Genomic DNA, 144179 nt, shown 5'->3' on the forward strand with positions numbered 1-144179 from the left:
ACATACACTCAACATGACTTATCATTGCCGAGGTTGACCTTGATCACATGACTGAAGTAGTGTTCGTCAGGTTTCTCCACTGCAAAGTTACTTTTTTTTTTTTGCGGTACGCGGGCCTCTCACTGTTGTGGCCTCTCCCGTTGCGGAGCACAGGCTCCGGACGCGCAGGCTCAGCGGCCATGGCTCACGGGCCCGGCCGCTCCGCGGCATGTGGGATCTTCCCGGACCGGGGCACGAACCCGTGTCCCCTGCATCGGCAGGCGGACTCTCAACCACTGCGCCACCAGGGAAGCCCAAGGGTTACTTTTATTTTAAAACCTCACTTACATGGGTCATTAAGAGAATGGATTTGGAAGGACAATATGGCATACTAGTTAATGAACTCGATCTGTAGACTAATGGAGTTAGAGTTTCCAAGGTAAGATTCTGACTCTTCTATTCAGAAGCTGGGTGACTCTGGCAAACTACCTAGTCTCTCTAAGCCTGTTTCCTAGCCTATAAAATGGGAATTGTTTTAAAGATTAAATAATACAGGAAATACAAGTGCCTCTCACAGTGCCTGTGTGGCACATATAAATATTCAATCCAAGGTAGCTGTTCTCTTAATCGTCATTAATAAGGGCAGATCTGGGAGGATGCCATGTGGAGAAGGGCAGTGGTGGGGCCGGGAGATACAAGATTTCAACCTTGAATATTTGTGTATGGCAATTTCAGTTCAGAGCAGAGTGTCCAGTCTCTTCTATACTCACAAACTGGTGTGAAATTTGGGGATCTTGAAATGGGTATTTCTCAATCACTGCCATACACTCCACTCCTTAGCCAGCATCTCATCCGTCCACTGCAGAGAAAACAGAGTATTTCAGAAGAATAACTAGGCATCACCTCGCATCCATGTGGTGATGTGCTGCCGTTCACCAAGCTCCTTCACATCTATGATTGCATCTGGACTCCACCACCAACCACATGTTGGCATTTTCATCCCCATTTTACAGATGATGAAACTAAGGGTCAGAGAAATTTATTTTGTTTTTAATTTATTTTATTTTTGGCTGCGTTAGGTCCTCGCTGCTGCGCACGGGCTTTCTCCAGTTGCGGAGAGCGGGGGCCACTCCTCCCTGTGGTGAGTGGGCCTCTCATTGCAGTGGCTTCTCCCGTTGTGGAGCACGGGCTCTAGGCTCATGGGCTCAGCAGTCGTGGCGCACGGGCTCAGCTGCTCCGCGGCATGTGGGATCTTCCCAGACCAGGGCTCGAACCCGCGTCCCCTGCATTGGCAGGCGGATTCCCAACCACTGCACCACCACAGAAGCCCGGTTCAGAGAAATTTAAATGACCAACTCCAGGTCACAGAACTAAGAAGTAGCAGAGTTGGGATTCAAAGTCTAGCCCTCTGATTCCAAGTCTAGTGCCTTTTCCAATACGTGTTAAGTGGAGATAGGCGAAAAAGAGGCACACACACGCACACACACACACACACACACACACACACACACAAAGGATGGGAAAGGTAGGCAGGAGGTAAAGTCATAGGATAAGAAAGAACTGTCTGGCAGGGACAAAATCACTAGGGCTGCTATCCCTCCTTAAACAGTAGAGGAAGGGTAAATATGTGTTTGGGCAATGATGGCTTTATAAGTAGATCAAGAAGGACAGTATAAACTATGATAACACAATTATGGGATTTTTTGACAAGGAAAAGAATTTATCTGGAAAGCTTTGAAGAAACCATTGACTCTCCATTTTGCAGATTAAAAATCTAGACCCAGGGAGACACCTGACCAGCCTCTGATCTTATATCATTAATGGGAAAGCCAGTCTGAAGGCCAGCTGGGACTTACTGTTATGGCTGTTTTGTTAAAATATTGAAATGCTCTTCTCTGTTTTTAAACAGCTTTATTAGGGTATAATTCACATACCATAAACATCACCCATAATAATTACTCAATAATTTTCGGTAAATTTATACAGTTGGTCAATCATCACCATAATTTTTAGAACATTTCTATCACTCCCAAAAGAAAACACTGAAATACTTTTATAGTGGTTAGTAAATAGCCACTGCCCACAGACCCCCAAAAGAACCTCCTTCTGTGGCCTCGGAATCTCCCCCACAGCTACCCATGATCTAACTACAGGTACCTGGCCCTTGGGGCAGGGAGCAACCAGGCCCTTGCTCCAGCACTGAGCAACTTCTGTTCTGCACAGTTGGTACCTGTGCCACATCTGTTGTTAAGTAAGTTTAGTGTCACCCCTGGGAAGAATCAAGGTAAATAATCAACTCTTCTGGTTCCCAATCCAGAGCTTTTCACATAGCACACTGCTTTTCAGAAGGACCGGAAAATAAACAAGTGAAAAAAAGAAAACAAGTGCTATGAAATTGTGTCTACATAAAAGATGGACAGGTTTTGAAAAGGGCAAAGGGTATCCATCATCACCTCTTCAGTAGAGGTGTTCTTACCTTGAGGTTTACAAACTTCCGCCAATGGATGGACTTCTGAGGGTCAGGTAACCCCCTAAAATACAAAATTTTATGAGTATGAGCATTTTTCTGTGGAGTGGGTCCATGGTTTTCATTCGGTTTTTAAAGGGTTCCTCTTTCCCTGCAAAAGGATAACTTTCTAAGAGGTCTAGGGGAGAAGCAAGCAAGGAATGTGCTCAAGGTCTGCAGACCTGGGTAAAAGAATTCTTGATAGGGAGGCAAAAGGAAAGCTGAGAAAGTAAAGACAAAGTTCTCCTGAGTCACAATCTTATCTACAAACCAGATATGTATATAAATCAATCGTTTTTGACATGTAAAGTAAGTCACGCAGAATAAGTCACATATACAAACCATCTGTTATTTTGTTAATTTTCATCGTCTCTTCTTAGGAGATCCACATGAAATGACTAGTTTAGATTCAAAATTATAAAAATAATACCTTTGTTTTGTAGATATGCTTTTTTTAAAGTATCACTCTAAATCATGAATTTGGAGTTTTTGATACTTTTTTTTTTTTTGTCTGCGCCCCTGCGGCGTGTGGGATCTTAGTTCCTCGACCAGGGATTGAACCTGGGCCCAAAGCAGTGAAAGCACGGAGTCCTAACCACTGAACCGCCAGGGAATTCCCCTGATACTTTTTGAAATCCCATTTACAGCTCAGTTGGATTACGTTAGCATTTTTAAATTGTTAACTAAAGCACCCCAGTATTTCTACAAAAATTACAATGAAACCAAGTTCCTTATTAAACTTATAAAAGTGATTTTTTAAAACTCAAAATAGTACATCATGTCCATTTTATCTTAGACTTTTAAACATAGTATTTTTTTTTTTTTTTTTTGCGGTCCACGGGCCTCTCACTGTTGTGGCCTCTCCGGACGCGCAGGCTCAGTGGCCGTGGCTCATGGGCCCAGCCGCTCTGCGGCATGTGGGATCTTCCCGGACCGGGGCATGAACCCATGTCCCCTGCATCGGCAGGCAGACTCTCAACCACTGCGCCACCAGGGAAGCCCTAAACATAGTATTTTAAACACATCATTTCAAATTTTGATTCCCTCTGATAGGTGCGTGGAATTTGACATCTGGAAAGAAAACTTGGAGATTTTACAGTCTGATTTACTCATTTTATTGATAAGGAAATAAACCCAGAGACATCAAGAGCCTTGACCAAGCTTGCTAATGACAGAGCTGGGATAAGAATATAAGCCTTGGATTCCTGGCCTGTTGCCTTTTCCAATCCAATAACCAAGCTGCTGGTTGCTAAACTGCCTCTGTTTCTCTGATGAGATCAGCCAGTGGGAGACTAAGAATAAACCACTCTGGGGAGACACAGACTCAAGTAAGGACTCGTCAGCTCTGCCTCTTCATCCTCCAACAAGCATATTCTCATAGGACTGCTCCTAATTCACCGGTCTACTGAATCACTAGAACTCAAGCATTCATAAATCACATGACATTATCAATATTGCAGGATTTGCCCATTGATCCCTTTGTGGGTCCTTTAAGAAATCAGACTATTTGGTTTCCCATATTTCTTCTTTTCTGCCAGAAAGTCCAGCTGCTTTTAGTCCCCTGTGTCACAGGCTCTGCCTTTTCCTTGGCAGGGAAGACCTCAGGCACATACACAGCTTGTGTACGTCCTGGTTTTTCTCTTCCAGGGAGATGGAGGTGGGGGTAGTTTGTGAGGTGAAGGAGAATCACTTCCTTGAACCTGATGGTCATTTCTAATTGCTATGGAAATTAAAAAATGAACATCATTATCAAATCTAACAAAGACAGCTATTATTCCTTAATATTATCTGATACCTATTTTCTGCTTAAATTTCTCCAGTTGTCTCCAAGATATCTTTATTTTTTAAGAGAGAACTTTTATTGTTTTTATTTTTTGGCTATGTTGGGTCTTTGTTGCTGCTCACGGGCTTTCTCTAGTTGCGGCGAACGGGGGCTACTCTTTGTTGCGTTGCGTGGGGTTCTCGTTGCGGTGGCTTCTCTTGTTGCAGAGCATAGGCTCTAGGCTTGCGGGCTTCAGTAGTTGTGGCGTGCGGGCTCAGTAGTTGTGGCTCGCGGCCTCTAGGGTGCAGGCTCCGTAGTTGTGGCGCACAGGCTTAGTTGCTCCACCACATGTGGGATCTTCCTGGACCAGGGCTCGAACCTGTGTCCCCTGCACTGGCAGGCGGATTCTTAACCACTGCGCCACCAGGGAAGTCCTCGTATAGAGTTTATGAGAGCTCCACTTCCTCTCCTACTTTTGGAATTGTCAGGCATTTTGTCTTTTGCCTATCTGATAGGAAGCTCCACTGTGTAAAGAAATGAGATGTGTAAAAAACAAACAAAACAAAACAAAAACTGAAGAAATGAGATGTGAGCCTAGTCCTCAAACACTGTATAATCAATTGTTTTAGATATAAACATTTCATGCTTCCTGGAGATAATTATATGCTCCCACCCCATCTGAAAGTGACTGTTTTAGCTCCTGAGTACATGAGGATCTTTTATATATCAATGAAAGAATGAAGAACGTAGTGAGGTAATTATGTACTATTTACTATTTCCTGGAAAGATATGACTGGTACTGACTTTTCCCTCCTATGAAGATCCTCTTTAACACATATAAAATCCAAGGGACCAGATGTCGATTTTACTGTGAGGAGTATTAGGATTCCTGTAACCCTTTCTTCCTTATTAGTATTTGTCATGGCAGGTTGTTGATTCTGATGATGTCATAATGCTTTGTTTGTGGGGTCATCTAAAGACACATACCTTAGGAAGAATTGGCTTTTAAACAAAGTGAACCTTAGATGGTAAAACGATCAATTTTCTGAGATCATAGGGATAAAGATCTCCAGAAGAAAATATATCTGGAAAAGCTTTCCTCTTTCATGATATGAGTTTTACTCAGTTGAAATGTAGGCAACACAACTGGGCTGACACCTGATATGTTTCTGGATCATCCTTGGTTGCCGGAAGCCTCCAAACATTCCTCAAGGACACAGTCATTTTGCACAACAAAGGGAAAACCAGCCCATTTCTGGCAATCGGGTGGAAGTCTAAGAGGAAGAAAAGTATACCAATATAAATTCCTCTCTAGCGATGAAGAATAGGGTGTTTAATATTATACCATAGAATAAGTAGGGTATTTTAAGTATCTTTTTTCCTTTTTTGAACACATTTTACCTTAGAGAATTTCACAAAGAACATAATGATCTAAAGAGTGGGAAGGATGATATCTTACATTGCTCTTATATTTAAATCTTACATAAATTTCTTAAAAGAACTCCAAGTTAATAAAATGACAGATTTTTAAGCTTTCATTCTGGTAAACTAAAAGCCTTCTACTCATGTATCAGCCACCTACATTTAAAAAATAAAAAAATAAAAGAACAGGAAGTGCAAGCATTTGGCTTCCATTTTCCTTTTATAAACCAATAACATCTTCAGTTCTATGTGGCTTCTGATAAATGTTGGCAGAACTGGTGCACTCCCAGAATAAATTCTGTGTACTCAGCTCTCCCTACTCATATACATCCCTAGGTGGAACGACCACAAAACTGCCCACTACAAAACAGGCTGAAGAGAAATCTGGATGTGACAGAAGGTATGTGTATATTATAGCGTGACACTGATACATTAAAAACAATTTCATGTCTAGGGTCAAATCTCTAACCAAGTGTCAGTGCCGTAACACTATAACTATTACTGATACACGTGAAGTTTCAAACTGAGGGCCTAGGGTAACGGGGCAGAAATTGCACACAAACAAAAGAAAAACTTCCAAATGTTCTCTTCCCCTTCAGGCAAGTTTCAGTTCCACAAATCTACCCTTGCCTTTAAAATATCAAAGTGCTGTTCTGCCCTCAATTCTCATCCCGTTATGCAAGGAAATCTGTGTCTCTCTTCCCCAAATTAGGAATATGAGAAGACTTCCAAGTCCGTAAAGACCAGAAAGCAGCCCTGCGGCAAGTTTTATCTTGCCCCAAAGCTGTGAAAGTGGGCATGGTAATGTGGAAAAAGCATCCGAATGGAAAAAATCTGTAAGCCATACACCTGTGGTTGGAAAAACAAAACAAAACAGAAAAAAAAAACCCAAACCCACGGATCTGGACATCAGGATCTCGAGGTATAGACAGAAAAAAGAGAACAATCGTGGCTCGGGTCAAAACCCGAGTAGCGTTTCCTAAGCGATCGGGGTAGCGAGTGGGGATCTTGGTGGAGGCTGGGGAGCTGGATGTGACCGAACGTACCGACACCGCCATTCACCGCGGCCGGGCCTGTGCCTCCCCCTCCGGACGCCTACTGCGCCAGCCAATCCCCTCGCGCACTCCCCTTCCCATTGGAGGCCCCGCCCCCCGCGCCCGGGATGCTGGGCCCCCGCGGCGTGACGCAAGCACGGCAGCTCCGCCCCCTGCGTCTCTGGCCTCGCCGGTCTTTGGGGGGGATGGTTCTATCATGGCGTCAATGCAGGTAAGAGGAGTTTGCAGCATCTGGGCGGGCTCCGGAGCCACAGGGAGGATCCGAGCGTTTCGTCCGGGGGGGTGTTTGGGACTCTGGGCACCTGGGCCGGCTCCGGAGCGGCCCCGGTAGCCGGTCCTTCCCCAGCGTCCGGGCGTTGGGAGGGGTGAGAGGCGGCGAGAAGAAGGGGGTTTCTCGGTCGGTCGAAGCGGACACCAGCCGGCCGGGAAGTTGGGGGATAAAGAAGGCTAAGGGGAGGAAAGGGCGAAGTTTGATGTTCGCTCAGGGGCAGTGGTCTCGGAATCATCTCCAGCTCACCCGGACGGCTCCCGCTGGCCTGACCCCCGCCCCAGGGATGGCTTTTCCTCCGCGGTCCCCGGCTGGGCGGAAACAGCTGCTGTCGCCGTTGTCGCCGGGGCAGGGGCGGCCCTGAGAGGGGCTGAGTGTGGGGAGCTGAAAAGGCGTTCCCGGAGAAGGCGGCTGGCTGCAGAGGCGTTTCGCGGCCTCTGTTCAGGCCTCCTACGCCCGGCCTCCCTGGCCTGCTCGGCCCCTCGACTCCCCTTTTGACTCTTAGTCCTTTGCCCCAGGGGTACCTTCCTCTTTCAGCCTCCGCACTCTCAACGAACATACGTCCAGCAGCCCATTTTCTCACTCTCCCCGAAGCTGCAGTTAGCCCATCAAAGTCATTTGCCGCCCAATATGCAGTCTCCCCGAGAGACAAGTCACCAGCTCCCCATACCTCCCGGGATAGATAGCTCGCCCTCAAATCTTTTTATTTCCTACGGTGCCCCACCCTTGCGGTCGCGGTTAGGCTACAGCCTTTTACCCCTCTTCGCCAGATCTTTAGTGGAACCTTAGTTTGGTAGGAGGTGTTTTATTAACCCATGTTGTATTTACCTGACTTGGCAATGCGTGGTTTTCTGGTTTTCCAACTTAATAGGCTCCTTTTTACCAAATCCAAGGAGTTTGATTTTTTTTCAGGCAAAGATGGCATCCACAGTTGCAGTTTTGTAGAGATTAACTCTGCATTATCTATAGCTTGCATTTAATTTACAGATGAAGACTAGCTCTGTCAAAACATAGGAAGAGAAGGCAGAACTCCCGTTTCGAGTGTCATCTGAGCGCTTTTTAGAGTTTTAACAACATCTTAAAGAAAGAGACCACGTTTTTCTTGGAAGGATTTTATGCTTTTGTTTCTAGAAGAATAAGCACGTTTCCCTGTCCCTTTTTTCCTCTTTTTAGGAGAGAAAAGTGCTTTTCTTTCATCTCTTCTCTGCACCTTCTTCCTCTTCTGTGCACGTATTTGCTTCACATTTACTTCTGTGCTTTTGTGTTGTCTGTCCCCTTTCAGCCTCTCCATTCAAGACTCTTTTTACTTTTGCTTCTCCCTCTGGACTTTCCTGCAGAATAGAAAAAGAAAACTGTATATAACATTCCTAGTTGAAGAGATGTCATGAAGTAATCCAGAGAAAAAACAAGAACAATTTCAGGAAACATTATACTTTACCCTAATCTCCCCAGAGACGTTAGAGAAGTTTCATCATTTGGGCCAAAAAAGGAACTGTAGAACACTAGTTGAACAGTAGATCGGCTATATGACCAATTTAAGATTATTTGTATTAAAAGATTAAAATCCACTATACTTGTGATTATATTTGGCAGGAGGATTATAGGGATAACTAATTTGCTGATTAGATTTAGACTTTTAGTGTCTGGAGAAGACAGATTTCAGTTTTTAAGAGAAAAAAACTTGAGTCGGTACAAAACAATGTTGACAGTCTTGAATTTTACATGGCGACTTAAGCAATGGAAACAATACTAGGCAGTGCAATACTGCGTTTTTCTGCATCCCAAGTACTACCTCTGACTGTCTTTTCATCCTTTATTCCTTTATGTCTTCTGATTAGAGGAATGGAAAACTGATGTTTCCTATTTTAATTAAAACTAAATTCTTCCTTTTATTTGTATTTTAAAAATACCTGATACAGATTTTCTGGTAGTATCTTTTTTATTAAAAATTTTTTTAATCGAAGCATAGTTGATATACAATAGTTTATGTTTCAGACGTACAATATAATGATTCACAATTTTTAAAGATTATACTCCATTTATAGTTATTAGGAAATATTGGCTATATTCCCTGTGCTGTACAATATATCCTTGTAGCTTATTTTATACGTAGTAGTTTGTACGTGTTAACCCTGTCTCCCTATCTTGCTCCTCTCCCTTTCCCTCTCCAGTGTTAACCACTAGTTCTTTATATCTGTGAGTCTGTTTCTTTTTTGTTATATTCACTAGATTTACTTTTTAGATTCCACATGTAAGTGATACTGTACAGTATTTCTTTCTCTGACTGATTTTATTTCACTGAGCATAATACTCTCCAAGTCCATCTATGTTGTTGCAAATGGCAAAGTTTCATTCTTTTTTACAGCTGAGTAATATTTCATTGTTTGTGTGTGTGTGCATGTGCACACGCCAACATCTTATTTATATGTTCATCTGTTGATGGATACTTAGATTGCTTCCATATCTTAACAATTGTAAATAGTGCTGCTGTGAACATTGGAGTGCATGTATCTTTTACATAAGTGTTTTCGTTTTCTTCTGATACATACCCAGGAGTGGAATTGCTGGATCAAATAGTAGTTCTAATTTCTGTTTTCTGAGGACCCTCAATGCTATTTTTCATGGTGGCTGCACCAGTGTACATTCCCACCAACATTGTACAAGGGTTCCCTTTTCTTCACATCCTTTTCTGGTAGTATCTTGAAAAATATTTTAATATAGATAAACTGAGCTTTTTGAAACACAACACTTTCTGTGTGGTTATTGTGTGTCTTAGAACAAAATTTTTTCCTGACCATCTTAATGGCAAAATTTAACTCCTCTAAACAAATAAATTATACATAAAACTACAGCTAAATTATGAAATTTGTTCATTCACTCATCAGTTATTTTTTTGAGGGCCCACTATGTGTCTGGTATTTATCTAGGTGCTGGGGATACAGCAGTGAACAAAAGCAGGCAAGATTTCTGCCCTTGTGAATGTAATAGTCTGGTTAGGGGTAATGGATAAGAACAAAATATTTAAGTTAATCGCTATTATATTAGAAGGTGATAGTGCTATGGAGAAAAATTGTGGAAGGAGGTTAGGAAATATTTTTTGGATTTTAGTTTGAGTGCTTAGGAAAAAATAAGCTATACATGAATGCTGCTCTAACCATGTCCTTACCTAAAAAAGTTTTCAGTAGATTTCTTTATCTTAACCCACACCAGGATATTATTGCTGATGAGGAGGTTACTTAAGCTGTAAGAGGAACTGTATTTTAAAAACATGCATGTTATACAAATGTAACATAAGACTTGATTACTTACATTGATAAAAATAAATAAATGAATAAAATTAGGATCATCAGGATATCAAGTAAAGGTAGACTTTGAATTTGTTCTTTGGAGAGTATGTTGTTGTTTTGTCTTTTTAAAAATAATTTTATTGAAGTATAGTTTATTTGCAGTGTGTTAATTTCAGGTGTACAGCACAATGATTCAGTTATACATTTATATATATATATATATATATCCTTTTTTAGATTCTTTTCGGAGAGTATGTATTTTAAAGTTGATGTTGTAACTACTGCAGTATACTCTATCAGTGCCTCTCAGCCTTTTTTTAGGCTGTGGCACACACAGAAAATACGTTTTGAATTGCACACCAGGGTGGGTGAGATTGTTGGAGGCTAGAAGCACCTGGCCAAGCAGCTCAGAGGGAAACACTGGGGATGAGGATCAGTATTCTGGTACACCTGTAATGCTGGGGAAGCTCTGCTCTGTAGTTTTGCTAGAGTTGTTCTTCAATATATAGTTCAAGATTGTGGTTTTCAGATTTATATGAGCCCTTTGAGATGTTCTTTCCCATTTTTTTCTTTTTCTTTTTTCTTCCTAGAACAAAGTCACAAATCACCAAGTAAGATATGATTAGATTATGTTTTAAGAAACCATTCTTTGAGAATGGTGGGTTCATGGTGATACTTAAAATTGGCAGGAGTTAGAGTAAAGAAATAGATTTACGTTTAATTTTGATGATTCTAGAATTCTTAAAATATTATGTGGAAAGTTATGGATAACAAATTTTTAGATTTAGCATTTTCGGGACTTAGATAATTTGGTACAAACTTTCTATCCCCAAACTACAAAAGCATTATTAAAGTGAATTTTTATGTGATTCAAAACATTTCTTAAAAGTGTAGCAATATTAGGGTATTCTGTTTTCAGCTAAACCATAAAATAGTATTTTTTGTGTTATGTTTCTTTTTTCATTTTGTACCTAATCTTTTTTTTTCCCTATTGGCTCATTTCATATTATAAAATAATTAATATTGCCTCCTGGATATTTCTGATTTTAGAATTTAGCTGTTTGATTCAGCCTTTATGTTAGAAGTTTTTAAGTATACCTGGTATACTTTTCTAATTTAACCATCTAGATTTACTGATTTTAGGTAATGAACTACTTTTACCTTATGTCTTAAGATCTTAGAAAGTCAGTGTATAGTAGTTGATATTTGTCAGTTCCAGAAATAGTGATATAATTGAAAGAAATGGTCAGTTGAATTACTCTTGCAGATTTTCTGCGTTATCTTCGTCTCTCTTACTTAATTGGGTCTTAGACTATTGACTGTTGACTTGACTAGATGGAAGGAGATTGAGATTTAGTAACAGGAGATGGATTATGAATGTGTGTTTTTTCTTAGATGAGTTAGAAATAATAAATTATTTTGGATTATTCACAACTCTGCATTGCTGTTTACTCAAATAATTGGTGTAGTGATTGAGAGAGGTAGAGTATGGCCTCTTGCTGACATTATTATTGTAGTCATGTTACCTTGACAATTAGATTTCATATGACTGTTGACATCATTATGAAGGGTTACAGCATAATTAAAAGTTAGAAAACTGACTGTCATCATGGATCCTGAGGCTTACTGAGCACTGGAGACTTGGGGTGTATAGCTAGAATTACAATATCTGAGAAGGTTGGCTAGGTACTCTGGCTAGGAATGGGGCTGACAGAGAGCTGTTGGAGCAAGTGCTGAAGGAAAAGGGGAACAGCATAGAGTAGAATTGACGGTGTTCTGTGTGAATGAGAAACATAAGTAGATAGTAGACTACATTGTGAACAAAAGCATAAAGTTGGGGTCATCATCTTAATTCTTAAAGCAGTCATTGTGGTATTTTTCTTTTTGCTGTTAATCAATTACTACTTTACAAGATGCCTTCTATTTTTGTCCTAAAGTGTTGGTTTGAGTCTTTCATTTAACTTTTTAGGTCTCTTCCACTCCTCTGGGCCATAGATTCCATTAGAATAGGAAAAAAAAAATCCTTTCTCACTGTTCCTTAGATGTGCACGTAGTGACTACAGTAAATGCTTGTCAGTCACTTGACATAGCAAATTCTGCATTAATTTAGTTCTATTTTAGAGAAATCCAAAAAATTTCACAATTTGTTTGGAAACACAAACGATCCCGAATAGCCAAAGCAATCTTGAGAAAGAAAAACGGAGCTGGAGGAATCAGGCTCCCTGACTTCAGACTATACTACAAAGCTACAGTAATCTAGACAGTATGGTACTGGCAAAGAAATAGAAATATAGATCAGTGGAACAGGATACAAAGCCCAGAGAAAAACCCATGCACATACGGTCACCTTATCTTTGATAAAGGAGGCAAGAATATACAGTGGAGAAAAGACAGCCTCTTCAATAAGTGGTGCTGGGAAAACTGGACAGCTACATGTAAAAGAATGAAATTAGAACACTCCCTAACACTGTATACAAAAATAAATTCAAAATGGATTAAAGACCTAAATGTAAGGCCAGACACTATCAAACTCTTAGAGGAAAACATAGGCAGAACACTCTAAGACATAAGTCACAGCAAGATCCTTTCTGACCCACCTCCTAGAGAAATCTAGTAAGCAATTTTCTTATAGTAAGGTTGAATACCTATAAAGGAATAACAAAATTCATGTTTATAATTACATGTGTATTCCCCCCAAAGTTTGCTTATTTTCTTGATATATGTGTTTGCCATAACTTTATGTTTTTCAAAGTATTTTCATTTTCTTCCTCTCTGGATTCTTAGTCCAACCTTGTAAAATGGGAAGTCAGATAATCCCATTTCATTCTATTAGAGAGAAAGAGTGACTTTTGATAAGTAATCACTTACTTGGGAAGTGACTTACCCAAAATTTCATAGCAACTGAGTAGTGAAGCTGAATTGGAAACCAAGCTCTAAAATCTACTGATGCTGTTAAGTTGGAGGTAATGAACATATTAACAAGTTTGGTATTGTTGAGAAATCATTTGGATAATTATTTAAATCTTCAGTCAAGAATTTAGCATTTACTAAAAAATATTTTATAGCTTCTATAGTTAAGAAAATGAGAGGAAAATATTCCTTATACTTTAAAATATAAAGTCACTTTATCAAAATTTTTACAAAGGTTCTTTATGCATATACTTGTGCACTGAGTAAAATTATAATGGCAAATCTTTACTGTTCAAAGATAATCTTTATTAAGGAGAATTTTTAAAGGGGTGATCTGGCATTTTTCTGAAATTATACTTCTGCATAGTATTTATCTAAATTGAGCATTTGTTAGATGAATTTTATTGCATCTTTATATTACTGTCTGCTTCATTATTTTACCTACATAATACTTTTTCATGTTTGTCATGTGTTTTAAGAATGTCTTCATTTGATAGCCTTTATTTGGGAATGCAGTTTTTGGAGTACCAACAAATGGTGCATACCTTTGAGTTACTTTATTCTGAGAAAAACTGTAGTTTCATTCAGTTGCTTTTGTAAAACTTCATTAGAAAAATGTGCTCAGGATCTGGAATCAAGACCTGGATTCAGGTTCTGTTTCACTACAGAACAGTTGTGTTGCACAAAAATCAGTGTAGTGAAGTGGTTAAGACAAAAGTAGATTAACAGAGAGGTAAACATTTGTAAAATTCCTTTCTTGGTTTCCCTTCCCAAACTTGTTCTTTCTATAGTATTCCCCATGTGGTACATGGCAACTTCGTTCTTCCAGTTGTTCAGTCAGAAACCTTGGTTTCATCCCACTCCGTAGTCAAACCATCAGCAAATTCTATCCAGCTCTACCTTCAGAATAAATCCAGAATCCAGCTCTCCGTGGATTCTTGTGCATCATTACCTGATGTAAATCATCATCATCATCTGTCATCTGTATTGTATCAACAGCTTCCTAACTGGTTCCTCTGCTTCTGCCCTTGTTCCCTTACAGTCTTTTCTCAACTCATCAGATTCTTTCAAAACAAAAGTCAAATGTCACTTCACTCACATCCTTACTGTGGCTTCCCTATTTAACTCAGAATATAATCCAAAATCCCTGTTAATGACCATTGCCCCACCCTCCTCACTTCTCTACAGCCTTATGGGCCTCCTTGCTATCTTTGCCCCTGTTATTTCCTCTGCTTGGAGTGCTCTTCTCCACATATCTGATGGCTCACTTCCTTTTTTTTAAATCTCAGATCTTTGTTCAAATGTAGTTTGCTCAGAGAAGCCTTCCTTGATCACCCAGTACAAAACAGTCCTTCCACTGTGGCACTTGCAGTGCCCCTTTCCCTGCTAAATTTCATCTTCATATCCCTAACATATTGTTAATTAATATTACTATTTCTCCTGGACATACCCCAGTGCCTGGCATGTAGTAGGGCCTCAGTAAATGTCAATGGAATAAGCACAGCTTTTGGATTCAGATAAACTTGGTTTGAATTCTAGCTTTGCCATTTAATATCTGTGTAACCTTTTCTTTAACCCATCCTGTGGGGTAAAATTACAAATTACTTCATGTTATAGACCTTTGGAATTGTTTGTGAGTTATATCTTGTAATTCTATAGGCCTCTTACTTTAAACTACCTCTATCAAGTACTCACTTTAAAAAAATTTTGATTCCTGGTCCTGTGTTGGCTACCAATGGAAAAAAACAAATTTCCTTTATATGAAGCCTCTCCTTGTATTTACACACCACAGGAAGGAGAGAGGAAGTATGATTTCTAATTAGCATGTATTCTTTGCCAATCTTCTTCAGAATTTGAGAGTTAGCCAAGTAAAAATTTGAGCCTCTTACATCAGTTTTACATGGCATGTTCAGTTTTGTTTTTTTTTTTGGCCGTGCCACATGCCATGCTGGATCTTAGTTCCCTGACCAGGGGTGGAACCCATGCCCCCTGCAGTGGAAGCACAGAGTCCCAACCACTGGACCACCAGAAGAGTCCCAATTTTTTTCTTTTTTTAATTGAAATATAACTCACATATCATAAAACAACCTTTTTTTAAAGTATAAAATTCAGTGGTTTTCAAAATACATTCACAGCCATTGTCACTAAAAGAATATACTCACAAAGTCACCCCCAAAAGAAACCCCTTACCCATTAGCAGTCAGTCTGTTCCCAGTGTATCATGTTATCCTGTCCCCCACGTCCCCACCTCCACCCTTGGAAGTCCCTAATTTGTTTTCTATCTTTATAGATGTGTCTATTTGGGGCATTTCATATAAATGGAATCATACAATATGTGGTCTTTGGGACTGGCTTCTTTCACTCAGCATAATGTTTTTGAGGTTCGTCTATATTGTAGCTTGTATCAGTACTTCATTCATTTTTAGGCTAATAGTCCATTTTATGGTTATACATACCACAGTTTGTTTATCCGTCAATTAATTGACATTTGGTTTGTTTCCTGTTCCCATCTGTTAATTGACTGTTTGTATTATTTCTGCTTTTCTTTTTTTTGAATAATGCTGCTCTGGGTATTTATGAACATGTTTTTGTATGGACATGTTTTACTTGTCTTAGGTATATACCTAGGAGTGGAATTGCTGAGTCATTTGGTAACTCTTATGTTTAATTTTTTAAGAAACTGCCAGATGTTTCCATGGCAGCTACACTATTTTACATTCCCACGAGCAGTGTGCAGAGGTCCCAGTTTCTACATATTCTGGCTAATATTTGTTGTCCATTTTAAAAATTATAGCCATCTTAGTGGGCGTGAAGTGGTATCTCATTGTGGTTTTGATTTGCATTTCCCTAATGACTAATGTTGGACATCTTTTCTTGTGCTTATTGGTACATTTCTTGGAGAAATGTCTATTTAAATCCTTTGCCATTTAAAAAGATAAGTTATCCTTTTATTGTTGAGTTGTAAGAGTTCTTTATATATTCTGAATTTATCAGACATGAGATTTGCAGATATTCTCCTGTGTGAGCTGTGTTTGCACATTCTTCATGGTATCCTTTAAAGCATAAGTATTTTTAATTATGATGGAGTCCAGTTTATTCTTTGGTCATTTGTACTTTTGTTTTCATATCTAAGAAATCATTACTTAATTCAAGGTCATGAAGACATACTTTATTATACTTCTCTTCTTCTGAGAGTGTTATAGTTTTAGCTCTTACATTTATGTCTGATTCATTTTGAGTTAACTTTTGTATATGGTCTGAGGCATATTTAGCTTTTATAGCATTAATATGGCAAGTTGTTTTCTTTTTGAAGTTGTATAGGTCCAAGATGAGAGTCCATCAGGTTTGATAATATCCTGCTGGATTCAACTTATTTCTCTTGGTGAGTGGAGCTTTTAGCTCTTTTTCAGATAAGAATTTATATTGCAGCCCTACTACTAAAAAATGTGATTATAATCCTGATAAACTATTACTGAGAATATTTATGTATTCATATATTGGCTTTTATTATAATTGAAATAGACACACGAACTTTGGTTTTTAGACTTGCAAAAAGCATTGAGCCATTGGGCATTTTAGAGGTCATCTAGTCCAACCATCGTACCTTTAAATCTTTGCTGCGTTTTGTGATTAGAGCTAGTTGATAAAATGATTACTTTTGTACTGCATGAAAGGAAGCTATGTTGAGCAAATTGATATACAGTTTTTTTAGTATATAGATTTGATATGAGAAAAATTGTTATATTTCCTTAAATAGAAAAACCAATTTAAGGATTTTAGTGGAGAAAATTATGTAGCTGGGCATATTGGTGCCATCTTTGCTCTTTATGTTGCTGGAAACCTCAAATTCCTATCTTTATAACAGTTTGAGCTACTTGATTTGATATTTCTACAGTCTGTCCACATTATTCATGAATTCTGTATTTGTGAATCCACCTACTTGTAAAATTTATTTGTAACCCTAAAATCGATTTCATGGTGGTTTTGTGGTGATTTGTACACATGTGCAGAGTGGGAAGATTTGAGTTGCTGACGTGCATGTTGCAGCTCAGGTAAAACAGGGCAACTTTGCAGCTGTCATACAGTAAACAAGTGTCCTTTCTTGGATCTGTTTAGTGTCACTTTCTTTCACATTTTTGTGCTTTTAGTGATTTCACTGTTTAAAGTGGACCCCAAGCATAGTACTGGAGTACTATTCGGTGTTCCTAGTTGCAAGAAGACTGATGTGTCTTGTGTAGAAAATATGTGTGTTAGATAACCTTCATTCAGGCATGTACTGTTGCCCTTGGGTTCAGTGTTACTGAATAAACAATATATATTAAGAACTCTAAACAGGAACGCACACAAATTAAGGTTGAATGTATGAATGTGAGTGGAGGATCACAGAAACCTAACCCTGTATTTCCCCTAGGAACAGTGTTTCACTGTTTGCTAATTAAGTATTTGCTGTGACTTTACAGAATGTAACTACTGTGAATAATGAGAATTGACTGTATTTTGATTTAAATTTCAGTCCACCTTTGATTTGAAATGTACTGAAGCCAGGTTAAAACTGGCAAAATGTAATGTTACTACATTCAGGTTCCTTGTTTGCCTTTTTCTATTTTCTACTGTAGATAAGTACCGTCCCCCAGTTTTTTTCTTGAGTTACCCACACAATCCAAGTTAGTGGTTTTCAATGTTGGCATTATATTGAAGACACCTGGTGAGCTTTAAAAACAACAACTATCCCCAGAGATTGATTAATTGGTCTGGCAGCATCTTGGGTATTGGAATTTTTCTCAGCTCCTTGCTAAGTCTGATCTGCAACCAAAGTTGAGAACTCAGCTACAACGGGAGAATTTAGCTGTGCAAATTATGTAAATTGGATAAGATATAATAAATCTCCAGATTTAGGTTTCAGGAGATGGTAGACATTTATTTCAAAGTTGATACTTCTGGAGAGATCTTTTTAAAAACCAAATTTGAGACTATGAAAATGTTTGTTTCTGGCTGTTTACATGATCACAGTTCTATCAGAGAACATCCATTTTCTGTACATATCAGAGCAAATGTTGACTGCCTTTTCAATTTTTGTGAAATCTCTTGTTTGGTGGCCATTTTATACAAAGAACGTACCTGCCCTGAGAGTTCTTTGTGGAGGAGGATTAGTAAACAAAGTACATTAATATGCTGCTGCTGGGTGGTCTTCTAGGCTTAGTTATGAGCTTAGTGATTCTTCTGTGCCAGTTGTCTACCTAGACAAACTTACAAATTTTATATCAGAAATCTTTGGAGTTGAATATGAATAATTACAGTCTTAAGAGTTTTTTTGTTTTAGTTTGGTTTGGTTGTTTTTGATTGTTTTAAATAATCTTAGGAGGCCTGTATTAAAATGTGAATAGCCCTTGGAATGTTAGTCTTGCTTTTAGTCTTTCGGCCGTTATTGTTGTTACCCCATGCAGCTCCCATTTTCGGCCTATGCTGAGAGCTTTTTGTCAGTCTGTTAAAATCACTGAGGATCAGGCTGTTTATGATTCTGGGTCCTGGGTCTATCTTTCCTGTCTTTAGGCTGAACTGGACATTACTGCAAATTTGTAGATTCTGTCAGTAGCCTTTCCCTGTTATGAATGCTTAATCTTTTTACTCACTTTTTAATAGTGAGCTTCCACTTTGAATTCTGGGTATTTTCACAGTTCTCAGTCTTGTCTTTTCATTGTTTCTGAGATTTTTTTTTAAACTTATCTAGCTAACTTACCTAGTTAGTCCTTCTACTCTTTGTCTGTCTTCTTGTTTATTTATTTTTAAAAATTTTTGGCTGTGTTGGGTCTTTGTTGCTGTGCGCAGGCTTTCTCTAGTTGCCGCGTGCAGGCTTTCTCTAGTTGCCACAAGCGGGCTCTACTCTTCGTTGGGGTGTGCGGGCTTCTCATGGTGGTGGCTTCTCTTGTTGCGGAGCATGGGCTCCAGGTGCTCAGGCTTTAATGGTTGTGGCATGAAGTCTCAGTAGGTGTGGCACGCAGGCTCTAGAGCGCAGGCCCAGTAGTTGTGGTGCACGGGCTTAGTTGCTCCACGGCATGTGGGATCTTCCCGGTCCAGGGGTCGAACCCGTGTCCCCTGCATTGGCAGGCGGACTCCCAACCACTGTGCCACCAGGGAAGTCCCTGTACTTTTTGAATTCAGATTTTACTCAAAATCCCCATTAGTTCTTTAAATCTTTATATCTGGCATCATGAATCCACCAAACTTAGTCTCAGTCTCACAGCTGTACACACTTTTTCTTACCTTGTGTGCCCTCACAGCACCTTTTACCTCTTTCATAGGATTTTTCACTTCTGCCTGTACTTACTATAAAGGTACTTTATTAGATTTTTAAGTCACTAAGGGCAGTGTGCTACTAGTAGTAAGCACTCAGGTGTTTTCTGAGTAAATAAATAGAACAGCAACTCAAGTAAATACTTTTTTCAAAATAGGTCAGAAGTGATATCAAAACATTGCTTTTTTTGCCCTATCTCTAATTCCTTTGATGTCTGTCTTTTGCTTCAGCTTCTGCCCTGGCCCGATTAAAGAAACTAAAGAATTGAATCGAATAGGAAAAAGTATATAGTATTTTTAAATTAATGTTTATTTCCTGTTAATTATATACATCTCTTTCAACTAGATTAATATTTGGTTTGTAATTCTTTCACTTTGGACATAATGCTTCAATGGAAGTCTTCTTTTTTTTTTTTTTTTTTTTTCCTTATGGTAGGTTTGTTCCTTAAGCTTCGAGTCTACAACGCTTATTTTGACAGCAAATAATTTTAGGTCTTGCTTCATTGAGACTAAAATTTGTGTGATTGCTCTCTCCCTAAGTCCAAATATGTTGTGTCTCAGTATACTTCGCATTCCTGAAATTGTATTCCTTTTCTAAATGTTTTATTCCTAGGGTGTGTCTGGGTGTGGATCTGTTTGTGCATGTGGGAGGAGGAGGTATGAGGTTTTTTTGGGTGGAGGGGTTTTGGTATAGGGAGTTTGTGATTGATTCTTTCAGATGTAGCAGAGGACAGAACATCTGTTGATGGTCTGTGAAGTGTAGACTGGGCTTACTGATAAGCGTTATTACCCATAAACATAGTATTGACTTAAAGAAAGCCATAAAACATAAGAGTTATGAGTTTAAATTTTATTCAGGGTCTCACTGAGGACTGTAGCCCAGGACATAGCCACTCAGTTAGCTCTGAGGAAACTGCTCGAAAGAGGCAGGGGAGAAGCCAGTTTATGTATGATTTTTGGCTAGGAAATACATGCAGTCAAGCATACATCTTGGTAAAAGATTACTGTTAATCGCCGAGAACAGATATCTCAAGTGAATGATTTTAGTGCTTTTCTGTGTATGGGGAAGATACAAGCATCTGGGATCATTGAAATTCTTCCTGAGATATGCATCTAACTATTTAAGGGCCTGTTTGTCCAAAGCTCGGAGTTCCTTATCCTGTTTTTCACTCTGAATTCCTCTCAGGTTGTACTGTTGGTGGGCAACTGCAGTGGGTTACTACTTAACTCTTGTAGAACTGGGTGGTAAGCAACAAGCACTCTTTGTTCTTTATCTGTGGTAGTGACAGTTTTTTCAAAGTGACAGAGCTTTACTTCAGATTTTTTCAATTTAAATTATAATGGAAGAAACTGGTCAATTTGGAATACTTCTACCAAAAAGCATAAAAAACAACCCCTACAAGGATATAGATGTCTGGCTTAATCCTTGCAAGCCTCTAGTTTTCATAAATTTGATAGTGATTGAAGTACCAGAGGAAGCTAAGACAAGTTAATGGTGATGGCTTGGAAAGGATTATCTATGATCCTGAATAGCAAAAGTGGTGTGAATAGGTGTTACTTTTTCCTTTTTTTCTCAGCAACTATTCTAAAATTGACTGTTGTATCTGATTGTGACTGAAACCAGATTTTTCTATTTAAGATACATTGAATTTTCTTTTTTTTTTCTGGCTTGTGGGATTGAACCCAGACCACCACAGTGAAAGCCCGGAATCCTAACCACCAGGCCACCAGGGAACTCCCCCGTTAATGTTTTTTATTATCTTATTTTAGATCCTCATAAACTGGCAAAAATTAAGACTAAATTTTTAAAAATTCAGCAGCCCTTGTTTTTGTAATTGAAAAAAACAATTGAAAGGTAAATTGATAATTTCTTAAACTGACAACGTAGGATGCCAAAATTGATTTTTTTTTTTTTTTTTTTTTTTTTTGCGGTACACAGGCCTCTCACTGTTGTGGCCTCTTCCGTTGCGGAGCACAGGCTCCGGACGCGCAGGCTCAGCGGCCATGGCTCACTGGCCCAGCCGCTCCACGGCATGTGGGATCCTCCCAGACCTGGGCACAAACCCGTGTCCCCTGCATCGGCAGGCGGACTCCCAACCACTGCGCCACCAGGGAAGCTCGTGATTTTATAAGTCAATCATTTATACTTTCATATTTCTTCATTCTTTATTAGAGTGAAACTTGGTATAAATACATTTTATGTTCTCTTTATTGTTTTAATAAACTGAGTTTTGCGTTGCTGTCCGAAAAAAACGAGTTGTTGGTTTTTAAAAAAAAAAATTTAAATCCTAATGGCCTTGTATTTCCAGAGATTTTACATATTAATGTTAAAGAAGTTGTTGACTTCTGAGTTTGCATAGAGTGAAAGAAACATACTAAAGGTATTCTTTCTGAGAATCTCAGAATCATACTGTTGCTATTTTTGACTGTGTAAATTTGTAAGCAAAAATTGTTTTAAAGAAGACTTAGAGATTTGAATTGATCTTTATTTAAAATAGTGGTGTTTATACTGTGTAGTTTTTTTAAAAAATAAATTTATTTATTTATTTTAAATAAATGTATTTATTTATTTTTGGCTGCATTGGGTCTTCGTTGCTGCGGCGAGCTTTCTCTAGTTGCGGTGAGCGGGGGCTACTCTTCGTTGTGGTGCGTGGGCTTCTTACTGCGGTGGCTTCTCTTGTTGCGGAGCACAGGCTCTAAGCGTGTGGACTTCAGTAGTTGTGGCTCGAGGGCTCTGGAGCGCAGGCTCAGCAGTTGTGGCGCACAGGCTTAGTTGCTCTGCGGCATGTGGGATCTTCCTGGACCAGGGCTCGAACCCATGTCCCCTGCATTGGCAGGCAGATTCTTAACCATTGCGCCACCAGGGAAGCCCCTGTGTAGCTTTTTAATAACACATTGTTATTGTCTTTTATAAAACACAAATTGAAACTTCTGAAGAAAATCAGTTTTATTTTGGTCACTTACATACATATGAGATATTCTGCTGTCTACCTTAAACACCAGTTCTTAAGCATATTGCTGTATTCCTTATGTTAAAAAATCTTCCCGTCAGCATTAAATGTGATTCTTTTTTCTTACTTTCTAAAGTTAATGAGTCTAACTAGTATTATAAAAGTTTCCACCGACATTATCAAGAGAAAATATTGGTGGAGGAAATCCCTAAAATCACAGCATAGCATAACCGAGCATACACATACTGAGGAAGAACAAATGGCTATATACATTGAATGTAACAAAAAAAGTTGCCGAAGCTGTCTTTTCATTAGATGGATATTTGGGTTTTGTGAGGTAACTAACCTGGAATGTTAAGGTTAGTAGTTCATTTTATAAATTATTTTATTTATTTATTTTTGGCTACGTTGGGTCTTCGTTACCGCACACGGGCTTTCTCTAGTTGTGGTGAGTGGGGGCTACTCTTCGTTGTGATGCGTAGGCTTCTCATTGTGGTGGTTTCTCTTGTTGTGGAGAACAGGCTCTAGGCGCACGGGCTTCTGTAGTTGTGGCATGTGGGCTCAGTAGTTGTGGCTCCTGGGCTCTACAGTGCAGGCTCAGTAGTTGTGGTGCACGCACGGGCTTAGCTGCTCTGCGGCATGTGGGATCTTCCCGGACCGGGGCATGAACCCGTGTCCCCTGCATCGGCAGGCGGACTCTCAACCACTGCGCCACCAGGGAAGCCCTGGAAAATATTTTATACTGACTAGCTTTTCCCCGATACTATTTTTAATTAAAACTGGAAATTTATTTGCCTTAGATAAGATACAAGGTAATGATAACATGAGTTATGAACATATTTGGTTTTATAGTGGTAATTTGTTCATTTGGTTAACAAAAAGTTTGTGCTAAAAACAGCTTTATAGTTTTTTGGAACATTTTTAAACCATTATAGTTATGTAGGGATGTGAATATATATAAATAACACTACTCACATTAGATGAGGTTATTGTAATATCACACAAGATTTATGAGATAATATTGAGAAGTGCTTAGAACCATAATGAGAATATGTATATCAGTTGTAAAATTACAGAAAAGTAATTATAGGTATATATGACTGAATTAGGCTGACAGTATGTGGAGGAAGCTTTAACTTGTGAAAATTAAGTAGAACCTGGGTTGTGGAATTTTTGAACTAAAAGAACTCTAGAGAGGGACTTCCCTGGTGGTGCAGTGGTTAAGAATACGCCTGCCAATGCAGGGGACACGGGTTCAAGCCCTGGTCCGGGAAGGTCCCACATGCCATGGAGAAACTAAGCCTGCTAACCACAACTACTGAGCCTGCGTGCTACAACTACTGAGGCCCGCGTGCCTAGAGCCCGTGCACTGCAAGGAAGAGAGTAGCCCCCACTCGCCGCATCTAGAGAAAAGCCCGTGCGCAGCGACAAAGACCCAACGGAGCCAAAAATAAATAAATAAATTTATTTAAAAAAAAGAACTTTAGATAATTTAAGTTAATCTTTTTTTTTTTTTTAATGAAAAAATGGGCCCAGAAGTTAGGTAACTTGCGTAGGTTTATGATACTTAAGGTGTACCTGCAATTCAAGAAGTGGCCTCCCTAATTTAAAGTATTTGTAATTTGTACTTTTCAGATAAATCTACCTGACAGAATAAAAATGTTCTCAAATTATTTATAGTATCAATTTTATTTATCCAAGATGAGTGCCATTGCAAAACCAGGTTTTATGTTCACTGAAAAATGTTGAACGTGGAATAGTAAAATTTGCAGTACAAATGCAGTACATCTTTAAGAATACATATTTGTTAGAAGAGTATTCTAACAGTAACCAGATGTGTGTTCCTTTGAGACTAAATCTAGAGGAAGGATAAATCTATGTAACTAAGATCCATCTATTTTTACAGCTTAAGAAGAACCTTATAAAATCTTTTTAAGTCACAAAACTTTAAAGATAAAAGTTGTGGAAGCTGCCTTTTGGTATAGAGTGTTGAGCATCAGTACTTGTTCTAACAGTATGTCATGATCTAATTAGCAGTATTCCTGTTTCCACTTTTTTACCATTGTAAGCTGCATGTGTGCTGCTCCCTCTCCCCCCACACCCAGTTTTGTGTTATTCTTTAGGGTAAGTTTTCAAGAATGCTGTTACTAAGTCATAGAATTGGTATTTTCTAGCTCTCGAAATACTTGATAGTGAATTGAAAGTTGTGAAGGAGCACACCAAAAATGCCAGAAAACTTTGCTCTGGGGGTGCCTCCAAAAAGAGGGCCTTGCGAGTAAAATGTGATAAGTATCGCAGAAATAGGAAGAGAGCCAAGTTTGGTACAATAGAATCAAAGGGGGAAAGGTCTTCACATGGAAGATTGTAAGTGATAAGTCTGTGAAATCAGACCTCCAGTAGGTTTAATAAGCAAGTGGCTTGAACTCTGAGAAGCTTGCAGGGATTGAAGTTTAAGTGAATGTATTAGAGGGGAAGTAGAGGCAGTGGGTGTTGACCGAATTCATGGAGTTGGACAGTGAAAGGAAAGGAAGGAATGGACAGAGAAGATAAATGATGACTGTTTTAAAGCTAGGAGAGACCCAAATGATGACTGAGGGGAAGGGGTTATGGACTGGGAAAGAATGAAGTTATTAGAAACCAGATTATTAACCCTGAGAACAATATCCTGGATGAGCTGATAAGGCATGAGATCCAGAGAGAGAGGTGGGAGGGTTTCAAGAAGGGGAGAGAATTTTCTTTCTCTGGGAGTTAAGTGAAGGACCAGAGATTGACTTTAGGGGTGGTGTGATTTTTATTTATTTTTCTTTTAGTTATTGGCTAAAAATAGGGAAACAAGTTGGCAGTTTGCATTTTTTGCATATTTAGCATTTTTACTTAGAAGGAAGCTTTTCATTAATGAATTTTGGAGAATATTTGTGACACAGTTTATAGATTTGAGCTGAAAGAAAGCTGAAGTTTATTATTTAAAATATTACCCCAGGGAATTCCTTGGTAGTCCAGTGGTTAGGACTCTTTGCTTTCACTGCCAAGGTCCCAGGTTTAAAAAAAAATTCCTCCAAACAAATGAAATTGATACATATTTTCATGAGCTTCAAAATATTTTTAAAAATTTCAAAATATTGTTAAATTTGCTGACCCATCTCATTCTAACAATCTGAGATAGATATTTAATTATGTAGAAATTAAGCTACAGATTATTATTTATCCAAAGTCACACATATTATACACTCCTGGAAAGCAGGTGTTGAGTTTGCCAATTGAATATATCCTTTATAGCACTTGTATTCTTTCTTTTTTGAGGGGCTGCACCATGTGGCTTGCAGGGTCTTAGTTCCCCCACCAGGGATTGAACCCCCCGGGCCCCTGACAGTGGAAGCGTGGAGTCCTAACCGTTGGATTGCTTGGGAATTCCCATGCACTTATATTCCTAAGGCTTGAATTTTACTTACATTTTTAACAAATAAGTGACAGATCCTATTATCCTAAATCCTAATTCTTGTCTTTTGTGATAGATCTGCAGTTTGATTTGTAGGTCAAACCAAACTTTGCACTCAGCATATTTATTTAAGGCTTGATGTGTGCCAAACCCTGGCTGTAGTCTACATTTTCCACTACATAGCATGTTTTATGCTTTATGACATTATATTTGTTTCAGCAACTTTATTAATACTTATTAAAGCCTCTGAATGTAGCCCAGCGTAACCAAATCTGGAAGTTATAATAAAAAATTTGTAATTGTACCTTTACAAGGAAAAAACCCACCGCATTTAAATATTCTTCCAGTGTCAGAAAAGGTTAGCTAAAATGAGACCTCAACTCTTATCAGGCTTAGTGCTAATTACTGCTTTTTACCTATAGCATGAAATGTAGTGATCACAAGGGCAGAACAGTAGACTCAGAACTGTATTTTATTTCATTCAGAGTCAAGGTTTCTGGGTAACTTAAATAATTTATTTGGAACATTAATTTCCAAAACACCGAACAGATAACTTCTGAACTAGCTTGAGAAATTCGGGTTTGATATTTTATTTGGAGCATTAATTTCCAAAACACTGGACAGATAACTTCTGAACTAGCTTGAGAAATTTGGGTTTGATATTGTATTTGGAATGTTAATTTCCAAAACACTGGACAGATAACTTCTGAACTAGCTTGAGAAGTTCGGGTTGTGAACTCATTGCCTCCTGGAGCTGAGGTAGTTTAAAAAGTACACATGATGGATCCATTAGGTTCATGGTAGAGAGCATACCCAGCCTAGAGTTTTAAAAGGCCAGGGGACTTGCCTGGTGGCACAGCAGATAAGACTCCGTGCTCCCAGTGCAGGGGCCCCCGGGTTCGATCCCAGTCAGGGAACTAGATCCTACATGCACACTGCAACTAAGGAGCCCGCCTGCTGCAGCTAAGACCTGGTGCAACCAAATAAATAAATAAATAAAAATAAAATAGAAGGCCAGGCTTCATCTGGTTGATTCAGTTATTTTTATCTATCTGAATATTCACAATAAGCTTGAATCCACAGGTCCAAATCTCAGCTGCTTCCAACGCCACATAGACAGACTGGCTGACTCTACCTGTTCCTCCTCCTGTATTTGTTTCAGATTAATAGTACCACCATTACTCAAGCTAACATCCTGGAGTCATTCTCATTTTTTTCTTTCTTACTCCCCCCATCATTTACTATTGAATCCAGTCTTTTGTATCTCGATTGTTCACTAGTAATGTCTCACCTCTTTATTTTTCTAAGTAGTTTTCAGTATGGCTTCCTGGCCTTCATTCTGTCTTAACTCCTCCAGTACATCTGCCACACTGTTGTCAGTTATCATTCATTTTATTAAATTTTTATGTATGTTCATTGTTGAAATGTTAGAAAACTACAGATTAGTAAAAAGAAAAATCACTACCCTGAGAAGATCAATGGATGATGAGATTAAGGGGTTAATTTTTAAATAGTTTGGTTTCTATCTTTTCCTTATAAACATGGCATTTAACATTGAAAAAACAATTCCCTTGTAAAGTCAGTCCCTAATCCTAAACATCTCACAGATATTTCACATATCAGTTATCACTCCCCTTTCCTCTTTTTTTTTTGATTCGTCTCATAAATATTTACTTATGCTAAAGTTTCTTCTCCGTCCTTTCACAACCAAGCTTTTTGAAGTGGCCTTAAAAAAAAAAAAAAAGGGTATGATGCATAAAAAAGAATTTAAAAATCATAAGTGACTATTTTAAGGAATATTAATAAAATAATAAAGAATATTAATATTCATCTAGCTTAAGAGATAAAAGTTACCGTTACTTTTGAAGCCACCTCTATGTACCTCTACTAATTGTACCTATTCCTTCCCAGAGTAAATTGCTCTCCTGGATTTTGTTTATCATCCCCTATTTTTCTTTACTTTTTTCTGACTTCTTTTGTTTAACCTTTTAAGATTAATCCATCTTGATGGATGTAACAGTACATTTTTTAGACTAAGTACTATTCCATGTTACAAAGTCTTTTTTTTTTTTTTTTGCCGTATGCAGGCCTCTCACCGTTGTGGCCTCTCCTGTTGCGGAGCACAGGCTGCAGACGCACAGGCCCAGCAGCCATGGCTCACGGGCCCAGCCGCTTCGCGGCATGTGGGATCTTCCCGGACCAGGGCACGAACCCGTGTCCCCTGCGTCGGCAGGCAGACTCTCAACCACTGCACCACCAGGGAAGCCCTACAAAGTCTTTTATAATTGTTTATTTTACTCCTAGTTTATTGTGAACATAGCTGCTTTAAATATTCTAACACATCTTTCCTGATGCACACGTGCATGATTTTCTCTGGGGTATGTATATATATTTAGGAGTGGACTTGCTGGGTTGTACTATGTCTTTGTTCAGTTTTACCAGCTAATGTCAGAAGTGGTTAAATAAGTTTATGTTCATGCTGGTAGTACAGGAGTTCCAGGGATACCACATACTCCCCAGCACTTAGTATTGTCTGACTTAATTTTTGTGAAAGACATCTCATTGCATTTCTATTTCACATTTCCTTGATTGATAAAGAGGTCAGATATCGTTTTTATTTGTTACGGGCCATTTGTGTTTCTTCTGTGGAATGCCTATTGACTGTTTTTCAGTTTGGTTATCCTTTATTGATTTTTATAGGAGTTCTTTTTTTGTGTTTTTTTGTTTTGTTTTGTTTTGTTTTTGGCAGTACGCGGGCCTCTCACTGTCATGGCCTCTCCCGTTGTGGAGCACAGGTTCTGGACGCACAGGCTCAGCGGCCATGGCTCACGGGCCTAGCCGCGGGGGATCTTCCTGGACCGGGGCACGAACTCGTGTCCCCTGCATTGGCAGGCAGACTCTCAATCACTGGGCCACCGGGGAAGCCCAGGAGTTCTTTTGTATGACTAAATTCTTTTCTTAGTTTAAGATTTGATTTTTCACTTTCAGTGTCTTGATGAACTGCAAAGAGAATTTATCAGTCTTTTTCCTTTTTGGTTTGTACTTTCTCTGTTTTAAGAAATCCTTTTCTACTGTGAGCTCATGAAATTTTGTCCTAAACTGTTGTCTTCTAAAAGTCTTACAGTTTAGTCTTTCACATTTAAATCTTTAATCCCTTATGGGTTGAGTTAGGGATCCAATTTCTTCTTTTTTTTTCTTTTAATGAATACACAATTTGTCTTATCCCCATTTACTAAGAAGCTTTCCTATTTGGTCAACAGTAAAGTTTCCAGATATGTGTGGGTCTGCATCATCTGGGTTATCTCGTCTGTCCCATTTGGCCTGTATGTGTTCATATTTGAGTTTATGATGAAATCTTTTTTTTTTTTAACATCTTTATTGGGGTATAATTGCTTTACAATGGTGTGTATGATGAAATCTTGATGCCTACCAGGGCTAATCCTGCTGCCTTTCAAATCTAGATGTCTTTTTTGAAACAATCCAGATGTTAAAAGAAATTAGCAAAAATGTAAGATAAAGCTACTTTAAAAAAAATGAATAATTGAAAGGAGTTTTATATTTCACTTAACTTTGCCTTTCCTGATCAGAGTATGTTTACATATGTTTGTATATCATATGTTTACCTTTATTTTTAAGAGCTTATGCTTCTCATTTTGTTTTTTATTGAAGTATAATTGACCTACAGTACTATGTTAGCACAGCATTTAATATTTCTATACACTACAGAATGATAATGGTAAGTCTAATTACCATTTGTCACCATACAGTTATTACAGTATTATTGACTATATTCCCAATGTTGTACATTTCATTGCTCTGACTCATTTATTTTGTAACTGGAAGATCTCCTTCACCTATTTCTCGTTCCCCCACCCACCTCCTGTCTGGCAGCCACCTGTTTGTTCTCTATATCTATGAATCTGTTTCTGTTTCTTTTTGCTTGTTCATTTGTTTTGCTTTTTAAATTCCACATATAAGTGAAGTCATATAGTATTTGTCTTCCTCTGTCTGACTTGTTTCACTTAACATAATACCCTCGAAGTCCATCCATGTTGTCACAGGTGGCAAGATTTCATTCTTTTTTATGGCTGAGTAATATTCTGTTGTGTATATATACCACATCTTTATCTTTTCACCTTTCAATGGACACGTAGGTTGCTTCCATGTCTTGGCTATTGTAAATAATGCTGCAGTGAACATAAGGATACATATATCTTTTCAAATTACTCTTTTTGTTTTCTTCGGGAAAATACCCATAAGTGGAGTTGCTGGATCATATGATAGTTCTATTTTTAGTTTTTTGAGGAATCACCATGCCGTTTTCCATAGTGGCTGCACCAATTTACATTCCCACCAACACTGCATGAGGGTTCCCTTTTCTTCAAACCCTCCCCAACATTTGTTATTTCTTGTCTTTTTGATAATAGCCATTCTGACAGGTGTGAGGTGATATCTCATTGTGATTTTGATTTGCATTTCCCTGATGATTAGTGATGTTGATCATCTTTTAATGTGCCTGTTGGACATCTGTAGGTCTTTTTTGGAAAAATGTCTGTTCAGGTCCTCTACCCATTTTTTTTAAATTAATTAATTAATTAATTTAGTTTTTGGTTGTGTTGGGTCTTTGTTGCTATGTGCAGGCTTTCTCTAGTTGTGGCGAGCGGGAGCTACTCTTGTTGTGGTGTGAGGGCTTCTCATTGTGGTGGCTTCTCTTGTTGTGGAGCACGGGCTGTAGAGCACAGGCTCGTTAGTTGTGGCGCATGGGCTTAGTTGCTCCTCAGCATGTGGGATCTTCCTAGACCAGGGCTCGAACCTGTGTCCCCTGCATTGGCAGGTGGATTCTTAACCACTGTGCCACCAGGGAAGTCCCCCTCTGCCCATTTTTAAATCAGGCTGTTTGTTTTTTTGATGTTGAGTTGTATGAGTTCTTTGTATATTTTGGATATTAATCCCTTATCAGATAACACTGTTTGCAAATATCTTCTCCCATTCAGTAGGCAGCCTTTTTGCTTTGTTGTCAGTTTCCTTTGCTGTGCAAAAGCTTCATATTTAGTTTGATGTAGACCCATTTCTTATTTATTTATTTTGCTTTTGTTTCCCTTGACTGCAGCAACATCCCCCAAAATATTACTAAGACTGATGTCAAAGAGTGTACTCGTTAAGTTTTCTTCTACAAGTTTTTTGGTTTCAGGTCTTACATTTAAGTCTTTAATCCATTTATAGTTTATTTTTGTGCCTGGCATGAGATAGTAGTCCATTTTGATTCTTTTGCATGTAGCTGTCCAATTTTCCCAACACTGTTTATTGAAGAGGTTGTCTTTTCCCCATTGTATATTCTTACATCCTTCCTTGCGGATTAATTGACCATGTAAGTGTGAGTTTCTTTCTGGGCTCTCTTTTCTGTTCTATTGACTTATGTATCTTTTTTTGTGTCAGTACCATATTGTTTTGATTCCCTTATCCTAGTAGTATAAGTTGAAATCAGCAAGTGTGTTGCCTCCAGCTTTGTTTTTCTTTCTCAAGTTTGTTTTGGCTATTTGGAGTTTAGTGTTTCCATACAGATTTTAGATTTGTTCTAGTTCTGTGAAAAATACATTGGTATTTTGATAGGGGTTGCATTGAATCTGTAGATTTCTTTAGGGAGTATGGTCATTTTAGAAATATTAATGCTTCCAATCCATGAGAATGGTGTATTTCTACATTTGTTTGTGTCGTCTTCACTTTCTTTCATCAATATAGTTTTCCGAGTAAAGGTCTTTAACCTCCTCGGTTAGATTTCTTTCTAGGTATTTAATTTTTGATACAATTGTAAATGGGAATGTTTTCTTAATTTTACTTTCTGATAGTTTCTTGTTCATGTATAGAAACAACAGATTTCTGTATATTACTTTTGTATCCTTCAACTTTACTAAATTAATTTACTAATTTGAATAGTTTTTTTGGTGGCCTCTCTGTAGGGTTTTCTATGTTTAGTATCATGTCATCTCTAAACAGTAATGGTTTTACTTCTTTCCAATTTGGATTTCTTTTGTTTCTTTTTCTTATCTGATTGCTGTGATAATGCCAGTCTTCATATATAATACATTTTGTATTGGAAACAGTTATTTTCATAAAACAGTGTCTGTTAATAAATGATGAATTTATTTTTAAGTAAATTAACAACATTTAAATTTTCACAGTTGTAATTTCTATTGCAGTAAATAGCAATATATCTATATTTTCCCCCTATAAGCAAAAGCTTATAAGTGTAAAAGGCTCCCGAGACCAAAAAGCTTAGGACCTATTGCTCTAAAGTAAACATTTAAAATTCTTAATGTATACTTTGTTAAGCACACTTTTAGCTATATTCCACACCTTTTGATAGGTAATGTTTTTGTGATAATTCCTTTTTTGTTTTGTTTTGTTTTGTTTTGGCTGTGCTGTGGGGCTTGTGGGATCTTAGTTCCTCCACCAGGGATTGAACCTGGGCCCTTGCCAGTGAGAGCACGGAGTTCAAACCACTGGACCGCCAGAGAATTCCCATGATAATTCATTTCTGAATATGTTCTAGTTTCCTTCTTCTTTGATCATTGAGTTGTTCGAAGGTGTGTTTTAAAATTTCCAAATGTATGTGGGTTTTTTCCAGTTCTTTTTGCTGTTGATTTCTAATTTACTGCATTGTGGTCAGAGGATGCGATTTGTATCACAGTTCTTTGAAATTTGTTGAGGTATAGACTCTATGGCTTCACACCAGTTTTTATAAATGCTTTGTAAGTGCTTGAAAAGATTTTTTTCTCTAGTTAGTGGCAGTGTTTTTAAAATGCTCTATTCATCAGTGAACAGGTAGGAAAATAGTAAATACTCTAGATACTTTTAGGCAGAGAGAGATTTCATACAGGTAATAGGTTACAAGGGTATGGTTAGGACTAGAGCAGCAAAAAGGGTAGAGAGGGTTTGAGAGGAAGAGGGAGGTTGTCTAAGGATCTGGGAGTTGTTACTACCTATGGCTGGAACCAAAGAGCGTGCACTTGCTACTAAGCTGCTGGAGCACTGGTACAAGTTACTGCTACTTGGTAGAACCATACACACTGCTGCAACTCAGCGAGAACCCAGGAGCTCAACTTTTGCTGATTTTTCTGGAATCTACAGCTGCCAGCTCTTGACTTCAATAGGAGACACCTTCTGTTGGAGGTGTTTCAGAACCAGGAATAAAATGGGAGGGGGAATGGCATTTTTCTTCTACTTTTTTTCCCCCCAGTACCTTCTGTTGGCAGAATGGAAGACAGGGGAGTCTGACAGAAATAGTTTACGGCTTTTTTGTCTGCTTGATCTATCCATTACTTTGAGAGGTCTTAATAAAATTTCCTACTATGAAGGTAGATTTGTTAATTTTCCTTTGCTTGTCTATTTTCAAAGGTAAGTTGGGTATATACAAGGTTTTTTTATCATTTAAATTTATTTTTTTACATAACAGGTTCTTATTAGCTATCTATTTTATACATATTAGCGGGGTGTATACAAGTTCTATGCTTTTGATGAACTGAACCTTTTATCATTATATAGTTTGTTTTTTTAAAATCTCTGTTAGTATTTTTGGTCTTAAAGTCGGTTTTACTTGATATTAGTGTAACTTTGTCAACTTTATTTGGCCTGGTATCTTTTCTGTCCTTTGATTTTGAACCTTTCGGTGCCCTTATCTTTTAAAAATCACATAAACTGTATATTGTCACCATCTATTTATCTTTTAATTAAATAACTTTCATTTTTTTAACTGACTAACTGATATAATGGAATTTCTTTCATTTTGTATGATTTTCATTTATCCTTTTTTTGTATCTGTGTCTTAGTGTGGATTGATTTCTTCTTCCTTTTTCTCATTTTGCTTTTTCCACCTCTCCACATTTGGAACTTATACACTCCTATTCTTTTACAGGTTACCGTAGTTATTTTTGCATTTATTTTGCTGTTATTTCTAGTTTTTATTTCATACTTTTAGTTATGAAAATTTTAATCATGAGGAAAAGTAGAAAAAAGTACAACATCTCTAGACTTTATTTAGATTCAACAATTAACATTTTTTGTATTTAGTTTTTCTTTCATTTATTTTTTTGTTTAATAAACATTTTTTGTTTTTGTTAAGTCTTATTAAGAAATAACGCACATACCATGATCATTCAAAGTATACAGGCTAATGGCTTTTATTATTCAGAGTTGGTCACCACAGTCAATTTTAGGACAGTTTAATAAATGTTTTTACTGAAGTATGTGTAATATACAGAAAAGTATGCAAATCTAAATATAGAGTTCACATATTCACAAAGTGAATGCATCCTTGTAACCACCACATGAAATAGAATAATACTCATACCCCAGGAGCCTGTCTTATGACCACTCCTGATGACTGCTTCCTTTTCCCAAAGGTAACCACTGTCTTGACTTCTAATGCCATAGGTTGCTTTTGCCTGTTTGTGAGGTTTATGTAAATGAAATTATATGATACAGGTTTTTTAAATGTTTTGTTTTTTGTTTGATTTCTTTTGCTCAACAGTAGTTTATGGGATCCATGTTCTGTGTAGAACAGATTCATTTTTATTGCAGTGTATGAATATATCACAGATTACCCAATTTACTGTTGACAGGCATTTGAGTTATTTCTGGTTTGGGCCTGTCATGAATAATGCTCCTATAAATATTCTTCTACGTGTGTTTTGTCGAACATATGTATGTTGGGTATATTCCTTAGAATGAAATTGGTGGGTCAGAGCATATGTTTATTATATTCAGGTTTACCAAGTAGCACCAAATCGTTTGCCAATTTACACTTCATCCAGCCGTGTATGAGAGTTCCATTTCTTAAACATATATACTTGTCAACTTGGTCTTGTCAGTTTTTAATGTTAGCCATTTTGGTAGATATATGTCACTATTGTAATATGGCTTTAATTTGTATTTTTCTGTTCCCCACTGAGGTTGACCCTTTTTTCCTATATTTATTGGTCATTAAGATGCTTTCTGTCAACCATGTGTTCTAGTTTCTCAGCAATTTTTCTGTTCAGTTTGTCTTTTTTAAAAAATTAATTTGCAGGAATTGTGATAGCTAATTTAAATGCATAGTTATCAAAATCTAAAGTTTTATCAGTATGTTTGCACTCTTTTCAAAATATAAAATGACCTTGGAAGGGTTTAACTCCCATCACGTGCCTACCAGTTTATATGTTGATTGCCCTAATCTTACACATTAGGGATTTCTGGCTAATATACTTCATTGCAAATCCAAAATCTAAAAAAAGGCTTAGACTCACAGATATAGAGAACAAATCAGTGGTTACCAGTGGGGAGAGGAAAGGGGGCAGGGGTGAGATAAGAGGCACAAACCATTACGTATAAAAAAAGCTACAAAGTTATATTGTACAACATAGGGAATATAGCCAATATTTTATAATAACTATAAATGGAGTATAACTGTTAAAATTGTGAATCACTATATTGTGCACCTGTAACTTATATAATATTTTACATCAACTATATTTCAATTTAAAAAAAGAAAGAGGACTTCCCTGGTGGTTCTGTGGTTAAGACTCCGTGATCCCAGTGCAGGGGGCCCAGATTCAAACGCTGGTCGGGGAACTAGATCCTGCATACCACAACTAAGAGCCCGCATACTGCAACTAAAGATCCTGCATGTGGCAACTAAGACCTGGCGCAGCCAAATAAATAAGTACATAAATATTTTTATAAAAAAAAGCATAGGAAGAACACTGACATAAATCACAGCAAGATCTTTTTTGACCCACCTCCTAGAGTAATGAAAATAAAAACAAAAATAAACAAATGGGACCTAATAAAATTTAAAAAGCTTTTGCAGGGCTTCCCTGGTGGCGCAGTGGTTGAGAATCTGCCTGCTAATGCAGGGGACACGGGTTCGAGCCCTGGTCTGGGAAGATCCCACATGCCGCGGAGCAACTAGGCCTGTGAGCCACAACTACTGAGCCTGCGCGTCTGGAGCCTGTGCTCCGCAACAAGAGAGGCCGCGATGGTGAGAGGCCTGCACACCGCGATGAAGAGTGGCCCCCGCTTGCCACAACTAGAGAAAGCCCTTGCACAGAAATGAAGACCCAACACAGCCAAATAAATAAATAAATAAATAAAGCTTTTGCACAGCAAAGGAGACCATGAACAAGATGAAAAGACAACCTTCAAAATGGAAGAAAATATTCACAAATGAATCAACGGACAAAGGATTAATCTCCAAAATATATACACAGCTCATGCAGCTCAATATCAAAAAACCAAACAACCCAATTAAAAAATGGGCGGAAGACCTAAATAGACATTTCTCCAAAGAAGACATACAGATGGCCAAGAGGCACATGAAAAGATGCTCAACATCACTAATTATTAGAGAAATGCAAATCAAAACTACAGTGAGGTATCACTTCACACCAGTTAGAATGGGCATCATCAGAAAATCTACAAACAATAAATGATGGAGAGGGTGTGGAGAAAAGGGAGCCCTCTTGCACTGTTGCTGGGAATGTAAATTGATACAGCCACTATGGAGAACAGTATGGAGGTTCCTTAAAACAAACTAAACATAGGGGGCTTCCCTGGTGGCGCAGTGGTTGGGAGTCTGCCTGCCAATGCAGGGGACATGGGTTCATGACCCGGTCTGAGAAGACCCCACATACTGCAGAACGGCTAGGCCCGTGAGCCATGGCCGCTGAGCCTGCGCATCCGGAGCCTGAGCTCCGCAACGGGAGAGGCCGCAACAGTGAGAGGCCTGCGTACCGCAAAAAACAAAAAACTAAAAATAGAATTAGCATATGACCCAGCAATCCCACTACTGGGCATATACCCAGAGAAAACCTTAATTCAAAAAGACACATGCAGGGCTTCCCTGGTGGCGCAGTGGTTGAGAGTCTGCCTGCCGATGCAGGGGACGTGGGTTCGTGCCCCGGTCCGGGAAGATCCCACATGCCGCGGAGCGGCTGGGCCCGTGAGCCATGGCTGCTGAGCCTGCGCGTCCGGAGCCTGTGCTCCGCAACGGGAGAGGCCGCAGCAGTGAGAGGCCCGTGTACCGCAAAAAAAAAAAAAAAGACACATGCACCCCAGTGTTCATTGCAGCACTATTTACAATAGCCAGGACATGGAAGCAAGCTAAATGCCCATCGACAGATGAATGGATAAAGAAGATGTGGTACATATATACAATGGAATATTACTCAACCATAAAAAGGAATGAAATCAGGTCATTTGTAGAGACGTGGATGGACCTAGAAACTGTCATACACAGTGAAGTAAGTCAGAAAGAGAAAAACAAATATCATATATTAACACATATATGTGGAATCTAGAAAAATGGTACAGATGAACCAGTTTGCAAGGCAGAAATAGAGACAGAGGTAGAGAACAAACATATGGACACCAAGGGGGGAAGGGGGAGGTGGGATGAAATCGGAGATTGGGATTGACATATATACACTAATATGTATAAAATAGATAACTAATGAGAACCTGCTGTAGCACAGGGAAATCCAGTGTACAGTAGAAACTAACACAACTTTGTAAAACAACTATACCTGAATTAAAAAAACAAAAAGTACTTTAAAAAAAATAAAGTGGAAAAAATAAATTTAAAATGGCTTAGAGATCAAAACTTTTTGGAAGTTGACTACAAATTTTTCTTGTGAAACCTGAAATGAATGGGTATGAGATTGCGTAGTGTTTTTTAAAATTTCATATGCTATAAACATTCACATATTTCAGTGCTAAATACTAATTAGTTTGGCGGGGTGCATTATTATTATTTTTATAAAATCCAGAAAATTCTTAATTTTGAAACATCTGGCCCCAGGAGTTTTTACATAAGGAATTGTGAGCCTTTGTTGTTTTATACAATCATTGTTTAGATTTACTTACATATTTACATATTTTTGCTTCCTATGTCTTCTTGCATCTTTCACCTGTCATTTAGGATTATTTTCCAGAAGGAAATTAAGATTTATTGTTTAGCTGCTTACTGTTGGTAAACTCTGTTCTATCTGAAAATACCTTCTTTTCACCTGTGTTCTTGAAATTGTATCTAGTTTTGCTAGGTGTAGGAGTTAAAATTGTCAATTATTTTCACTTAGGTGAAAGATAAAGTTCCACTTGTTTTCTAAATCCTAGTATTATCTGACTTCAATTATTGCTCTTAAAATGATAGCCATCATTCTAATTTTACAACGTATCTTTGTAGGTAATCTTTTATCTTTAGTTTTAAGATTAGCTCTTTTTCAGTTGGTGTTCTGTACTTTCACAGTGATGTGTGTGAGTTTGGGATTCTTTTTATTTATGCTGTTTGGAATTCATCCTGGACTTGGACTTGAGGATTGATGTCTTGAACAATTCTGGGGAATTCTCATGCATTATCTCTTCAAATGTTGCCTCCTATTGTCTTGTATTCTCTTTGTCTCATGTTTTCACCTCTGTTTCTCTGTTACATCCTGGAAAAATTCTTCAGACATCTTCCTAGGTGTTAATTCTCTCTTCACCTGTGTTTAACCTATCCACTGAGTTTAAAAAGGTTTTTTTTTTTTTGTTTAGATACATTTCACATGCCATAGAATTCATCCACTTAAAGTGTACAATCAGTGATTTTTTTTTTTTTTTTTTTTTAGTATATGTACCCAGTTGTGCAACTGTCCCCATTATCTAATAGAAAATTTTCATCATCCCCGGAAGAAAACCTTGTACCCATAAACATTCACTCTCCATCTTCTTCCCATCTGCTGGCAGACACCAGTCTAATTTTTATGTCTATAAATTTGCCTCTTCTGGGCATTTCATATAAATGGTATCAACCTATATGTGGTCTTCTGTGACTGACCACTTTTACTTACCATAATGTTTCTGAGGTTACTCCATGTTGCAGCATGTATCAGTACTTCATTCTTTTTTTTTTTTTATGGCCAAATAACATTCCATTGTATGAATACAACAGATTTTGTTTACCTGTTCATCAGTTAATAGACATTTGGGTAGCCTCTATTTTTTTCTGTTATGATTAATGCTGTTTTGAACATTTGTGTTCATGTTTTTATGTGGGTATGTTTTCTTCATCCATTGAGCCTTTAAATCTAATTATATAAGAAATATACTTCTACGTTCTTGTTGTAAAAGAGTCATAATATGAAAGTATATAGTGTAAACGGGGTGTCCTCTTTCTCCTCCATTTATGCTGCTAGGAGGGAACTACTATAAAATAGCTGGATGTGCTTCCTTCTCTCCCATATGCGTTTATATGACGTTTGTATAAATCTCCTGCTTTTGTTTTAATATAAAGGAATTATATGTATTTTTGAGGCCTTTTTTTTTTTCCATTTCAGTATGTTTTGGGATTCTTCTGTTGTTGTTAGTACACAGAGATCCACATCATTCTTAATGGCTGTGTAGCCTTATTTCCATATGCCATAATTTGTATAATTATTGACAGACACATATATTGTTTCTGGATTTTGCATACAGTGAAGCAGTCAACATCCTTATTAATTTTTTAAAAAAGCATTTACCGAGGAAAAACATTTGTCAGGCACAGTTTTGAATGCTAGGATTACAAAGATAAGTAGACCATAATCTCTGCCTTAGGTTGCTCACAGTTATATAAATGCTACAAGAACATTAAGTAAATTAATTGGGGAACTGGTGCTTTTCCAGCTAGGAAGATAGATTTTTATTGCATCAGGTATTTTATGCTATTGTCTTCTGAATAATTTCTCATTTGGTTCTTACTACTTTTTAAAGTATTTTTCTAGATTCTGAAAAGACAAATTGTTGCCTCAGTGGATAGAAGTTATATTCCCCAGGATTTTTTTTTTTTTTTTGCTTCTGTGAGTTGCCTGGGGCATTTCTTCCTTGACCACTTGATTAAATTCTTGCCTAAGGTTCTCAGCAGGAATTCAGACTCAGACCCATGTGGGTGTCTGCTTGAGATTTTGGCATTTCATGGGAGGCGTTTTTTTCTTCCTATACCCATTGCTAAGTTCTAAGCAGGTAAATTTCATTGTTATCTCTTTCTGTGCCGTTTATCTTATTCACTATTACACTGAGGGGTCATAGTTTTATGCAGGTCTTCCGAGAGATTCCTCACTTTTTGGTCTTGTCCCCCTTGGGTTTGGTACCCCCCTTGGGTTTCGTAGAAAACCCCAAAGTGAAATCCAACCCTGATCCTTTGAATATTTCAAACTTCGTGTGTTCGCTTTGTTTTTGTTTTCTGTGGAATTATTCAGAGTATCTACATTGTGCTGGAAATAAAATTTTGTTTAGTCTTTAAATACATTCTTCCTTTAGCTTTCAGTATACCACGGTCCTGGTTTTTCTCCCCTTTGATCACTCTCTTTTTGAACACTGCTGTACCCTGAAAGCATGTAGAGATTATTTACATATTTGTCTCTTTTTAGACTGTGGGCTCTTCACAGACAGGACTCATTTAGTCTTGTCATTTTTTTGCATCCCAGTCTGATTTTTGAAAATGTTAGTTTAATTTTAAATTTTTTATTCTTTTGGCCATGCTGAGCAGCTTGTAGGATCTTAGTTCCCCGACCACTGATCCAGGTCACTGCCAGGCCCCCAGCAGTGAAAGTGCTGAGTCCTAACCACTGGGCCACCGGGGAATTTCCCAAAATGTTAGCTTAAAATAAGAATGAACGCCTTGATTTGTTGAAGGCTTTCCATTTCCTAAAAGGGGGAAAAGTTTCAATAAATAAATGTTAGAATTAAGGGCTATAGAAGTATACTTAGGAAAAAAGTATTTTTTTCTTAATTTGCATGAATCAAATTCTACCTTATTTTAAAATAAGGTAAAATCATTTCAGTGCCGTGTCATCTCACCCTGAAAGAAGAAAAATGTTGTAATTGTTTAATGTTGTTGGGGGGAAAGTAGTAATTTATTAGTGAAATGATGTTAATGTATATGGTATTCTTATTATTTTTTCTATCACATCCTCCTATTGTTAACCTTCCACCTTTAGTTGATTGTTAGATGAAATTAGAGAAAACATGTTGGACATTTTATGTACAGTTGCATTAGCAATCATTGTTATATAGCTCTACATTTTTAATGTTTTCCCCACTCTTGTTTATATTTCTTCCTACCCTAAATAAGGATTTCTGCCCTTTAGAATAGTTTCTCAAAGTGTCAGTTTTAAATAAAATTTACAAGATGTGAGGCCTAACTCTCTAACTCCTTAACTTGCTCCATTTTTCATCACATTTTAATATACCATACACTTATTTGTTTTTGTTATTATTTATTAACTCTCTTCTCTCACTAGAGTTTAAGCTTTACAGGGCCAGGAATCTTGTCAGTTTGTCCATTGATGTACTGCCATTATTAGTATCTAAGAGGGATATATTCTCTCCTGGTTTTGATTCATAACCATAAGAGTATCATTTAAATATTTTGTGGCTTGGTTTCAACATATATTAGTGTGGGATGATACTTACACAAATACATTATTTAGAAGCTGAACTGTTTTATATATGAATGAGCTTTCTAGGATGCTATTTAAAATACTTAGTCTAGGGGCTTCCCTGGTGGCGCAGTGGTTAAGAATTCGCCTGCCAATGCAGGGGACATGGGTTCGAGCCCTGGTCTGGGAAGATCCCACATGCCGCAGAGCAACTAAGCCCATGCGCCACAACTACTGAGCCCGTGTGCCACAACTACTGAAGCCCACGCGCCTAGAGCCTGTGCTCTGCAACAAGAGAAGCCACCACAATGAGAAGCCTGCACCCCGCAACAAAGAAGCCTGTGCCCCGCTCACTGCAACTAGAGAAAGCCCACGTGCAGCAGCGAAGACCCAATGCAGCCAAAAATTAAAATAAATAAAAAAAAAATTTTTTTAATACTTAGTCTATTTTTCTTTTTTTTATTAAGAACATTTCATTGAGTGTGGTATTCTTTATTAAACACTAATGTTCTCTGTCATACAACTGTAGTAGTACTTTTTTATACAGTCATACCCATCATCCTCGGCTGTCTGAAAAAGCAAAACTTGAACTAATATATAAGCATGAGCTTTGATGAAAATGATCGGAAGCCGAAGAGGTAAAGATGGCATCATTGGGATGAAACACCATGTTTTAGCACTGTGCTGCACATAGTGTGGTCTGTGGACCTGTTACTGGGCTGTTCTTTTCATTTTATGAGGACTTGGAAAAATTGTACCTAATTTCTCTGGTTAATTTCAGTGGGGGAGTATAGTATGGTTTAAGAGCAAATGAAGCAATAAGTGTTAGCCAGTGTTAAGTGCCAGCACTGAAGATTGGTTAGGATTTGTTACACGAAAATAATGTGATATATTCACCAGAATAAGTAAACCCTTTTGCTTGGTAATGTATGGTGGGGCTAGGGAGGGGGAAACAGCAAATAAAAGAGAAAGAAAAGAGGAGAAAGAGAATGTCAGTGACTAGAGGTTAGATATTATGACAAGTTATTGATAGTCAAAGAGCAGATGACAGTTAAAAAAGTGAAAACTGGGGCTATCAAGCTATCAGAACTATATACTGAAGGATCATGTGGGCTTGTAGACCTCACTGTTGTCTGAGGATGTCACAATAGAGTAATCATTATTTTTTTAAAAAAACTTCTTTTTACATCTTTATTGGAGTATAATTGCGAGTAATCATTATTAACAGACTAAATTATGTACCATACACATAATGTCAGGGATCTGTATTAGAGTTCAGAGCTTTACCATGTTGATTTAAATTTTTTTTGATATTTAAAAGTGTTAGTCTTCATTTTATCTCATTTCCTGATCATGCCAACACATTCAAACTTGGTTTAACATTATGGGTCTATGTTGGGACAGGCATTGATATTATCAGTTGGGGGAAATGGAACAGGACTGATTAGAACATAGTGATTACGTGTTTTTGTTTTTGTTTTTCTTTTTTGGCTGTCCCACACGGCATGCGGGATCTTGGTCCCCTGACCAGGGATCAGACCTGTGCCCCCTGCAGTGGAAGTGTGGAGTGCTAACCACTGGACCACCAGGGAATTCCCATAGTGGTTACAGTTTTTAAAGTGATCTTTAAATTGCTTTTACTCTTTTGTATAAAAACTGTATCTTGGGCTTCCCTGGTGGCGCAGTGGTTAAGAGTCCGCCTGCTGATGCAGGGGACACGGGTTCGTGTCCCGGTCTGGGAAGATCCCACATGCCGCGGAGCGGCTGGGCCCGTGAGCCGTAGCCGCTGAGCCTGCGCACCCGGAGCCTGTGCTCTGTAACGGGAGAGGCCACGACAGTGAGAGGCCCGCGTACCACAAAAAAACCCAAACTGTATCTTGAGCTTTCCGAGGACTTTAAATCTCAGAAGGCTAAGAGTAATAATATATGTGTCTGTTTTATTCTGTTGGCCTTTTTATGTCCCCACACTTGACCTTTGCTGTGAAGCAGCTACTCTAGTGATTCTTGGAGAAGTGGTAGTGGAGAAGAGGAAACGTTAAGCTCCTGGGCAGCCTTTTCATGTTACATAAATACTCTCCTCGACCCCTATAGTAAGCGCCAGTCATAGGGAAGAGGAAATCTCAAGAATAATCCCTTATGTGTACTGAAGGGGGAAAAAGTTTTAGGCACTGAACTTGTGTCACTCTTAAGTGCAGGGTCACACATCCTAGGATGTTGTAGTAGTCTAGAGATTCTCAGCCATCGTATGATGACGTACAGGAATGCCATTCAGTTTTGTGTTGTTTCCCAACATCTTGTTGATAATAGTTAACTGCAAAATTTGTCAGTGGTTTTCTTACCCCCAAAAGTAGTAAATTTCAGTGGATTCATATCACTTAGATTCATTTGCATTCATGAGGAAGGAGAGAAAGGGAGGTGCTGGCTGGACTATAGAGCCACTGAAAAGCCAAGCCAGTTCTGAAAGTGTTAAATCTTTTTTTTTCATGGTATTTAGGTATATCAGGATCTTTTTTTACTGAGTATATAAACCCACTTGGATCTCTTAGAAGAGCTCAAATTCCTGTGCATTTTCCAGACTTGAGCCAATGCAAGATGAGGGCTAGATAGAATTTTTAGGTTTACTCTAGATTTGGGATACTTTAAAACATTTAGATTCTGGGCCTGGCCTTTTTGCCTGGGGTGCTTTAAAACATTTAGGTTCTGGGCCTGGCCTTTTTGCCTTGGAAGACAGATGTACTGCTGTACACAGTCTGGGAATAAAGTGCATATTTATAGATTGAGATCACGTATCGCTGGGTACGTGTTAAATATTGAGAGAACAATCATTTTAGGCATATTAAATTTACTCAGAAAATTAATTTTTATTTTTCAGGTGGTTCTAGTACTTAAAGTTAGGAAAATCAAACTTTTTTTTTTAAGTGGGTTGTCTACTCTAGCCACTTTTTTTTAAAAATATTTATTTTATTTGTTTATTTGGTTGCATCAGGTCTTAGTTGCGACAGGCGGGCTCCTTAGTTGCAGCTCGCCAGCTCCTTAGTTGTGGCATGTGAACTCTTAGCTGTGGCATGCATGTGGGATCTAGTTCCCTGACCAGGGATCGAACCTGGGCCCCCTGCATTGGGAGCGTGGAGTCTTAACCACTGTGCCACCAGGGAAGTCCCCAGGAAAATCACACTTTTATTAATAACATATCATATATTTTTTTAATGCACAATTTTCCCCCTACTTTAACATACCTGAAATCAAGATATGTCTAATCAGTGGTGTGTAATTGTTTAATTGGTAGCAGTTTTCCTTTCCTAGTATTACATAAAATAATAGTGCGTCTTATGATTGATTGTCTAAGATTCAGAGAACCATGGTACGTTTGTAATATATGTAATTAATTTTCCCATACCTCTCCGATTTAGGGACAGACAGGGTAGTATTTGGCTATGAACCTTTGGAACTGTTAATTTTTCAGCCCCCTTAGCTCCCAGTAGTTTGTAAGTAGTTCTGCTTCTTTACTTAGTTACCTTCTGCACGTTATTTTCCAGTTATCTCAATTCTAGGCGCTCATTTTCACCACTGTCTAGGAAAGCAGCCAATGTTGCCCTGATGGTCTAATAATCTGGTGGTATCACTGCTTTTGCTAGTGTTCTAATGCACGTGTTTCTCATCTACTTTTGCTGACACTTTGTCTTCAGAGTTAGGTGAATGCTTCCTCATGTGATGATAGCTTTCTGTTGATAGATGCTACATGGTATGATCTCTAAACACATGGTATTAAAACAGTTACGCTAGGTCTTCACATTTTCAAGTGAGTATGAATTTTCCTTTATTTTTACATTGAACTCTTTAAGTCCTCCTTTTTTAGCTTCTGTGTTCATATTCAGGGTTCTTAGAAGAGCCAGAGGACCCTTGAGGGACCTGTTTGCTTACTTAAAGACACTTCCTGCCCTCTTTAATGATTATTGTTCCGGGAAGGATCCCTAAGAGTGAATTCCCTGTTTCTGTGAGCCTGCCAGACACACTGTTTGACCTTCTACTCTTTTTTTTTTTTTTTCCCGGTAAGTTTTATTAGTACACTGGTAAATCATTAGTTTTATTAGTGTGCTTAGTAAGTACTCATTAACCCCCCAAATGTTCGTCCTGCTCTGTCTCTTCATTGCAGAGGATGTGGGTGTGCAAGGTAGTTTATTGCCTGATAGCAGAGACAGTAAGGGACTGGCATGAATTGTCTTTTTAATGTAGTGACTCCACCCCTCAATTAAAAAACATGCTCCAGTGAATGTCTTGGATTCTGACCTGTGATACTGAAATTGAAATGATGAAGTGGATGATAGCCCCTTCTAATGGGGAGAGGTTGGAGCAGAGGTTCTGTATTAATCATCTTTCGCTGTGTGACACATTACCCCCAAATTTAGTGATTTGAAAGAACAAGCATTTATAATCCCATGTAATTCGAAGGGTCTTGAAGCAGAGAGTTGGATTCTGGCTTGAGTTTGCAGGCAGTATACTGGCCCCAGCTGTGGTCATCTGAAATCTTGGCTGGAATTGGAGATTCCAGATTGGAGATTCTTCCAAATCATCCATGGTTATTGGCAGGCGGCCCTAACCTTACCGCGTAGGCCTCTGAATTGGACTGTTCACAATATGGCAAGTGATTCTAGAGAGAATGACCCAGATGTAAATCATAATCTTTCATAACCTCATCTTGGGAGTGATATACCATCATTTCTGCTGTATTCTATCGGTTACACAGACCAACTCTGGTACAGTGTGGGAGGGAACTACACTAGGATGGGAATACCAGGAGGCAGTTACTTGGAGATTGTCTTGGAGTTTGGCTATACCACAGGCCCCTTTCTTTGTGGACCTATAATAAGTAGTGTCAGGGTGGGGAAAACTTTTCTTTTTCCACAGTGCTCTTCACCGTTATCTTCAGGAGACCAAGGAATAATTACACCAACACGATTCTTCTTAACTTGCCTTTATATCCTGTTTCAGTTGGTAGCTATGCAAATCGACCTTCCTTTATATCTTAATTCAATAACAAGGGCTGTCTTCCTTGTCTTAGTAAAGTTTTCAAGATCTGGAGGATTTCCACAGCAGTGTTTCCCAAAATGTAGTCATTGAAAGGAGACTTTTCCAAGATGCCCTACACTGAGAGGATTCCAGTACTTTTGGAAGCCTGTATGTTGTCTTCCTCCCCTTAGAGAATCATTGTGCAAGTTCGTACATCAGAAGTCTCTGAGAATTCCTGCTTTAAAAAAAAATCCTTTTTTGTTTTTGTTGTTGAGCCCAGTGTTTCTGAAAATTTACTTGATCACAGAACCCACATTTGTTGACAGAAGTAGAATAAATCAAAAACCCTCTTCTAACATAGACACTTATCACAAATATAATCCTCCTTTATTCAAAACAAATTGTTTATGCAGCTTTATTTCTACATTTTGGATAATTAAAATTTTTCTAAACTAATTTTCAATTTGTAATTTTGCATTTTAGAAGGCAGCTGAGGTCAGAAGTTGCAATTAGTTGGTATCTTATTTTCCATGTTACTAGCAGTTATGATATTGCACCATCTGAGGAAGAGTTTTCACTTTTGGCAATTTAAAGAGCCATTGATTCTCAGCAAAGAAGGGAGGAGTTTTCTATTCTGTAGTGTTGTTAGATGGTGGTAAGCTTATTTAAAGGCGTTATGAATTGAAAAGATCTAGAAACATTGCTGTATTGATAGTAATATTTCATTGTCTAGAAAAATCAGAAACTAGCTTTTAAGTAGAGAGTTGTTTGGAGTTCTGAACAGAAGTCCATGCTTGTGTGCTTTAATCCAAGAAAAGATGTTCATTAAGAATTTTTATAATGTTACATGCACTTCTAATAACATTGGTTATTTTGTTTTTAAACCTGTAAATTATGGGCTGCTGTGGTTTGTATACTGAAAAAGAATGTCCACTGATGATAACAAGGGAAGAACTGAACAATAAAAGCTGTACAAACAAGAATGCAAATACATAGGGCATTTTGGGGCATCTAGTATGTGAAAAAATAACTTTATGTATCTCAGGCCCTGGTATGTTATATTCTGGTGTTGAAAGATTAAATTATATGTGAATGATCCTATTTAAAGAAAATAAACAGGGGCTGTAAATTAAAATTATTTTAAACTTTTTCAAAAGACTTTTTAACTTAATATAGTTCTTCTCGAAAGCCTGTCTGTCTGAAATGATACATTCTTTAAGGATTATGGAGAACTGTGGTTTTTATAATTGAAAAGCAGTAAAGGAAACCCTGCTAAAACTTTTAAGCATTTATAACCTTATAACTTTAATGGAGTAGTTTTGAAGTTTTATAGGTAGCTGGCTGCTCTTCATAACCACTTTACAACATCTAAGTTTAAAAATATATTTAGAAATATTTTGACAATAGTTTGTGAGTTATAGGACAGGCAATTAAAAATTTGAGAATTAGGCATGTAAAATATATAGAAGATGTAAGGGGCTTATAAAGGAAAAGGCATGAGCATTTGGACGAAGTTTAATCAAGGATTTCAGACTGTGTGAATAAAAGTATATTATGTTGTAAGGAAAAAATGTACAAGTTATTATTGATATTCTTTTCTAGAAACGACTACAGAAAGAACTGTTGGCTTTGCAAAATGACCCACCTCCCGGAATGACTTTAAATGAAAAGAGTGTTCAAAATTCAATTACACAGTAAGTGTTTAAGTTTTAAGTACTTGTTTGTTTTTCTTTTGTTATCAATGTAATGTATGAATATATACTCATTTTAAAAATACAGAATTATTTTCTTATTTCATCCCATTCTCTTCCACCAAGAGGTAAGTACAGTAAACAGATCTTATTCTGTGCATTTATATATACAATTGCATTTTATAAAAGTTTCCTGCTAATGAGGCAGCATTTAAAAACTTTGGTCTGACTTTGTTATGAAATGTTCTTCACCTGTAATAGAGCAGTTTGGTATGAGGTTATTTATCAGACTTTTCAAAAACATTTAAGGCTCTGAAGAGAATGACAGTCAAGAGGTATCTCTATCCCTGTCCCCTGAACATACTACGTAGTTGCTTTCTTTACAGAAGGGTAGCTAAATGAATGTCAGACTCTTAGCATTCTCATTTGATAATAAGAAACTTTTCCATGAGGATGAAAAAGTGAAGGGTAAAAAAAAAAAAAAAATCAAACAAAAAGTGAAGGGTAGAAGGAGGACATAGAAGTATTCTCTAATTTAGCTCCTTCCGTGGGAGTGGAGCAGAAGCCTCTTCCCAGGTATGTGCCAAGAAGAGTAGAGATATGGGTCCCCTCTGTTAAAAATGAGCATTTGAATTAGTTTAAAGTGTTTTCAAGAGTATCATCCTAAGATTTCACAACCCAGTGTGGTCTATCCTTACCACTCCTTTGATTTAACAGTTCTGTTAGACAAGGGTAAATGTTCTAAAATGGGAAATTTTTAAGCAATTGACTCTCTCCTTAAAAAAAAACTCCAAAAATGTAAAAGGGGTAGAAGCCAACAAGAAAAAGTTTACTATAGACCAACTTGTAGGACAAATTGAACAATTCAAATATTTAGTGATATTCTGGGTCCAAAGAGCAAAAGTGACCAAAGCTCACACAACAGGGACATATTTATTTTCAGAAGAAACAATTTTGGTTACCTTTGACTTTGACATTTGAGTCAGTACTTAAGACAGGAGCCAAGCTTTAAGAACAGGAATATGAAGAAAGGGTATGTTGATGTTTGAATGGATATACTGATGTTTGAAAATGTAGTATGGGGGACTTCCCTGGTGGTCCAGTGGTTAGAATTCCATGCTTCCACTGCAGGGGGTATGGGTTCGATCCCTGGTCTGGGAACTAAGATCCCCCATGCTGTACAGCACAGCCAAAAAAAAGAAAAATAGGAAAAAAAGAAAATGTAGTGTGTATTACTACATACTATAGATACTATAGAGTATCTAGCTCTATAATGATCTCTTTGAAACGTTGCTGGGTTCTCAGTTGACTGAGCAGTTTTAGATTCACTGCCAAATGAGTGGAAGGTACAGAGATTTCCCATGGACCCTCTGCTTCCACACATGCCATAGCCTCTCTAATTTATCAGCATCCCCCACCAGAGTGGCACATTTGTTAGAACTGATGACCCTACACTGACATGTCATAATCACTCAAAGTCTGTAGTTTACATTACAGTTCACTCTTGATACATTCTATGGATTTGGACAAATGTATGGCGACATGTATCATCATCATGGTATCATACAGCACTTACACTGCCCTAAAAATCCTCTGTGCTTCATCTATTCATCCTTCTGTCCCTTCCCAGCAACTCCTGGCAACCAGTGATCTTTTTACTGTCTCCATAGTTTTCCCTTTTCCAGAGTGTCATATAGTTAGAATCACACAGTGTGTAACCTTTTCAGACTGGCTTCTTTCACTTAGTAATATTCATTTAAGGTTCTTCCATGTCTTTTCATGGCTCTCAATTGACTTTTCATTTATCTCAAACAGAATTTAAAATGGAGCACACATTTAGAGTATAAAGCATTTGTTCTATATGATTAAACAAGTGACTGTTTTTTGTTCTATATCATTAAACAGGTGGATGGATTATACTCCATTTTCATCTTTTCCCTCTTTACCTTTGTTAACCTGCCTCAGAATATCCTATAAGAGCTAGCCCTATAGTTTTCAAGGAAGTAGGTACCAATCGTTTCCACTTTCAACCTTTATTTTTTTGGGGGTGGGGAGGAACTACACAGCACAATGATTTATAAAAAGTTAAAGGACCATCTTATGTTTTTTAAATTGAAATATTTGTATAGATATTTCTACCACAAATTATAACTACTGGGACTTCCCTGGTGGTGCCATGGTTAAGAATCTGCCTGCCAGTGCAGGGGACACGGGTTCGAGCCCTGGTCCGGGAAGATCCCACATACTGAGGAGCAAGTAAGCCCATGCGCCACAACTACTGAAACCACGTGCCACAACTACTGAAGCCTGAGGGCCTAGAGCCTGTGCTCCACAACAAAGAGTAGCCCTGCTCACGCAGCAATGAAGACCCAATGCAGCCGAAAGTGTAACTACCAAAATAAACAGCATCTTTGCTACAGAATAAACCTGTCACTTAGAGATGTTTGTCAGGCAAGAATTTTTCTTTTAAAATAATTTACTGTAAATGAACCACAAAAGTTTTATTATCTTTGGACCATCTTCCAGGGTATGAAAATAGACTTATAAAAATTAGATCTTGGGAATTCCCTGGCAGTCTAGTGTTTAGGACTCCCCTTCCACTGAAGCATTATCTCCAAAGTGGAAGAATTACAAATCAAATTTTTTTTTAATAAGTTTATTTATTTTATTTTTGGCTGCATTGGGTCTCTGTTGCTGCACGCGGGCTTTCTCTAGTTGCGGTGAGTGGGGGCTACTCTTCGTTGGGGTGTGCGGGCCTCTCATTGCGGTGGCTTCTCTTTGTTGCAGAGCACGGGCTCCAGGCATGCGGGCTTCAGTAGCTGTGGCTCGCAGGCTGAGTAGTTGTGATGCACGGGCCTTAGTTGCTCCATGGCATGTGGGATCTTCCTGGACCAGGGCTTGAACCCGTGTCTCCTGCATTAGCAGGCGGATTCTTAACCACTGTGCCACCAGGAAAATCCAAACCAAATATTAATCTAGTTGAAAGAGACGCATATAGTTAACAGGAAATAAACACTGATTTTAAAATACTATTGTATATATACCTTTTCCTATTCAGTTCTTTAGTTTCTTTAATCAGGCCACGGCAGAAGCTGAAGCAAAAGATAGACATCAGAGCAATCAGAGATAGGGCAAAAAAGCAATGTTTTGATGTAACTACTGACCTATTTTGAAAAAATTATTTATTACTTGGGGAATTCCCTGACAGTCCAGTGGTTAGGATTCGGCACTCTCACCACCACATCCCAGGTTCAGTCCCTGGTCTGGGAACTAAACTCCTGTAAGCCGTGCAGTGTGGCCAAAATAAAGAAAAAAAATTGTTGTTTAAGTGGGATTATATGGGATGGGGTATATGGGTAAACAAAGATGATGAAAGCACGTTAAGCTTTTTGGAAGACAGTTTGGTAGCATGTAGACCTTAAAAAATAATGCATATCATATCCTTTGACCTAATAACCTATACTCTGTCCTAAGGAAGGAACAGAGATACAGAAAGATTGACTTAGAACTAATTAAGTTGGGAAATGGTTTCTCAATGTAGTAAAGTAAAATGGCACCCCTTGAGTTACAGTCCACAGCCATCATATCGTGTAAGGCAAAAATTTTGTGTAGTCATAATGGCCTTTGACCATCCCTTGAGAGAGGCTGTATTGGTATATATCCTGTATTAATATATCCAACAAAGCTAGTTCTTCCTTCAGAGAGGCATAGATGGCTGTTTCTTTGATTAGGAGCCATGAATGTGTGAAAAATACCTGTTTTAAACATTAGAATCACAGAACAATGGGTATTCACAGGAGGTTAAGAAGTGAGACTTCTCCCATCATCCTTACTCTGGGACGTGTGTGCTTGTGACTGGAATTGTGAACATTGATGATTTGAATGTAATGTAATTTAAGTGTACACCTAATGCAGCTCTACTGGACTTGGAGTCCATTGATATAGAAACTGCAAAATGACTAGAATGAAATGTACCCTAAAAACTTTAACAGTGATTATCTTTGGGTGATTTTTGTTTTATTTATGCTTATGTAAATTTTCTGTAGCAAACATATGTTACTTTTTAAATTAGGAAAACGTTGTTTTAAATTATCCTGCATGATGTTGAGAAGTATGCCTTCTTTGACCTATCTCACCCATATATTGCAAGGTGTCTTTAAGACCTTAAGAGCTTACATAGGTCACATGTCAATTTATGGTATATTATGTGTCCTAAGAATTGCCTTATAAACAGAACGAAAGGGCACCGAGAAGTCCTGTGATTTTTTTCTTGGACTATCCCAGCATAGTAGGTGGGAGTGGGCGGTGGGGCTAAAAAGGAATGTTCATGGCTAGGAAGGACCTAGTTTGGTGGGGTTTTTTTTGGTTGGTGGTGGGGTTTTTTTTGTTGTTGTTGGTTGGTTTTTTGGCTGCACCATGTGGCATGCGGGATCTTACTTCCCTGACCAGGGATCGAACCTGTGCCCCCTGCAGTGGAAGCATGGAGTCTTAACCACTGGACCACCAGGGAAGTCCCTGTTTGTTTGTTTTAAATTTAACTTTAGTTGATTTACAATGTTGTGTTAGTTTCAGGTGTACAGCTTCAGATTCTTTTCCATTATAGGTTATAAGATACTGAATATAGGTCCCTGTGCTATTATACACAGTAAATCCTTGTTGTTTATCTATTTTATATATAGTGGTGTGTATCTATTAATCCCATACTCCTAATTTATCCCTTCCCCTCCCCTTTCCCCTTTGGTAACCATAAGTTTGTTTCTTATGTCTGTGAGTCTGTTTCTGTTTTGTAAGTAAGTTGATTTGTATTATTTTTTTAGATTCCACATATAAGAAGTATCATATAATATTTGTCTTTCTCTGTCTGACTTACTTCACTTACTATGATAATTTTTAGGTCCATCCATGTTGCTGCAAATGGCAATATTTCATTCTTCTTCGTAGCTGAGTAATATTCCATTGTATATATGTACATCTTTTTGTTTTTGGTTTTATATATATATATATATATATATATATATATTTTGAAGTATAGTAGATTTACAATTTTGTACCTATCTCTGCTGTACAGCAGAGTGACTCAGTTATACACAGATATACATTCTTTTTTTTATATTCTTTTCCATTATGGTTTATCACAAGATATTGAATGTAGTTCCCTGTGCTATACATTAGGACCTTGTTGTTTATCCATTCTAAATGTAATAGTTTGCAGCTACCAACCCGAAACTCCCAGTCCATCCCTCTCTCTCCCCCTTCCCCCTTGGCAACCACAAGTCTGTTCTCTATGAGTCTGTTTCTGTTTTGTAGATAGGTTCATTTGTGCCATAGTTTAGATTCCACATGTAAGTGATACCATATGGTATTTGTCTTTCTCTTTCTGACTTACTTCACTTAGTATGATAATCTCTAGTTGCATCCATGTTGCTACAAATGGCCTTCTTTCGTTGTTTTTTATGGCTCAGTAGTATTCCACTGTGTATATGTACCACATCTTTATCCATTCATCTGTCAATGGACATTTAGGTTGTTTCCATGTTTGGCTGTTGTGAACAGTGCTATGAACATATATAGTTCATATATATGAACTATAGTTTGAATTATAGTTTTGTCTGGGTATATGCCCAGGAGTGAGGTTTCTGGATCATATGGTAATTCTATTTTTAGTTTTTTAAGGAACCTCCATACTGTTTTCCTTAGCGGCTGCACCAATTTACATTCCCACCAACAGTGTAGGAGAGTTCCTTTTTCTCCACACCCTCTCCAGCATTTATTATTTGTAGACTTTTTGATGATGGCCATTCTGACTTGTGTGAGGTGATACCTCATTGTAATTTTGATTCGTATTCCTCTAATAATTGGCGATTTGGAGCATCTTTTCATGTGCCTGTTGGCCATCTGTATGTCGTCTTTGGAGAAATGTCTGTTTAGGTCTTCTGCTTATTTTTTGATTGGGTTGTTTGTTTTTTTGATATTTAGTTGTATAAGCTGTTTGTATATTTTGGAAATTAAGCCCTCGTCCATTGCATTGTTTGCAAATATTTTCTCCCAGTTTGTAGGTTGTCTTTTCATTTTGTTGATGGTTTCCTGTGCTGTGCAAAAGCTTATAAGTTTGATTAGGAGGAAGGGCCTAGTTTTAAAGAGAATAGGTTTTTTGTTTTTGTTTTTTTAATGCAGCTTTTGCATTATATTTTATTTACTGTGTACTGGTTCTGATGTCAGGAATGTACTAGGTTTTTTGCATATGTAACGTGATGTATCTTTCCAACAACACTTCAAGGTGACTTTTTTTTTAACTCTAGCAGTTAATTTTTAAAAATACCTATTTTACAATTGCAGTAGTTAAAACAGGAGAGGTAAAACAGCTTACTCAGGGCCCCACAGCTAATTAAGGGGCAGATCTCTCTAATTTTACTGTAAAATATTGCCTCTTGGGTCTGTGGTTGCATCTTTTATTACCATATAAGGTATTTAGCGTGCATTGTGAAAATGAATGGCCATGTTCTTAAGGGTTTATATGTGTTCCAGCCTGATTGCTTTCAGAGAGTAGGCACATTTATTATTTTACATATTTCTAAGTCCATAATATGTGAGGTGCTCAACAGAACCCCAACAGTATATCCTCAATCTTCCTTTTGTTTCCCTGTATTTAAAATAAAAAGTTTTTATACCTGAAAAGTATAAGATTAAAGGAATTGACCAGGTATACAATAATTATAAGTGGCATGGATATAATTAGGAACTCATTTTGCTTCTAAATTCTGCCCCGTCATCTTTGTCATAATAATCTCTATTCCTCTACCTGCACTTTTTTTCTTTTTGAAGAACAAAAGATATTTCTTGTTATAAGAATATAATTATAAACAGATTTATATTCATGATTGTTATATATGAAAACAAAGTAAGCTTACATAGATGCCATAGAAATCTATTTGGGGTTTTATTAAACAATTGAAACATAGTGAGAGACAAAGGAAGGGCCTTCTAGAGCCTTAACTAGCTATCAGAGTAAGTGTACCGATGTCAAGTTAGCTTCCTTTTCCTGTTTAGCCTTCTGTAGAATGCTGATGAGAAAATTGGTCTGATAGCTACACTTCTCTGTAGTCATTGCTGATACTGATTTCTCTCTTAGCTTCTAAAATAATTGATATCAGAAAGGCAATTGATTAGTTTGATGTTATCTATAAAATCTTTTCCATAATTGTAAAGATAGTCTGAAAAAATAAGGTAGCATAAATTGAGTAGGAAGAGTGCAGGCTTTGGTGTCAGCACACCTAAGCTGAGTTTTATTTTGTTGTTTTTTCCGGACCTGGGTTAAAATTTGGCTCTGTCCTTTGTTAGCTGTCTCACCTTGATCTGGCTCTTTAACTGGAGTGTCAGAGAAGGAAACAGGGCCAGGGGTATAAATACCTACTCCTGTAATTGTTGGGAGGACGAAGTGTGTTGTTATACACGAATGACTCTCGTCCCAGTGCCTGGCATAGAGGAATACTCGGTGTTCTCTTTTCTCCTTCTCACCCCAATCCTTTATAACTGAAGTTTAATTTTTTTTTTTTTTTTCTATTCTAGGTGGATTGTAGATATGGAAGGTGCACCAGGTACCTTATATGAAGGGGAAAAATTTCAACTTCTATTTAAGTTTAGTAGTCGATATCCTTTTGACTCTCCTCAGGTAACAAAATGTTTTGCTTTTTAAATTTTTATTGTATTTTTGGATTATAGCAAAATGCTAAATTAGCGATTTTTGACTAAGTAAAAACTTATAAAAGAAATTCATTATAATTATGTGAATAGATTTGTTCCTTTATCTTATTTATAATATAATCAAGATCATATGAACATTTTACCTTATTGAGATTAGGGCTTTGCTGCTTTTGTGCTTCTGAAAACTTAAGACTGTTTCTTATCCATTCATGTTAAGCAGAAAAAAGGGATGGAAATCTAACACAGGCCCATGGGTTGTGGGAGAACTTAGCATTTGGAATAACTGGAGGCACGTCTTCCTAGATAAGATGATGATAGAACGACATCGTTAAGAGGCAGGTGCTTTTTGGGAAGGAGCATGTCTTTGATTTCGCATTGGCATGCTGTCTTTGCAGCCTTTTAGTATTGCACGGGCAAAATATATTATTACAAGATGTTAAATATCTAGACCTCAGCCCCAAATCTGATCATTATAATTTGAGGCAGAGTCAGTTTAGTTAATATCTTAAAACTTGGACAAGGGATAATGGGGGTAGAGAAAAAATTTTGAGAGCTGCTTAACTGTGGTGAATGATTAATCCTTGGAGGTTAGAGAAAAGGAGACTCTAGGATGAATTCCAGATTTCTGGCTTGGTAAGATGGGTAATGAATTACTAGTAGCAAAATGATAAGACAGGTGCCCAGCTCTGTGTAGCATTGCTAGGTAATGAGGTGTTGTGGATAGTGAAATTTCCCAAATAACTTGTAATTCCGCATGTGAGGTGCTAAAATACGCTATTTTTGAGGAAAATCATATTTCATTGCTACTTTAAATAGAATATACCAAACAGCTTAATCAATTCTCTTAGCCATGTAAGAGTATAGATGGAAGTCAGTTATTGTATTGTGCTATAAATAAAGAGATGATTGTTTTAAGGCATAGAATTAAATGGAAACGGACTCCTTGAGTTCTAAAGTTTCCATGTGAGCAGAAAATTAAGAGGTTGGGGGCTCCTTTTTATCTTTATCATAAAAATAAGGCAAAGACGTATGTATTGTCGTGACCTCTAGGCTTCTATAATAACCATGTGTAGACTGTAATCAAAAACCAAAGCAGATGTATTCCTTCTTTCCAGAAAATGATCTTCATTTTCTGTTGTTGGCTTTCAGCTTATCAGCATCATCTTACTGTTATTGCTTGAAGGCAGTGAGGTATCCACTTGTCACCTTCAACCTAAGTTCGTTGAAGGTATGTGAGGGAAGAATACACTCACCAGCTCAGAAACTTTGCCTAGGGGACTACTGGAGAAGGCTTACTCTGGGAACTCACAAATTTTTCATCAGAGGGAAATAGTATTTCTGTAAACATGAAACCAAGTGAAAAGTGTTCTCTAAACTCTGAGTTTTTAATTCTAAATCAAATATCAAACTTAACCATCAGTTGAATTCCATCTTTAATATTTCCGTAAGAACCATTGTAATAAATTCTATCATCTTATCTCATATTCCTTTTATCCTCCTTCCCTGGTTTTACTCCTGCTTGCTGGTCTGATTTTGGTGTCCTCCAGGTTCTTTTTTTTTTTTTTGACATTATTATTATTTTAAAAATTAATTATTTATCTTTGGCTACGTCGGGTCTTAGTTGTGGCATGTGGGCTCTTCGTTGCAGCATGTGGCCTTCTCTCTAGTTGTGACGAGCGTGGACTCAGTAGTTGCGGCACGTGGGCTTAGTTGCCCCACAGCATGTGGGATCTTAGTTCCCAACCAGGGATCGAACCCATGTCCCCTGCGTTGGAAGGCGGATTCTTAACCACCGGACCACCAGGGAAGTCCCGTCCTCCAGGTTCTTTATTCAGCGCTCCCTTTTTCTTCTCACTTTTTAAAGTCTTTAACCATCTTAAGCCACTAACTCCCAGATCTCCAACTCTGTGTACAATCTCTTTCTGAGGTTTAATTTCACACCCCTGTTGGACATCTCTACTTGAACACCTCCAGATGTCCAAATTTAACACAGCTAAACTCAGTTTTTTCTAATAACAAAATAAAATAAAAAAAGAATTTTTTCTTGGGTTTCTGTCCACCTATCTTCTCATGTTAAATTTATTTCCTTTTCCTCACTCTTAAATGCAGTTTTTCAGATCCTTTCACAGACTTAAGGCAGTCCACCATTTTTCTTACCTTATCGTCAGCGCTGTGTGGTCCAAGTGTTCAGCTTTTATCTGGACTATTACAAAATAGCCTCTAGTTGTTTCCACTCCTAGCCGTCCTTTCAAAGTGCTGTTAGGTTTATTTGAAGGTGCAGTTACCTCATTGGTTTTCGCACATACATCCACCACTACCATCCCCACTCTTCTTGGTAAATCCTGTGATGGTTCTTATTTCCTGTGGAGTCAAATCAAGCTTAGCAGCCCAGTCCCTTTATGGTTGAGTCTGACCTGAAGCATTTTAGCCACACATTACGTCCATGCCTTCTACTGTGTAGTAATACTTGCATCATACATTATTAATGTAACCATTAAGTAATGTTATCTCTGAAAGTGAAAGATTACACATAGAATGATGTGGAAACCCTAGGGCAGTTGTTCCCAATCTTTTGGAATATGAGGATTCCCTTTTAACATCAGTTAATTTATATATATATATATATATATATATATATAAAATATTCTAATATCCATGATTGAGAAAATAACAGACCACTCTGAGTCCAGTAATACTTTTAAATTATTTTAAAATTCTATTAATCACATCATCTGTATGATTATAAAATAATTATAACATGTCCAGTAATCAAAGCTTGATGTACATATAGATTTCAAGATTTTTCTGATAACTAAAACTTTCCAAAGGTCCATTGCATTGCTCTGGATAAGGGCAGTAAAATTCCCCATTCCCCAAAGATTTTATTTGTTCAGATGTGGAAGCACTGGCTCTTGTTAGGTAATTAGTCTTTCATTTTCCTATGCAATAAGCAGTACTAAATTTACCACTACTTACAAGAGTAGAATTTGAGGACATATCCATAGAATAAACATCTCATTGTGAAATTATTACTTTTGTGTCAGTGAGATCTTTGCCTGTAAATGAGATCTGTAAGACTATACATAAAATTTATAGGCTGTGTTATTTTCTTCTACTAGTTATAATTAATTTCACATGTATCTCACTTTACAGTGAAAAGGCTACCTATGTAAAACATGGTGTTTGGCCCAATCATTTGCTTTAAAAGAAACAATAACAGGAATAAAAAACTTGCTCAGTTAAAATGGGAGCAGAGATGAAGTACCTTTTCATCACTGTTTTCTAGTAATGTGCACTTACCAACAGCCATACAGAAAATAAAATTCTTTCTATATAGTGTATTCTGTTTCCTTATGCTAGGATACAGGTAAATGGTTGGTTAATTTAACATGTATTGAGCATGAACTGTGTACTTTAGAGATGGCAAAGAGCACAGAAATTAAAAAGGAATTAGGCCTGACTTAAAAAAGCCAATAATCTGTTTAGTATTTGGAGAGATAGACATTTATTCATTCATTCTGTAAGTATTTACTGAGCATGTATCATAAGACAAACACTTTCCTAGGTGCTGGCAATTCTGTGGTGAACAAAGTGGCCCTCCAAAAACCCTCCTTATGTGGAGTTTGCATTCTTGTAGAAAGGGAAGGACAGTAAACAAAAAGCAAAATATATAAAGTATGGAAGATGGTGAAAAAACATAGAAAAGAGGAGTCAGGGTGTTGCAGCATTGGGTAGAGTGATCAGGAAAGATTTCATGAGAAGGCGACATTGGGGCAGAGATCTGAAAGAGGTGAGTGCATAAGCCACATCAAAGGGGTGAGAGAAAGGGCAGGTGAAGACAAAATGCAATGGTCCTGAATCTGGAGCATGGCAGGTGGGTCCCTGGAGTGTTGTATAATCAAGAAGAGGAGAGTAGGGCCTAGGTCAGAGAGAGAATTGGGGCTGGAAGGTCCATCAGAAATTGGATAGGACATTTATAGCCCATCGTAAGAATTTTGACTTTTACTCTCAATGAGGTAGGAAGCCCTTGAAGATGCTGAGCAGAGGAACGACATGCTCCTGCTTAAAATTAAAAGGAGAAACTTGGCTGTTATGTGGCACATTGACTTCTGGAGGCACAAGGGTACCCCTATTGCAGTGATCCGGGTGAGAGGTGATGGTGATTTGTACCAGAAGGGTAGCAGTGGAGGTTGTGGAAGGTGGCAGTATTTTGGACTTATTTTAAAGATGCTAAAAATATACTTGCCTTGATCATAAAGCTTTAGAAACACTGGGGCAAAAGAGTAATCACTTTCCCCTCACTCCTATTCCCCCTCCTATTCATGCCCCTTTAACACGAACCCTTTTGTTGTGTTGCTTCAAATTCCCTCATTGCAGAGATCCAGAACTTATATTCATAGTGTCCTCATCCTTTTGCTCGTGGTCTGATTCTCCCTGCTTTGGGAAAGCTATCAATATTCATGCTGCTGATACGTATTAGATGACTAAAAGGGGAGAACTGAATTGAAAACTATGCTAAAATTCTTATCCCCAGTCACTTTTGTCAAATATTTATCATTCATTTATGCTACACTACCTATGTCATATATATTATTCATAATTAGATATTTGATTTAGTTTATTAAACTCTCTGCTTGTATGTTCAGTTTTTATAGTTGCCCTTTAAATATTGTCATCTAATGACAACTTTAATCAGAGAAAACATCCCCTCATATTGTCCCTGTAGAAACCTTGGTATCTATACTGTAGATTGGCTTTATAATTATAGCCTGTTTTGTATTGCTCATTCTGTGTATATTGTATTTTCACCTAGCTTGATATACCATATTAGGTGTCTGACTTTCTCATCACTTCCAGAGCACTAGTCTGAACACATTAGTATGCCTTCATTGTGGTAAGATCTCAATACTGTGAGGTCATACAGTATTGAGCCTGAAGGCTTTGGAGGCCCTCAGGTATGATTACCATGAATTTCACGTTAGAAACAATTAGCTAATATCCATCCTTTATATTGTCACTGTTGGTGGCTTTCAGTTTAGATTTTTTAGTACCCAAAGGTTACCCAGAGGTTGGCTTGCTTAAAATTTTAGGTTGGATGTGGGATGTGCGAACTTACCTCCAAAATCATATGGATCCTGAGCAGAGTTCTTTCTCCCATCTCACCTGCTCTTGAATTTGAGCCACACTGGTGGGGGATATTTGGAAATTTACAGACACATGAGGACTTCTTCTAATGCAGACTCAGAACTTCAGATGTGGTTCACATGCGTTACATTTAACATCCTTTCTAAAATTGTGACTTTTTTTCCATTTAATAGCTTGTTATTAAAAACCTGTAATTCCATTTTACTCAGTATGGTTTATGCAGTGGGGAATGTGTGCAGTCTCCGGTCGCTGTTCAATCTATGTGACTACTTTGAATCTGAATAAATTGTTTAAAAAATTAATTAGCAAAATTATTCCCTTTGGTTTCAAATTCATCGTATTCAGTTATATTGTCATATCTGTTTTAGATAGTTTATCAGCTATTTGCAATTCCCCCCCAGAAAGGTTTTTGAACTCTGGAAACAGCTTAAAGTCTTTTAAGTTTTCAGAGCCTACTTGGCTGTATTAAAAAACCTGAAATGTGCATTCCCTCCTCTGGCTTGTACTGCATATTAAATAAACAAGGATAGTTAAGAGTGTGGTCTTGGGACTCCCCTGGTGGCGCAGTGGTTAAGAATCTGCCTGCCGATGCAGGGGACAGGGTTCGAGCCCTGGTCTAGGAAGACCCCACATGCCGTGGAGCAACTAAGCCCGTGTGCCACAACTACTGAGCCTGCGTTCTAGAGCCCACGAGACACAGCTACTGAGCCCGCGTGCCACAACTACTGAAGCCCGTGCTCCGCAACAAGAGGAGCCACCTCAATGAGAAGCCCACACACCACAACAAAGAATAGCCCTGGCTTGCTGCAACTAGAGAAAGCCTGCGTGCGGCAACAAAGACCCAACACAGACAAAAAGAAATAAATTTATTTTTTTTTAAATAAGGGTGTAGTCTTGAAGAAATTCAGCGTTGGTTACTCTTCTGTCACATGCAGAGAACCAGAATAGCAAAGTTTGCATCAAAACTGTCTGTGCAGACTACTTACCAGTCTTTTACATGAATAAACTGTTGAAAAAAGTTTTTTTTTATATTTCAGGAATTCATCTGAATTCCTGAATGGAATTCAGGAAATCCTGGATGGAGCCTGTCCATGTTTAGACAAACTTCTAAAATTCTCTATCGGCCAGGTTGGGTTCTAGGGGTTACCTGTACCATGTACAACAAGTTAGTTCCCCTGTTTTTGGTTGCTAGAAGTTTTAGGCTGGTTGCATTTGCCCTGAATGCAGCAGGTTTAAAAGCCCCTGCTTTTTTTTTTTAAGCATTATTAAGATCTAATTTATTTTAAGTATTAGTAAGGTCTAATTTATTTTTATTTCAGTCCCCTCAAACTTCAAAACTGTTTCTTTCTCCTTGATTTCTGGCTTTCTTCTCTGCTTATAGAATGTCTGCTGCTTGTGCCGTAGGTGTCTTCCACTGCTCCCCATCCCCTTTCTTTCTCTTCTCTCCTCCTTTACTTTTGATTCATGCATACTTCTTGGCTCTCAGACCGAGTGATTTAGTTTATAATCATTTCTCTCCAAAAAGAATACTGCTTTCCTTCTGCTTTGTGAATTGGCTAGTCAAAGCATCTCGTGATAACCTTTTGGTTGGCTGTCTGTGTATTTTCCTTGATGGTTGTTGATACATTGCTTCATTTGTGCCAAAGGAAATAACTTGGCCGTTCTTACTTTTTTGGTACCAGAGCACTGTTCTACATGACTTGTTTTCAAAAAGACCTTACTGGAAAAGAAATAACCTTTAAAAATAATTGTGGCCAGGGAGTAATGGGCACTGCTGTGTTCTTCATGAAAATATCCTATTAGTCAAACGGCATTTTGTGGCAAAATGAACACCCCAGGGCTTCCCTGGTGGCGCAGTGGTTGAGAGTCCGCCTGCCGATGCAGGGGACACGGGTTCGTGCCCCGGTCCGGGAGGATCCCACGTGCCGTGGAGCGGCTGGGCCCGTGAGCCATGGCCGCTGAGCCTGCGCTTCTGGAGCCTGTGCTCTGCAACGGGAGAGGCCACAACAGTGAGAGGCCCGCGTACCGCAAAAAAAAAAAAAAAAAAAGAACACCCCAAAGCAGATGCATATTCTGTGAGATTTGTAAACTCCCACTCTAGACATCCACAACACATTGTGGGAATATCAAATGCATATAATATAATAAACTGTAGTTCACATTTATTAAAAAATTAATTTTAAAATAATTGTGGATGGACTCATGGAGCTGCAAGAGCTTTAAGCAGTCATTTCCCTTTGCAGAGCAGCACTTTTTGAGCAAAAAGTGATGAAAAAGGCACTAATTCTGATAGATAAAATTGAGATAAATGGTACTTCAAACAGAGCTGTGCCCAAGTCTTTCAGGGGGTCTTCTACAATTGGGCAGGACAAATCACTTGATATCTCTTGTTTTAAGACTTTACTTTTAATTTTCAGCTTTACTTTAGCTCTTTTTTCATGGGAATGGAGGGTGGATCACCAAAATTTAAAGAAAAAAAAAAGAAAGAAACAAGTATATGAAGTCAATCCTTTGAGAAAAAATTCCTCTTCCTGTCTTATATTAGCTTCAGCCAAGGAAATGAGGCCCATATGTTAGCAGTATATTTGAAATATTTGAGAACTCCTACTTATATGAAAGAGTGCTTTGTTAAATGTAAATATTTGTAAAATTGTAATAAAACCAGATATGTAGGTAGAAATTTAAAAATAAAAGCAAAACCTAGCTTATGGTAATTTCCCATAGCGTATCACATATTAAAATATGGCATACCTTATTCTGGCCACCCTTATTTCGCTGGCTGTCTTCTGCTCTGTAAAGGATAAAAGAGGGCTTAGTCCTAGAGCAATATATTTCATCAGTTTGTCATCACTTAAGGTAGGGTTTCTCCTTACTAAGATTCCGCTATATCTGAGCATGAGGTAATTTGCAGGGCTGAGATATGCTTACTGTAAGCCTAGTTTGGGAACTATTGGTTTATATTTGATGAGTTTTATAAAAATGCCATCATACCTAGTGAATCAGAATCTGGGAAAGTGGGGCTCTTGAATTTGTATTTTTAACCAGCTCTCCAGGTGATTTTCTTTTTTTTTAAGGGCCAGATCAGGAAATAGGAATTACTCCTAAGCAACACTAAAAATTATATATTCTACTGCAGTATAAAATTCACTTAAAAGATTGACAGATTAATTTTTATATCAAAATAAATAATTTATTATGAACTAACATATATCTAAGCATTCTTAAATATGAGACTTTTACTTTGACCTATTATGGGCTATGCTTACAGATTCCTCAGGATGTATGAATTTACTCTCCTGCCTATTCAGATGCTTAGGTAGATATGTTTAAGAAACAGTATTATTGAGACATTGAATTATTAGGGCAAAGGAAGGAAATATTACCTTTCAAATCAGTGCTGAGGCAACATGGAGAAAGGGGAAAACGTAGAAGAACTGAGTAAAAGAAAAGGCAGAGACAAAACAGCAAGTAATTGGGAGACTCATTCAACCTTTGTTTTTTCGTCTAAGCACGTAGATATTTGCTGATTAGTAAGTGGTAGTTTGTGCCCATCATAATGGAAGTGCGAAGTTAGATGAGCTGGAGGATGTAGCAGTCATTTCCTTTTGCATATAGCACCTTGGATAATAACATTGTTATAGGTGGAAGTGGTGTTCCTACCGCATGTAATTCATACTGTCCTAAAGTTGAATACTTTCGTTTCAAATTTTAGTGTATTTGATTTCTGTATGCAGAGAACAATGAGTAATTTGAAAAACCATTCTTGTAAATATAATTGTCTTTCACTAGTCTAAAAATACATGGTGATTTAGAAAATTTTTAAAGGAATTTGTGAAAAATATCTGAAATATAAAATAGGTAGTCTGGATTTTTTTCCTACTACATGGTCATTCATAATAGTGAAACCAGTACTTATTGAATTGGTAAGAATAAAGCAGTTGTTTATCTTGTTCCTGGCATTGATTTTATTTGTTTTTAATTTGGTTTTTAAAATATTAACTTACCTGGAGAATATTTTATTTTTTGGTAATATAGAATATTTGAGTATTAATGGAATTTTGTTCTTTCTTAGGTCATGTTTACTGGTGAAAATATTCCTGTTCATCCTCATGTTTATAGCAATGGTCATATCTGTTTATCCATTCTAACAGAAGACTGGTCCCCAGCGCTCTCAGTCCAATCAGTTTGTCTTAGCATTATTAGCATGCTTTCCAGCTGCAAAGAAAAGGTAGGACTTTTCAGAATTATTCCAGGTATAGTTCTTCTTTTAGTTTGGGTAGAGAAGCTATTTTGATATATAATTTATTTGAAGAAGGGACTTAATGCTTTCTATTATGAAGTTATAGGGAACGTTTTAGTAATAGATTGGCAAATAATTTGATAATAGAAGTCAGACATTCTGCAGATGTTCTTAAATAATCTGAATTTTATTTCTGTAAGCATGCACAGGGCAAAAGTGTACAAGAAATTATTGTTTCTAGATTTCACAGTGGAAAGACCCAGGAATAAGCATTATGGCTCCCTTCTCCCCTCTGCTGGCTTCCACCCTATCAGTCTCTTTTAGGGGATTTCCCAGGAACCAGAGCTCTCCTATCATAAAGCCTAGGTTGAAGGAGGACTAGATTACCAGTAGAATTTTCAGGACTTTTCCTCTTATTCTCCTTTACTAATCTACAGATTCTGTGTCTGATGGAGAAAGGGAGGAAAAGACCAGAAAGAAAAACCATGTGAGTTAAATTTAGAATACCCTTTTAAAGTATCTAAATCCTCTCTGTGTTTCTGGCCCTCTTGTCATTCCTGCTTGAGGGTTAGTGTCTTGTCATTCTGCTTGAGAGGTTTTAAAGCATCTCTTCTCCATGGGGGTTTCCTTTTGTATTCTCTCTAAAGGGAAAACCGAATTTACCTTAGAGATTAGGGAGCTGTGGGGTTATTCATTTATTTTAGCAGGTTTTCTTTCTTCTCCAAATTCAACTGTCATTTTTATTAAATTAATATTTAGAAAACATTTAGATAGTATTTCATTTTTAAATGGTAGGTTATCTAGATTTTGAAACACTCTAAGCCACTTGTTTGCAAAGTAAGTTTCTTGGAATGTTAGTTCCATAAGAGGTTTCTTGGTGTTAGGTTTAAAAAAAATTTTTTTTGTTCAAATAAGAATGGGAAATAATAGGTTAAATTGTATATGTATTTTTTAACTGTAGCATAAGAGCCCTTAATATGCAATGTTATGTACAGGAGGAAGAATGAAACTTCTGGCAGTTAAACTGTGATACACCATTAGTTGAAAGACATGTATCCCCATTTAGGAATATTAAGAAAAAAGTGTACATCTTAGAATAGATGAAATAGGGTACCTATTATGTAATGTTAGTATCACCTTTTAACTTGAGCTTCCTCCCTGTTGTTAGCTTTTCTGAGCTGCATTTTAGGCTACACTTGAGCTTTTGTTAATCCCAAGGGCTTGGAAACAAGTTTCATTCATTTATTGCTTCCATGTTTTCTCCTCTCCCTATCTCCACCTCCACCGCACATACAGGCTCTGAACTTTCAGGTGTGGCACAGAGCAGTTTCCAGTAACAGGGGCTTCTCTTAATGTTAACGTCTATGGAAAGATGAGGCAGTAACTCTAGGGTTTAATGAGAAGTTAAGATTAACACGAGTGGTGTCTGCACATAGCCCTTACATGTGCCTTTTGATTACTAGCTTTGTTTACATTTAAAGGTAATGATTTCCCGTTAAAAGCTAGAAAATTATTACGTTCCCTAACTCCTTCACCCTTTTCTAACCCTCATCTTTCCCCTCACATTCTAGTTGTCTGCTGTTAGTGTTTCTTGCGTAGTTGGTATAAGACTAATCATTCCATTTAAATTATTGATAAACTATATTATATAATATAAATGTAATTATAATTTATTCAACCAAAACGATAATCTAGAAGTCAGAATTCTGGCAGCATTAGTTTTGTGGAAAATGATAAAATTCAGACATTATTAAGTACCTGCTATGTGCTGTTGTTACTGTGCTAAGTACTAGATTACTAAGAAGAAGAGGAAACGTGTTTTGGCACTGAGGGGAATCTAGCACCAAATAGGCTTTAAAAAGTCTTTTAAATATTCACCGAAAGCTGTTCTATTAAAACAGGTGAATTTTATTCTGTGGTGGATATGGTTCCGTGAGTTTCACTTTCCGTTGTATTCAGAGAGTAGTCAACTCCCTGAATACAGATTTTAATTTAACTGTAGGCATTTTTTAGTCATAACTCTTTCGTTCCAGTTTCTTTTTTCACAAAAAGAAACTTGTTTTTTGAAGATTGGGTTCTGATAAGTAGATGAGTTTATTGTTTGTTAACAGTAGTAGCAGTGTATTCCTCATGAACACAGTTTATGACTTTATAGGACAAACAATAGCAGATCATCTATTCTTTAAAGTAGACATATAATTTCATGATAATAATTTTTCAGGAATTTTCTCTAACTGTATAAACAGGGTAATCTTGGTATAGTTGTTTAGTGTCATATGTTCTTCTCTTCCTTTCTGTTAAATTACTGTTATTATTATCTCATAAGAGTTAGATCATAGTTATGTGTATGAATTTTAGAAGTGCCAAGTGGACTGTCAGTTTTCCTTCCTGCTACCTAGGTAGTCCTGTTCACCATTGCTATTTGGTTGGACCTATCATATTATCTACTAACCTGCCCTCAGTGGCGTTAATACAAATTTGACATGTTTCCAAATCTTTGTAGAGAGGCACATATTTCTTGTGTCTGATCAACATCCAACGGTTTTCAAGAAAATTCTTTCATAACCTGTCTTCAGTGTTGTTAGTTGTAGTTATGGCTATTTCTGATGTAACTCCTTGCAGAGCTGCCATATGCTTCTAATATTGTTCTCGTCAGGGCGTATGTATTGCAGAAATGCTAATGTGTCTTTTCCCCCCTTTGCCTCTTACATACATTTTGGAAACCGAATCCTTTGGTCTCTCCTTGATGATACTTGTTTACAGGAAAATAATAATCCCTTGTGGAGGATTATAAGTTGCTAGGGTTTCTCAGACAAACCTAGTTAGGTAGAGTTTTGATTAGCTCACAAAAGTAATTATTAAATTATTTCTAGGGAGATAAGATAAATGAAACCAAAATTCTTTACAACCTAATGCTGCCACTTTAGGTTGATAGTCATTGTCTAGTAATCCCATTGGAACCTAACCCAAACCACATATGCACACCTTTTTTTTTTTTTTTTTTAACAATTTCAGTGTCAAGAGGTTACATTGCCTGGAATATATTATTTTTTCAGTTATGACATCTGCATTTATTTTGTTTCTTATGCATTCTGTAATATTTTTGCTAGAGCTTTTATTAAAACTATCTCCCCCTTATGTTTTCCTGTTTTACAACTTCTTATCTATTTAAATTCTTTTTGGTTTCAGAGACGACCACCAGATAATTCTTTTTATGTTCGAACATGTAACAAGAATCCAAAGAAAACAAAATGGTGGTATCATGGTAAGCAGTTTTATTTTAGAATGATAACTTCTCAGTATTTTGGTTTGAAAGATTTTATATATGCTTGCTTGGGAAAAAGAGAGATTATATAACTGATGTACTTTTGTAATATGCAGATGAATCTTTAAACTAGTTTAAGATATTTTATGGATAAGTTAGACTAGATTTTTAATGGGGCACATAAAATCATGGCCATCATACAAGTAAAATCTAAAATCGCTTTAACATTCTGCTCTACCATTGTGTTGCAGAACAGAAGTCCTTAATAATATTAAGTCAAATTAGAACTAGCCTATTGGGAAACCTGTTACTTGATATAGAAGTTATGACGCCTTGTGTACTCATTTAGTTATGGTACTGTTGTTAGGGTGGAGGATCACATTGTTAGAGATGGCCCGTTAACTTAAAGAAAGCTCTTCCTATTCTAATAGTTATTCCTGAAAAAATTTGAGGTTCTACTGATTGTAGCTTTATGAATACATATGTTTAATAATTTAATTTCTATTATTTCTGTTGGGTAATGGTAGCTTAATAATTGAAGGCTGCTAGCATCTTTTCTAAGCTGACTACTGCTTCCTCAAAGAGGTATTTGAAATTAGGAACAGAAGGTTTACATTCATGAGAAACCATAAAATTATTTATAAAAATTATTTTTAAAGTATTATAAAAATGTATATTCTTTACAAATTATTGGTTTAATGTAATTCAGTAGAACGATAGAGTGGGTGCTTTTAAGGTTTGGAAGAAAGATGAGAAGAGCAGTTTGAATTTTGAATTAAAGGATAATGAAGGAGGATATGTCTACCAAACACCAAAAGATAATAATGCAAGAATAGACATTGAAATAGAATTACTCTTTTCGGGCTTCCCTGGTGGCGCAGTGGTTAAGAATCCACTTGCCAACGCAGGAGACATGGGTTCAAGCCCTGGTCCGGGAAGGTTCCACATGCCACGGAGCAGTGAAGCCCGTATGCCACAACTACTGAGCCTGCGCTCTAGAGCCTGTGAGCCACAACTACTGAGCCCACGTGCCACAAGTACTGAAGCCAGCGTGCCTAGAGCCCATGGTCCGCAACAAGAGAAGCCACCTCAGTGAGAAGCCCGCGCACCGCATCAAAGAGTAGCCCCTGCTTGCCACAAGTAGAGGAAGCCCATGCGCAGCAACAAAGACCCAACACAGCCAAAAATAAACCAATTAATTAATTAATTAGAATTACTCTTTTCTAGGCCTTTCTGTATGTTAGATTTGAATATGTGATAAATAGTGTGTCACAAATCAATGAGAAGGGGAAAAATTATTTAGTAGTAAGTAATCCTTTTAACCGCATATAGAAAATATTTCCTTTGGATTGAATTAATAAGCATTTAAAAAATACAACAATAGAAAAAGTATTTTTTAAAAAGTTAGGTATCAACTCTGGAGGAAGGAAAAAAGAATTTCTGAACTTAAAAGGAATCACAAATTAAACCTTTAGATATATGAAAATTTAAATCTTATATAAAAGCATGGAGGGCTTCCCTGGTGGCACAGTGGTTAAGAATCCGCCTGCCAATGCAGGGGATATGGGTTCAAGCCCTGGTCTGGAAGATCCCACATGCCATGGAGCAGCTAAGCCCATGCACCACAACTACTGAGCCTGTGCTCTAGAGCCTGTGTGCCACAACTACTGAAGCCCGCACGCCTAGACCCCGTGTTCTGCAACAAGAGAAGCCACCGCAGTGAGACGCCCGCGCACCGCAAGGAAGAGTAGCCCCCGCTCGCCGCAACTAGAGAAAGCCCGCGTGCAGCAACGAAGACCCAATGCAGCCAAAACTAAATAAATAAAATTAATTAAAAGAAAAAAAGCACGGAGAAACCTCAAATCCCAGTCGATATAAAGTTAAAAAAATAAAATTGTGAAAGACGTAGCTTGATTAAAAATAAAGACCACTTGTAATAGTTGCTTAAGAATAAATTAATTACAAGCGTGGGCAAAAAAGTTCAACACAGTAAAATAATGACAAATTTAATATTTTGAAACTTATTGAATTGGCAGAGTTTTATAAAATGAATGCAGTGTTGGAGGAGGAGAATAAAGGGTAGAATAAAACAGTGTTTTCAGGGGACATCCCCCGTGGTCCTGTGGTTAAGGTTCCGTGCTTCTACTGTAGGGGACACGGGTTCGATCTCTGGTCAGGGAACTAAGATCTCTGCATGCCCCATGGCAAAAAACAAAACAAAACAAAAGACAAAAAACTGTTTTCATATTTGCTGGTGGTGTAGCAAGTTAGTGTAATCCTTTAAGGAAACAGCAGTTCAGCAGTATTTAGCAGTTCAGCGTTATTTAACAAGCTTGAAGTTCAAGACTGAACCTTTTGTCTCAGTTGCTAAACTTCTGAGCATCCATCCTTGGAAAATCATCTTTAATACAAAAAATGTTTGATGCATGAAATGTTCCACGGAGCATTATTTATGATAGGCACTCTATTCCTTATCCTCTGTTGTCTCCACTTGTGCTATTTGCCTGGAAGGACTCCTTCCACTCTTCTTGGGAACTCTTTCACCAAAGCCTTGTTGATTACTCCCTCCTTTAAGGAATCTGATCAACTTTATTACTGTACCAGAATGCTGGTTTTGTTTTACTTTTTAAGATATCCCCAATAATTCTGATATAGCTGGTCACTTGATAACTAGTGTTTCAGGGATTCTTAAATATAAAAGGACAGGTTTCCCATGGGAATTCTTTCTGAATACTGAAGGTCCACTAAAACTAAACAAGATCCTACTTGAATTAATTGGCCATTTCCTTCAGTTTACATTTCTGGCTTCTCATTCTTGCACATCATCTTGCCTTTTAGGACTAAATACTAAGCTGTCTCTTCCCTCTGTGCCTTTACAAAGAACCTTTTCAAAAAGAAAAAAACATTCCTTGAGTGTCACAGTCCCCTTTACCTTTGCATAAGTTCTTAAATTTATCAAAAATTAAGATTAGTCAAGCAAGAATGTTGACAAATACAACTAAATCAAACATTTTTTAAAATGTCAAAGTTGCCAAGATAGTAGTCATTCTATTTCAGACCCAACCTCACTAATAATAGAAAAATTCCCCAATTGTCTTTTCCACAGTGTTTTTAAACCATTTTTAAGTCTTTTTGTTAAACTTGAGAAGAAATTGTCTTAGAGTGATGGAATTTTTAAAATATGTATTTTTTTTTTAAATAACATCCTACAGCTTGGCTTGGGTGGTTATTCTTTTTGTTTGCTTTTTTTTTTTTTTGCGGTACGCAGGCCTCTCACCGCTGTGGCCTCCCCCGTCGCGGAGCACAGGCTCCGGACGCGCAGGCCCAGCGGCCATGGCTCACGGGCCCAGCCGCTCCGCGGCACGTGGGATCCTCCCGGACCGGGGCACGAACCCGCGTCCCCTGCATCGGCAGGCGGACTCCCAACCACCGCACCACCAGGGAAGGCCGGGTTGTTATTCTTTTTAAATTTATTTATTTATGGCTGTGTTGGGTCTTCGTTTCTGTGCGAGGGCTTTCTCTAGTTGTGGCAAGCGGGGGCCACCCTTCGTCGTGGTGCGCGGGCCTCTCACTATCGCAGCCTCTCTTGTTGCAGAGCACAGGCTCCAGACATGCAGGCTCAGTAGTTGTGGCTCACGGGCCTAGTTGCTCCGCGGCATGTGGGATCCTCCCAGACCAGGGCTCGAACCCGCGTACCCTGCATTGGCAGGCAGACCCCCCAACCACTGCGCCACCAGGGAAGCCCCTAAAATATGTATATTTTGAAAGTACAGTTCTCTTTGCCACTCTATCCCACCCCATTGTTAGTATATTCCCATTTTTCCCTTCCTTATTCCCTGGTAGGGAAATTTCAAAAAGATAATCATCTTTTAAGCCCTCTAATGCTACCTTGTATAGTCAAAAAGACTTATCAGAAGGCCTTTACTTAAGAATACTTCCAGAATTTCTTATTGCTTGCTTTTTTTTTTAAATATTTATTTACTTATTTATTTTTATTTTTGGCTGTGTCGGGTCTTAGTTTTGGCGCGCGGGATCTTCATTGCATCAGGTGGGCTTCTCTCCATTTGTGGTGTGTGGGCTTAGTTGCCCCACGGCATGTGGGATCTTAGTTCCCCAACCGGGGATCAAACCTGCATCCCCTGCATTGGAAGGTGGATTTTTAACCACTGGACCACCAGCGAAGTCCCTTATTGCCTGCTTTTGAATAAGAAAACTTGCATAGTAAAACTGGAAATATAAAAATTCTTTAAAATAAACTATACTTCATAGTAGAAGTTATTTTTCATAGTTAATGGCTTTTATCTATTACTTGTGAAAGCCATACTTTTATAACTAAAGTAGAAGTCTTTTAACAGTTTAAAGGTGGATCATCTCCCAAGTTAGCCAAGAAGTACTAAGAAAAGAGGCTTTTCAAACTAAATTAACCTCTTACATAATGTAAAATAGTACAGGGTTTGTATAGGAATTCATTTTCCCAGTAAACAGATTAAAAGTATCCCCCTCAATACAAATTAGCTGTTTCAAAAAGGCACCTGATTGTAATTCAACTGAATCATGACTATCCTTTTCTAGTTTCCTGTCCCAGGTACAGGTAAATTTTTTTTGTTTACAGATAATCCTGTTTAAAACCTCCTCAGTTCATTGCCTTACAGTGACCGTTCTTATCTCACTGTGTTTTTGGCTCCTGCTTGAATCCTATATGCCTGAATCATTCCTCTCCTGCATTCTCCCTTAAATGGAAGGTGTTGCTCCATGAGTGAGTGTCATACGAAATCAAAGAAGGGTAGTGTTCGTTATACTTTGAGATGATGGAGCGCCCGCTCTGTCATACAGGTGCTTGGGTACAGGGACTCTTCCTTGCACTCTTCCTTTACCTTTACAAAGCTAAAGCATTGCAGCTGTGTAGTGTATATTGTCTTCTCCTTTATACATTTCACAATAACAGTTATAAACAATATGAAAAATAGCCCACCTTGGTGTTATAGTTGAATTTGGAAAATCTTATCAAAAAAGGTAATCATACTCATTTAAGCAGAAGCACATTAGCTTTGTTTTGGAACTTTTGAAGTTTCAGCTTATGTTTTTCTGCTTAGCTGCTTTAGTTCCAGAAGATCTTCATTGATTATGTTCTCCTTATAACTAATGCCAGTTACCAAGAAATACGGACTCTGGTTATTTTCTTACCATCATCTAATTCTGAAAGGATTACAAGATCAGAGTAGCGTCCTGATGTGACCTGCAGTGCTAAACAAAAAGATCAGAGACTGAACAAAGACTTGCTTGGAGTTGGAAGAACTCACTGAAACACTTAACATTTCAGTTTCTAGAAACCAAGCAGAATTGTAGGCCTCATGTCAAGCTCCACAGCCCCTTTGTGTGGTGCTGACCGACATACTTGGGTCAGCATGGGTCAGAGTGTTTGTCAGGTGTAATCAAAGAGGCAAGAGAGGTTCTGGTTCAGATAGTGAGTGACATCTGTGTACCTCAGAGGGGGCTTCCAGGATGTAGGATGGAGGCATTATTAATGAAGAACAACAAATCTGAAATTGAGTTGATCTCCTGGTTTTAGAAGAGAAGGACTCAGCTGACACACCAAAATTGAGCTGCCAGATACCAGTGTTGGATTCTTGAAAGAAAGCCTCTCTGAGCATAAATTTGTGATCTTCCACATTGTTAGTATACCTTGAAAATTAGGCCAGTCATGCTACCCCACTGTTACTGTCTTTGTACACATCACACCTTATATTGCATTTCTTTTGAGATTCTTCTCTAGAACGCAATAACTTGTTAAAGTGTAAAAAGTCATTGGTATGTGAATACATATTCCTTGTTGTTAATTACTTGAAGTTGACTATCAGCCTGTTGTCCAGAGCTCTCATAGTTTCTGTTCACTGAGGAATTAAGGTCATTCCTGCACTGGAATGCAGATATTCTGTGTTGCTGATTAAGGTGGGGTCCATACGCTTTGAAAATCAGTTGAGCTGAGAATAGGGTTACAGTCAAGAGGCCTAACCAAAATAGGTATTTGAATAAGACAGCTCATCTCAGCATACAAAAGGCTGAAGAATTCACCAATGATTCAGGTATAGAATCTTCCTTAGAAAACAGATCTGTACCCACTTCAGTGCACAAATTAATGCTTGAGCTTCAGAGTTCTGCATCGTAAAACACATAATTGTTCTTAAAAAAGGTGAAAAGTATCTTTTTATGAGATCATAAGAATACTTCAGTGAGATAGCCAACTAGAGTCCATTCATGGTACCCATCAGTTTCCTGGGATCAATATTAAACGTATATGACTTAGTTTCATGAATGGTTGCTTTTCACAGTTGGGAGTACAGATCTGTGGTTCCTGAAGCAGTTTCCTTAAGGTGATAGATAATTGAACAATATAGTTTAAGACGGCTGCTGAGTATGGGCTGCAGAAAAACTAGGCTTATAAGAACTAAATTGGCATAATGTTTCAATACTATGTCCAGTAGACTGATGAGATGGTAATTTGGGGAGGAGTAGAGCAATATTTTTTATAAAACTATACATTCTGGTTCCATTCAGCTGGAACATTTCCTTGTAGGAATATGAGGAGATAGGAACACAAAATTGTCTCAGACTAGTATTAACCAACTCCTTTTCTCCCTGCCTAATAACTATCCATAGGTTTACCTATGTTAGTTTTGAACCTTTTTATTTGTACTACCTTTTAGGGTTACAAAACCACTTTCTAAATTCCTGAGTCCAAACTTTCACTCTAGTCTAAGTCTTTGCCCTTTGTTTCCTGCGGGATAACAACTCTATTGTCTACTGTGTAATCTTTCTTGAATCAGTTTATCGAAAGAAAACTTTTAATTCCCAAACTGTTGAGACACAAACTTAACTGTAAAGATTTATTTTTGTGTTTCTTGGAGGTAGCATCCCTATCTACTGACCTCTTACTATGTTCCTTTTCTTCTAGTCTTCTTTCCCTGGGAATATCCAGGGATGTGGTTTCCAATATAATGTGATGGTTTTTATACTTTGGGGAAAATTGAATGACCACCTTCTAATATAGTTCTCTCATTCACATTTCCCAGAAGCCCAGTGAAGTTAGCCATGGTAGGTGTCACCTCTTTGGAACTGGTATTTTATGTATTATATTTGAGGGTATGATTTTAGTAGGTTCTTCTGTAGTTCCAGAAAAAATTTAAGTGGTTTATTATGAGATTTTTTTTTTCAGGCCATAATTTTGCCACAAATACTTTAGCCAAGAGGTTAAACCTATTGTGTTCTTTCACCACCTTTTATAGACCTGTATTTGTCTTGATCCAAGATAGGTTTACTCTACCAACTTTTTTTTTTTGGAAGCCAGTCCTAGTATCCAATAATCCTTTTCATATAGCTGGGAAACTATGTTCCTCCTGTTAACAAACGAGTGTTTTGCTTCTTAGTGATTCCCATCTTATTTAGGGAAAAGGTAGACATGGGTTTGGCTCATAACCTGTCTTCATACTGAACTTTTACTCATAGATTACTTATTACATATAGGCATCATGGATATGTAATGTTGTAGTCCCTTTGGGTCCAGCTGTCAGAAATAATTGAAATCCATCTTCAGAACTTATTTAATAAGCTTATTTCTCCAAAGATAGAGGATTCAAAGCAAGTAGTATCGTGTTAGTCCTAAACTTCTTTTAACATCTGACCCAAGATGGGGATGGGGGTTGGGATTGGGAGAATGGCTTCTCATAGATCTCCTAATCATTTTGGTGGTTGGTAGCACATTCGTACAACAGCCTACTATACTGAAAAGCTTTCAGAGTTAACAATCTGATAAAGATACATTTATGGTTCCACCTATCAAAGATGATATGTCTTTGGAGATAAAAGCTATCTAGTTAACTAGATAACTTTATGTTTAAGTTGGATTTTATCTGTCACTTTTCTTATTGTAAACATTGTTACGTGGTACGTTACTAAACTTCATCCCCAGTAGTTTGACATACTATACTAGGTAGAGTTTAGTGCCATCTTTTAGCTTAGAGATTTAAATGTTTTAGTATTAATTTCAAGAGACGCTAGTGTTATAAAATACTCTATTGGAGAAGTGATGTTTTAAGGAACCTCCTCATATTCTTAAGCTTATTCTGATCCATGACAAATATATCCTCTTTATTCCAAGATCCACAGTCATTTAAGAGCTACTTTAATGTGACAGTTAGAGGCTGTAAACTATCTACTTGTTCTCTTCTTAAAGATGTTCTTATTTATTTATTTATTTAAAGGATTCTAATGATTTAGATACAGTTTATTTTTAAAATTTAGTCTGTTTCACCCTTTCGATTACCCTTAACGTATAGGATCATAGAATGTTTCACTAATTTGCCCAGCATAGAAATCAGATTTACTGCTTTTTAGCTCTCATTGAGTCTTTATGAATGAGAATTTTATTAGCAATGTATCAATCCTAACATGGGATGGTTTGTGTAAAATATTTTGGCCAGTTGTTTAGAATTTTCTTCTTGAGAGCTTTCACAACTTTTGGGTAGTTGCCACTAGTCTTACTTCTTTCTAGAGATTCTTTCTGAAGAATACCCAGTCCTCAAAATCCTTCAAATAGGTTTTGTGAAGTAAATTTTGTAAAATAAGTCATCAACTCCCCAGAATTTATATGTGTTACATAAATGTGTTGAGGCTATCAGAAGGTGTTACTATACCTGTGGGATTGTTTTTTTTTAAATGACCTCCTTTGCGTGTATATGTATACTTGCTGAAAAATTTATTTTCTGAAGAGAAATTAATAACATTTACTACTGATTGATTTAGAGATTGTAGCTCATATGTGAAGTTCCTTCTTTCACTGACGTAACTTGTATTATTCTGTGTTAAGTAGCATAACAGTGTTGGTCAGGAGTTTACTTCCTGTCTCATTACAGTTTTAAATTGTTGCCCGTAAAAGAATTCTCTTATGATTGGTAAATCATGAATATGTGCTAACATATATCAATTTATTATTTGAAATAGAACTAACATACTGATAATATCATTTTAAGATTTGTGTAAACTACCATTTCCCTGAAAGAATACAGCTTGATTTGCTTGTCACTATATACTCGAACACAAAATGGACTTTTTTATTTGCAGGGATTGGGGGAGACAAGTCAGAAATGTAAACCATGTTCTTCTTGCTACTTGAAATTATTTCTGTATTAGACTAACTTGCAGATTTTACTTATGCATGCTTGACTATTTTAATTATCTTTTTTCTCCTTTTCTTAAAGATGATACTTGTTGATGCCACTGTTATCATCCTCCTAGCAGAAGATAGTCCTACTGAGAAAATGAGCACTTTGATCATTCAGTCTTTGAACTTTAACCTTTGACTGGAAGTGACCTATAGGCAATGAAGACTACTTCCTTTTACTGCATTTTTACTCGTGTGCATTCTGGGCGCATGTTGATCGCTGGTTCAGTCCAGGCAACTGACATGCTTTTATTAGTCATACAGTATTAATGCAGGTGTCAGGAAATGTCAAATATAATTCCATTTTTTATTTTTATTTTTTTAAGCTTTTGGAAAAGTTCCAGGTCCTCATGTATCGTGCAATAACAATGACTTCCTTGGCGGTTTTGGGACGTTCATTGCCGGCAATGGACGTTGTAACAGGACAAATTTTCATTAACTCCTGCCACCCAATGATTAATGCATGATAGGGCCTATGAAATGAACTTATCATTATCAGTTAGAGTGGGATTATAAATAAAGTGAGGGATCCAACATTACTTTGAAAGTCACCCCAACTGCTTATATTTGGATTCTATGCACTGTGAACCTAAGGTTAACAGCATGAATTAACATGCGTCTTTAAAGGACTGTAATGAAAGATCATTGCGTATTTATTGAATTGTTTATATCTGCTGTCAAATTGTTTTGACATGGATAGTTTTCAAGTGACATTGGCAGAGAGGTACAATATGTTATCCCTATGGTGAAAATGAATTCATTTGTTGTATATAGTTCCTCAGTCTCTGAAGTAAAGGTGTGAGTAATATAGGGTATGAATGGTTTAATCAGGGCTTTATTTTGGAAGTAAGAAAAATGGCAGTGACGAGTAAACTGCTGCAGTCCATGAGTTGGGCTTGTTGTTTGTACGTTAACGATTTTCCCCAGCAGATGACACTCTGCTACTTCCCGCTAGCCGTCAGCATGAGCCCTGCTGCCTCGACACTATTTCATTTATTTGTGTTTGGAAAATCCATAAACATTTTTGTTTGCAGTTTTGTTTCTTTTGTTATGTTAAGTCAAGTTTGAATGTTACAGTACTTTAATTGAAAAACTTTTGTCAAGTTTTTTCTTGTAAATTTTCTTTACTTGTAAGTATCATCTTGTCCTTCAATCCTGTACCCTAAAATAAGAAATACATTTTTGACAGAGGCTTAATGTTTTAACAAAAGAGTGTGGACATTTTTATTTTAAAATTTAGGCAGAAGTACACTATAGAATGGTATGTTTGCTTATTTGTTTCACACAACCATACAGTTTTGTTCTGGAGGGATTTGTTTTGTTTTGCTTTGTTTTGTTGTTATTTAAGACTTTGCTTACAGCTAGATAACATTTTTCTATAGAAAAAAAAATTTTGTTTGAAAGGTCCAACTCTCAGTACCATGTAAGTTAAAGATACTGCAACTAGGTTCTCTTTTTAAAAAGCAATTAATGTATTTTATAAATTACCTTTTCACATATGCAAAATCTGTTTCTACTACAATGTTATTTTTACTAATGCCTATTGTTGCACTCTTTTTGACATATCCTGCAGTGAATATAATGAATCAGTTTGGGCTTAAAAGTGAAAGCCAGTTGGCTAAAAGGTTTGAAATATGTACCCCAGCAAAACCATCCAATCAATAATTGGCAAAGAATATTTAAAAAATTGTTTTTAATCTCTGTATAGATGACATTTTGTAGCTTTGTACATGTTGTTAATTAAGGGCATATAATTTTACACTCTAAAAGTATAATTGTTGAACTCAGGGGTGGGTAGACTTCTAAAATATGTCTGCTGTAGAAATAACTTGAAAAAAAAGTTTAAACTATGGCCAGCCACCAAATTGTGGACACCGTTTATACTGCTGGTTAGCAACTACCAGTGTTTAAACTTAAAAGCATTTTTGTTCTTGACTAGAGATGTACACAAATTCTCACAGTAGTCTCTATCAGTCTTATTAGTTGGCCGATTTAACCAAGACAAAAAAAATGTTTTTTGGAATGCTTTGAACTACTCTTAGTTTTTAACTGCTTTTTAATATGAAAATTGCAGCTGTAAATTATGTATTTTTCATATTTTACGTAACTGTTCTAAACTACTGATTCACTTGATCATTCTCTGGGGTGGGGTGAGGGTCTCTCTCCATACTGCTGGTCCTCTTACTAAAATCCTTTTATAAAGAAATGACCTGTGACATTTATTCACCAAAGGAATTAATATACCAGGTCAAAGGTTAACAATGCTATCGTATAGATGAATAGGTCATATATAGCCTCAATTGAGTTTTTTAATACAAATAATAGTATTTTAACATACCTCTCTCTCTACATAGAGATACCGTACAATAAATTAAAATGACACAGAGGAAAGCAAAGGAAAACCAAATAATTTTGGTACATTTTATGGTTTAAGGAGAAGAAGATAGGATGAAATATCCTGAAATATAGACCATTCAAAATTTGCAATCTGGTAACACCTTATGCGTTACTTCCTTGAATTTAGGAATCATTGAAAACTCCTGTGCACTTAGATTTAATTAAGTTAATTTTAAATATGTTACATTATTAAAAGCATAAGATGTTTACCTGAGTCATTGCTCAAGAGAGGGCAATAAACGGCTTTGTAATAATAAAAAGAATATTTCTCTGTACTGCATTGTTGAATGTCAGCCAGAATAACTAAGAAAATGTACATAGGAACATGGTACTTCCCTCTTCCCTGCATTCCCTCTATGAGGCTATCTGCTGCATAGGTCTACAGAATTATACCTTCAGATTTAGGACAATATGTACTCTCTTCTTTTTTATTTATTTATTTATTTATTTTAAGGCCATTCTGGTTTGCCAAATTCTGTTACGGCGGTAGTACATTCAGTTCCTTATTTTGCATGTTTAGATCATGAACTTGGTGCCCTTTCCAAAAAAAAAAAAAGAAAAAGAAAAAAATTATGTCAAGTAGGTAATTAATGCCATAGATTTTAAAGAGAGAAACGGTTTTCAGTTTTTTAAGATAAATTTTTAAAAATAAATTTTATGGCTGTTCTCTTAAGGGATTTAATATTCATCTCTAAAGGACTTACTTGTAATGTACAAATTCCTCCTTTTTAGCTAGCAGGGAAATAAGGCTTTTTTTTAATCCCCAGAAGAAAATGCTAAAAATAGCTTTTATATAGAGTTCATCTGGAGAAAGATCTTAATACTTATTGTTTTGACTAGCTATATAAATATTTCGTATAAAGTATCTAGAATAGTTTACTACTTTTTCCCTTCAGAAATTTTAACTATATGCAAAAATATATATCATTAGATTCCTGTGGTGGATAATCATTTCTTCAGATTCTAAAACAGGTATCTAGCGACTGCTTAATTGTTCCCAGATTGCATCAAAGATGAATTGAAATGAGTAATGATATGAAAATGGTATGTAACCACATATTACTTGTTTCTGGTAATCGACTCTTATTTTTTAAAAAGCCTATTGTTTTTGAGAATTGAGGTATTTAAAAACTTGTTAAAGCTTCTTCCTAAAAATAGAAGAGAAGAGCAGGTACTGTGTGTTTAAAAAAAATTTTTTTTAAATAAAGAATTCAGTGTCACTAGTTCTAAGCCTTTATGGTTACTGCTGCCTACATTTCTCAATCTCACTTTTATTTCGTTTTTTGTACATATTTTAGCTGAATGCTTAAGATTTGTGATTGTGTACATAAGTGTATTTTCAAAAAGAGCTGAGGCTTGACCTTATGAGTCTTTTCTGAGGATTCATTGTTATCAAAATCAGCTACTGCACTATTCTGTTATGCTAATGCCTTTGCATGATTAAGATCGGTGAGCAAGGTATCTTTTCATCTGCACCTCCTGGCCCTAATCCTCTTTACAGTCTTTATTTTTATTCCACCTTTATTCTTCTTCCTTCCTGCCTCCTCACAGATACCAGTGATCAGTCTTCAGTGTCCCTCTGACCTCTCAGATTTTCTCCCCTCTTCCCTCCCTTCTTTCCTTCCTTCCCTTTCCTCTCCCTTTCCCTTTCTTGAGGTTAGGAAATCTAGAGAAGGAGGATTATTAAAATTATATCAGAAAAAATTTTTAATAAAAAGATTCCATCCTACAAATAAAATAATTTCTGATACCTAATCTTAGTCCATCAGTAGATGGCTAAATTTGTTGAATAATTGACTACTTGATAAATAAGCTGTTGTTAGCTATAACTTAGTTCTTAAATAGTGATATTGAGGGAGTTTCATTTACTTTTTGGATGTGACTCTCTCAAAGCCTAATTATTGCCCAAATGAATTAAATTACTTATTTTGGTGAAAGTGTTTTTCCATTTAAGTTTCTAAACCATTTTGAGGCTTGGAGCTATGTTTTAAAAATAATAATTTGTGGGAGACTTTTACTTTCTCAGCATAAATTAAAGACAGATTTATATACATCATTATCATTAGAGGCCCGTGGAATCTAAACATGTACTTCAAACTCAGATCTCTGTCCTTCAAGTTGAAGTTCTGGTTCTGACTATGGTCCTGATAATTGAGGTGTTTATTGTGACTTTAATTCTCAAATGTTAGCATTGGGACTTATGGTTGGAGATGAATCTCCAAAATTATTACATGAATATCTTTCTTATGAAAAGTTTGTTGTTAATAAAACTGTGATATCTGAAGCCATTTTGAATATGTGGAAGGAATGTCTGAATAGAAGCCAGTACGTCTTCACAAACCTAAAGAACTCGAGTTTTGCAAGTTGAGCGCAGTTGATTGGGAAAGGAGAAATAGTTCTTGTTCTATTTCTTGGCACGTACACCATCAGGGTTTTGAGAAAAGTTTGCTCCCACAGTAATTCTCAGAGCTGTTTTCTCAAAGGCAAAAGCACGGTTTCAAAACTCACCGGGCTGTGGCTTGCTAGATGTGACTTCACTTGTCAGATTTCCTGACGCATCAAATTACTGAATAATCTTGCCTCTCTAATTAAAAACCTGAAACAGGACGAATAAAGAACTTGGTAGATTGTGTCAGATAACCCTGGAAATGCAAGTCTCTTCATAGTTAATCACAGATTGTTTACATAATGCAAACTGATTGTCAGGCTCAAGGAACATAGTTATTTGAATAGATTATTAGGTCAGTTATCTAGTAGCCAAGAATTAGGTGCATGTTCAAGTCATAATTAGTTGGTACCATTTTTCTCTGAATATTCAGAAATATAGATTGTGCATTTTATTAATAGGAATGGAAGCTCATGCTTGAAGATTTGCATAGGGCGGATGTATGTATTTTATAAAATCAAGTTGTACAATATGTAAACCTACTGCTTTTTAAATAGAATATAAATGTTGACAGATAAATCTATATATTATATATTTTTAAATACATGTATCAAACTTTTGTTAGTTGAATACAAACTACATTGTGTGCTTTATGGAATTCAGTAACTTTTAATAATAAAGCAGTTGTCATTGATTTCTTTTTCTGTAGACTTCAATGCTAAATTGGATAGATATTAAACCTTTTTGTAGTTTATGATATTGTGAAAATTTATATAATAGTTCCTCTTTATAAAAGACTGTGATCTTGAAAGGATTATGGAAATAGTAACATGTCCATTTCCAAAATGAATACAACAGAATGAAGATAGTCACTAAAGCCACTTGTTTTTTTATTTAAAGATCATCTTTGCTTAGTAGTGTAACCTAGTGTATTTTAGTGGTTCTTCGTGCTTTAACTGAGTCCTGATAAAAGACTGGGCATTTTCAGAAAAGATGGAATTGAGACTGGAGCACTTGCTCAGAGTTACCATGACTCTGATGCTCCTGAGCTTCAAGTTGTACGATTCATGAGGACATGCTTTCCCAAGTATACAAACAGATCAACTAGCTTACATAAATGACTGACTCCTGAAGCTATGAGAAGAGAGAAGGAGGTAAGCAGAAGGGGATATCTCCACATCTCAGTTATTCCTGGCAGGAAGAGATTCAGTATGTCCTGCTGCTATTCTAAGTTTTCTTTTCACAGGGGATCTACTTACCCAGGAGTGCTGTACTCCTCACTGGGGCAGCTGTACTACCATAAAGCTCTCTTAGCCCAACAAGCTGTTTCTGCAGCCCTAAACAACTAGATTAGTAGCTGGCTAGATAGATGCAAGGTTCATCTTTCTTTGTACTTTGATGGCACTCTCTCCTTTTATTATAATCCTTAAAATAATTTCTACCTCCGACAGAAGGTATAACTTTTCTTCACTAGTTTAAGCTACTGTGGATAAGTGGTTTTGTTGAAACCCTCCCTGTATTCCACAGTACTTTACATACTAACGTAATACATGGCAAAATTAAACATGAACTGAATAAGAGGGCCAAATAAGGAAAGCTGAAATAAGGAAGTAAGGTGGAGAATATCTTCTCATACATGTAGTTGATCAAGGACCTAATGTGGGTAGATATATATCATCAGGCAAGACCCTAATGTGGTTGGCTATATCCTGCAGAAAAGGCAACTTAACATGAAAAATTTCTTATCTCCACTCTCAGCCCCCCAAATGCCTCTTTCTTTTATCTTTTTTTTTTTTTTTTTTTTTTTTGCGGTGCGCGGGCCTCTCACTGTTGTGGCCTCTCCTGTTGCAGAGCATAGGCTCCAGACGCGCAGGCTCAGCGGCCATGGCTCACGGGCCCAGCCGATCCACGGCATGTGGGATCTTCCCGGACCGGGGCACGAACCCATATACCCTGCATCGGCAGGCGGACTCTCAACCACTGCGCCACCAGGGAAGCCCTCTTTTATCTTTTATATGGTGGGGTTTTTTTAACTTTTTTTATTGGGGTTTAGTTGCTTTACAGTGTTGTGCTAGCTCCTGCTGTACAGCGAAGTAAACCAGCCATATGTATACACATATCCCGTCCCACCCAGGTCACCACAGAGCACCGAGTAGAGTTCCCCATGCTATTACAGCAGGTCCACTAGTTGTCTGTTTCATACCCAGCGGCGCATATATGTCAATCCCAATCTCCCAATTCATCCCACCCCCTCTTCCCCCGCTGGTGTCCACACGTTTGTTCTCTACATCTATGTCTCTATTTCTGCTTTGCAAATAGGTTCATCCATACCATTTTTCTAGATTCCACATATATGCGTTAATATACGATATTTGTTTTTCTCTTTCTGGCTTACTTCACTCTATATGACAGTCTCTAGGTCCATCCACGTCTGTACAAATGACCCAATTTCGTTCCCTTTTATGGCTGAGTAATATTCCATTGTGTGTATGTATGTATGTATATGTGTGTGTGTGTGTGTGTGTGTGTGTGTATGCCACATCTTCTTTATCCATTCCTCTGTTGATGGACATTTGGGTTGCTTCCACGACCTGGCTATTGTAAATAGTGCTGCAGTGAACATTGGGGTGCATGTATCTTTCTGAATTATGGTTTTCTCAGGGTATATGCCCAGTAGTGGGATTGCTAGGTTATATGGTAGTTCAGTTTTTAGTTTTTTAAGGAATCTCCATACTGTTCTCCATAGTGGCTGTATCAATTTACATTCCCACCAACAGTGCAAGAGGGTTCCCTTTTCTCCACACCCTCTCCAGCGTTTATTATTTATAGATTTTTTGATGATGGCCATTCTGACTGGTGTGAGGTGATACCTCGTTATAGTTCTGATCTGCCTTTCTCTAGTAATTAGTGATGTTGAGCATCTTTTCGTGTGCTTCTTGGCCATCCATATGTCTTTTTCTGTTATAGTTAATTGCATTCCTATCCAACTTAGTTATCAAAATGAAGAATCTAACACTATTTACTAGTCCTCTCAGACATTTTTCTGTCCTGTTGAGCCTACGTTCAAACCATCTCTGGAATTTCTTTCCCTTTTCTCCAGTCCCCTTGTCATTATGACATCACTGCCTGGTCCCGATGTTCCCTGGCTGCTCTTCAGCCCTCCACATACCTTGTTCCGTAAGTAACACAAGACCACCTGTACTTTGCTGCTGTTCTCCCCTGTTCCTAGAATGTTCATTTTCTGCTTTTCTACCTGCAAGGTCCAGTTCAGATGTAGTTATAAAGTTACCGTCTTTGTCCTTCCCTCTTTACCCCCTACCAGTCTTCTATCTGGAACTCTTTACACTGGGATAATGTCTCAGTTGTGTTTGTGTATCCAGCATGTGGCACACAGTACATAAGCTTTTTTTTTTTTTAATATTTATTTATTTATTTGGGTGTGTTGGGTCTTAGTTGCCACATAAGCTTTTAATAAATGTTAGTTGAATTAACCTGATTGTGCTTGTATTTCTATCCTAGCTTTTTCAAAGAAACTTAGGCACTAGTAATTTTGAAACATAACATCTAAACCAAACCATCATCTGTGTGAAATGTTATAGCAGAACACCCTACCCTTCCTGTCCCAGAGAATTTGAAAAAAATTGCTTTAAAGTAAGTCATTTGTCATTCTTAATATGTTTTGCTTTCTTTTATAAAATGCTTTATCTCTGAGGGAAATTGCTTGAATGTATTCACAAATTAAGAATATAATTGTTTTAAACTAAATATATCTAAGGGACTCTGAGATCAATAAAGGTAAACCTGACACTCACTAAGGTTAAAAATGGACATTAAGCAAATACTTAGTGATGACCTCTCCTATACCAAGAAGGATGGCAGATAAGAGGAAGCATATATCTTCCAAAGGCCTACGATAAGGGCGATAAGAAATAGATAATGCAACAGTGATGAGCCTGAAGGGGTACAGATAAATGGCAGTTTCTGGTAATCAGAGGAGCACGTTGTTTGCAAAAACTGTTGTCATGACTTGAAAAATACAAACTTTGTGGATGGGTTCTAGGCAAGCACAAAGGTAACAAAAGTACTTTCAAAGCTCTAGGACAAGACTTGTATGAAGGTCAGCCCAGAGGATGATGTGTCTGGTTCAGAGACTGGGGGAGCAGAAGCCAAAGGCCAAATAATAGAGGGCTTTACGAGTCAGGGTAAGATTGAAATTGATTTTTCAAAGTTTCCACTAAACAAAGAGATGAGCCTAGCACTCAGAGATGCCTCTGTTCTCAGGGCATTTGTCAGTTGGGAGGGAATTAGGAAACTGAGCCATTGTGTGGGCAATATCACAGGGAAGTTTGCCCAGAAAACAAAGCCCAGGGTATGCCCCAAATGAGTCTGAGTCACTATACCAACATCCCACCCATCAAAACTAACTTAAAGAGGGTGGGCCCGGTTTCCTGGGAGCCCAGCTGGCCGGGCTAGTCCTCCAGCAAAAAAAAAAAACTAAAAGCCACAACCCGGTAGAATTCCACTCCCAGAGTAAAGGTCACTTGAGGAAACAGCCCTGATTCAGACTTGCACCCTGGAGTGGTTTGGGGAATGTCAGGCTGTGGACCTAGATTAAGAAGAGGTCCGTGACCGGCCGTGTCCTCAGGAGGTGATCAGAAGCAACTGAAACTCCTCTCTGGAGAAAGCTATTCTCTTTGTAGGCCTCAAATTATTCCTCCAAGGGATTTATTTCAATACAGTGATCAGTACACAAGGACTATCTGGGAAACAGGACATCGTGATAAAAAACAGAAACAGCAGACTTAGATAGCATTGGAGGTATGCGGTAGGGAGTGACACAGTCTGACGTGGTTTACTGCTCTGCATGCCGCACTGTGTTGGGAGTTTCTCAAGAACAAGAACCTGTCTTGTTCCACTTTATACTCGTTCAAATATTGAGTGCCTCCTGGGTCCCAAGGAGCTTATGATCTGGCAGGGAAGGACAGTGGTGTCATAGGGTAATAAGAGAATGCTGAGTGAGCATCACAGCAGGACCAATCACAAAGTAGATAACTAATAAGAACCTACTGGGGGCTTCCCTGGTGGCGCAGTGGTTGAGAGTCCGCCTGCCAATGCAGGGGACACGGGTTCGTGCCCCGGTCCGGGAAGATCCCACATGTCGCAGAGCAGCTGGGCCCGTGAGCCATGGCCGCTGAGCCTGCGCGTCCGGAGCCTGTGCTCTGCAATGGGAGAGGCCACAGCAGTGAGAGGCCCGCGTACCAAAAAAAAAAAAAAAAAAACCTACTGTATAGCACAGAAACTCTACTCAATACTTTGTAACGACCTATACAGGAAAAGAATCTAAAAAAAGAATATATATGTATATATATATATACACACATATGTACAGCAGAAACAAATGATTTACATTGTAAATCAACTATATTCCAATAAAAATTAACTAAAAAAAAAAAAAAAAGGAACAATCAAAGCTGACTAAGGGAGTCTGGAAAGAATTCCAGCGGAAGTGGAGAGTATTTGCCAGGCGTATGAGATAAAGCACACAGCAAATGCAAAAACCCAGGGTGAGAGAGAACAGTGTTTGTAGCATTCAATTTGGATGAGGGAGTGGTGGAAATAAGTCAAGAGATAAAACTAGAGCTAGAACATGAGAGACCAGGTTATAGAGTTTTGATTTTATCTTATGGGCATTAGTGACTGACAGTCAGATTTGCACTTCAGAAAAATTAACCTTGGCCACAGGTTGGAGTGTGTGTTTGGAAAGGTCACAAAACTGGCAGAGAAAACAAGAGGCTTAATGCAGACAACAGATGATGCTGACGTGAATTGATTGCAAAGTATTGGCATAAATATAGACATACACATCAATGGAACAGAAGGGAGAGTCCAAAGGTAGGGTCAGTTGATTTTCAACAGAGATTCCAGGGCACTTTTAGAAGAAAAGAATATTCAACACGTTGTACTAGAACATTTGAAGAGCCACTTGCAAAAAAGAAAGATCCCACCTCATACCATATACAAACATTAACTCCAGATGAATCATAGACCTAAATTAAGAGTAAAAACTGTGAAACTGCTTTAAGAAAACGAGAAAATCTGACATCTTGAATTTGGCAAAGATTTCTTAACTATGACACAAATTATTGAAAACAATTGATAAAAGAAGATGCTCAACATCGCTAATTACCAGAGAAATGCAAATGAAAACTACAATGAGGTATCACCCCACACCAGTCAGAATGCCATCATTAAAAAGTCCACAAACAGTAAAAATGCTGGAGAGGGTGTGGAGAAAAGGGAATCCTCCTACACCGTTGGTGGGAATGTAAATTGATAGAGTCACTATGGAAAACAGTATGGAGGTTCCTTAAAAAAGTAAAAATAGAGTTACCATATGATTCAGCAATCCCACTCCTGGGCATATATCCAGAGAAAACTCTAATTCAAAAAGATACGTGCACCCCAGTGTTCATAGCCCCACTGTTTACAATAGCCAAGAAATGAAAGCAACCTAAATGTCCATCGACCGAGGACTGGATAAAGAATATGTAGTGTTTACACACACAAACACACACCACAATGGAATATTACTCAGCCATCAAAAAGAATGAAATAATGCCATTTGCAGCAACATGGATGGACCTGGAGATTATCATACTAAGTGAAGTAAGACAGAGGAAGACAAATATATGATAGCATTTACATGGAATCTAAAATATACAAATGAAATTTACAAAACAGAAACAGACTCATAGACAGACATAGAAAACAAACTTATGGTTACCAAAGGGGAGAGGGTGGGGGGAGGGATGGATGGATGCAGAAGATGTGGTGTATATATATACACAATGGGATACTACTCCACCATAAAAAAGAATGAAATTTTGCCATTTGCAACAACATGAACAGACTTGGAGGGTTTTATAAGTGGAATAAGTCATGAGTAACACAAATACTGTATGTTATCACTTATATGTGGAATCTAAAAAATAAGACTAGTGAATATAACAAAAGAGAACAGACTTACAGATATAGAGAACAAACTATTGGTTACCAGTGGGGAGAGGGAAGGGGAAAGGGGCAAGATGTGGATAAGGGATTAAAAGATACTACTATGTATAAAATAAGCTACAAATTGTATGGCACAGGGAATATAGCCAATATTTTTTAATAACTACAAATGGAGTATAGTCTTTAAAAATTGTGAATTAATATGTTGTACACCTGAAACTTACATACTGTTGTAAATCAGCTAAACCTCAATAAAAAAATAAATCAGATAAGTGTTTGCCAGAGGATATGGAGCAGTGGGAACAGGCATGAATAAACTTTCAGAGGTGATGGATATGTTCTTTATCTTGATTGTCTTGATTTCACAGATGTGCATGTATATAATTATATATATACACACATATGTATGTATATATATATATGTGTGTATGTGTATATAAACTCATTACACACTTTTTTCTTTTGTTCTACATTGCACACTTTAAATAATTTTAGTTCATTGAACATCTTACCTCAATTAAACAGAATTATGAGGCTTTCAAATAAAAGATAAAGGATGATGATGGCCTAAAATAGAGTATGAGAACGTAGACAAATTTAACTGTAATCAACTTGCTCAGAATCACAGCTGAAAAGTGATAGAGATTGAATTTAAACCTGAGTGACTGACTCCAAAATTTCATGCCCTCAGTCAATATGCTTATACTTCGAATGACAGCCCCCCCCATATTCTTGGGTTGGACAACTGAGTGGAGAGCTGTGACCTTCGCCGAAACACAAGGAGGAGAAGCGGATTTGGGAGAGGAGATACGTTTATATTCCCCATAGCACCAAGTATGGTAGCTTATATAGTCAATTACTGAGAGGAGATGCAAGCTGAAGTTTTTAGGTGACAATGATAATGAAATATTTAGTGTGATATTTTCTTAGTTCATGAGCTATTGCCTATTGTCAAAAAGCTGGAAAGGAATTTAATATTTTCTAGTCCAGTAAGCTAACCAAATGAATTATTTCTCAACGTCTTTGAAGCGATCACTCCTGACTACCTTCACTGATGGGAATTAACCTAACTCAGACAATTATTGCACTTTTGAATAAACCTCATTATTAACAAGTTATTTCTTCTGAACTGAAATCTGTCTCCGTGTTGGACTGATTTGTGTTGAAGTCTTTACTCCCAGTACTTCAGAATGTGACTGTATTTGGAAATAGAGCGGTTGCAGATACAATTAGTCGGTGAGATACTACTGGCGTAGGGTGGACCTTAATCCGATATGAGTGGTGGTGGTCTACGATCGGAGAAGACCCAGAGACACACACGGGGAGAACACCAAGGATTGCCGGGAACCACCAGAAGGTGGAAGAGGCAGGGAAGGAGTCTTCCCTAGGGCCTGTGGAGAGAGCACGATCCTGCTGACAGCTGACGTTGGACTTGTAGCTCCAAAACTGTGACAGAATAAACACCATCCAGTTTGTGGTCATTTGTTACAGCAGCCCTAAGAAACTAATACACACTGCTCATCTCTTTTTTCTAGTTCTGCCATCTGGAGACACATAGACTTAATCCTAGTCCCTTCTCCAGATGCTTCCAAATGTTTTGAGAACATATTTCTCTTTCAGGAAAACATCTCCCCCACTGGTATTTTACATGACACATTTTCATATCCTTTTGTCGGGTCAAGATTTTCAAGGCTGCTTTAAAGTGTGGTAACCAGAATTGATCTTACTCCTTCAAATACTCTGATAGACAAAGAGAATGGAATTTACTCTCCGGTTTAGGTCAGAGAATTTTAAGCTGTTTCTCACAGCTCTAGGAATTCCTTGGAGGTACCTCAGGGACACACTCGAATATATTTCATATTGATGTTCTGCATATGTTTGCGTTAGGAGAAAGGGTTTGCTGTTTAGAGCAAATTTGAAAAACACTGGTTTAGACACTGCTTTTAGTAACACCTGTGATTGAATTCACTTTTTTGGGCAGCCACATCACACATGATTTTGATTGGTAAAGCTATGTTTTTCATTTTGCTTATATCTGTATAGGTTTTTTAAAAAAAATTATTATTATTGTTTGGTCCCAAGTAAAGTATGTTACTTATTTGTGTAAGGCTTCATCTTGTTTAGTCGTGCCATTCTATTGAGCCTTGTGTTTTTTGTTTTCTTTTTCCATCTTGCAACATACTCTCTGCCTCCCTTTCGGTATCACCTTGAAGCATTTGTTCTACCTCTTTCGATGTTTAAACAAGCAGAGGACAGCAGCTTACAGAATCCTATTTAGTATCTGTAGCTCAGTGTATTCTTTAAACTACTATCTAATACTTTTCTGTCACACATTAAACTATCACCACTCAGACCATATTTCTGTCTAGCTTTATCAAAGAAAGGAGATGCCGGTTTTCTGGTGCAACTTGTTTTTGGTGAGCTTGTGCTGGTTCAAAATGATCAGTCCTTTGGTTTCTATTTGAATTACTAAATTCTACATATTGCCAGGCAATTTCTGATCTATTGAAATGTACACATTCCACTCTAAAAAATGTATCTCGAGTAACCAAAAGGTGAGTGTGTCACCACGGGGGTGCACTGCTCCCATCTCCCTTTGTGAAATAACTTGCTGGTCAGGTGCAAGCAGTGCAGTTAGCTGGTATCCACCAACTGTAGCCCTTCAGGGATAATCTGCCTCTGTTTTTAGAGCCAGTCACCCTTTTCCCAAGCATCCCCCAGCCAGTAACTGAGCATGTGGAGGCCTGGCCCCTTCAGCTCAAAGTGGGACTTCTCTAATAAGTAATCCTTGCTCTAGGTCTTCCCATTAGGGTGGTGAGACTTTGTCAGATCTGCCTCTCTGCATCTCATGCTCTCCCTACCCAAATCTGCTTCCTACTCCCTTTCCCTTCACAGGTTTCAGATCTGCATCATGGCTTGGTTTTCCCAGCCCCATCCGTCTTTATCTTTCAAGCATTACACAACCCCCTCCCCTCAACAAACCTCTCACACCCCTAACTCAGTGTCTGCTTCCTACACAACCGGAATCAACAGAGTTGGCACTGGGTGTTGTCAAGAAGATGATAAGATGGAGTTTTGCGACCCAGTCACTCACTCGCCCTGACAATGAGGTGGTGACTTGGAAGAATGTTCCATTGGAGGAGACTGCCTTGTACAGTACAATGGTTCAAGCCTTTGGAAAATATGAGAGAACAATGAATATAAGGACAATGGAATTGGCTGGTTGTTAATAGATTGTGTTGACCTCTGTCTTGGTCAGTTTGGGCTGCCATAACAAAATCCCATAGATGAGTGGATGAAACAACAGAAATTAGTTCCTCAAAGTGTTGGAGGCTGGGAACTCTAAGATCAAGGTGTTGGCAAAGTGGATTTCATTCTGAAGCCTCTTCTGGTAGGCAGCTGCCATCCTCTGCTCACATGATCTCATCTTCATGAGCTCACAGAGAGACAGAGAGAGCTCTGAGAACATTTAAGATCTACTCTCTTAGCAACTTTCTATATATTTTAATATATATTATATGTAATTATTGAATATATATAATATATTCAATATAATATATATATATATATATATATATTTTTTTTTTTTTTTGGCTGAGCTGCACAGCCTGCAGGATCTCAGTTCCCCGACCAGGGATTGAACCTGGGCCATGGCAGTGAAAACCCAGAATCCTAATCACTAGGCCACCAGGGAACTCCCTATAATATGGTATTATTAACAGTAATCATGCTGTACATTTAGACCCCCAGAACTTATTCATCTTACTGGAAGTTTGCACTCTTTGACTAAAATCTCCCCATTTCCCCTACCTCCAGCCCCTAGTAACCACCAACATTCTGCTCTGTTTCTATGAGTTCAGCTTTTTAATATTCTACATTTGAGTGATATCATATCATACAGTATTTGTTTTTTTCCGTCTGACTTATTTCATTTAGCATAATGCCCTCAAGGTCCATCCCTGTTGAAGCAAATGGCAAGATTTCCTTTTTTGTTTTGAGTGGAAAAGATTCCATTTTATAATATATATATATATATAAAATCTCACAATTTCTTTGTCCATTCATCTATAGAGGGACATTTATGTTGTTTCCACGTCTTGGTGATTGTGAATAATGCTACAGTGATCATGGGAGTGCAGATATCTCCTTGAGATCCTGATTTAATTTCCGTTGGATATATACCCAGAAGTGGAATTGTTGGATCATGTGGTAGTTCTATTTTTTATCTTATTTTTTAAATAAACGTATTCATTTTTTGCTGCGCTGGGTCTTTGTTGCTGCACGTGGTCTTTCTCTAGTTGCGGTGAGCGGGGGCTACTCATTGCAGTGGCTTCTCGTTGCAGAGCATAGGCTCTAGGCGTGCAGGCTTCAGTAGTTGTGGCACACAGCCTCAGTAGTTGTGGCACACAGGCTTAGTTGCTCCGCGGCATGTGGGATCTTCCTGGACCAGGGCTCGAACCTGTGTCCCCTGCATTGGCAGGCAGATTCTTAACCACTGTGCCACCAGGGAAGCCCCTTCTTGAGGATTTTTATATCTGTATTCATCAGTGATGTTGGCCTGTAGCTTTATATGTTGTAGTGTCCTTATCTGGCTTTAGTATCAGGGTAATGCCGGCCCCGTAAAATTGAGTTTGGGAGTATTCCCTCTTCAATTTTTGGAAGAGTTTGAGAGGATCGGCATTAATTCTTCTTTAAATATTTAGTAGAATTCACCAAAGAAACCATTTGGTCCCAGGTTTGTTTTTTTTTTGGTTGGGAGACTTTGGTTACTGAACCAATCTCCTTACTCATTATTGATCTGCTCAGATTTTCTGTTCCTTCATGATTCAAGTCTTGGCAGGTTATATGTTTCTAGGAATTTAACCATTTCTCCTAGTTTATTCAATTTGTTGGCATATTATTCTTAATAATACCCTACCCATATCTTGCCCCTCCCCCTCCCTCTCTCCTTTAGTTTGTTCTCTTTATCTGTAAGTCTGCTGCTTATTTTGTTATATTCACTAGTTTATTATTTAGATTCTTCATAAGTGATAGCATACAGTATTTGCCTTTCTCTGAATTATCTCACTAAGCATAATACCCTCCAAATTCATCCATGTTGTTGCAAATGGCAAAATTTCATTCTTTTTTATGATTGAGTAGTATTCCATTGTGTGTGTGTGTGTGTGTGTGTGTGTGTGTGTGTTGTGTGTGACATCTTCTTTATCCATCCATCTGTACATGGACACTTAGTCTGCTTCCATATCTTGGCTATTGTAAATAATGCTGCTGTGAACATTGGTGTGCATGTATCTTTTCTAATTAGAGATATATACCCAGGAGTGGAATTTCTGGGTCATATGGTAGTTCTATTTTCAGCTTTTTGAGGAAGCTCCATACTGTTTTCCACAGTAGCTGCCCCAATTGACATTTCCCCCACCAGTGTCCATGGACTCCCTTCTGTCTATGTCCTAAGGAGTCTTAATTATTGTAATAACGGTCTAGATTTGCAGCTGAAGGGGCTTGAAGTTCAGAGAATTCTGGAGATGGTTAGAACATAGAGCCCCAAAGGAGTAAAACAGAAGCAACCAATGAGGATGTTGCTCATTATATATCATTAAATGAAAGCGAGAGTAAACCTAATGTACAGCATAGTGACTATAGTTAAAAATAATGTATTATGTACTTGAAATTTGCTAAGTGTAAATCTCAAGTGTCTCTCACACACACACACAGACACACACACACATACAAATGGTAACTATGGGAGGTTATAGATATGTTAATTAGTTTGGTTGTGGTAATCATTTCACAGTGTATACATATCAATGTATCAGAACATCACATTGTACACCTTAAATATATAACATTTTATTTGTCATAAATAAATGCAAGAATGGTTGAACAGGAGGCTGAGCTCGATAAAATGTGGTCAGCTCGATAAAATTACATGACTTGCCATGTTTTCAGACAAGAAACACTATTTAGACCCAGGACCCATGGACTGTAAGGCTGGTTCCAGCCCCCAGAGGAAGAAACCTGCAGCACCATGTCAAGTAGCTACTATAACGATGCCCCTAGTTCTTCACCGAAGTTACCTACGGTTAGTTAGTCAGGTGATTATACAGTGAGGAAAGGAGGATACCCAGACATTTCTTGGACTGCTGGACAGAAGAAGCCTGAAATGTCATCATGGCTCCCCTATCAGAGAAGTCATACATGGGGGGGTCAGGAAATAAATAGGGTCCTTGGCAACTTCTAGTTTACAGTGGGTCCACTGGGTCTGTGACCCTGCTCTGTGGTTACTCCCCCATACCTGGATGTATACCTGGGATTGACTTAGATGGCAGTTGAAGTAAACCTTATACGAGTCCATCAGGAGGGGTGCGGTCAAAGCCACCATACTGGGTAAGCACAAGAGGAAGCCCCTGCTACCATCCCCCACCACTTTGCCAAAGTAGAATGTCTTTTTTAAAAGTCACAAACTTCTTCAGCCAAGATGAAGTAGCCAGGATCAATTTAAAGAAGTAAAAGGACAGAAAAGAATGGAAAGAACTAAAAAGCTAGATGAAATATATGAAACAACGGTTTCCAAAACATGGACTCTCAGGCAAGAAAGGACGTGGTCCTGAGAGAAGGGAAACAGATGTGGCAAACCCTACACTCAGCACAGCTTTCTGCCTGGCGAGTGTTTCCAGGCTGCTGTGCAGAGAGGGGAACCAGGTGGAGCCCAGCCGCCTCCTGATGTGAGGAGACAAAGCTGGAAGGCAAGGGAGGCCCAGGGTAACGAGAGTTGTCAGGTCCAAGCTCTGGGGAGCAGAAGCGCCGTGGAGAGAGCTCCAGTACCACTTGCTGGTGGCAGCCAGCAAGTCCTCAGCGTGTGAGGAACCCATCTGGGGCTGGGGAAGCAACGGCCCAAAAAGAGCAACTCCCAGAGATCATGAAAAGCTGGGAAGAGTTTGTGTTCTCACCAGCCAGAGTGGAAAACCCTGTAATTCCTGGGCATAGGGTGGAATATTCAAGAGAGCCTAAGTAGTGAGGAAAAATGAATCCCAAACTCTGTGCCCACCACAAAAAGCCCAAAAGGCAAGTGTCAAGAGGATCAAACTCTTTCCAAGCAACTTCATTGCATTACAGAACAAAGCCGTAGAATATTTGTAGAAATATATATGTGTGTATTCTCATTATTCTCATTTTGATGCTCCCGGAATTACATCTGTAGCTCAGTCTTCCTCTATTCACAAAGCTGAACAGATTTTCATGAGCTCATGGATGCTGCCCAGCGACAGAAGAGGTAATATCTCTGTCTCTTTAAGAAAAAATTATAACTTCTTTCACTATAGCATTGCTGAGTGTTAAATCAATTCAACTCAGCCTCCTTCCAGTAAGATTTGGAATGGAGCCAGAATTCATATTTTAGGGGAATAAAGCTCTCCCAGACGATTCTGACGCAGAGCCAGAATCATCTGAGGATGACTGGTTTAATGCATTTCCAAGTTTCTTAGGTTACGAGCAATGTTATTTCTCCTTCTTTTCCAGAAGGACAGAGACAAAGTAATTTTCAGCTGTAACTCAGTATCAGGAGTGTAAATACTTGTCTGGGAGAATAATACAACAAGGGAACAACAACAATATGTACAAACTTTAATTCTCTTGCAGAAAGAGAGGAAGTTATTTAAACTGCTAACTAAAAATTAAGAGGAAATACAATTCCTATTTAGAATAAATATGGGATTTTAGTTGAAAGAATTGTTTTGAGATCAGTGACAAATCTCCCCAGTCATCAAAAAGGAATTTCAGATTATTTTTACACTTGATCTTAGCCAAAAGTCTGAGAAGCAATTCAGATAATTTTTAATGTTTGCAAACATCCTTCCCATTTCTCCATGTTTCAAGCTAGACCCGGGCTTTGTATTAGGGCTATTTCTGTTTGCAAGTAAAACTAACTTAAGCTAAAAGGGATTAGTTGGTTTATAAAACCAGAGAGTCAGAGGTGGCACTGGCTTCAGAAAAGCTGGAAACAGGGCTCAAAGGTGGTGGTAGTCAGGGCTCTGTCTTCCCCTCCCAGCTCTGCTTGGCTTTTATTCTACAAATTCTCCCCAAATGGTGAGCAAGAAGGTCACTGACAGCTATACTTCCCAGCTTCGCAGCCCCAAGAAAACCCTTTCCCAGTGTTTGTAAAGCCATCTTAAAGTGAACTCTGCTTGTTCTTTTTTGGATCTTATGTCTGCAACACCCCTCAGTCATCACTGAGCCTGGGGGTACCGGGTACTTTGACAAGTCTGGGTCTCGTGGCTGCCCCTGTGGCAGTGAGTTTACAGCCCCATCAGGACCACGTGAAATTGGCAAGGAGTATCCCAACACAATGAGAATGAGGTTGGGATATTGAATGGGCAGAAGACATCTACCTACAACGGTCCACTGCAGGATGTTCGTATTGCCCAAATGGCAGATAGCAGATTGCCATTTGTGTGTGTACTTATCTAAAATATTCCAACCTGTGAGGCTGTGTATGAATATAAAATATCTGGCGAGTGGGGAGAGACGTAGCAGCTGAGGAAAGCCCTGCCATCCAGGTTTCAGTGGCTTATGTCTAAGCTTTTTTTTTTTTTTCCAGGTATAATTGACATATTATATTAGTTTCAAGTGTACAATATACGGTTCGATATTTGTATATATTCCAAAATGATAAACACAAAAAGTCTGGTTAATATCCATCAGCACACATATTTACAAATTATTTTTCTTGTGATGAGAAATTTTAAGATTTACTCTTTTAGCAGCTTTCCAATATACAGCACAGTATTATTAACTATAGTCACTATATCGTACATTACATCCCCAGGACTCGTTTTATAACTGGAGGTTTGTACCTTTGGACTCCCCCTTCACCCATTTCACCTACCCCACCTCCTCCCTGCCCCCGGGCAATCACCAATCTGTTCTCTGTCTGAGTTTGGGAATTTTTTTTCGTTTCCTTTTTTAGACTTCAAATATAAGTGAAATTACATGGTATTTGTCCTTCTCGCTTATTTCACTTAGCATAATGCCCTCAAGTTCCATCCATGTTGTGACAAATGGCAAGGCTTCCTTCTTTTTTATGGTTCAATAATATTCCATTGTGTATATGTATATATACCACATTTTCTTTAGCCCACTTTTCCCACATTTCTACACTTCCCCTAGGCCTTTTGTACCTTATATGAGCATTTTTTCACTATTGGAAAGAAAATAAATATTTGCTAAGTGATGCTTAAATGGTGATGGAAAGTTAATTTTTTTCTTTTATTATGTTTGTTGGGACTCAATCTACTCAACTTGACAGAGTAAAACCTGCTTTCTGGCATTTTGTTAACAAAGTCAGTATTAACCTATATTTTATCATCAATTGTATTTTCTATTGAGGAATGTTTGAAAGATATTGATAAGAGACATCATAAGAGGTATTGATAAGAGATGTTTCATAGAGAAATTCATTGTATATTTTAGACGTAAATTATATGTATTTGTCCTCAATTCACTTGAATTCTACTATTTAAAACGATGGATATGGGACGTCCCTGGCTGTCCAGTGGTTGGGACTCCACGCTTCCAATGCAGGAGGGGCGTGCTTTTGATCCCTGGTGGGGGAGCTAGGATCCCGCATGCTGTGTGGTGAGGCCAAAAAAAAAAAAAACAAAGAGAATGGTTAGGTGTCTAATACACAAACACATTTATGATTACCATTATGGGATATAAATGATATATTAAGTTGCATAATGATTTAAGTTCCATTCAAGCAATAGATTTGAAGGTAAAAATGGTATGACATATAAAGTTCCTGTATGTAATATGTTAAAATAGAAAACTAATTATGAGCTTGCATAGAATGACGTGTCACTTACAATGGATTTATTTCAAGGATCTAACAATTCAAAGACAAAGGGCTGGAGGTGACCTGTTTTTCAACACTTCAGTAAAACCAGCAAAGATACTACTAAATGCTAATTCAAGCACATTTTCAAGTTTTTACTGTTTTATAATAAATCTTAGACAAGATAGGTTAAATATAGGATGCTAATTGAATCTTATAAATTATTAAAACTGTGCTAAATATCCTAGAGCTTACATAAAATATAGCTCTATGATAGACACTAGACAATATATTACTTGAGGAGTACAATTGAGAATGACAGGATTTGTGCTAGAATTAGTAACCTAGAAGTAATTTTCAAAATTCAACTTATGATAATTGAGATTGTATAAATTATGCATCATTATCTTCACATAGCAATATAGTGGGGGACTTCCCTGGTGGTCCAGTGGTTAAGACTCCGAACTTCCAATGCAGGGGGCACGGGTTTGATCCCTGGTCAGGGAAGTAAGATCCCACATGCTGCGCAGCATGGTAAAAAAAAAATAATAATAAAATAAAATACTAGAAGGGGAAGTTCCCTGGTGGCCTAGAGGTTAGGAGTCCAGGCTTTCACTGCCATGGCCCGGGTTCAATCCCTGGTCAGGGTACTGAGATCCCGCAAGCCACACAGCGTGGCCAATAAAAATAAATAATAAAATAAAATAAAATCTATTACTAGAAGAAAGTGATTCTGTACGTATTAGAAAAGTCACAAAAACAGAAGCTCACTGTAGTGAACACCAGGTGAATCATCTGATTTTGAGGTGTCGTGCTCAACTGTAAAAATGGATAACTTGAAATTATAAAACTTTTATCTTGGCGTCAATATTTAGGATCCTTAATTAGTAAATCAAATGATTTACAGTGATTCATAAAATAAATAATTTAGCATATCAACTAGATTAGTATTAACTTTTAAAAAGAAAGAAAGTAACAGACCAGTTAGAAAAGTCATAAATTCCAAGTCTTAAAAATAATTTTTTCTCTTATAACTTTTAATACAGTTGGTAAACTGCTACAGGTGCAGGAAAGTAAAGTGCAAATAATTGTAAAGATAATAAAACCACCCATAATTCAACTTCTCAGAGATAACTTTAGCCTTGGATTGAAATCAAGCATAAAAAAGCAGTGTGATTCAGCATCTTAGGTCATAGGAGAATGTCACATTAAGACAACAGTGAGGGACTTCCCTGGTGGTCCAGTGAGTAAGACCCTGCGCTCCCAATGCAGGGGGCCTCGGTTCAATCCTTCGTCAGGGAACTCGATCCCGCATGCATGCCACAACTAAGAGTTCGCGTGCCGCAACAAAGAAGTCCACATATTGCAGCTAAGACCTGGTGCAGCCAAAAAAAAAAAAAAAAGAGAGAGAGACAACAATGTGATATTAATACCACTATGCACCACTTAATTAGAATTAGCTAAAATCCAAAGCACTTACAACACCAAATGCTGACAAGCTGTGGAACAATAGGAACTCTCATTTATTGCTAGTGGGAATACAAAATGATACAGCCACTTTGGAAGGCAGTTTGGTGGTTCCTTACAAACTAAATAACATCTTACCATATGATCCAGCAACCACTCTTCTTGGTGTTTATGCAAAGAAGTTGAAAACTTATGTCCACACAAAAACCTGCTCTTGAATGTTTAGAGCAGATTTTTAAAAAAATTTTTATTGAAGTATAGTTGATGTACAATATTGTGTTAGTTTCAGGTGTACAGCAAAGTAATTCGGTTTTATATATATATATACACACATACACACACCCACACATATATTCTTTTTCAGCTTCTTTTCCATTACAGGTTATTACAAAATATAGAATATAGTTCCCTGTGCTATACAGTGGGTCCTTGTTGTTTATGTATTTTTTTAGCATTATTTTTGAAAATTAATTTATTTTTGGCTGCGTTAGGTCTTCGTTGCTGCCCGTGGGCTTTCTCTAGTTGCAGAGAGCGGGGACTACTCTTCGTTGTGGTGCGTGGGCTTAGTACCTCTGTACCTCTGTACTAAGAAAGGATAATAATTACTTACTTTAGAGCATTGTTATAAGACTTAAATCAGCTAATACATTAAAGTGCTTCTAGTAAATTATCTATAAATGTCAGTCATTATTAATTCAACCTGCTCCTTCCTCATTAAGATGCATTAAAGAGTTCACATTCAATTTTATAGTTTTCTGTTTTAAGTTTTGGTATTTTAACTTTACTGTAACCATCGTGTATGAATTTCCTGTGGCTGCTGTAACAAATTCTTGGTGGCTTAAAACAACAGAAATTTATTATCTTACAGTTCTGAAGTCAGAAGTCCAAAATCAAGGTGTTGGCAGGACCATTGTCCCTCTGGTGGCTCCAGGGGAGAACGCTTCCTTGCCCCTTCCACCTCTTGGGGTGGAGGGTGGGGCGATGTCCCAAGTGTTCCTTCGCTTCTGTATACTGTCTTCAGTGTGTCTGTTCCCAAACTCCCCCAACCCTTATAATTGCATTTAGGGCCCACCCTGATAATCCAGGATAAGTTCCTCCTTTCAAGTTCCTTACCTCCATCACATCTTTTGTTATAAAAGATAATATTCACTCTTTAGGGATTAGGACAAGGACGTGTCTTTTCAGCAGCCACCATCAGTCCACTACGCATGGCAAAGTGGGCTGCAATAGCCTTTTGCCGTCTTGTGTAGGAACCCAACACCACTTAGCATATTGTTTCCCTGAGGGAATGAGATTGACATTTCATAGGCCAAAGAATTTCTACAAGTAAACATTTTCTTAATTTTTAAAAAAGTATTTGAAATGTTTTACTGATTTTAAAATTTTTTTTCAAGAGTGGTAGGTGCTTGCTGAAGATGTTGAAGAGGTGTCTATGTTTTGGTACACAAACCACACTTCTTGAAGCTCTCTGCATATCTCTTCTCAGCGTTCATTTCCTCAGTTTCAATGTCATTTCTCTGACATTGTTGTCTAAACCAGCACCACTGCCCTGGTCCCAGTCTCATTCCCAGTCACCTTTTTTATTCCTTTCATTGCCTTTGTTTCTAGTCCTCTGAAGTTCACCTTCTTCCTCCCCCGCCCCACCCCTCCATTCCCTCCTGTTCTCCATATACACATATAACCTGAGCTCACCCTCTAATAGACAGGACAAAATACTACCCTTATGCTGTGCTAGAACTTGTTTTTATTTCCCCTCCATTCCCCTTCCCTCTCTTCCTTCTTTCTTCTTATTTTATATATTCCTTCCTTTCTTTTCAAGTTCTTTGTCTACTTGCTTATTACTTGTCATTGTTTTCCTCCCACCTGGAATATAATTGTTCCTCAGTACATGCTTTTCAAATGAATAAGTGAATGAATGAACTAAGGTAAAAGTTTCTCCCTTCCTGTCCCTTTTCTCCCAGCCCTTGAGGGTAATGAATATAAACAGTCTGGTCCCTATGTTTTTAGCTACTTTTCTACCCTTTTACTATGTAAGTATATACACACAGCCTGGGCCCACTCTCTAATGTATAGCACTACATGCTATATACAGTGCTGTGGAATTTGCTGCTTCTTTTCTTTAATTCAAAAATGGAACATGGGGTAGAAGCAAGAAGAACTACAATCCTGCAGCCTGTGGAACAAAAACCACATTCACAGAAAGATAGACAGGATGAAAAGGCAGAGGGCTAAGTACTAGATGAAGGAACAAGATAAAACCGCAGAAAAACAGCTAAATGAAGTGGAGCTAGGCAACCTTCCAGAAAAAGAATTCAGAATAATGAGAGTGAAGATGAACTAGGACCTCAGAAAAAGAATGGAGGCAAAGATTGAGAAGATGCAAGAAATGTTTAACAAAGACCTAGAAGAATTAAAGAACAAACAAACAGAGATGAGCAATACAATAACTGAAATGAAAACTACACTAGAAGGAATCAATGGCAGAATAACTGAGGCAGAAGAACGGATAAGTGACCTGGAAGACAGAATGGTGGAATTCACTGCTGCGGAACAGAATAAAGAAAAAAGAATGAAAAGAAATGAAGACAGCCTAAGAGACCTCTGGGACAACATTAAGTGCAAAAACATTCACATTATAGGGGTCCCAGAAGGAGAAGAGAGAGAGAAAGGACCCAAGAAAATATTGGAAGAGATTATAGTCGAAAACTTCCCTAACATGGGAAAGGAAATAGCCACCCAAGTCCAGGAAGCTCAGAGAGTCCCATACAGGAAAAACCCAAGGAGAAACACGCTGAGACACATAGTAATCAAACTGGCAAAAATTAAAGACAAAGAAAAATCATTGAAAGCAGCAAGGGAAAAACAACAAATAACATACAAGGGAACTCCCATAAGGTTAACAGCTGATTTCTCAGCAGAAACTCTACAAGCCAGAAGGGAGTGGCATAATATACTTAAAGTGATGAAAGGGAAGAACCTGCAACCAACATTACTCTACCCAGCAAGGATCTCATTCAGATTCGATGGAGAAATCAAAAGCTTTACAGACAAGCAAAAGCTAAGAGAATTCAGCACCACCAAACCAGCTCTACAACAAATGCTAAAGGAACTTCTCTAAGTGGGAAACACAGAGAAGAAAAAGACCTACAAAAACAAACCCAAAACAATTCAGAAAATGGTCGTAGGAACGTACATATTGATAATTACCTTAAACGTGAATGCATTAAATGCTCCAACCAAAAGACACAGGCTCGCCGAATGGATACAAAAACAAGACCCATATATATGCGGTCTATAAGAGACCCACTTCAGACCTAGGGACACATACAGACTGAAAGTGAGGGGATGGAAAAAGATATTCCATGCAAATGGAAATCAAAAGAAAGCTGGAGTAGCAATACTCATATCAGATAAAATAGACTTTAAAATAAAGAATGTTACAAGAGACTAGGAAGAACACTACATAATGATCAAGGGATCAATCCAAGAAGAAGATATAACGATTATAAATATATATGCACCCAACATAGGAGCACCTCAATACATAAGGCAACTGCTAACAGCTATAAAAGAGGAAATCGACAGTAACACAATAATAGTGGGGAACATTAACACCTCACTTACACCAATGGACAGATCATCCAAAATGAAAATAAATAAGGAAACAGAAGCTTTAAATGACACAATAGACCAGATAGATTTAATTGATATTTATAGGACTTTCCATCCAAAAACAGCAGATTACACTTTCTTCTCAAGTGCACACGGAACATTCTCCAGGATAGATCACATCTTGGGTCACAAATCAAGCCTCAGTAAATTTAAGAAAATTGAAACCATATCAAGCATCGTTTGTGACCACAACACTATGAGATTAAAAATGAATTATAGGGGAAAAAAATGTAAAAAACACAAACACATGGAGGCTAAACAATACGTTACTAAATAATCAAGGTATCACTGAAGAAATCGAAGAGGAAATCAAAAAATACCTAGAGACAAATGACAATGAAAACACGACGATCCAAAACCTATGGGATGCAACAAAAGCAGTTCTAAGAGGGAAGTTTATAGCTATACAAGCCTACCTCAAGAAACAAGAAAAAATCTCAAATAAACAATCTACCCTTACACCTAAAAGAACTAGAGAAAGAAGGAAAAATAAAACCCAAAGCTAGCAGAAGGAAAGAAATCATAAAGATCAGAGCAGAAATAAATGAAATAGAAACAAAGAAAACAGTAGCAAAGATCAATAAAACTAAAAGCTGTTTCTTTGAGAAGATAAACAAAATTGATAAACCGTTAGCCAGACTCATGAAGAAAAAGAGGGGGAGGACTCAAATCAATAAAATTAGAAATGAAAAAGGAGAAGTTACAACAGACACCACAGAAATACAAAGCATCCTAAGAGACTACTATAGCAACTCTATGCCAATAAAATGGACAACCTGGAAGAAATGACCAAATTCTTAGACAGGTATAACCTTCCAAGACTGAACTAGGAAGAAATAGAAAATATGAACAGACCCAACACAAGTAATGAAATTGAAACTGTGATTAAAAATCTTCCAACAAACAAAAGTCCAGGACCAGATGGCTTCACAGGTGAATTCTGTCAAACATTTAGAGAAGAGCTAACACCCATCCTTCTCAAAGTCTTCCAAAAAATTGCAGAGGAAAGAACACTCCCAAATTCATTCTGTGAGGCCACCATCATCCTGGTACGAAAACCAGACAAAGATACTACAAAAAAAGAAAATTACAGACCAATATCATTGATGAATATAGATGCAAAAATCTTCAACAAAATACTAGCAAACAGAATCCAACAACACATTGAAAGGATCATACACCATGATCAAATGGGATTTATCCCAGGAATGCAGGGATTCTTCAATATATGCAAATCAATCAATGTGATAAACCATATTAACAAATTGAAGAATAAAAACCATATGATCATCTCAATAGATGCAGAATAAGCTTTTGACAAAATTCAGCATCCATTTATGATGAAAACTCTCCAGGAAGTGGGCATAGAGGGAACCTACCTCAACATAATAAAGACCATATATGACAAACCCACAGCAAACATCATTCTCAATGGTGAAAAACTGAGCATTTCCTCTAAGATCAGGAACAAGACAAGGATGTCTACTCTCACCACTGTTATTCAACATAGTTTTGGAAGTCCCAGCCACAGCAATCAGAGAATAAAAAGAAATAAAAGAAATACAAATTGGAAAAGAAGAAATAAAACTGTCACTGTTTGCAGATGACATGATACTATACATAGAGAATCCTAAAGATGCCCCCAGAAAAGTCCTAGAGCTAATCAATGAGTTTGGTAAAGTTGAAGGATACAAAATTAATGCACAGAAATCTCTTGCATTCCTATACACTAATGATGAAAAATCTGAAAGAGAAATTAAAGAAACGCTCCCATTTACCATTGCAACAAAAAGAATAAAATACCTGGGAATAAATCTACCCAGGGAGACAAAAGACCTGTATGCAGAAAACTATGACACTGATGAAAGAAATTAAAGATGATACCAACAGATGGAGAGATATACCATGTTCTTGGATTGGAAGAATCAATATTGTGAAAATGACTATACTACCCAAAGCAATCTACAGATTCAATGCAATCCCTATCAAATTACCAATGGCATTTTTTACAGAACTAGAACAAAAAATCTTAAAATTGTATAGAGACACAAAAGACCCCGAATAGCCAAAGCAGTCTTGAGGGAAAAAAGCGGAGCTGGAGGAATCAGACTCCCTGACTTCAGACTATACTACAAAGCTACAGTAATCAAGACAATATGGTACTGGCACAAAAACAGGAATATAGATCAGTGGAACAGGATAGAAAGTCCAGAGGTAAACCCACATACCTATGGTCAACTAATCTATGACAAAGGAGGCAAGGATATACAATGGAGAAAAAGACAGTCTCTCCAATAAGTGGTGCTGGGAAAACTGGACAGCTACATGTAAAAGAATGAAATTAGAACACTCCCTAACATCATACACAAAAATAAACTCATAATGGATTAGAGACCTAAATGTAAGACCAGACACTATAAAACTCATAGAGGAAAACATGGGAAGAACAGTCTTTGACATAATCACAGCAAGATCTTTTTTGATCTACCTCCTAGAGTAATGGAAATAAAAACAAAAATAAACAAATGGGACCTAATGAAACTTCAAAGCTTTTGCACAGCAAAGGAAACCATAAACAAGACGAAAGGACAACCCTTAGAATGGGAGAAAATATTTGCAAACGAATCAATGGACAAAGGATTAATCTCCAAAATTTATAAACAGCTCATGCAGCTCAATATTAACAAAACAAACAACCCAATCCAAAAATGGGCAGAAGACCTAAATAAACATTTGTCCAAAGAAGACATGCAGATGGCCAAGAAGCACATGAAAAGCTGCTCAACAACACTAATTATTGGAGAAATGCAAATCAAAACTTCAGTGAGGTGTCACCTCACACCAGTTAGAATGGGCATCATCAGAAAATCTACAAACAACAAATGCTGGAGAGGGTGTGGAGAAAAGGGAACCCTCTTGTACTGTTGGTGGGAATGTGAATTGATATAGCCACTATGGAGAATAGTATGGAGGTTCCTTCAAAAACTAAAAATAGAACTACCATATGACCCAGCAATCCCACTACTGGGCATATACCCTGAGAAAACCATAATTCAAAAAGAGTCATGTACCAAAATGTTCATTGCAGCTCTATTTACAATAGCCCGGAGATGGAAACAACCTAAGTGCCCATCATCGGATGAATGGATAAAGAAGATGTGGCACATATATACAATGGAATATTACTCAGCCATAAAAAGAAATGAAATTGAGCTATTTGTAATGAGGTGGATGGACCTAGAGTCTGTCATACAGTGTGAAGTAAGTCAGAAAGAGAAAGACAAATACCGTATGCTAACACATATATATGGAATTTAAGAAAAAAAAAATGTCATGAAGAACCTAGGTGTAAGACAGGAATAAAGACACAGACCTACTAGAGAATGGACTTGAGGATATGGGGAGGGGGAAGGGTAAGCTGTGACAAAGCAAGAGAGAGGCATGGACATATATACACTACCAAACGTAAGGCAGATAGCTAGTGGGAAGCAGCCGCATAACACAGGGAGATCAGCTCGGTGCTTTGTGACCGCCTAGAGGGGTGGGATATGGAGGGTGGGAGGGAGGGAGATGCAAGAGGGAAGAGATGTGGGAACATATGTATATGTATAACTGATTCATTTTGTTATAAAGCAGAAACTAACACACCATTGTAAAGCAATTATATTCCAATAAAGATGTAAAAAAAAGAAAAAGAGGCAGCCGTAGACAATATGTAAATGAAAGAGAGTGACTGTATTTTAGAGAAACTTTATTTACAAAAACAGGCAGCAGGCCATTTTTGACCCATAGGCTGTAGTTTGCTAACCCTGCTTTAAAGCATTGAACATAATTTTTAGACATTGGGCTGTCAATAGTTCTTTCAAGATGACGTTTTAGATCTTAGAATTAAGAAAATGGAGTACGAGAGACTGGAGAGAAAGACCTACAAAAATAGGGTCAGTTGGTGGAATGTATGTCATTATACCTTTGGCCAAACCCGTAGAAAGTACAACACAAACAGTGAACCCTCATGTAAAGTACGGACTCTGAGTGATAATGCTGTGTCAGTGCGGCTCCATCAGCTGTCACAAATGTAAACAGGGTGTTGGTTCAGGTGGAGGGTGTGGACAGTGGCGAGACTGTGCGTGTGGGGGGCAGGGGTACATGGGAAACCTCTGTACCTTCTGCTCAGTTTTGCTGTGAATCTAAAACTGCTCTAAAAAGTAAAGTTTATTTTTAAAAATGATCCATTGATGATTAAAGATGGGGGCGGCAGGAATTAGCAATGTAATGGCCTTTCTTTTTTTTGTTTTTTGTTTCTTTTGAGATTTTTTTTTAACATCTTTATTGGAGTATAATTGCCTTACAGTGGTGCGTTAGTTTCTGCTTTATAACAAAGTGAATTAGTTATACATATACATATGTCCCCATATCTCTTCCCTCTTGCGTGTCCCTCCCTCCCACCCCTCTAGGTGGTTGCAAAGCACCGTGCTGATCTCCCTGTGCTATGTGGCTGCTTCCCACTAGCCTTTCTTATTTTACCTGTAATCTTCCAGTTCCTAGCTGGGAACTGGAGGCTTTAGCTCCACCTACAGGCAGAGTCCCTCTGTGTGAATTTCAACCGTGCCTAAATGTTTCCCAAAATGTGCTCCATGGATGTGCTCCCTCCCAAAAAGGTCTTAGAGTCAAATAAGTTTGGGAAACAGAGCATAACCTATCCCTTCTTGGAGACTTCATCTATATTGACAGAAGAAAGCCTCTGAGAAAGTCTGCACTGAAGAAGCTTCTTTAACTCTGTTGAACTCACAGCTTCTTAGACATTTAATCAAAGAATCCATTCCTCACATAACATCTATTAATGTCTGTTGAAATGATTCCATGGAATTATAGTACATGCTTTCTGGATCAGTCCTATTTATGGTCTGGAATTTGGTCAAAAGATTCCATACTCGTTATTGTTAATCCTGTTTTCGACTGGTTCTGGCTTTGTATTCTGAATTTAGGGGATCCAAGGATAATTCCAACAGTATCCATTGAGCCTGCTGCTAAAAGAAGTGCTGGAAAAACTGACCTGATAGGATCCAGTGATGAGTGTTTTAATTCCTTTTGTTCTATAAGGGGGAGACACAGATGCTTACTCACTGGATAAAAGTGGAAAAATGGCACTAACTTGGGAGTGGGATTGGAGGGCTTAGATCATTTCTGACCTAAGGGTGTTAAGTAAGCAAGCAGCTGGCTTCAGGCAATTGACTGAGCCCGCAGCCTAGAGACAGAGTGGTTACATTTCAGGCTGCCCATTCACAAAGCCCTAGCTGAGGGCTCAGTAGGTCTGGAGATCCAGTGCCTCTTCTGCTCACTCTTTTCTGGGCACAAGGGTGATGTCTCCTTAGTAACACTTGTGCTTATGGAACTGTGTCCACCCAGAGGGGTACATTTAAAACGTTCTCATAAAGGAACTTGTAACATAATAAGAAATATATATTTGGTCTTGGCCCCAAGTTTCTGACACAGAGCTCCTAAAATCCTTGTTATTTCCTGAATGATAGGGGTGTAGGATCATCTTTTATTATACTATTTAGTCTTTCCTGACACAAGAGCTTCTAAGTTCCTTGGAATCTCCTGAGTGAAGTGTGTGTCTTTTTTGGTTTTTTTTTGTCTGTTAATGAGATGACTAGTAGCTGGGGCCCCTAGATAACTACAGGAGGTAGGTCGGTCACCAGAAAAACCAAGTCTTGGCTAAAGGTTTAGAACTTTCAGCCTCATACTCCCACCTCCATGTTGGGGAGGGTACAGCCAAGAAGCTACTGCAAGCAGGGAGTACAATGTGACAAAATCTCATTTTGTAGATCAGTATCCACAGCTTCTTGAAGAACCTTTACTAGAATGGAGTGTGAGAGTAATTTAGGGGGAATGTCTGGTTTTGAAGGAGGCAGAGGGAAGAGCCTGTTTGGGTTCAGCCAGGACCCAGAGCTCACTATTGAACTGTGGACGAAGAAGGTCACCTGCCATAGTAAACAAAGGATATTCTGGCCATCAAGCAAGTCCTCAGCCACTGCAGCCATCCGCCCCGCCCTCCCACGGGATTCAGGATGACAAAAGCAGGATACTGTCCCTAGATAGTTAAACGTGTCGACTGAAAAAAAAAAAAAAAAAAGCACAACCTAAAAGCTGAGAATTGTGTTTTATTTGGCAGACAAAACTGAGGACTTAAGCCCAGGACACAGTATCTCAGATAGCTCTGGGAGACTGTTCTGAAGAGGTAAGGGGGGAGCCAGGATATACAGGAGTTTTTGCAACAAAGACCAGGTAGTCAGAACATCAAAAGATTACTGTTAATGAAAGAAAACCAGATATCTCAAGTTAAGGAATTTAGTGCTTTTCTATATATGGGAAGATGCAAAAGTCCGGGCTCACTGAAATCGTTCCTTTGATGTGCACCTCAGCTATCTGGGGCCAGTATCCTGTGTTTTCTCATCCCGAGTCTCCTCAGGGTGCACTATGGGGGGGGTTGGTGGTGGCTGCAGTGTTGGATGGCAGGCATCCTATTTCCATCCTGAGTTCCCTCAGGGCTCACCATCAGGCAGCTGTCATGTGATGGCTTGATGGCTGCAACATCCTTTGTTTACCGAAACGGCAGGCAACATTTTTTTCATTGATAAGGTCCGTATTCAAGGAATAATTTAAATGAACTCAGACTCTTGCATCTTCCGGAACCACTGGACCACCAGGGAAGTCCCTGTTTTTCTTTAATTAACAGTAATCTTTTGATGTTCCTACTACCTGGTTTCTTGCAAAAACTCCTCTACATCCTGGCTCCTGCCTCACCTCTTCAGGGCAGTCCCTCAGTCATCTGAGAGGCTGTCTTCCAGGCTTAAGTCCTCAGCAAGTCCGTCAAATAAAACGTAATTCTCAACTTTTAGGGTGTGCATTGTTTTAATCAACAGAACAAGGACAGATAACTATACTTGACCTAGACACAAAGCAGGTTGTTTTTGAGGGAACAGCCAGCCTTGTGAACTGGATAATAGCCACTACAGTATCTGTTTACCCTGAGAAGGGAGACGGCCTAACTCCCTCTGAAAACACCAGTGGAACACTCCGGATGAAGCAGCTGACATGCTTCATCTGCAAACCACGTGGGACTGGCTTCATTATAGTATACTCACCTGCTGACTATGCCCATCACCTGAGTCATGGTGAATGTTGTGGTTAAGGGGGCCCCTTTTGCCTTGGCACCTCATGTAACCTTAGTGTTGCATAATCGAGCAACAGTCTGGAATTTGCTACCTTAGCTTCTCCTCACGGGTCTTACAGATGCCTATAAAAACGTTAGGTTAATTAACAAGAGAATGGGGAGAGGCAGAGGGAAGAGTCAAGGGACTGGTGTTAGGAAGATGAAAACTTTAAAACTGTTATTAAGAAATAAGGTGAATAAAGGAAATATTGATGGGGTGAAACAAAGAGACGAAAGAGTCATGGAACTCATCCCAGTAGGGTGGAAAGATTTAGATGGTTATTTAAAAATGGGTCGCATAAAACTGACATTGATGGGGTTAAAACAAAGATCTTACCACTGCACTGTCAAAGGTTGGGCAGGCCAATGGGACTCCCAAACAAGTCAGCTTTATTTACCCCAGTTTGGAGACATTTTAAAAACTGGAAAGCAAAGTTTACAATGAGAAACCTGACCTGCAGCCCCTTGGGGCAATAGTCAGATTAGTTAAGATAAAGATTGACAAAAGGGTCAAGGTCCCTTGGTTCAACTCCCTTTGCTGGGAACCCAAAGCCGTACACACAAGAGTGGTAAAATATGGTCAGAGGATGCAGAAGAGAAGTTTCCAAGTCCTTGATATGGGAGCCCCATGCACTGAGCCCCAACCATATTGGTGAAACCCTGCCGCTTGGGCCACTTAGATGGAGAGAATGAAGAAATGTGATTGCTGTTTTTTTGGCTGTGTTGGGTCTTGGTTGCTGCGCACGGGCTTTCTCTAGTTGTGGCGAGCGGGGGCTACTCATTGTTGCGGTGCGCGGGCTTCTCATCACGGTGGCTTCTCTTGTTGCAGAGCACGGGCTCTAGGCACGTGGGCTTCAGTAGTTGTGGCACACGAGCTCAGTAGTTGTGGCTCACGGGCTCTAGAGTGCAGGCTCAGCAGTTGTGGGACACGGGCTTAGTTGCTCCGTGGCATGCGGGATCTTCCTGGACCAGGGCTCGAACCCGTGTCCCCTGCATTGGCAGGTGGATTCTTAACCACTGCGTCACCAGCAAAGTCCCTGTTTTTTTTGTTTTTTTAAATATTTCTTTATTTATTTGACTGTGCCGGGTGTTAGTTGTGGCATGTGGGATTTTGTTTTTTCAGTTGCGGCAAGCAGGATTTTTAGTTGCGGCGTGAGGGATTTATTTCCCTGACCAGGGATTGAACCTGGGCCCGTTGCATTGGGAGCAGCGTGGAGTGTTAACTACTGGACCACCAGGGAAGTCCCTGATGATTGGAATGTTTAAGTGGATTTATGTAAAGAAGTTGTATCTCCTTGACCTTCCACAATGTTTAGTCTAGTGGTGGTCCTGCCAGTGTGACTCTTGGAAGGTCAAGTGCACACTCCTCAGTGCAATTGCAGGCAAATTAGGGAGCTAGAAGCATAGGGTCCCAAAAGGTTGGAATGGCTCTGAGGAGGAATGGAAAACGCCATTCAAACTCAGTAAAGTTTCGTGGTCAAAGTTGGGATGAGGAGGTTGGAGCAGCCAGGCTTTGAGGTCACAGTGATTTATTATCCACGGACAGCTGGGACTGCCCTAAGGGAAGACATCTGGAGAGATGAGGATGCAGGGCAGGTGCATCCCTGGGCTTAGAGGCTAGAAGGTACTGGATAGAAGTCATGTATCAGGTCTTAAGAAATGGGGTATGTGTGTGTGTGTGTGTGTGTGTATTGGAGGGCAGGTGGCAGGATGGAGGTTAAACCCAGCAGAACCTTGTGGGGATCCTGGGCATGGAAGCCTTTCTCTGTCTCCCGTTTCTTGTTTGTAGGGGATAGGCTTTAGCCTCCATGAAGTTTCCTGAGTTCCAAAGGTTCAAACACTTGCTAAACACGGAAGGGAGGAGATGTGGAGACAAGGGAGGAACACTCAAAAGAAACAATAGTGCAGCCTTGGGGCAGGGTCCTTGTCTTGGTCCTCAAGGGATACACATGACAATATCTTTAAGCTCTTCTACATTCCTAAAACCCCCAACAAATGGAAGATGTTAACTACTTGATGAAGCATTCTTCATTCCAGAGAGAAGGTCACAGTTTGATAACCTTGAGAACCACAGAAACTCATCAGGAGACCACCTGAGGCCAGATTAAAGGAGCACAGGCCCTGCACACAGCCTGATCCTTATCAGTAACCCCACCCTTGAACCATTGTTATAAAACTCCTCACCATATCCCCCTGGGTTGGAACACACAATTTTTGAGGGCACGAGCCCGCTATGCCCCCCTTTGCCTGGCAAAGCAATAAAGCTATTCTTTTCGACTTCACCCAAAACCCTGTCTCTGAGATTCGATTTGGCACTGGTGCACAGAGGCCAAGTTTTCAGCATCAGAGGGAACCATACTGGAACTTGGACTGATGACACAGACAAATCCTCTGGCCCTACACAGCAGCGGGGGTCCAGAGTGGCACCAGACAATCTTAACACCCCAACAGATGTCACTGTCACTGGCAGGTGGAGGGGAGGAAATAAATCTTTTCCCTCTACCCTTCTAAGTTCTCAACTGGGACCCCTCTAATAAAAGACAGATCAACAAGAGAAAAGCAAATTTATCTGATGCAAACTTTATGTGACACAGAAGTCTTCATAAGGAAATGAGGACCCAAAGAAACAATTAAACTTGCGTGCTTTTAAGCTAGTTTTGATGAAGAGTGGAAAGTCGGGGAAAGATGTGATGGGACAGAGGTTATGAGGTCAGTGGAATAAACCGGCTGAAACTTAGCAAGGCCTGTTCATGCGGATTCCTCTCTCTGTCCTTTCATCTTTGTGAGATAAGGATACTCCTTCCCTCTGGGTATAGAGGGAGGACACATCTCACATATGACCTGTTTCAGGGGAAGGTCAGAAAGTCTTGTACATGCTGTTTCTCAAGTTCCTTCAGCTTAAAATATTCAATATGCCAAGCTTCCATATTTTGGGGTAGCCCCGGTCACAGACATGTACATTGAATTAGTAAATGAACAAATGACTTGCGTCCGCCGGTGATACAGGGGTGGGGCTGGGAGAGGAAGGAACAGCCTGTGCCCTGGGTGATGTGCACTCCTGACATTGCCAGTCGGCCTGACCTTGTCTGGCTGCCTTCTGCTGGTCCCTCCCTGGCAGCATGGCGCACTGCCAACTGCATAGAAACACAGTGTGACTAAATGTACAATCGCACGTTACTGCCTGGGCCTCTCCAGCGTCCAACCCACCCCTTCCTCTCTGCTGCTGCAGCTGTTGACTGGCTAAGTTGCTCGAAGCCTCCCCCTTGACCTAGGGAGGAGAGTGGACTAGAAAAGTGTATGAAGTCCTCTGGAACCTGGTTTCTGTGATCTCCATCATTCAGGTGTGCAGCTGTCTTCAGTAGTTGAGGGAGGCGTTTGATGGGTGAAGAAGCTGCCTTGATTCACGCAGACCCAGGTGTCCACAGAAGGAAATTTTCAATGTCACCTTTATTTTAACGCAAGAGCAATAGAGTGAAAAGACAAGGTAATGTATTTCAGTGAATATGCGGAGTTTTAAATGTGACCCTGAAGTTCTTTGACATGCCTGCCACGGAGGGTCGGAGTCAGGTCTTGCCTTGAATGTGGGCCCTGTGACTATTTGACCAACAGAATATGGCAGAATTTGCAGCACATCTGCGCCTGCTTCTGGGCCCAGGCCTTAATAGTGTCCTTGACTTCCTGTTGTTTGGAACCCAGCCACCATGCTTTGAGGAAGCCAAGAAGCTCCACAGGCCACAGGTAGGTGTTCTGGCTGACAGCCCCAGACGAGGTCCCAGTAGATGGCCAGCATCAACCACAGGTGTGAGTGAGTGCGTCCTTACGTGATTCGGGCTCCCAGCCTGTGAGCTGCCCTAGTGGATACTGCAGGGAGTAAGGACAAGTCATTGAGCCTTGCCCAAGTGCCTGAACTAAATAAACCACTGTTGTTTTAAACCACTAATTTGGGGGATGTTTATTGATTCACTTATTTACATGCTGCACTGCTTGTGGGATTCTTAGTTCCCCCGACCAGGGATTGAATCCAGGACAGGGCAGTGAAAGCACCAAGTCCAAACCACTAGACTGCCAGGGAATTCTGTGGGGATGGTTTATTATAACTACAACACACTACTAACTCAGAATGTCATCAACAGTTACCAAAGAGATGAAAGAATGAGAAGGTATAAATAGCTGGAATGTTCAGTTTTTGTCTTCCTTTATAAATGGGAAGGGAGAAAGAATAATGAAGTCTTTTGAAAAGGGGATGGGGGTGACAATAAGGAAAGACAGACGACAAGGTGATTGCTAAAGGAGGTCTTTCAAATCAGACACAAAATAAGTGTTGGAAGAAAGCATTGAACTTATTTAAGAAGCAACACCTGCCACCCCCCACCCCCTGTGTTCAGAGATGTTACACACTTATTCCATTGCAAGGAAATTTAAATAATTATAAACAGGGCACAAAGAAAAGTATCAGAAATTTAGGGTAACAATGGTGGAATAAAGCCAAATTATAAATTCCTTCTCTGAAAATTTCCCCACACTATCAACCAATTCTCTGGTTCTCTGGACACCAACTTAATGAGAAAACTGTTTTTCTTTACTATTCATACCAACATTTCTAATACCAGATGTATGGATTTCTCTGGGTCTGGTATTGTCACAATAAGCATCTTTGTTGCAAACGTTTTTACGGCACAACTAGTTGGCCATAAGGCAAATTTGCCATAAAACATAAAATCATGAAAAATAAAATGGGACATCAAAGAGGACATAAACATCAAACATGAGAAATGAATAACAAAATGAAAAAGACTTTATTGCAAAATACAAAGTAGTTGTATTTAAAACGTGTGTAGATGCGTGGCAATACTTCACAAATAACTGATTTTATTTTCTAGGTTGTACCTAAGCACTTGCCTTCCAAGTGTTTTGTTCAGAGTATTTTATACTATTTTTTTCTTCTTGATTTGTCTCCTTGTTCAGCATTGCATCTTCCTTTTTGCTAATATTTCTTCCTTCATTAAGAGAGGTATCAGTTTCCAAATACTAGGATGCATATTTGTTTTTTTTTAAATCAACTTTTATTAATGCATGCCAAGATTACATTAGATTTTTTTAAAAATTAATTTATTTATTTAGGCTGCGTTGGGTCTTCATTGCTGCGCGCGGGCTTCTCATCTGCGGTGGCTTCTCTTGCTGCGGAGCACGGGCTCTAGGCGCACGGACTTCAGTGTTGGCAGCACGTGCAGGCTTAGTTGCTCTGCAGCATGTGGGATCTTCCCAGACCAGGGCTGGAACCCGTGTCCCCTGCACTGACAAGCGGATTCTTAACCACTGCGCCACCAGGGAAGTCATAGGATGCATGTTTGTCAGTGCATATCTGTGTTGTGAAAGTCTTCTACACTGTTGTGTGTTCTTGGCGTGTTGTCACATGTCCGTTGACAGATGTTCCAAAGTTCTGAGAGAAATGTGGGTTCAACTCTGCACCTTTGGGGCCCTCGGCCTCTTTCTTCTCCAATATAGTGTGTTTCAAAATAAAAAGTCAACTCTTGGGGCAAATCATTGTCACCTGTCAGCTCAATAAAGCCATCGATAACGTCACTGACTGGAAGAAATGCGAACACTTAGTGCATTTAATTTTTGTGTTAAATTCGGCACCTGTTTAATAGTGCAACTTTTCTCCAATATCAATGATTTTGTGGTAAATGTTTTTTGCCATACGAAATGAACGGCCAGTTATAGTTGTATTCAGGTATATGGTAGAGAAAGTGATGATACTTGCTTTCTCAAATTTGGTCATTGAGGATTCAGGATCTAATGTGGGACATAGATTCATTAAAATCTGCTGTAAGTCTCTTCAGCTTTCCCTGGAAGTAAAACGAACAGATGAGGGATGCTGCCATTTGTTACTAATATATGTAAGGTATATAACTGATAGCACATATCTGGACTATATTTAAAGGTTCCATCACATGCCCAATCCTTATATTTCACCAAATCATCTAACCCAGATTCTGTGCCACATATCAAAATTTTGCCCACATAGCAAAAAATTTTCACCATTTTCAAGAAACTTATACTCATCAGGAATTGCATAACCATTTCTTTTTTGGGGGATAGGAGGAGTTGATTCCTCTTTTGCCTCCAACTTCTAATATTGCAATGATAAATTTGGTAAAGATGGCATTAGAGAACCAGCTGTTGTATCTAAATTAGTTAAAAAATCAATACTTTATTGATTATTCAAAATATTTATTGAGCAATATGTTTGATAAGACTTAAAAGAACCTCTGTACACTTTATTAAATAAAATTTTGTTTCCTTACTCTTAATGATTATATTTGCAATGTAATTTACTTCTACTGCTTTTTAGTATAGTGTTTAGGTAGCTGATACTCTAGTAACTATTTTGACCTCATTATTATGAAAAAAAAATTGAGTCCCAAGCAACTGATTTATTAGTGAGCAGGCAGATACACTGGAAATTTCTGGAATGGTATTCTAATATAGGTAAAGGACTGGGAAGTGTTTTTTATCACACATTTGTCTATTCACTCATTTCTCTGTAAGTTTCATGGGGACGAAGACTTTGCCGATTATTTTCATTGCTATATATCCCTGGGCTGTGACTACTACTTGGTATATAGTAGGTACTCAGTAAATGTTTGTCAAATTCACTAATCCATTCATTCAGCCAGCATTTGTTGATCACCACAGGCACTGTGCTAGATGCTGGAGAGGAAAAGATGAGGGAAATCTTTGTTCTTGTCTTCAAGGAGCTGAGGTATACTGGAAGAAACAAATAATGTGTAGTGATAAAAATATGTTTAGATATATATAAAAGAGAATAACATACAGTGGGTGCTGGGGGACGAGATGAATTTTACAGGAAAATAGATGTCAAGAAGGGGTTGTTATAAAAAAAGAGAGGACATAGCTGGAAGAGAAATCATGTTTTGTGGTTCTAGAATCTGTCCTATTCAAATTGCTCAAACCTGACCCTGATGACTTTGAAAGCATTATCCTTTTCTGATGGTTGAATATTTGACTTCAGTGGTTCCTGGTAAAGACACATGGATAAATCTGTTGCTTTGTTTAAATCAGCTTCTAATAGGACCACACCTCTTTAAATATCTATTTTTTTCAACTCCTATACAAACATCTCATTTTAAAGTTAAATCCCAAGATCATAGATTGACATGTGGATTTCCATGCCACTCAGGTGATTTCATGTCCTGATGCTATCTACACACCTTGAGCAATTGAAAGTGCTGATTCAAGCTCCAAAACAATTTTCTCTCTGATAATTATGGCTTCTAAAAATTCATTCTAGGGACTTCCCTGGTGGCGCAGTGGTTAAGAATCCACCTGCCAATGCAGGGGACACGGGTTCGATCCCTGGTCCAGGAAGACCCCACATACCGAGGAGAAACTAAGCCGGTGCGCCACAACTACTGAGCCTGCTCTCTAGAGCCCGAGAGCCACAACTACTGAAGCCCGAGCACTCTAGGGCCCGTGTGCTGCAACTACTGAAGCCCATGCCCGCGCACCACAACGAAGAGTAGCCCCTGCTCGCCACAACTAGAGAAAAGCCCGCATGCAGCAATGAAGACCCAATGCAGCCAAAATAAATAAATAAAATTCAAAAATTAAAAAAATAAAAATTCATTCTAAGGGTTGGTGGGTGGGCCGGGACGCTGTGGCCCCAGGGCTGGGGGCGCCCAGGCAGGTCAGCTGGAAAAAAAATAAAAAATAAATAAAAATTCATTCTATTTGGGGTTTAAATGTAACACGCCCATGGTCTCCTAGTTAACAAGTGGATAACCAGAGACTTAAAATCCGTTATAAGAAAAGTTATGGAGATAAAGTGGAGATAAAGTGGATAAAAGTGGAGATAAAGTTTTCAATTAACTTTAATGACCTGAATAAGAGGGAATGACATTTCTGAACACTTGAGAGTCATTTCTAAAAGCATAAACTCATCTATTTATTCCAAAAGCATTTACTTCCACCCCCTAGCTCTTGGATGCTGGGACTACAAAGATGAATGAGCTACAGAGCCTGGCCTTAAAGAATGTACTGTTTGGCATGTGGAATCAGGCTCAAAAACACTCTAATGTACCTACTATGTCAGAAGAGAGAGCAGAACAGCACTGACCTGCTCAGAGGAGGTAGAGAATGCTTTCAAGGAGGTGATTTCGGAATGATCTGAAGGACGACTTGCTCTTTGGGTGAAAGGAGGATGGAATGCAGGGCACAGATGTGGGAGGCTTGTCCTTTGATACCGCTGGGGTGAAGGGCATGTACTCTTTTATTCAACAAGTATTTGAATGCTAGGCTTGAGCTAGAAGTCATTAATCAAGGACTGATGCAGATTTAGGGAGGGAATTGGCAGAGGTGAAAAGAGGGAAGGAGCATAGGAAAGAGTTCCAGGAGGAAAATGTAGCAGGTAGCTGATCTCTTTCCATGGGAGATTTAGCGCATGCCAGGTCCTACTTAAAGGGCTTTATACATACTATCACATTTAAATACATGTTATCACATGTTATCTCCTGTTGGACAAAAGAATAAACTGACTCATTGGGTAAGTAACATGTCCATGGTCTCCTACTTAGTAAGTGGATAACCTGGCCTGGTTATCTAATTCGAACGCCCTTGCTTTTAACCACTGTGCTATACTGTCTTCCCAGCTGTTCAGGAGAACTATCGGTTTTACGTGATGACTGAAATCACAGGCCTGGTAGACATTTCTCAGGCGGAGAATCGATACTGGGAAGCAACCCTGGGAATAATAATGCAAATGGATAAATTTGTGAAAACACAGTAATAATTCTATTTCTACACTTACTTTATTGCCACATTATTTATGATGCCATTTACTAAATGGAGTGTTGAATTTCACTGGGCTTAACTGGGTTGAAGTTATCCAGACATCAGTAACCCACATCAAAACCAGGACGACTCAAGAAGTAATTCGAGTTTTCTGGCACTCCTGCCTCAACAATCTAGAATCTAGGGCACTGTTCTAAGATGATCCTCCTTTTTGGTTCGAAGGGTTTCTTTTTTATGATTTTTTTGGCTGAGGAGGCTGTCTGGCCACGCTGCGGATCTTGGAGTGCAGGTGATTACTGATCACTAGTGTTTTCCGGGCGAGACAGTGGCGCTAACCCCCTCCCCTTTCCCCCCCTTCCCCCTCCTCCTCCCAGGCTGGAAAGGTGCAGGATCCGCTAAACCGTGCTTCGCACAGTGGCGGCCGGAGCAGACGCGGGATGGTCGCGCGCCCCCAGCAGAGCAAAAGGGGGCAGCGAGAGAGCCTGGGGAAGGTACGGGCGGGGAATCGGGGTGCGGACACCACCTGGAAAGAGCAGAGGTTCAATTGGGCGGGGGAGGCATTTGCCGAGTGCAGGTGTGGAAGAGGCTGCCCCAGGCCCACCCTTTGCAGCCGAGGGGGCGGGGAGCCGGGCCGGAGACCCGGAGACTGCGGACGGGGCGCAATCCTTGGGCGTTCCCTCGCCCTCCTTCCCAAGGCGCCGGGGGATGGCCCCTCGCCCCGGGGCCCGGCCTGCCGGCGCCAACACCGCAGCGCCTGTAGCGGCCGCCGCTGCGGCGGCCTGCCGGCCGCCAGGGGGCGGGAGCGGCCTCGCGAACAATGGCCGCGCTCGGCCGCGGACCTGCGAAAGGAAGAAGGGAGGGAGGGCCGGCGCCGGCACGCGGCGCGGGTCTGCGGGGGCCGGGGGCGCGCGCGCCCGGCAGGCTGGGGAGCGAGAGCGGCTGCGTCGGCGGGGGCGCGCGGCGCGGGCCCGGGAGGGCGCGGCGGGAGCGCAGGGGAGGCGGGCGGAGGCGGGGGGAGGAGGCGGGGGGCGGGGAGCCCGAGGGTTGGAAGCCGGCAGCGGCGGCGGCGGCGGCCGAGCGGGGTCAGTTCTCTGTAGTGTTTGCCAATGTTGGAGTCGTCTGCAAAGTGTCCCCGGCGAGAAGGTAAATACCCTTGTGGGGGGCGTCCGGAAGGCCCCGACTTCCGCCCCGCTGGTGGGGGAGACAGAGGGCGCTGGGGAGCCCTGCGGGTCCGCGGCGCGCGGCGAACCCCGAGAAGAGCGGCCCCTTCGCGGCCTCCCCTCCCCCGCGCCTTCCCTCCCTCCTCGGGCTCTCTCCGGGCGGGAGGGGGAGGGGAGGAGGATGGCGGGGGCTGGGGAGCCGGGGAGGAGACGAATGAATTGGGGGGGGGGGGGGGGGTGGGGGGGGGGGGACGACACAGGTGTCCAGAGGGGAGGAGCCGGGAGGAAGGCGAGGATGCCGGCACAGACGGAGGGTGGAGGGGTGGAGGGCTGGGGGGGGGTTGCGGCAGGGACCTGGGAGGTGGGGTCGTTGTGGCCGCGGTGGGAACGGCCGGAAGAGGGGACCATGGGTGGAGCGACGGTGCCGGAGAGGGAGGGGGAGGGTCCCTGTGGGGGGGAGGGCAGGACTGGGGAGGGAGGGGGGTCAGAGGAGGGGAGATGGCGGGAGGCCCATCCCTGAAGGGTCTGCGGGCCATGGGCCTGGGGGCGCAGGGGGAATGGCGGGGCGGGGGCGCGCCGGGGGCTGGTGGTGGTGGCTATTTCTGTATAATGGGCAAGTGATAAATACGTAACGCGCCGAAATGGGGAAGGTAGGTGGGGCAGAGGGGGCAAAATATATCCTATGACAGGCAAGTTCGGCCGTGGCTCTTACGAACTACCACGGTGAGGGCTCGGCTTAAAGGGGTGGTTGGCAGTTAGTGACCTTGCCGAGGTGAAGGCAGTTGGGCGAAGAGACAAAGATCAGTTACAGAATCCGCTGTGCGAGGGCAGAGCCTCCAGCCCCTCGCGGGGCGGGCCGGGGACTGTGTGGGGATTGTGTCGAGGCGGGTGTTCCGCGGAGGCAACTGAGGAGACGCTGAGCTGGGATTCTTCGGGGGGGGGGGGAGGCAGGGATAATGGCCTTGGGTTCTGGAAGTCCCTGGAAATATGTGCAGAATTTTGCACTTGGGCGGAGAATTTTCTTCGGAAAGGTTCTTTCCTTGGCGTGACGTCCCGCCGCCCCTTCCCCAGAAGGTTTAGAACTACTTGGGTAGAGAAGGACCGTTCACTTAGGGAAATGTACTGAAGGATTTTAAATTGGGTGGTTCCTCCAGAAAGGATAGAGACGATCTTTTAAAGGTGTTTCACTGTTAGCTGAAAACCTTTATTTTTAATGTTTGATTTCACAATTTTGAAATTTGAACTTCTTCTGAGCATTACTTCTCTTCTGATGCATCCTTGTGATTTAAGGGAGCATGATGAACATTTGAAATCAAAATTGTGATGGGCAGGCGGGTTAATAGTAACCTTGTAGGAGAAAAGATTGCAGCATTGTTCCTGGTGGCTATTTCTTCTCCGTCCTTGCTTTCTTAACATGATTCACACATACTGTTGTGAATTGAGCTGTAGTAGGAAAAAAAAATCTTTTTTAATAAAGCCATCAATACCCAGACATTCTGCATCTCGATTGTTTTGTAAAATGGCAAGTTTTTCATTTTTCACTTTGCCTATGTTTTACTGCAAAACAGAGATAACACATACCACTTGAATTGTAGATTTGCTGCCGTTTGCAGCAGGCCTGTATTAGATTTGTGAAACACTTAAACGCCAAACTATGTGATGTCTGTGTTTTTTTTTTTGTCCTGCTATGTTTTCAGCCCAGGGCACCATTGCCACGTTCCATTGCATGGCAGTGTAGTTGAAATTTATTCCTAAGTGATCATTAGTTGGTAGGATATAGTGCAGATTTCCTCACACATCACTAAATTTTTCCTTAAAAACCTGTGTTTTGTATTTGTAAAAATGTTGCTGTATAATCCAAGTATGTACTGTTAACTTCAGATATACTGCCACGTAATTTTTTCTTTTTAAAGATTTATTTATTTTTTGGCTGCGTTGGGTCTTTGTTGCTGCGTGTTGGCTTTCTGTAGTTGCGGCGAGCGTGGGCTACTCTTCGTTGCGGTGCGTGGGCTTCTCATTGCGGTGGCTTCTCATTGCAGAGCACGGGCTCTAGGCACACGGGCTTCAGTAGTTGTGGCACGCGGGCTCAATAGTTGTGGCTCGCGGGCTCTAGAGTGCAGGCTCAGTAGTTGTGGCACACGGGCTTAGTTGCTCCGCGGCATGTGGGATCTTCCCAGACCAGGGATGGAACCCATGTCTCCTGGATTGTCAGGCAGATTCTTATCCACTGCGCCACCAGGGAAGTCCCTGCCATGTAATTTTTAAGTTTCAGTTTTTTATTTGGAAGTAACTTCAAGTTTACAGTAGAGTACCAAGAATAAGAATAATACAAAGAATACTCATGTAACCTTAACTCAGAGTCACCAATTTATCATTTGATTTCTCTCTGTTACACACACATAATATTTTTTTCCTGGATCATTTGAGGGTCAGTTATATACATCATGGTCTCTACTCCTACTTACTTAAGCATGGAAAACCATATAAATTAAACATTTTAGCTTACTTGGCTTGCCTGGAATGAAATTCTAGGAAGGAGTGGCTTGGTCTGATTTTCAACAAAGAATAAGAATATCAAAAATATCAAAGGTGTTCATCACCATTATTAGTATATAAATAATATAGGAATTGAGACTGAGTGGTTTTCCTGTGTTAGGATCAGGTTCTGGAAGATACAATTGACTGGTGTGTTGGGGTTTTTTCCTTGTAGTTAAACTCCTCTTTACTTCTATTACTCTGTTTTCTTTTCTTTTGTATACTTTGAGCACTGGATATCTGATCATTTATGTATGCAGATCATAATAAAGAAGGGGGAAAAGTCTAGATATTGCAAAATTGGATTTTGTTAATATTAGACCAAATAGTGGGAGACAGGCTTAATATAATCAAATCATGTATAGATATACTTGTGCTTCTTCTAGATACTCAAGAAAATATTAGATGAGTGTCTAGAATCCATAGTAATTATAATTTATATTTGTGTATGATTGATTTTGAAGAAATCCCTGAAGTTCTATATAGAATCCTTGCCATTATGTTGTTTTAGAGGTCAAGCCCTTTGTTAAGGAACATTTTTAAGGAGTCGAGCTTTTATTTATAGTTTAACATATAATGGAAAGAAGGGGACTTTGAACCAGACAAAACTGAGTTTTAATCCTAGCAGTGTGACTGGGGAAGTAACCCAACTTCTAGAAAAATGGGGATAACACCTGCATCCCAAGGTGATGAGGATTAAATGAGCTAATATAAAAATGACAAAATATGGCACCTGGTATATATAAAATTGGTGTCTGGTAAATGTTAGTTTCCTTTTTTTCTTAGCTGGTATTATGTGGGGTTTTTCACTGGAATGGTTCATGGAGTGAGACTTCTATATACTTAGAATATTTCATAGGCTCTTAGGAGATAGTAAAATTTATACTAAATAGTTTTGATTTTCTTACATAAAAATAATTTTGGGGGGTACCTACTTTTAAAAAGAAATTAAAATGAAAAGCTTTTTTTAAAACACTTTTTAAGGAGCCCATGAATTTTTTAGAGTAAGAAGCTTTGAGTTGGTATTTAGTTTTGTAGTAGTTTGGAGTGTAAGAATGGGGATAGTAAATGTTTTTGCTTTTCATATTGTCAGGTAAGACATTTAAGAGAGGATTGCCTGTCAGTCGTGGGATGGGTGCCAATATAAAATTTATAGATATGTTAATTTAATAATGCCATTTTATAAAGCAGGATTTAATTGTTGAGGATTTTATAGATTTAATTTTGCACAGCTTTCAATTAATCAGATGAGCAAATTGTAATTCATAATAAAAGCAGTGAGTGATATCAGCAGTACATTTCAGATACCTGTTGGACCTTTAATTCTTCATGAGTGGCAAGTCTTCTCCAGTGAGTAGTGCCTTCTCTCCATAAACCGCCCTGCCTGTTTTCATTTAGTAGCTTGGAATCTGGAACTGCATGTTCTAATGTGCCTGACTGGATATCGCTGTAGGGCATTTTTGGGACATGTGAATAGGTTTTTCTAAAAGTACACAGTTGTAATTGGAATGAATGGTAGCTGGAAACTTTTGACAGAAGAGGAAGAGGTGGATTTTATGAAACTGTGGGTAGTATAAAATGCTCTGCATTTTATTGATATGACTTGATATTTTATCAAATTCTTTTAAATATAGGACAGTAGACCTGGCATGTCTTTAAATAAGACATGAAATGTTGAAGAGATGTGCCACTGTGGGCATTCCAAATTGCCTGTGGTATAGTTATAATCTTTATATTGATATAGATCTAATACAACTTGTTTGTGGAAAATAATATGTTCAGAATTTTTATCCAGTTACCTTACAGAGTACTGTTACAGACATATTAGTTTCATGTTTTAACGTATACAGATTTTTATAATTGTGAAGGAAAGGCTTACGGAATATTTAAAATTGTATGGTCAGTTTTGAGTGAATACGTGCTTTCATTTGTGCTTTTTCATAAAACTGCTTTATGTATACCAGAAGATGAGAACTTTAAAAAATGTACCCCTATATCTTATTGTGCCTACTTCTCAGGATCAGCCACTAGTATTACCAAATTCTAATACTGAAGAAACACGTACAGGTCTATAGACAAGGGTTTGTAATTTTTAGAGGCTTACATAAAATAAAAACAAAATGAGATTTCTCAAATTTGGTAAATTCTTACTAAATAATGTTAAATTCTGGAAAATAAGGGACGTTAGATCACTGAGATGCTTTTAGTGGTTTGTTCATGTTCTAATGTCCAAATGAATTGTTTTCAATTAAAAAAAAGAAAACTAGTTAGGTTTGTAGTTTTAGTTGTAGATAGTGTATTTTAATACCATTTGATTAATGCTACACTTTTTAATGATGTCATCTTTTGAATAGAGTGTAAATGTTTAAGTTTCATAATTTACTCCTTTCAAATTCTGTTACTCATTTGCTCATGTTGAACAGGGAATTGACTTTTTTTGGTCTACCTAAATATATTAATTAATACCATAGAATTATAGAATTTGAGTTGAACGGAAGTATCTTTATTTATTGTTACAAATTACCCCAGAAATTAAGAACTTAAAACAAATATTATCTCAGTTTCTGTGGGTTAGAAATCTGGGTGCAGCTTATCTGGGTGCCTGTGGTTCAGGGTCTCTTAGGAGGTTGCAGGTAAGCTGTCTTTGGGGCTGTAGTCTCATCTGAAAGCTTGACTGGGGGAAGATCTGCTTCTGAGTCATTCATGTGACTCTTGACAGGATTCAGTTCCTTGGGGGGTACTGGACAGAAAGCCCCAGTTTCTGTTGGGCTGTTGGTCCAAGGTGTCCCTCAGTTCTTTGTCATGTAGGTCTGACCACAGGGCAGCTCACAATATGACAGCCAGCTTCCCACAGACCAAACAGGTGAGAGAACGAGAGCAGGTGACACCCAGGAGGGAAATGATGGTCTTTTTATAACCCAGTCTTGGAAGTGGTAGCTCATTATTTCTGCTGTATTCTATTTGTTGTTTGCCTACCAAAGAACTTACATTTACTTTTTAAAGATTAAAAAGAAAAAAAAAAAGGGAAGAAAATAGAAGCAAGAGAAAGAACTCAAAGATACATAAAGCAATTTACCAAAACTCAAAAGGTAATCTCCTGAAGGGGTTTCCCTGGTGGCACAGTGGTTAAGAATCTGCCTGCTAATGCAGGGGACACAGGTTCGAGTCCTGGTCTGGGAAGATCCCACCTGCCATGGAGCAACTTAAGCCCGTGCACGTCACAACTACTGAGCCTGCGCGCCACAACTACTGAAGCCCATGTGCCACAACTTCTGAAGCCCGTGCACGTCACAACTACTGAGCCTACACTCTAGAGCCCATGAGCCACAACTACTGAAGCCTGTGTGCCACAACTTCTGAAGCCTGCACACCTAGAGCCTTGCTCCACAACAAGAGAAGCCACCGCAGTGAGAGGCCCGCGCACCATAACAAAGAGCAGCCCCCACTCTCAGCAACTAGAGAGAGCCCGTGTGCAGTAGCGAGGACCCAATGCAGCCAAAAATTAAATAAATGAATAAATAAATTTATATATAAAAAAGGTAATCTGAAGAGCTTGGACTAAAACTTAAATTCACTGGTGCTCAGTTCTTGTGCTATTTCTACAAATGTGATTCTCTTGGAAAATACAAAAACTGGTACAGATGGTGAGGTCACTATTGTAAGAAATAATTGAGGAGCTTCCCTGATGGCACGGTGGTTAAGAATCCTCCTCCCAATTCAGGAGACACGGGTTTGAGCCCTGGTCCAGGAAGATCCCACATGCCGTGGAGCAACTAAGCCCATGTGCGGCAACTACTGAGCCTGCGCTCTCTACGGCCCGCGAGCCAAACTACTGAGTCCGTGTGCCAAACTACTGAAGACCGTGCTCCTAGAGCCCATGTTCCTCAACAAGAGAAGCCACCGCAATGAGAAGCCCACATGCCACAACGAAGAGTAGCCCCCGCTCGCCGCAACTAGAGAAAGCCTACATGCAGCAACGAAGACCCAATGCAGCCAAATATAAATAAATAAATATTTTTTAAAACAAAGAAATAATTGAAAATTTTGAAAGTCATTTTGAATTGACTCTAGTTTGTCATTTTGAAAAAATTGTAGCCAAATATATATATATACACACACACACATATGTATATTCATATGGTATCTGTGTGTATATATGTATTTCCAGAACCTTCGCTTCTGAGGGAAAGTTCAGTATTAAAAATTTTATAGCATAAAAATTTCTACACAAGTGATTGGATTTAGCTCTTTTGGTATATGTCAAAATTGTGTTGTTGCTTTTTAGATAATTTTTTTTGGGGGACTGTACATAATTTTTAATGTAACTTTTCCCATTACAAAATCCCATTATTTATTGTTTTATTTGGGTTTTCCTGCCCTTTTTTTTTTTTTTTTTTGTGGTACGTGGACCTCTCACTGTTGTGGCCTCTCCCATTGCGGAGCACAGGCTCCGGCTGCGCAGGCTCAGCGGCCATGGCTCACGGGCCTAGGCGCTCCGTGGCATGTGGCATCCTCCTGGACCAGGGCACGAACCCATGTTCCCTGCATCGGCAGGCGGACTCTCAACCAGTGCGCCACCAGGGAAGGCCCCTGCCCTTCTTTGATATCTAATTTTAAATTAAGTGTAGAAGACATTTGCTATATGAAAAGAAATACAACCATGGCGAGGAGGTTAGACCCATAAGGAAACAAATCCAAATGTAACAATGGGGTGTGTCAGGATGGTAATTTTCTTTTCGAAAATTTTATGTAAAATTTTGATATGCATGCTATTTTTATAATGATGATAATAAAATCAGAAACAGGAAAAAAAATGCAACTAGGTAATCTTACTATGTGCTCTTTTCCATACTACCTAAGAGAATATGTGTGTGTTACATCTTCTTTAGGCTTAATTTATCTTATAGAGGAGGGGAAGAAAGCTGTTTAAAACGTTACTGGAGCAAGGGAAGTATATATTAAATATTAATCTGAAACTTTTACATTGTTTTAACAGCTTCACTTTTGCTGAAATTGTCGTAGAACTCTAGAACCAGAAGGGATTTTGTGCAGCCTAGATCTGCACTGTCCAGTATGGTGGTCACTAGCCACAGGGTGGCTATTTAACTTTAAATAACATTAAAGAAAATTTAAAATTTACTTTCTCAGTTGTTCTAGCCACATTTCAAGCGCTCAGTAGCCACATGTGTCTAGTGGCTACCGGTTTGGACAGCGAAGATATAGAACATGTTTGTCATCATAGAAAGTTCTACGCTGATTTCGATCTACTCTATTTTTTGTATTTGATTTTGGTCACGGGCATGTGTTTAAAGTGCTAATCATTGCGATTACCAACTAAGTTGAACTTATTTCTTCATTTTCATTTTCTAGTTTTTGGAGCCGTGAGGGATACAGCAGTTTGGTCAATATTGTTTTAACATGCTTCAAATAAATCAGGTGAGTTTGTGTTAAGGCATGTCACACTTATATGGTGCTTGGGCCATAAATCGTGGAGCATTTTAACTCAGCTTTTCTATAACCATAACCTACCCACTGCTTTATAGAGCAGTTACATGCTATATATTCATCATAGGAAGACTGCAGGGCAGGTTGTGTAAGGATTATAGCGATAGTCCTGAAAGTTAAGTTTTAAGTGTGCAGAGCAGAAGGTTTTTCTGTTCTTTTTGATGTCACATCTCCAGGACTTGTTGATGTGTTCAGAATGCTTACAGTTGTGATCTAGCTTCAGTAGGTGGCAGTTCTGCAGACCGAAAGCATTTCTAGTGACACATCTTGCGAAGTGGTTGTATCAGTGTGTTAAAAAAAGAGTCCTAGGGCACTGGAAAAGGCTGGAAGAAAGTGGTCTGCTAAATAAACTATAGCATACAATGCCTTAGACTCACTGTAGAAATATTTTTCTTAGGTCTTGACATTTCTCCAAGAACTGTATACATTTAATCTTATCCTTTCTGAATAAAAAGGGCATTGTATCATAACTATAATATTAGAAAGCACTTTGATTTATTTCACATTTGCAAATCAAGAGAGAAGAAAGTAATTTGATTGCAAGAAGTAGTTAATTCTTTTGTGATTTGAGGAAGTAATACATGACCCCTCCCAGCCCCCGCCCCATCTAGCTCACTTGGCCTAAGAAATCTCCAGTTCCTGTGTATCACACACCATCTCTAAGCAAATGACTTCTCAGTTTATACCTGGTCTAGACTTCTTTTCTGAGCTCCAGACTTAGGTAGCAGTTACCAACTTGATCTCTTAACTTGGATGTCTTTATGCATCTCAGACTTAACGTGTGCCCAGGAAACAATCTAAATGCTTCAGTCACACTAGACTCTTTCAGGTCTGAGGTTGAGCCAGGTCGCTCCAGCTTGACCTCTTCTCACCCACCCCGTGCTTGGTTCACTTGACTCCCAGGCCTAGGATTTGCCTCATAGCACCCTGCCCTTCTATTTAATGACATCCTGACATTCAAAGTTGTATTAAAATATGTAATATTATTTAATGTCTGCCTTCCTTGTTAGATGTTGTGCTCCGTGAAGGGAGTGACTTTGCTTGTTTACTCCTATATCCCCAGGGCCTAGGATAGTTCTTGTTGTATATGATTTTCATGTATTTGCTGAACGAGTGGATGAATGGTGCCAGGGTTGTCACTAAAGCAAGGAGATCTCCATCCTTGTCAGCAGTAACCACATAATTGTGTTGTCCGTTTTGGTATTATATGATGCTGCTTTACACAAATGCCATTAATGTAAAATCTCTCCCTTATGCACAGTCCTTGATTTTCTCCTTGAACTAGACAGTTTTCTTGTGCCACAAGTATTGCTTTCATCAGTGACGTTACTAACATGGGCTAAAAGGAATCATACTGTGCTTAGTGCTTCCTGTGCCTTCATGGTTGCTGTCAAGTCCCATTAGATGCATTGATGGAGCTTTATGAGATGTGACATACAAACTCTGCTGTAGGTGTGAAGTTCCCCCCAAGTGACTGTACAGATACCTGCCATTAATTATATGGGTACAGTTATTCTACTATAGACAGATGGAAATGATCATTTTATGTAAGGCAACATCATTGAAAATTATAGTTTATAGATTAGTCCTAATGAGGATTTACTAACCATCTGTGCTACTGGTTGTGTTGAACCAGGCATTGCAAACAACTCCTAGGCAGTGTTCTGCATGGCCACAGCAGCTCCCTGGGCTTTGGCTAGAAAGTGTCCACAGTGCCTGGAGATATGCATGCTTTGCTTGTTAACAGATACCTGTTCCTTGGCTTGCTTGCTTCAGGACCCTCTCTTGACTAAGTTTTTAAAACTTTTCAAGTCTGAGGGGAAAAGCTAACCTAATTTGGAATAGTAGAACTTATAGAGAAGACTTTGTTTTCATCCAGACTTAAAAGTCACATGGAATTCTTAAACATATGAGTGATTTTTCTGTTTTATTATGTTCACAGTGACTGCTTTCCCATTAGAGGTTTCTCAAGGTAAATGTGAAAAGGCATGAAAAGGCAGTTGAAGCTGACACTCATCTTGAAGCAGTTGAGATTTTTACTGCATAATTTTCAATACTGTCTTTAGGATTAATAAATAAATTTGGGGAGGTCTTTTGTTAAAATGCCTGAATAGTACTAGCAAATTATTCCATATGTGTTCCTAGAACTAATTAAAAACTAGGTTATTGAATACTAAGTTACTTGGTATCCTTTGTGATATTAATTCTGCCTGACATTATTATTAGGGAACATAGGAATGTTCCATGTTCGGCTACCATAATGACACATCTGCCTTTAAATTGTGCTCCTCATTTTTACTTTTGCCTTTTAAGAGTGTGTGTTCTTATCCATGTACAATTCATGTAGAAAAATTAGGTGGTATAGATAAGTAAAAAGGAAAAAAAAAATCACAAGTAATTCCACTATTCTTTTACAGAAACAATCACTGCTAACATTTTGGGGTGTATACCTCTAGATTTTTTTTCTATGCAGGTATGTTTTTATGTGAATATATGTTATTTTAAAAAAGTGGTATTAGGTAATACATAATATCTGAAGTGACTTAATCCATAATTTGGAAGTACTAAGAGTTATTTAATCAAATCCTTATTGTTGGACAGATTTTGTGTTCTAGTTAGTGCCACAGTTAGTATTTTTTTTTTTACATATACCTGTGTTCCTTTGTCCATTATTTTCTTGCAATTAATTATTAGAAATGGAAATACTAGTCAAAGGAGTATGCAGATTTTAAAGATATTTGATGCATAAATACCAAAAATACAAAATTATATCTATTAGAAGTTTATCAGGGGCTTCCCTGGTGGCACAGTGGTTGAGAGTCCGCCTGCCGATGCAGGGGACACGGGTTCGTGCCCTGGTCCGGGAAGATCCCACATGCTGTGGAGCGGCTGGGCCCGTGAGCCATGGCCGCTGAGCCTGCGCGTCCGGAGCCTGTGCTCCCCAATGGGAGAGGCCCGCGTACCGCAAAAAAAAAAAAAAAAAGGTTATCAGAATGGCTGTTTCCTTATTTCCGTGACAAATTTTCAATCTCCATTAATCTGTCTGACAAAAAGCGATATTTTAATTTGCATTTCTATGATTTCTTATATTTGTTCTTTTGTGTTTTGTCTTTTGTGAATTGTGTCCACTGTCATCTTTACCTTTTATTTGTAAAAATTCTTTGGATTATATCCCCTTGAGAGTTTATAATCATTAGTTTGTAGTTTTTTCATTCATTACTCAACAAGTAACTAATGGTAGCCTGTTTCCCGGATACCACTAAGTAAGAGTTTGGTGTATTTTGACCTTTCTCCCTGATGATTAATTACAAGCCCCTAGGGAAAGGAAACTCATTTGAACATTAAGCTGTAGCAAATATAAATTGAGAAGGCCCATGTGCTGTGAAATACTATTTAAAAATTAGTGACCGAAATAGGGAAAATGTTTTGGGATTAGTTGGTGAGGCACACTTGACCGGGCAGTGTGTCCTAAGGTGTTGGGAAGTCTATGTTAGGCAGCTGTAGCCTTGGGAGAGCCCAGCAGCCAGGGATTAACAGAGGTTTAAGTAGTGGTTCCTTTTAAAGAGGTTTGGTAATCGCCGTTAGGAACACAGAAGCTAAGGGGAAGCTTTTTTTTTTAATATAAATGTATTTATTTTATTTAATTTTGGCTGTGTTGGGCCTTCATTGCTGTGCGTGGGCTTTCTCTAGTTGCCGCGAGCGGGGGCTACCCTTTGTTGCGTTGCACGGGCTTCTTATTGCTGTGGCTTCTCTTGCTGCAGAGCACAGGCTCTAGGCGCGCAGGCTTCAGTAGTTGTGGCTCGCGGGCTCTAGAGCGCAGGCTCAGTAGTTGTGGTGCACGGGCTTAGCTGCTCCGCGGCATGTGGTATCTTCCCGGTCCGGGGCTCGAACCCGTGTCCCCTGCATTGGCTGGCAGATTTTAATCACTGTGCCAACAGGGAAGCCCTAAGGGGAAGCTTTAAGGCCTGAATCAAGTGGAATAGGAGAACAGGGAGGACAGAACAATTTCAGTGCCAGAAGAGCGGAGAATCCTATAGGGCAAGAGGGAGCCAGGTGTTATACAGAAAGAATAAAGTTGTATCAAGGTGTACTGTAAAGTGTAAAGCCAGTGTTTGGTCATTAAGAAACAAAAAGCTTAGAGTTTAAGGGATAATGATACTATCCTACAGGTTTGTTGTGAAGAGTAATTGAGATAACAAAGGCCAAATGCTTAGTGTTGGTTCTAGTACTCTTGCTACTACTGTTGATAGTACTATGACTGGTATTATTGCTATTGTTGCTCTGGAGATTGATGAGAAAGGAGGGCAGACATTTAAGTTGGTCATTAGAGTAATTGTTGGGGGGAGTGAAGCACTTTGGACATGTCTCAAGCCCAGGTCAGCTACAAGTGCTCTCCTTCTCTTTCCTGCCATGTGCACTGGAAACTCTATCCTTTTTGCTTTTAAAAGCTGCTGATACTTACTCTTAGTTTTTCTCCAAGTCTGGCTTTGGAGTAGGATCTATTTACAATCTGCCTATCTCTCTTGAAGTCATAGGATTTAGTGTACAGTTACTGGATTAAAAAAGTAGGGAGGTTAAAATGTATAAGAAGGATGTTGGCTTTCTGCCATGTTGGCATAACAAGATTTATGCTCTTTGTAGCCAGCTTCCAAGATGGCCCCCAGTGATCTCTGCCTCCTGGTATTTACACCATTGTGTAATCCTCTCGCACATGTTTGTGTGGCCAATAGAATATGGTAGAAGTGATGGAACGTTTCCAAGGATAGGTTATTAAAGACATTGTGCCTTCTCCGTCCTCCTCTCTCTCTGCCTCAGTGTCACCCTGCATTGCTGACGCTGAGAGTAGTTAGCTGCCATGTTGTGAATAGCCCACTGGAGAGGCCCACATGGTGAGAAATTGAGGCCTCCTAACAAGGAACCAAGACCTTTAGCTAACTGTGTGACTGAGCCTTCTTGAAAGCAGATCCTCCAGCCTCTGTCAAGCTTCCAGCCCTACCTAGACTGCTCTCCATCAACATCTTGACTGCAACCCCTTGAGAGATTCTGAGTCAGAACCACCCAGCCAAGCTGCTCCTTGATTGCTGAACCTTAGAAACTATGTGAAAAAAATAAATGCTTAATTTTTAAGCCATTAAGTTGGGGGTAATGTGTTATGCAGCAGTAGTATTCTCTTTCTCCTTAAATAACTTGAGAACATATTAAATATGTGATCAGTGGTTTTTAGACATTGGATGACAGATGGCAGCAGGCTGTGATGCCTGAGAGAATAAAAACAAGTGAGGTAAAGCCCTTCTATTGCACCAGTTTACAGTAGAGCCTGGAAGTTGTTTACAGGCTGTGGTGCGAGGAGGAATCAAAACAGAGCCCAATTTTGTTCGGATTAGGAAACAGAGATAAGAGTTTAGGAAGGCCAAGGTGGTGGTTAGAATTGTAGGTCAGAGTACTGGAGAGAAGGGAGCTTTGGGGGAGAGTGGCGAATATATGTTAAGGAGTACACTCAAGCACATGCGCATTCTGGAGAGCTGCAGAGGGTTCTTCTTGAGTCTTTGGCTCAGTTCTGATCTGTAGATGCATGGCAGGACCTACTCAAAGTCAGGGAAAGAACTACTGGAAAGCAGTAAGAAAACAGTTCCTGGAGCTCACACAAAACTGGGACTAGTTTGTGTCTCCATTATCTAGAGTGTAAATACCTTGTAATACATAGGGCATTGGAAAGAGTCTTCAGAAGGCTCCAAGTTATCCCAAGTAATTTAACTGTGCACCAGAATAAAGTCCAACACTGTATAGAGGAATACAACACAATTCAGAACCCAACAATGTAAAATTCCTAGTGTTTGTCATCCGATTCAAAATTAAAATGCTTGCCTCACCTTGAATAAGGGATAGAGCATCTAGACAGAAGATCAGTAAGGAAATAGAGGACTTGAACAACACTATAAGCTAATTAGACCTAACAGATACATACAAAGCATTCAGCAACAGCAACATACAAATTCCTATTAAGTAGACATAAAGCATTCTCCAGGAATAGGCCATATGTTAGGCCACAAAACAAGTCTCAATATGTTTTGAAAGATTGAACTCATACAAAGTATCTTCTCTGTTCACAGTGGAATGAAGCTAGAAATCAGTGACAGAAAGAGTACCAAAAACCTCAACAATATGCGGAACTTAAACAGTACACTGTTAAATAACCAAGAGGTCAAAGAAGAAATCATAGGGGAAATTAGAAAATAATTAAAGACAAATGAAAATGAAAACACAATATACGATAATGTATGGGATGCAGTGAAAGCAGTGCTCAGAGGGAAATTTATAGCATTAAACACCTACATTTAAAAAGCACGATCTCAAACAAATAACTTTTCACCTTAAAAGAACTAGAAAAAGAGCAAAATTAAACCCAAAGCTAGCCGAAGAAAGAAAATGATAAAGATTAAAGTGGAGATAAACAAAATAGAGAATGGGAAACAATATAGGGAATCAGCAAAACTAAAAGTTGGTTCTTTGAAAAGATAACTAAATTGACAGATCTTTAGCTAGACTGACAAAAAGAGCAAAGACGAATATAACTAAAATCAGAAATGAAGGTAGTTACATTACCATGACCTTAAAGAAATTAAAAAGATTATAAGAGAGTACTGTGAACAACAATTTGGATAACCTACATGAAATGGACAAATTTCTAGAAACACAGATTACCAAAACTGACTTAAGAGAAATAGAAAATATCAACAGCCCTATAAGAAGTAAACAGATTGAATCAGAAAAAAAAAAAAAATCCCAGGACTTGCCTGGTGGCACAGTGGTTAAGAATCCTCCTGCCAATGCAGGGGACACGGATTCGAGCCCTGGTCTGGGAAGATCCCACATGCCGCAGAGCAACTAAGCCCATATGCCACAACTACTGAGCTTGGGCTCTAGAGTCCACGAGCCACAACTACTGAACCCACAAGCCACAACTATTGAAGCCCGTGCACCTACAGCCTGTGCTCTGCAACAAGAGAAGCCACTGCAATGATACACCCGCACATGCCTCAACGAAGAGGAGCCCCTGCTCGCCGCAACTTAGAGAAAGCCCACGTGCAGCAACAAAGACCTGTTGTAGCCATAAACAAACAAACAAATTTATTTAAAAAAAATCCCTCCCAAACAAGGAAAAGTCTAGGACCAGATGGCTTCACTGATGAATTCTACCAAACATTTAAAGAAGAATTAGCACCAGTCCTTCTCAAACTCTTCCAAAACATAGGAGAGGAGGCAATACTTCCTAATTCATTGTATGAGGCCAGTATTACTCTGATACCAAAGCCAAACAAAGACACCAGGGGAAAAAAAAACAACAACTACAGATCAATATTCCTTATGAATATGATGCAAAACCCTTCAACAAAATACTAACAAACTGAATCCAACAATACATATAAAGGATTATACACCATGACCAAGTGGGATTTATTCCAGGAATGCAAGAGTGGTTCAGCATAGGAAAATCAATCAGTGTAATACACTGCATTAATAGAACAATGGAAAGAAACCCTCACATGATCACCTTTCTGTATCAGTTGATACAGAAAGCATTTGACAAAATCCAACACCTGTTCATAATAGAAACACTCAAAAACTAGGAATAGAAGGGCACTTCTTCAGCATGATAAAGGGCATTTATGAAAAACTCACAGCTAACATCCAGTTCGATGGTGAAAAACTAAAAACTTTCTCCTTATGTTCAGGGACAAGGCAAGGATGCCTGTCCTCACCACTGCTATTCAACATTGTACTGGAAGTTATAGCCAGAGCAGTTAGACAAGAAAAAGGAATAAAAGACATCCAAATTGGAAGGAATAGGTAAAACTATTTTTATTTGTAGATGACATGTTACCATGTATTGATATATAGAAAATCCCAAAGAATCTACAAAAAACCAAATAGAGCTAACAAATGAATTCAGAAAAGTTGTAAGTACAAGATCACACAAAATACAATTGTGTTTCTGTATACCAGCGGTATAGAATCCAAAAAGGAAATTAAGAAAACAGTTCCATTCATACTAGCATCTAAAAGCATACAGGAATTGAAAGACCTGTACTCTGAAAACTGTACAACACTGTTGAAAGATATTGAAGAAGACCTAAATAAATGGAAAGATGTTTTGTGTTTATGGATTTGAAGACTTAACATTAAGATGGCAATACTATGCAAAACAGTGTACATATTCAATATGATGTCTATCAAAATTCCAGTGACCTTTTTTGCAGAACTTGAAAAGCTGATCTTCAACTTATGGAATTTCAGTGGGCCAAAATAGCCAAAACAGTCTTGAAAGAGGACACAGTTGGAGGGTCCATACCTCCCCCATTTCAAATCATATTGTAAAATTACAGTAATCAAAACAGTGTGGTTCTGGCATAAGGAAAGAGGTATAGACCAATGGAATAGAATTGAGAGGCTAGAAATAAACTAATACATATATAGCCAACTGATTTTTGACAAGATTGCCAAGACCACTCAATGCAGGAAAGAATAATATCTTCAACAGGTAGTTCTGGGACAACTGGATATCCACATGCAAAAGAATAAACCTGGATCCCTACCTCACACCACATACAAAAATTAACTCAAGATGGATCAAAGACCTAAATATAAGAACTATAACTCTTATAACTCAACAGTAAAAAGGCAAGTCAGGGACTTCCCTGGTGGTCCAGTGATTAAGAATCTGCCTTCCAATGCAGGGGATGCGTATTCGATCCCTGGTTGGGGAACTAAGATCCCAGATGCTGTGGGGCAACTAAGCCCCTGTGCACCACAACTGCTGAGCCCACGTGCTGCAACTGCAGAGCCCATGTGCTCTGGAGCCTGTGTGCCACAACTAGAGAGCCCGTGTGCTCTGGAGCCCACATGCCACAACCAGAGAGAAGCCCACACACTACAACTAGAGAGAAGCCTGCATGCTGCAACGAAGAGCGCATGTGCTGCAACAGAAGATCCTGCGTGCCGCAACTAAGATCGATGCAGCCAAAAATAAATGAATAAATATTAAAAAAAAAAAGACAACCCAACTAAAAATGGGTAAAGGACTTGAATAGACAGTTCTCCAAAGAAGATGTACATATGGCCAACGTGCACATGAACAAATACTCAACCTCATTAGTAATTAGGGAAATGCAAATGAAAACCACAATTAGTACCCCTTCAGGCTCACTAGGATGGTTAGATTCAAAGAGACCAACAATAACAAGTGTTGGTGATGATGTGGAGAAATCAGAACACCTGTACAGTGCTGGTGGGAATGTGAAGTGTTTCAGCTTCTGTGGAAAACAGTTTGGCAGTTCTTTAAAAAGTTAAACATACAATTACCATGCAATTCCACTCTAGGTGTATACCCAAAAGAATTGAAAACAGGTACTCAAATATAGGTACACACATGTTCATAGTAACACTATTTACAATGGCCAGTTGGTAGAAGCAGCCCAAATGGATAGGTGACTGGGTAAACAAATTGTGGTATAAACACACCATAGAATATTATTTAGCTGTAAGAAGAGATGATGTACTGATACATAGTACAATGTGGTGAAGCTCAAAAACATTTTGCTAAGTGAAAGAAGCAGACACCAGGGTCACATATTGTCTGATTCCATTTATATGAAGTATCTAGAATAAGTAAATCTGTAGAGACAGAGCACAGGTTGGTTGTTGTCAGGTCCTGGGGGTAAGGAGAAAAGGGGAGTAACTGCCTAGTGGGTACCGAGTTTATTTTGGTGTGATAAAAATGTTTTGGAACTAGGTAGAGGTGGTTGTACAACATTGTGACTGTACTAAATGCTACTGATGTCTTCACTTGGAAATGGTTAATTTGATGTTATGTCAATTTCCTTTCAATTAGAAAATTAAAATGCTTGCAAAGAAGCATGAAAATATGACCCATAACTAGGGTAAAAAATCAATCAATAGAAAGAGACCCAGAAATGACAATGATGATTGACTTAGCAGACAAAGCTGTCAAAAGAGTTGCAACTAGTATGCTGTCAGTGTTCAGGAAGGGAGAAGAAAATAGGAAAATGAAGAGAATAGAAATAAAAGATACAAAAATATGCTTAAATGGAAATTCTAGAAATGAAGAATGTAGTACCTGAAAGAAAAAGATACTTAATGGAATTAATAGCAGATAAGACACTGTAGAAGAAAATGTAAGTGAGCTTGAATACGTAGGAATAACAACTATCCAAAATGAAGCACAGAGTGAAAAAACTGAAAAAAAAAAAGAACAGCATCTGTGAGCTGTTGGATAATATATAGTCTAAGATAAATGAATTAGATTCTCAGGAGAAGGGAGGAGGAACAGGAAAATATTAGAACAAATAATGAATGAATATTTTCTGTGTTTAGTGAACTAAAAAAAAACCCCCAAAACAAAAAAACTATAAACTCCATAGATCTGTAAAGCTCAATGAATCTGATTTGAAAGAAACATTTAAAAACCCACACTAAGGCACATCATAATCAAATGGCTGAAAATCAGTGATAGTGAAAGGAAATCTTAAAAGCAGTCAGGAAAAAAAGGCATGAACAGAGAAATAGAGACAAGAATGACAGAGTTTTTGTTGGACACTGCAAGCCAGAAAAGAGTGGAGTGACATTTTTCAAAGACTATAAAATACTTGTCAACTTAGGATTCTGTTCCCACTGAAAATGCTTTCCGAGAAGAAGTGGCTTGTCATACAAAGGAACTTATTTACAAAACAGAACTAGACTCACAGACATAGAAAACAAATTTATGGTTAGCAAAGGGGAAAGGCAGGGGAGGGATATATTAGGAGTTTGGGAATAACAGATACACACTACTATATATAAAATAAACAACAAGGACCCACTGTATAGCACGGGGAAGTATATTCTATATCTTGTAATAACCTGTAATGGAAAAGAATCTGAAAAAATATAGATATATAACTAAATCACTTTGCTGTGCACCTGAAACTAACACAACATTGGAAATCAACTATACTTCAATAAAATAAAAATTTCAGAGGAAACAAAAAAGTGACTTTTTTTATTTTTTAAAATTTTTAATTGTGGTAAAATATATTTAACATAAAATTTACCATTTTAACCATCTTTTTAAAAACTAATTTGTTTTTTTTGGCTGCATTGGGTCTTCGTTGCTTCATGCAGGCTTTCTCTCTATTTGCGGTGAGCGGGGGCTACTCTTCATTGTGGTGTGCGGGCTTCTCGTTGCTGTGGCTTCTCTTGCTGCAGAGCACGGGCTCTAGGCACACAGGCTTCAGTAGTTGTGGCACGCGGGCTCTAGAGCGCAGGCTCAGTAGTTGTGGCACATGGGCTTAGTTTCTCCGCGGCATGTGCGATCTTCCCAGACCAGGGCTGGAACGCGTGCCCTCTGCGTTGGCAGGCGGATTCCCAAGCGCTGCGCCACCAGAGAAGTCCCCCCATTTTAACCATTTTTAAGTGTATGGTGGCACTAAGTAGCTGAACAGTGTTGTATAACCATCACCGTCACCAACACCCATCTGCAGAACTTCTTGATATTCCCAAACTGAAACTCTGTACCCATTAAAACACTAACTCCCCATTCTCCAATCCACCAGCCCCTGTCAACCACCATTCTACTTTCTGTCTTGATGAGTTTGACTGCTCTCAATATCTCATTTAAGTGGAATTGTACAAGTCCTTTTGTGACTGGCTTATTTTACTTAGCATAATGTCTTCGAAGTTCATTCATGTTATAGCACGTGTCACAATTTCCTTTTTAAGGCTGAATAATATTCCATTTTATATATATACCACATTTTATTTATTCACTCATCCATTGGTAGACATTTGGGGTGCTTCCACCTTTTGGCTGTGTGAATAATGCTGCAGTGAACATGGGAGTGCATATATCTGTTCAAGTCCCTGCTTTCTGTTATTCTGGGTCTATTTTTCCAGGAGTGAAATTGCTGGATCCTATGGGAATTCTGTGTTTAATTACTGTTTTCCGTAGTGGCTACACGATTTCACATTCCCACTAATAATGAACAAGGGTTCCAAGTTCCCCACATCCTCACCAATACTTATTTTTTCCCTCCCTCCCTTCCTTCCTTTCTTTTTTTGGTAATGGCCATCTTACTAGGTGTGAAGTGGTATCTTATGGTTTTCGTTTGCATTGCTTTGATACTAGTGATTTTAATATCTTTTCATGTGCTTGTCGGCTGTTTGTATATCATTATTGGAGAAATGTCTATGCAAATTCCTTACTCAGTACTCCCCCACTACAAGAAAAATTATAAAGAATGTCCTTCAGGGGCTTCCCTGGTGGCGCAGTGGTTGAGAGTCCGCCTGTCGATGTAGGGGACACGGGTTCGTGCCCCGGTCCGGGAAGATCCCACATGCCGCAGAGCGGCTGGGCCCGTGAGCCATGGCCGCTGAGCCTGTGCGTCTGGAGCCTGTGCTCCACAACGGGAGAGGCCACAACAGTGAGAGGCCCGCGTACTGCAAAAAACAAAACCAAAACCAAAACAAAACAAAACAAAATGTCCTTCAGGCAGCAGGAAAATGAAAAAGATGCAAAAAGCAGAAATGGTAATTACTTGGGTAAATGTCTAAGTTTTTTTTTATTAGTTTAACCTTTCTAAAAGGTAATTTATTGTTTAAAGCAAAAATATGAAGGTACTGTGTGGCTTTTACATAAAATTACGATGCATAATAACAGTAGCTTGAAGGTTGAGGGAGAAAGGGAAGGATGTTATTAAAGATTCTAATGCCCTTGATTAGGTGGTATAATATAAAGGTAGACTATGATAAGTTAAAGGTATATATAATAAACTCTAAAGCAGTCAGTAAAAGAGCAAAACAAAAAGTTATAACTAATAAGCCAAAAAAAGTAGATAGAATTGAATATACAAAGTAATTCAGCAGAAACCACGAAAAGATGAAGGGAACAAAGACCAGATGGGAAAAATATAAAATAAATAGCAGGATGATAGGTTCAAACCTAATGATATGTATAATCACATTAAATGTAGATAGTCTAGTGTTGCTTCAGCAGCACATATATTAAAATTGGAATGATACAGAGAAGATGTACAACTATGACACATAAATTTGTGTAGCGTTTGATATTTTAAAAAAAGTAAATAGTCTGAACATCCCAATTTAGAGGCTGATATTGGATTAAAAAGCAAGACCCAACCATATATTTGCCTGTAAGGAATAGTAACCATAAACACAAATAGGTTAAAAATAAAATAATGAAAAAGACATAACATGCTAACTTAGTTGAAAGAAACTTGGAGTTTCTTTAATAAAACGTGGTTTTATTAATATCAAAATAGATTTGAGAGCAAGGAGTATTTATTACCTGGTAAAAATAAGATCATTTCATAACAATAAAGGGATCAGTTAATTAAGAGGACATACCAATGCTAAATATTTATGTACCTAAGCTCAAAACAAATAAGGCAAAAACTAATAGAAATTCAAGGAAACATTCACAATTATAGTCAGAGATTTCAGTAACCCCTCTCAATAATTGATACAACAAATGGACAGAAAAATTACAAAGATATAGTTAACTTGAGTAGCACTGTCAGCGTGACCTGGCTGCATTTACAGACCACTTTACTCAAGAAGAGCAGAATACACATTTGTTCAGAAGTTCACACAGAACATTTACCAAGATAGACTATATTCTGGGTCATAAAACAAGTCTCAATAAATTCAAAAGGATTCAACTCATACAAAGAATCTTCTCAGATCACAGTGCAGTTAAATTAGAAATCATTAATAGAAAGATCCTTGGAAAATCCCCAATATTTGGAAATTAAATAGCATGCTTATAAGTAATTCATGGTTAAAAGAAGAAATCAAAAGGGAAATTATAAAGTATTTTAAATTGAGTAAGAACAGAAACACAACGTATTAGAAGATGCTGTGAAAACAGTACTCAGTGGGAAATCTGTAGCTCTAAATATCTATACTAGAAAGGAAGAAAGGTCTCAAATAAATGACTTTAATTTCCACCTTAATAACATAGAAAAGAACAGATCCCAAAGGAAGCAGAAGAAAATAAGAGATAATCTGAATAACGCTATATGTAGTAAAGATACTGAAATTTGTACTTAAAAAATGTTCTCACAAGGAAAACTCCAGGTTCAGGTAGTTTCACTGATGAATTGTACTAAATACTATAGGAAGAGATAATATCGATTCTATACAAACTTTTCAAAAATATTTGAAGCGGAGGGCATGTTTTCCAAAGACTTTGATGTCAGCATTACTGGGATACCAGAACGAGACAAAGACATTCCAAGGAAACTACAGAACAGTACTGCTCACAAACAGAGATGTACAAAATCTAAATAGAATTTTAGCAAATCAAATTCAACAAGATTTTAAAAGGATATTATGTCATGACCATGTGGGGTTTATCCCAGGAATGTAAGGTTGGTTTAACATTCAAAAAAATCAAATAATATATGTAATTCCCCACATTAATAAAGTAAACAGTAAAAAGCACACAGTCATTTCAATAGATGCAGAAAAATCATTTTGACTAATCCAGTAACCATTCCTGATTTTTAAAAAAGCCTTCAGTAAACCAGGAATAGAAATGAACTTCCTC

General features: G+C 38.6%; 2 protein-coding genes and 1 pseudogene across 10 annotated transcripts in view; all 3 read left to right on the forward strand.

Annotated features, from left to right (window-relative positions):
* Positions 1 to 6836: 6836 nt before the first annotated feature.
* On the forward strand, positions 6837 to 80569 carry UBE2W (ubiquitin conjugating enzyme E2 W). Its single transcript, XM_029222707.1, has 6 exons — positions 6837 to 6935; positions 47905 to 47996; positions 55560 to 55662; positions 64912 to 65067; positions 68269 to 68344; positions 77599 to 80569. Exons 1-6 carry the CDS (start codon positions 6921 to 6923, stop codon positions 77610 to 77612), a joined length of 456 nt encoding a protein of 151 aa, XP_029078540.1. The 5' UTR covers positions 6837 to 6920; the 3' UTR covers positions 77613 to 80569.
* A 40162-nt stretch (positions 80570 to 120731) lies between these two features.
* The window catches only part of STAU2 (staufen double-stranded RNA binding protein 2), a 308045-nt gene continuing 284597 nt past the window's right edge, over positions 120732 to 144179 (forward strand). For 3 of the 9 annotated variants that reach the window (XM_029222763.1, XM_029222755.1, XM_029222759.1), the window contains exons 1-2: positions 121395 to 121499; positions 129422 to 129487. Coding sequence is in view for 4 of the 9 variants with exons in the window: in XM_029222764.1 (XP_029078597.1) it covers positions 129470 to 129487 (18 nt within the window). In the remaining 5 variants the exon portion in view is untranslated. Of the gene's footprint in view, positions 120848 to 121394; positions 121500 to 126894; positions 126915 to 127567; positions 127591 to 129421; positions 129488 to 144179 lie in introns of those variants that run through there. The other 6 variants (XM_029222764.1, XM_029222761.1, XM_029222758.1 and 3 more) reach the window with 6 other exon arrangements.
* Positions 142590 to 142682, forward strand: LOC114895732 (annotated as a pseudogene).

Source organism: Monodon monoceros, unplaced genomic scaffold, assembly GCF_005190385.1.
Source record: "Monodon monoceros isolate NGI ecotype Baffin Bay Population unplaced genomic scaffold, NGI_Narwhal_1 Super_Scaffold_14, whole genome shotgun sequence".
Taxonomy (NCBI): Eukaryota; Metazoa; Chordata; class Mammalia; order Artiodactyla; family Monodontidae; genus Monodon; species Monodon monoceros.

What these genes read in the sequence shown, in the direction of transcription:
- UBE2W (XM_029222707.1), top strand. An exon ending in GTTCAAAATTCAATTACACA is followed by an intron (nt 47,997 to 55,559) that starts GTAAGTGTTTAA and finishes TTTCTATTCTAG; the next exon opens with GTGGATTGTAGATATGGAAG. An exon ending in TTTCCAGCTGCAAAGAAAAG is followed by an intron (nt 65,068 to 68,268) that starts GTAGGACTTTTC and finishes TTTTGGTTTCAG; the next exon opens with AGACGACCACCAGATAATTC.